This window comes from Papilio machaon, chromosome 22 (genome assembly GCF_912999745.1).
Source record: "Papilio machaon chromosome 22, ilPapMach1.1, whole genome shotgun sequence".
Classification (NCBI taxonomy): domain Eukaryota; kingdom Metazoa; phylum Arthropoda; class Insecta; order Lepidoptera; family Papilionidae; genus Papilio; species Papilio machaon.
Genome location: NC_060007.1, coordinates 52719 through 193529, shown reverse-complemented (window position 1 = coordinate 193529; position 140811 = coordinate 52719). Strand labels below are relative to the sequence as shown.

The 140811-nt window shown below is 39.8% G+C and overlaps 17 protein-coding genes across 23 annotated transcripts in view; 5 read left to right on the top strand and 12 right to left on the bottom strand.

Annotated features, from left to right (window-relative positions):
* Positions 1 to 350, bottom strand: part of LOC106715103 (hemicentin-2-like) — a 9030-nt gene extending 8680 nt beyond the window's left edge. The window contains exon 1 of the mRNA XM_045683493.1: positions 1 to 350. This exon is cut by the window's left edge and continues 28 nt beyond it. Coding sequence (XP_045539449.1) covers positions 1 to 207 — 207 coding nt within the window. The 5' untranslated portion in view covers positions 208 to 350.
* An 11563-nt stretch (positions 351 to 11913) lies between these two features.
* LOC106715104 (neuropeptides capa receptor) lies at positions 11914 to 21715 on the bottom strand. Its single transcript, XM_045683419.1, has 7 exons — positions 21418 to 21715; positions 15252 to 15342; positions 13404 to 13603; positions 12926 to 13085; positions 12696 to 12808; positions 12403 to 12586; positions 11914 to 12175 (listed from the first exon to the last, which is right to left on the bottom strand). Exons 1-7 carry the CDS (start codon positions 21713 to 21715, stop codon positions 11914 to 11916), a joined length of 1308 nt encoding a protein of 435 aa, XP_045539375.1.
* Positions 21716 to 34595: 12880 nt separating this feature from the next.
* LOC106715105 (apoptosis-inducing factor 1, mitochondrial) lies at positions 34596 to 38040 on the bottom strand. The gene is made up of 12 exons (XM_045683418.1): positions 37826 to 38040; positions 37561 to 37595; positions 37212 to 37367; positions 37002 to 37053; positions 36600 to 36894; positions 36335 to 36516; positions 36074 to 36259; positions 35798 to 35929; positions 35477 to 35712; positions 35205 to 35402; positions 34850 to 35122; positions 34596 to 34723 (listed from the first exon to the last, which is right to left on the bottom strand). The coding sequence occupies exons 1-12, from the start codon at positions 37914 to 37916 to the stop codon at positions 34652 to 34654; spliced, it is 1908 nt and encodes a 635-aa protein (XP_045539374.1). The 5' UTR covers positions 37917 to 38040; the 3' UTR covers positions 34596 to 34651.
* A 721-nt stretch (positions 38041 to 38761) lies between these two features.
* Positions 38762 to 43958, top strand: LOC123722246 (hamartin). The gene is made up of 3 exons (XM_045683417.1): positions 38762 to 39002; positions 41178 to 42777; positions 42897 to 43958. The coding sequence occupies exons 2-3, from the start codon at positions 41188 to 41190 to the stop codon at positions 43956 to 43958; spliced, it is 2652 nt and encodes an 883-aa protein (XP_045539373.1). The 5' UTR covers positions 38762 to 39002; positions 41178 to 41187.
* Positions 43959 to 46117: 2159 nt separating this feature from the next.
* On the bottom strand, positions 46118 to 48520 carry LOC106715127 (rho GTPase-activating protein 26-like). Of its 2 annotated transcripts, none has more exons than XM_014508352.2 (5): positions 47906 to 48520; positions 47065 to 47101; positions 46869 to 46971; positions 46449 to 46518; positions 46118 to 46344 (listed from the first exon to the last, which is right to left on the bottom strand). In XM_014508352.2, the coding sequence occupies exons 1-5, from the start codon at positions 47938 to 47940 to the stop codon at positions 46173 to 46175; spliced, it is 417 nt and encodes a 138-aa protein (XP_014363838.2). In that variant the 5' UTR covers positions 47941 to 48520; the 3' UTR covers positions 46118 to 46172. The 2 variants fall into 2 exon arrangements, with proteins under 2 accessions (XP_014363838.2, XP_014363837.2); XM_014508351.2 differs by having other exon boundaries at positions 46437 to 46518; positions 47906 to 48140.
* Positions 48521 to 53315: 4795 nt separating this feature from the next.
* LOC123722245 (rho GTPase-activating protein 10-like) lies at positions 53316 to 54321 on the bottom strand. The gene is made up of 5 exons (XM_045683416.1): positions 54314 to 54321; positions 54069 to 54268; positions 53858 to 53963; positions 53491 to 53784; positions 53316 to 53382 (listed from the first exon to the last, which is right to left on the bottom strand). Exons 1-5 carry the CDS (start codon positions 54319 to 54321, stop codon positions 53316 to 53318), a joined length of 675 nt encoding a protein of 224 aa, XP_045539372.1.
* Positions 54322 to 55055: 734 nt separating this feature from the next.
* Positions 55056 to 70985, bottom strand: LOC106715106 (rho GTPase-activating protein Graf-like; the record flags this gene model as incomplete). Its single annotated transcript, XM_014508325.2, has 9 exons — positions 70600 to 70985; positions 63695 to 63852; positions 57464 to 57535; positions 56583 to 56684; positions 56284 to 56499; positions 55741 to 55815; positions 55588 to 55660; positions 55414 to 55511; positions 55056 to 55223 (listed from the first exon to the last, which is right to left on the bottom strand). Coding segments are annotated over exons 1-9 (1122 nt in total), but the record flags the coding sequence as incomplete, so codon positions are not given.
* A 592-nt stretch (positions 70986 to 71577) lies between these two features.
* On the bottom strand, positions 71578 to 73673 carry LOC106715125 (zinc finger protein 330 homolog). Its single transcript, XM_014508349.2, has 7 exons — positions 73400 to 73673; positions 72857 to 73007; positions 72562 to 72673; positions 72344 to 72463; positions 72061 to 72225; positions 71894 to 71968; positions 71578 to 71771 (listed from the first exon to the last, which is right to left on the bottom strand). Exons 1-7 carry the CDS (start codon positions 73537 to 73539, stop codon positions 71614 to 71616), a joined length of 921 nt encoding a protein of 306 aa, XP_014363835.1. The 5' UTR covers positions 73540 to 73673; the 3' UTR covers positions 71578 to 71613.
* A 265-nt stretch (positions 73674 to 73938) lies between these two features.
* LOC106715107 (lysoplasmalogenase) lies at positions 73939 to 79053 on the top strand. 2 transcript variants are annotated; one of them, XM_014508326.2, is made up of 4 exons: positions 73939 to 74123; positions 77452 to 77624; positions 78077 to 78464; positions 78537 to 79053. In XM_014508326.2, the coding sequence occupies exons 1-4, from the start codon at positions 74103 to 74105 to the stop codon at positions 78624 to 78626; spliced, it is 672 nt and encodes a 223-aa protein (XP_014363812.2). In that variant the 5' UTR covers positions 73939 to 74102; the 3' UTR covers positions 78627 to 79053. The 2 variants fall into 2 exon arrangements, with proteins under 2 accessions (XP_014363812.2, XP_045539506.1); XM_045683550.1 differs by lacking the exon at positions 73939 to 74123 and adding an exon at positions 74303 to 74342.
* A 2281-nt stretch (positions 79054 to 81334) lies between these two features.
* LOC106715132 (charged multivesicular body protein 2a) lies at positions 81335 to 83325 on the bottom strand. 2 transcript variants are annotated; one of them, XM_014508355.2, is made up of 6 exons: positions 83141 to 83325; positions 82538 to 82726; positions 82061 to 82273; positions 81828 to 81925; positions 81645 to 81742; positions 81335 to 81553 (listed from the first exon to the last, which is right to left on the bottom strand). In XM_014508355.2, the coding sequence occupies exons 2-6, from the start codon at positions 82703 to 82705 to the stop codon at positions 81435 to 81437; spliced, it is 696 nt and encodes a 231-aa protein (XP_014363841.2). In that variant the 5' UTR covers positions 82706 to 82726; positions 83141 to 83325; the 3' UTR covers positions 81335 to 81434. The 2 variants fall into 2 exon arrangements, with proteins under 2 accessions (XP_014363841.2, XP_014363843.2); XM_014508357.2 differs by lacking the exon at positions 83141 to 83325 and adding an exon at positions 83049 to 83128 and having other exon boundaries at positions 82538 to 82728.
* Positions 83326 to 83619: 294 nt separating this feature from the next.
* LOC106715119 (replication factor C subunit 2) lies at positions 83620 to 85415 on the top strand. The gene is made up of 4 exons (XM_014508342.2): positions 83620 to 84147; positions 84219 to 84440; positions 84595 to 84831; positions 84930 to 85415. Exons 1-4 carry the CDS (start codon positions 83779 to 83781, stop codon positions 85167 to 85169), a joined length of 1068 nt encoding a protein of 355 aa, XP_014363828.2. The 5' UTR covers positions 83620 to 83778; the 3' UTR covers positions 85170 to 85415.
* A 229-nt stretch (positions 85416 to 85644) lies between these two features.
* Positions 85645 to 89973, bottom strand: LOC106715134 (glucosamine-6-phosphate isomerase). Of its 2 annotated transcripts, XM_014508360.2 has the most exons (7): positions 89774 to 89973; positions 87880 to 88124; positions 87613 to 87795; positions 87325 to 87509; positions 87067 to 87240; positions 86244 to 86364; positions 85645 to 85828 (listed from the first exon to the last, which is right to left on the bottom strand). In XM_014508360.2, exons 2-6 carry the CDS (start codon positions 88103 to 88105, stop codon positions 86296 to 86298), a joined length of 837 nt encoding a protein of 278 aa, XP_014363846.1. In that variant the 5' UTR covers positions 88106 to 88124; positions 89774 to 89973; the 3' UTR covers positions 85645 to 85828; positions 86244 to 86295. The 2 variants fall into 2 exon arrangements, with proteins under 2 accessions (XP_014363846.1, XP_014363847.1); XM_014508361.2 differs by lacking the exon at positions 86244 to 86364.
* Positions 89974 to 91881: 1908 nt separating this feature from the next.
* Positions 91882 to 99264, bottom strand: LOC106715108 (E3 ubiquitin-protein ligase TRIM33). Its single transcript, XM_045683415.1, has 20 exons — positions 98777 to 99264; positions 98215 to 98455; positions 96725 to 96838; positions 96485 to 96614; positions 96238 to 96355; positions 96022 to 96132; positions 95799 to 95947; positions 95559 to 95721; positions 95338 to 95482; positions 95066 to 95253; positions 94863 to 94880; positions 94319 to 94463; positions 94082 to 94222; positions 93731 to 93958; positions 93446 to 93588; positions 93182 to 93362; positions 92594 to 92759; positions 92305 to 92515; positions 92100 to 92231; positions 91882 to 92025 (listed from the first exon to the last, which is right to left on the bottom strand). The coding sequence occupies exons 1-20, from the start codon at positions 98930 to 98932 to the stop codon at positions 91891 to 91893; spliced, it is 3015 nt and encodes a 1004-aa protein (XP_045539371.1). The 5' UTR covers positions 98933 to 99264; the 3' UTR covers positions 91882 to 91890.
* A 286-nt stretch (positions 99265 to 99550) lies between these two features.
* LOC106715133 (ADP-ribosylation factor GTPase-activating protein 3) lies at positions 99551 to 103512 on the top strand. Its single transcript, XM_045683617.1, has 10 exons — positions 99551 to 99681; positions 99757 to 99948; positions 100117 to 100248; positions 101119 to 101244; positions 101834 to 101938; positions 102034 to 102132; positions 102407 to 102675; positions 102766 to 103036; positions 103121 to 103255; positions 103344 to 103512. Exons 1-10 carry the CDS (start codon positions 99607 to 99609, stop codon positions 103443 to 103445), a joined length of 1506 nt encoding a protein of 501 aa, XP_045539573.1. The 5' UTR covers positions 99551 to 99606; the 3' UTR covers positions 103446 to 103512.
* An 849-nt stretch (positions 103513 to 104361) lies between these two features.
* LOC106715109 (tRNA:m(4)X modification enzyme TRM13 homolog) lies at positions 104362 to 106511 on the bottom strand. The gene is made up of 7 exons (XM_045683616.1): positions 106303 to 106511; positions 106052 to 106089; positions 105774 to 105964; positions 105498 to 105692; positions 105178 to 105417; positions 104948 to 105072; positions 104362 to 104839 (listed from the first exon to the last, which is right to left on the bottom strand). The coding sequence occupies exons 1-7, from the start codon at positions 106420 to 106422 to the stop codon at positions 104423 to 104425; spliced, it is 1326 nt and encodes a 441-aa protein (XP_045539572.1). The 5' UTR covers positions 106423 to 106511; the 3' UTR covers positions 104362 to 104422.
* Positions 106512 to 106768: 257 nt separating this feature from the next.
* On the top strand, positions 106769 to 109985 carry LOC106715111 (prolyl 3-hydroxylase sudestada1). The gene is made up of 8 exons (XM_014508329.2): positions 106769 to 107090; positions 107220 to 107389; positions 107626 to 107913; positions 108170 to 108406; positions 108575 to 108829; positions 109000 to 109291; positions 109373 to 109587; positions 109668 to 109985. Exons 1-8 carry the CDS (start codon positions 106856 to 106858, stop codon positions 109944 to 109946), a joined length of 1971 nt encoding a protein of 656 aa, XP_014363815.2. The 5' UTR covers positions 106769 to 106855; the 3' UTR covers positions 109947 to 109985.
* Positions 109986 to 121541: 11556 nt separating this feature from the next.
* LOC106715112 (prothoracicostatic peptides) lies at positions 121542 to 129509 on the bottom strand. Of its 3 annotated transcripts, XM_045683547.1 has the most exons (7): positions 129338 to 129509; positions 125461 to 125823; positions 125371 to 125388; positions 125113 to 125217; positions 124891 to 124999; positions 123754 to 123861; positions 121542 to 122095 (listed from the first exon to the last, which is right to left on the bottom strand). In XM_045683547.1, exons 1-7 carry the CDS (start codon positions 129491 to 129493, stop codon positions 122031 to 122033), a joined length of 924 nt encoding a protein of 307 aa, XP_045539503.1. In that variant the 5' UTR covers positions 129494 to 129509; the 3' UTR covers positions 121542 to 122030. The 3 variants fall into 3 exon arrangements, with proteins under 3 accessions (XP_045539503.1, XP_014363816.2, XP_045539504.1); XM_014508330.2 differs by having other exon boundaries at positions 125371 to 125823; XM_045683548.1 differs by lacking the exon at positions 123754 to 123861 and having other exon boundaries at positions 125371 to 125823.
* Positions 129510 to 140811: the final 11302 nt, after the last annotated feature.

Below are 140811 nucleotides of genomic sequence, written 5' to 3'. Positions count from 1 at the left end.
ATTTTCAATCTGCGACTCTGCGGAATTCCGGACTGTATCAAATATGAGTTTAGTTTTACTTTTGACTTCGGCGATGTCGGTCGCCATGGACAATGTGTCGTCTATAACGAAGGCAAATCTGCTCTTCTGATCCGCTGACTGGCCGCATACAATAACATAATTAACACTAAGTAAAAGCAAAATACTTGAACACGTTCTTAGAAACATGTTTCACGATCGATTCTGCGCGACGTCGACAATACACTGAATTATATTTAAGCTGTATAATTTTATAAAGATTTCTTATCAACAACGTTTGCAAATATTAATAATCTGCTGCGCCGAGTCAAGCGCAGAGAAACACACTTTTCCCGAAGCGTTTCGAAGCACTATTGATACCCTTGTAACTTCCGAAGTAGATTGAAATTTGAAACATACCATAACTCAATGTATAATAACATCATCATCATTATATTATGATCATTATTATTATTAATAGATAAAGGTAAAAATCAAAAATCCAACCTAACCATTTGAACTTGACACCTAGAATCGGCTTTTGATGAAAACACGAGGGACGATAGGGGTCAAACTTAATTGGTTATACAACGAACCGGCAAAGTTATATCTCGCTTTCTCATAATGTAATTATAATGATACTAATAGTTCCTTCTCTTTCATACGAATTTGTATAAAAATACCTGACAAATAATACTTTAAACTTACTTTAATTTATTATTGAGTGTGTATACTCGATCACTAGAGTCAATAATTAGAAGAATATGTTGCTTAGCCAGTCGAAAAGATTCCTGATTATCGCACAAACTAATTTTTATTACATTTGTATAAAAGTAGAGTCGTTTTAGCACAAATTAGAAGTATTATTTACCTGTTATAAATAATAAAATTGGGTAAAACCACAATATCAAATCATCTTAAATATAATATTTTACTTATAGGGTCATCATTCATATTGTTCGGGATACAATGAATAAAGACCCAACAATAATTGTGACTGTAACATGGTAATTATCATTTCAGAATAAATTGGATAAAGTTATTAGTTATTTCCCCAGAATATCATCTTAACGATGTCGTTACTACGCAAGGAAATCCAATTCACAACTGTCCCAGAAACAAAAAACAAACGAATGTATTGGCAACAAAAAACTTAGCCACTTTTGTCATAACGAACTTAAGCTCTTCTAACAAACATGAACTATTGTTACGTTTGCACAAGAGTTACAAATGCACATTACGATTAAGTTAGAGTTATTTTTTAATGTTAATTTGCTTTATTTTAAAATGAGCTTATAGTAATTAACTACCACGTAAATAAAATTCTATACAATTTTAAGACAAAAGAAAACTGTTTAAACTGGATGAAAGTAAAGTGTACAACACACTAAGGTTATAGTCTCCGGACCCAAAACTATAAACTTCAGTGTCTGTTTTAAAATCAAAATTTATACGAAGGTAACATAGGCAGGCACACTAAACCACGCGTCCAATCACTCCCCTTATTTGCATGTCTATTGGAAGCTGAAAACGAGACATTGTAACGTGAATACATAACATAATATGTACATTATGTAACTATCGATCTTACATGATGTAATCATCATATTAACATAACATATGTATGTACTGTATGTATATATTATATATGTATGTATAATGATCATTCACTTAATGGAATATATCCCATCTTTTTCGTAGACAAGGAGTTTGCATTCTGCCAAAGAGGTGGCATACTGACCACTTAGACCTTTGCCTTTTTTAACTATGCTAAAAATTGGAGAAAAATGAGGATTGCGCGGGAAGTTAACAACAAGATGTAGGATTGATTAGAAATAGATGGAATTTTAATGTAAATAGTGTAGTAAATAGTAAGTGATTTTAACAACGAAATAAAAGCATTTTTGCTGTGATGTTTTTAATATATTCATCCGGTATTATTATTACTGGAATTATTTCGACTTGACGCCGATTGCACCTCTCGAGCGGACAGACAACAAACACAATCAAGTATAATTATATCGTTGTTGGTTGATATATTGCATCTTAGTCTTTTGTGAGTCTGAGTGTAAGTCTTCTATTATTATCCCACTTAACACCAACAAACCCCACGATCATGAAAATCTATCTTATTTATTACGCATAGAAACTGCTGAAACAAACAATTGCAACAAATTCACTTCTATGTATCTTGTTTTCGTTGTATTGAGTTCATTATTTGATACAAAATGAGTTAATAAGTAGCATGAGATTTACATTCAATTCAACTCATTTTATTTCTAAAGGGTATCCTTAAGAGCATTAAGTCTAAGAAGAGATTACTTTATAACTATTTGAGCGAGATTGGCGCAATGGCTTCTTAGAAGATTGTATTAAACGAATATTTAATCTCTACAGATATCCGCCATTTTGAAAATATAATCTAAATTCTAAACTAAAGTATCAAAATAAAATTTATAGTCCTAAAGAAGGAGCTGCTGTTGTTTATTTGTTCTTAAAATTTTATCTATACGTAACAAAAAGAATTTTAAAGTGAGAGTATTCACGACAGAATAAGTTTGGTCAGCGCCACTCACGTGACAAAGTATATGCGACGGCTTAAATTTATTACCAGGCTTGTCTTACACCAGCTACTATTTTTAGGTTAGGAAAAGCATCAATATATCTCATACAGTTTAAAAATACATCGTAACTCGATTAAACCTATCGTTTAAATTTAATACTACTATATAAACTAACTATATACGTAACAAGCTTTATTAAGTTGAATGCAGTGATGTGATAGCCTTTAAATAAAGTTATTAAATCTATCTATATATATAAAAGAAAGTCGTGTTAGTTACACTATTTATAACTCAAGAACGGCTTATTCGATTTGACTGAAAATTGGTGGGCAGGTAGCTTAGAACCAGGAAACGGACATAGGATAATTTTTACCCGTTTTCTATTTTTTATTCCGCGCGGACGGAGTCGCGGGTAAAAGCTAGTAAATGATAAAAGAACAAAATTCAAAACAGGAACTTTTTAAAGGTTCAGATTTGTTAACGTTTTTCATAAAATAATCTGACAAATGAATGTCTTTTTTTCAGGTTTGTAAGTACGTCGGCTACTAACTGTATTACTACTTAAACTTTATCTGTGAATAGATAAGAAGTTGATTAAAGTATAAAACTTTAGAAAGGCTTAGTTTAAACGCCTTAAGCTAGATTTTAATCCGTTAAAGTTATATGTAAGTAAGAAGCAATCGCACGTCTACTAAGCTCTTAATATTTATTCATTAATTTGCTATGATTTTTGTTTTTCACAACGCGATACATTAAATTTTTAAATGGTTTTAATGATATCTACGTAGATAATTTTAAATAATACTGTACTTATTTGTATGACCATTCAGATATTATTAATATTTTATATTCTCAGCTCCGATTTCTCCTATTCTAAGTAAACTATTTAATGGTTCTATGCTTTGCCTAACTCAGATAAAATTGACATGACGATAGACTATGTTACTATAAATGACAAAGTTATTTGAGTGCAAGAGGCGGTACTTGCATTATCTTTAGGCAGATTTCCCCTGAGTGCCGTCGCGGGAGGTCGCCAAGGCTGTCCTTACTGTATAAAATGCCAACAGGATGTTCGATACAAATTAAATATAATAATAGATTATAACTATTCAAGTCATAGTTGCGAATTAATACAACATTCATTTTATGGTCATTTAAGATTCATAAAATCTTGCGGTAGACGCTAAAGTCATTCAACAACACATATATATAATTGACAGGCTTAGTTTTTTACATTTTATTGTAATATTTACCCCGGCTGCCCCCCCAGCCAAACACCCCGAGAAGAAAAGAATTTATATAACCATAATAAGAATACAGAAATTCAATAAATGTAATAAAATACATATATCAACTACTTCCAAATACTACGATGCCAACAATCCCTATAGACCGAAGTACATCAGCGTCACCGTAGCCTGGAACGTGTGTACACTGTACACAAGTGCCATTGTACACAACTACAACTGTACATAACTGTCATGGTACAAAGCTGCCAGTAAACTGCACTACACTATTGCCATTTTAAGCTATGTACACACATATTTTACAAGATATACAGCTGGGAAGTAGAATATACATCGTGCACTGTATTCCGCATTTGATGTGTGCACTCATCCTTATAGCATAGAACGTGAATAAAGTGGAATAAAATCTTCCCTTCTTTCTTCCATACTCTTTTCATAATATACAAGTAAAAAACATATTTTCAGATACATTATTTAAAATAAATTAAGTTTTCTTTTAAAAAAAAACAAGTTTTTACTTATAAATGTAAAGTAAAATCGCAATGTAAACCAAAATATATAAATTATGTTGATTTTATATAAAGTCTGTATGAATTAAGTTTGTTTAAGGTTTATTTAAATAAGTTTTGGCGCCACAAAAGAAGTTTCTTGAGGAACTTTCTTAATATCATAAGTAGAGACGACACCGCGCCACTTCTCAAAGTTAACCATTTTATTGACGTTGTTTTGTATACATTTGTATTCTGAACTTAATGAAAACAGAATAAATATACTCTAGATAGAATATCGCATTATTTTTAGATATAAAAACTCAAAATCTACTAGTCTTTTAGTTATTTAAAAAAATAATAAAAAAATGGGGGTCCCATGCAAGCACTACCTTTCGATTTAAATATTTTTTATCAAAATAGGAGTACCAGGAGCGGAGCTTCGCGGTAACACACATAAAAAATACAGTCTAATTGATAACCTCCTTCTTTCTGAAGACGGCTAAAAAAACAAATACCAACAAATTATTTCACTAAATAATGGCATATGTTGCTTACATTTTAACGCAGGATTTATATTTTTTACACTAGAAATAAAACATGATTATGTAGCTTTTGCCCACGTTTTTAACCTTAATCTTTTCGTACAAACATTTTCAGCAGTAACTGTATACCGTGATAATTCCAAATCCCTAGCTGAAACACATTTAGCTAATATGGCCTACATCAGAGTTTGATATTTAGATAGCTTTTGTTAACTGAATAAATGAGTGTACACTGTGTCTCGCATACTTATAAATTCCATTCTAGATAGACGGAATGTTAAAAAATCTTTTTGCAGAATATTCTTCAGTATATGTTCAAGAACGCTTGCAAGTAAAAATTAAAAAACGAAAACGTTTGTAAGAAAAATCTTTTAAATAGATACAGTTCAATGAACTAGAATATATTTCATCAGAAATGCTCACAGGGTCTTAGGAATGTGGCTCACGTGGAATTCCGATACCTCTCTCCGATATAAGTAGATATTTGTTGAAATGTTTTCTAACACAAGTTACTATTAGTAACTGTTCTGATATTTAATTTATAAAATTAATCTTTGTAACGTTTTAATCGACTTCAAAAACGAAGAGTTTCTGTACAAGGTGTTAATTATTTGATTACATTAGTTAATCCAGATTTGTTTTACCCGACTGGTTCAGAACAGTGGTAGAACCCGCAACAACAATATTTCTTGGGTGCACGAATGGGCCTTGACCGGTGAAATACCCCGACCGACCCCCCGAAGACAGGCGTCAAGTGAAAGCAATTCCGCACTCCGTACGATGAGTGTGGTGCTGGTGGCCTAATTATAGTAATTTTTCCCTTCCCACCCTTTGTTAAGAAACTATTTGAAGGGGAAGTGGATTTGGCGGAAGAAGGGACGCATAGGAAGAGGAAATGTCTTCTTTCTGTGCGTCCGTTAATTAATGGTAGGCAACGAATCTGCGTTAGCAACGTAGATTTCTATGGGCAACAGTGGCCTCGCTATTTCGGCGAATTCAGGTGACCGGTTGCTCGTTTGCATGTTATCAAACGTCGGTAGATATATTATAATGACGCATGATGAAAAAGATACAACAGACAATTTTTTTGAGTTTTTAATCAACAATTGCTAGAAATTAGCTCAATGAAATGCTAATTTCGAATTCAAAGGAATAATTGATTTAAAGTTCTTTCTTCTTTTATCTGTGCCCTCTAGTAAAATTTAATTTGATTACAAAGTTATTACTCTACATAAAATTTGACACTAATTTGTTGAAATTGACTACGTTGAGTGAGACGAGAGGCTGTAACAACTTGTATTTGAGATAACAGCGTCTACGACAATTGTACAAGATCGTTGTACACTGCGAGACTCTCTAATTGGACAAATTAATTATATTTTATTAATTTTGATGAAATGTAGATTGTGATTTATTTGACAATTGTCGGGTGCTGCAGGTCATGGGTTCGAATACCGCCGTGTACATAAATTATCCTAAACATGTCATCGGCAATGTTCCAGCGAGTGGCTTCATTACTTCATTCTATTTGGAATTCGAAGGGCGATTTGCTTGTTTTAGGTTCGCAGAAAAATCATTATATCGAAGTTAAATGTTTATAGCTTGCATTATACAAGTATGTTAAATTGCACAGAATTTGTGCTTTCCAAATTTTTACTTTAGGAAAACTCCAACGACAACACTGGATCTTGATTGTTATAGAATAATTCCTTATTAACTGATTAAACTTTTTGGAAAAAGCAAATTATATAAAAAATACTTTATACCTAGTTAAGAAACAATTGCATAAATTGAAAACACCAACACGGCAGCCAAAAATGCTTTTCTTTGTTAAAATACTAATAATAAAACCATAAACATATTTACAATAACGTTTTAATCAAACTCTATTCTCTTTTGCTTTCATCTATATTTCTTATCTCTCTCTCTCTATTCTCTTTTCTCTACTACTTTACTCTACTCTCTTTCTTTCGTCTATATTTTACTTTACAAAAAAGGCAAAGGTATTGATGGTCAATATGCCACTTCTTTGGCAGAATGTTAAATTCTGCACTGAACAACAATTTCATTTTAATTGTAATTAAATTAAATTCAGTAAGAAAACAGAGAAATTAGATAAAAAATATAACGGATTCTTTGATCTTGTTCATCTGCTAACTTATGTCACAAAATTCTATTCTAAATATAAGAATTTATGACATAACTTTTGTATTCACATTTCGAGCGAGCTTTGTTCGTTGGAGATCTTCACATTTTGAAAATCGTTAAACTTAAAGCAACTCATTTTCACTTCCTTTCTATCAGAGATGTATCAAATGTACTAAAACTTTCTTTTTGATAACTTTCATTAACTTAATCTGACTGCCGGGAGGGTAATATGTAAGGGTAATAATGTGTTTCCCGGCTAGATAAGTATGTTTTTATAGTGAGTATGTGTGGACCTTTATGATCACTGTGATTTTGTAAAGTAAAATGTTATTCTTTTGGTCTTTTCAGAGTACCACAGAGGTACAAGTGAAGCATATTTTAAATTAAAAGCCAGCTTACATTCTAAAGTCGTTTGGTATACAATAAAACACACACGTATGTTGTAAATATAGACAGGTACTATAAAGACGCTATTACTTGTTACACAGACTGTTCTATTATCCCGCAGAGTATCACGTGGAACAGTGTACATGCTGTGTACACCTGTAGATGTATAGACTGTCCTGGATACATTGTTATAATATCAGTCAACAGTTACAGAATGTTTCAATGGTACCAATTTCCATGTCATACAAAAGCTAGATATTCGACGTTACTTCGTTGTAAATTGTAACATTTTAGTATACAACTTAAGTTATATAAAACTCTTGTAATAATATTTAAACTAAAATAAAGTACTACAAAATGATTAATGGAATATTCTCTTTAATATAACTTGGCATTTTCTTAAACGATGAAGATGATTTATACACATCTCCAGCAATATTTGCATAGAATAATAAATACACTTACTAAATATTATATACAAGATGTGTAAAAACTTATTTTATGTAAAATAGTTCTTACTTTAATTATCGTTATCATGAGATTATCATCGGTTAAAACAGACTAGAGATTACTTCAGTGTGTTTGCCATTATTATCAGTTGCAATTCTTAGTACAATTTTGCGAAAGAACTTGCTCTTTGACATTACTTATCTCACCCGGTGAGTAAAAATAAAATTATTTTAACCGCTTTATTATGTCTTGTTTTGTATATTATTTAATTTACAAGATTATAGTTACCTGGTGCCTCTACAGCCCAGAAACATGTAATATAAAAATATTAGACAATGTCAAATAATTGCGCACTCTTTGGAAATTTATAAATACATCATTCAGCAGTCCACAAATTTAAATGTAAATAAGTGGATTACAGTTGCTAGTGGAGAAGTTTGTCAAAAACAGTCGTAACCAGTTTAATACGAACATTCCGTACGAAATAAACTGTGCTCAGGGAATTACACGCGCTTATACTATTTTCACACAAGGGCATAACTGTAGTACAGTGCAGTACTTCAGTACTGCGATTATTTGAACGCTAACACCTGACATATCGAGAGTTATTGTCAGTTCCATATATTTTTTGTTTTTCACTAATCATCTAACTTTGTCTAGCAAAAGCTGTAATTTGACAGTAAGTGTGCGTTTAAACGATAGCATTATTGCACAGTCTTTTGTCTACTTCCCTAGTGTGAAACAAAGATAATGTTTGTTGCACAGCGCTTACTTTTTATTTGATTAACGACAAGCTCTGGCTGATAAATAGCAATATTATGATAACGAATTTTCTCCGTTTTTGTCTCGCACCGCGCCTCGCCGCTTGTGTAAACACATCATATGTATAATTTGTAATCTTCTTCATAAACATTTAAACTTGTGTTTTCTTTCAGGAGCTTAGCATTAATTTTAAGATAACACGGGTCAACATGAAATTTGACTTTGATTGCAAAGCATTAAATTTCGGTAGTTTAGGTCGTAATTAGACGGAAAAAAAATATATGGAACGAAAAACTTTGCTTTTGTGCTTAGAAGACTGATTGAACGAAATTTTTAAAAATCTCGGATTTTAATTTTCGATTGAAAATAAAACTATTGAAATAAAAATGTTTATTATTTTTATTAAGTTTTACTATCAAATTAGCTTACAGAAAAGTGGAAAATAACTTAAAAGTGCACACTTTTACTTTTTCTTTTATGTTCATAGCTACTTTCTCTCAATAAACCCCAAATATAGTCGCCCATCATGTTTTCATTGTATTGGCCTTGATAGTGTTGTTCAAAATTCATGATGTCCTGATGGAAACGTTCTCCTTGCTCTACGGAATAGGCTCCCATATTGTTTTTAAATTTATCCAAATGAGCATGCAGCATATGTACTTTTAATGACATCCTGCAGCCCATGGCCTTAAAATTTGTAAGCATATCCTCAAACAACTTTTCGTAGTTTTCAGCTTTATTATTTCCTAAAAATCCAGAAACTACTGCTTTAAAACTGTTCCAACTTGCTTTTTGAGTACGATTCAGCAACGTTGGAAATTTTTCATCAGCGAAAATCTGTCTTATTTGCGGACCAACAAAAACCCCAGCTTTAACCTTTGCTTCCGATAACTTCGGAAAAAATTTATTATAACTATCACAAAAGCAAACTTTATACCGAAAAAAGGTATTTTCTTTTCGTTTTTGTGCATAAATAACTGGAAAATAATAGTATAAACTTTAGGACAAAGAACGAAAATTTTTTTGTAGAGTCGTGTAATCTATGTTCCTTACTTATCCTATTACACCATTATTCAAATAGTTTACCAATGCCCTATTATTTTATTTTAATAAATTAAACTAAGTAAATTAATAAATATTAAAATTAATAAATTAAGTAAATTTTTCTTATTAACTCATCATGACTAATAAGTTTTGGCACGTGTTTATTTTACACATTTTGAATTCTGTCGAATTTTTAAATTACACCTGTCCATATATCATTAGGGCCGCCGCACACGGACAGCTTCAAGCAATCATTTTTAGGATGCACAAAGACTGCTTGAACTTGTTTGCATATTTTCACTCTTATTTTGAGTGTTAATTGAATGTATAAAAATGTTATATACCGGAGTAATTGGCACAAAAATGACAAAGGGTAATTTACGAGGGCTTTATGTGCACTGGTCACCGGAGAGAGGCCATCGACCGCAGGCATCTGTCTCGCTCGCACAATTAATGGATCCTGTGTGAATTACGTTCGTTGCTTGCCAATTTACATGTGACGTATATAATGTATGTATATAATATATACGGTAAATAAGGCACTAGGTCAAAGACAGCGTAATGTCTTCAGACAGTTTACATTTTAGGAACAATACCTTTTACTAAAAGGCCCTTGGGGCATTTGTATACCTCTTCATAAATGGTTCATCATGCTAAACGTTCATCAAAACCTAAACATAAAAAAGTTATCTATTGTAACCGGTAACAATAACAATTTCATGTTTTCCTCAAGAATATTTTTTGTTGAAATTGTTTACAATTCAGTTCATTGTCAAATGCCGTATGTATAGCTTAAAAATATTTCAGCGAATAACCGTCGGCTTCAAAGGTTCCTTGTAATTGTGACTTGGAACTAAATCATAGCAAAGTGTTCAAACTTTTTTTAAATAGTGTCTTTTTTATAATGTTTAATAAAAAAAACACGTAAAGTCATGTCAGCAAAATAATTTGATAAAACTTGTAGAACCTTGACCTTACATGATAATTCCTAATCATAACATCACCATTAATTAAGACACGTATTTCAATACTAAAGATATTAATTATGACAATATAAAATTAATCAAGTCAGATAAACCGCAATTTATTAATAACGACGGGAATTATTTAATCGTACGTACAATATATTAACTGTTGCTTCTGTCACGAAGATGTTAATTACTGCACCGTTGACAAATACGTCACGTCAATAGCATTGACGTGACAAATCGATGACGTGAATGTGACGTGACTGATATGTATTTGAATCCTTAATGTATTACAAAACTAACTGTCGCCCGCGACTCCGTTCACCGATGCCAAATTTCAGCGAGATCTATTGCGCCGTTTTGGAGATACTTTCTAACAAACATGTATCAATCCATACATCCAAACTTTCGAATGAAATTTGTCTTTGATTATTATTTGTTCGTAATAATTAAAATATGGAAATTAGTAATTTATTAATTTAATAAAATGAACATATTAATCGAGTATAAATTACTTTATTACAGTGCACATTATATAATTACATAAGTAATAGAAACGATTTTAAACTTAATTACAATTATTATTTCAAAAAATGAAAAAGTATTTAAAATGAATTTCAATTATTTAACAACTACAATATATATTTACATTTTATAAAAATAAATATCACTTTATTTTCTCAAATAATTTTAAATTGTTAAAAATAATTATCCTTTACTTTTTTTTAACTTTATTAGTATTTATAAATTGTAATTGAAATATATTTAAGAATATTTTAGTATTAAATACAATTTTTAAATTATATTCACTTCTTTTATAAGGTCAAAATGTTGCAAAAATGTACACAATATCAACAAGTTAACATCTACTGATGCAACATAAAACCTTGCTAAGCAGACAACACTAACCATTACTTTAATAAACAGAAGAAGAACCAACTGCATCTGCTCCTGCTGCCCTTTTGCCCTCTTGGCTTATAAAAAAACAGGTAAGTATTTACTAATCATTATATGCAATTTCTATAAAGAGAAATCTATTTGTTATAAAACCGACAAAAGGTTTGTTGTTGTTAATTTAACTTAATAACCATCAATAAGTTTGCGGACAGCACGGTTTGGAGTGAACCGTTCCGTAACATCTAACTGAGAGCACACGAGCATGTCGTAACGTCTATGAAAAACCGAACATTTTTATCACCGCTTAAATTGTTCAAAGTAAATAAAGACGCAGTTAAATTTGCTTTTCAATCGGCTACCAATAAACTGTGAAATCAGTCTTCGAGCTTCTATATTTGTGTGTATGTTTTCATAAACTAAACTGCGTTGTATCTTCTGTTATTTCTTGTTCTGTTCTCGTAGAGGCTGGTCTCCGCGCCGTAGCAGCTGTTGCGTCTCGCGCGGGTCTCGAGCCGGTGCCGGCGCTCATGGCTGTGGGACCGCACGCGCACAAGGTGTCCTCCCTCTGATGTGTGATTGACGGACGTCTCGTAGATGCTGGAGTGATCTCTGCAGTACCTGCTGGTGGACCTCTTCACCTTCTTGCAGCAAAGGGTCTCTCGGAACGCCGCTTTATATCTAGTGTTGAAAAGGTGTACATAATTAGATTTCATACTAAGCAAGCTACGTTCATTAGAAATAACTTCCCGTCTTCTTATAAAATATTTAAAAGAAACTACGCCATAGTTTTATTATTCTGTACAATTTACAAAGTAATGATGCAGTTTGATGATAAGCGTGGAGAGCGTCCTAACCACGATGTTTGAGGGACAAAACGTTTCGGTACATAACTATTGCCGTCTCACCGTCGGCTCATGCTGTTGTATAGTATGGGGTTGACGGTAGCAGAGATGTAGTAGAAAACACCGGCGACGTTGAAGAGGCTCTCGTTGATGGCGTGGTAGTGCTGCGAGCCCGTGCCGTAGATGAAGAACAGTCGTTGGAAATGAAACGGCGCCCAGCACACGTAGAACGCTATCACCACCGCAGCTGTTCAACAAACGTTCAACAATAACATGGATTTCATATTCACAGACCTCAATTCGTTTAGTATGAAACGCAATATTGTGACACACGGGGAACGTTAGTTGGGTAATACCAAGCATCCTGATGATGTTCTTGCGAGACTGCGCCTGGCGCGCCTCGCCGTGCACGCTGCCGTTGACGCCATGCAGCGTGCCCGGGCTGCCCGGCATCGGAGGCTGTGTCGATCTGAACCGATAAGAAACTTCCTTAATTATGCTATCAATTAAAACACGTCAGTGCAATTCGTAAGCTATCTCTTGTTCCCTCTCTTTGCGGCGAGGTTAATGGGACAGCTATACTCACCCCATGACATACCTGATGCGAAGTCCCATGCGGACGTAGAGGCAGAGGATGATGATGCCCGGTAAGATAAAGAAGAACAGGCTGCTCAGCTCGCAGATGTACCACGACGGCAGCTCCAGCATCGCGCAAAAGGCGGACTCCAGCGATGCATTTCCTGAACCTTAGGAACGCGCAAAAACTTTTCACTTTGGAAAATGAACATTACGTAAACTAGTACTGTGATGAGATATAAATTATTTGAATGAACTAAAGTTAAAAATAATATCAGCTGTTAAAAAAACTCGTTTGTAGAAACAATAAAGGATTTTTTTAAAAATACTGATCATTAAATTGGATCATTAATGATGTGAACCCACATACAACACGTGATCACCCTTGAGGTGATGGTGATGGTGCGGCGATAACCCTATACCATCTACATCAAAACAATGAATGTTGGCAGATTGAAGACGAGCAGTGGCAATAGTGAAGAACTCACCGGGGGGATAATGGTGGTAGTTGACGGTGGTGTAGTAGGCGAAGGGTGCGGCGGCAAACAATGAAAGAGCCCACAGCGCGGCCACGATGCGCAGCGCACGGCGTAGCCCCGCCACCGCGTAGATGTGCAGCGGGTGGCATATGGCCAAGTACCGCTCTAAGGTAAAAGCCACGATCGTCAGCACCGACACGTAAGATGCCCTGTTTAGTACAAACAACGAATTCCCACTTAGAATCTAATATCGTACAGCAAGCTGTCACAATAAGAGCTATAATTTAACATGTTTATATGTAGCTATAACAAAATTTCAACCTTATTAATTAAATTTTGAGAATCAGAAATGATCAACTTCGAATATAACAAATTTACATCAGCGTAACATGCTAGTAGTTAGCCCGCTGCTTTTCTGTCATTTATAAATCAAATTTTAAACATTTAAGTATCGATTTCAAAGCATTATATAAGTTCACTCGGCTCTCATAACAGCTGTGCCCCACTGCTGTACTGATGTGAACTAGAATGTTTGGTCTCTTACATACACAACTTTATATGCATAAGTAAAGGTTAAAAAGTCATTTTAAATGAAATGATTAACAGCTTATTAGCAAAAGAAGAGATTATATTTGTTCTGTTTGTATTTTACTGTTAAAGTTATAAAGATGCCGACAATAGCTTATTAAGAAAATAAACATTCGTCGTTCGCTGAAACGGTTTGCTTAGGATCGTATTAAAAGCGCTTTGCTCCATGACATTTAAAAATATTTGATAAAATAAATCTACTTTTAAAAACCACGATCCACGATAGAACGTTGATTATATATAAATCTCTTTATTCAAAGAACTTGAAACGATACGAGAATAGTCAGTAATAAACAAAAGAGCCTAATCTCTATCTACTCTTGTTATATAAAGCTACTCAACTCTTATAATTAAAAAGACACGAAGGCTACGTTTTTTTTTTAATATAGAAAATATCTAGACATGATATATGCAACCTAAATAATAATATCGGGTCCATATATCTATCATTCATGTCCATTTTACCAGCTTCAAACTTTGGTACAAGTACACGAACAGAACGAGCTCAGACGATTTTATATTTTATAACAGTAATTTTGATACATAAATAGTTTTATGTGTAAAATGAATTATAAAAGTTGTACATTAAGATCAAAATTTGTAATGTTCAATGTAATAATTGAACAGTAATTTCAATGTGAATTTTCAAACTTAAATCACAGAAACCAAGTTTAATATTGATTTAAAAAAATAATTAATACCATTGCATAAATTAAAAATTAAGAACAAAATTAGCGACAATCGTCAATAACGTCAGCTGTTCGTATCAACGACCATGACATAAGCAGAAATGTGAATCGTTTAATAACATCAGTGATTTAGTCTACGCTAATCTATGACATGTCTCTTTGTACATTAATTACTTTCGAAAAAGTAAAAGTATACATTTAAAGTATTTTTAAAAATAGTTATAAATTTATGGCTTGAGCTTTGATGACGAGCTATAATGAGACTTTAGAAATATCACTTTACTATGTCGATCCGAGGATGTCTTATTTTAGTAAGTCTAGAAACGAAAGGGTGCCCTTGAGGGTGCTTCGCCCGTTACTCTTGATAAACTGAAACTGTACCACGAACAGTCTCAAGGGTACCGCACGACACATCAATCAGTGCCATATAGACATAGTTAATTTAGTATATAGTAATAGTTAATTTGAAATAATCACCTAATATTTCACAAATTAAGAAATGTTACAAAGCAGTGAAAATGTGTGTGTGTGTGTGCGTGTGTGTGTGTGTGTGTGTGTGCGTGTGTGTGTGGATACTCACGCTTCAGATATGAGCGCGCGGAACTTGCAGAAGACGACGCCGAAGCTGTAGGGGTACTGGTGCCAGTACACCCACAGGTCGTTGGGCAAACCTGCACAATGTACACAGACAACACAATCATATGAACAAAATTCACTGTAATACTGACACAAAATGATATTTTAGCCAAAATGGCTAGACTTATTTGGAAAAGTTAGGTGTCATTTAATATTCATCTAACGGTTTTCTTCTTATTTTATTGCTAATATATTAAATGAAAGAATTTATTTTTGTAACATTTAAATCATTACATTGATTTGTAACGGTTCATCTTATAAAATTAAGAATCAAGCTAAAATTCTCGTATACTACTCGTATAAGAGAAATTTAGCTTGATTTTTTAAAACAAACAAAGTTTAATACAATCTGATTAACTGTAGCTTCATTATAATAGAATATAGAACATAAAATAACACGAGTAGACACATAAAAAGTAATAAGAAAGCGGTTGTAATAAGCAAGCGGCGTACCCAAGTAATAAGTATTAAAATTTTACGACACCAGTAGTCCTCCTTACAGCAATACTCACAAACGACACACCTCCTACCGACTGCAGTTTGCATTTCCACTGCCATAAAAATTTATTAAATAACAAAATAACCAAACTATAAAATAAAATGAACGATTGTCGCCTTGGAGAGCAATTCAATCAACTATCATTTGCAATAAAAACAATTTTATTGCAGAAAAATGAACGAGAGAAAAAATAAACAGTATAATAAAATGACATACTCCACACCTTAGTCAACTTTTTATGTCACAAACACGATAAATGTCAAGACTACAGCCTATAGTAGTACTTTTACGACCCAACCCCTATAATAGATCCTTAATTGAAGATAAAATTCTACGTAAAGTATTATTATTTTGATTACTTTGTGTCGAATTAAGTAGTAAATCGATCACCTTTTAAAGAATAGATAATGTTTTTGATTACTGTTGCTATCCTTATATCGATTATATTTCGAAGTTAATGAAATAAAAATGCTTACTTTGTATGAATTGAAAAAATCTGTACGGCAGCCAAAAATGCGTTTATTACGTTAAAATCGCTTATACTTTTAAATTTATTTGCATTAACATTTCAATCAAACTCTAATATATGTTCAGTGCAGAATTAAACATTCTGCCAAAGAAGTGGTATAGTGGCCAACAAGACCTTTGCCTTTTTTTGTAAAGTAAAAATAAACGAAAGTAGAAAAATAGCGCGCGTGAATTGATAACACAACGACATGGAGTCGAGAAAAAGTTTTATGGAATAGTTAATGTAAGTAAATAGTTTTAGTATAAGTGAGTTTAACAACGAAATATAAGAATTTTTGGCTGCCGTTTTCAATTTATATTAAACTAGCTTTTACCCGCGACTCCGTCCGCGCGGAATAAAAAAAATAAATAGAAAACGGGGTAAAAATTATCCTATGTCCTTTTCCTGGTTCTAAGCTACCTGCCCACTAATTTTCAGTCAAATCGATTCAGCCGTTCTTGAGTTATAAATGGTGTAACTAGCACGACTTTCTTTTATATATATAGACTAGTTTTTACCCGCGACTCCGTCCGCGCGGAATAAAAAAAAAAAAAAAGAAGAAAACGGGGTAAAAATTATCCTATGTCCTATTCCTGGTTCTAAGCTACCTGCTCACCAATTTTCAGTCAAATCGATTCAGCCGTTCTTGAGTTATAAATGGTGTAACTAACACAACTTTCTTTTATATATATAGATATAGATATAAGATTACATTTCGTTGTTGACACTTCCCGCGCGATTCTCTTCTATATTTGTCATCTATCTTTTCTTACACAAAAAGGCAAAGGCATTAGTGGGCATTATGCCACCTCTTTGACAGGACTCAAACTCCTTGTGTGCTAAAGAGGTGGGATACATAATTCTTCACTCAACAAACTTGAATAAGCAAATATATTTCGAGATCGATTATTGGATTTTTCCGTTTCATTCACCCACAATAGATTGTAATTTTATAAACTCTAATCATATTGCTATTTAAATCTACATAAATCATCATAATAAAAGGTAAATGCTCGAATTCGCAGTTTAATATAAATGATCTAATTAATAAGCGTTGATTAATATCACACTACACTATGCGCATAGCGACATATAACATATTAATAGGAATAAATAATGAGAACATTTATATAGTTACAGGCGCAATTTGTGTGTAATGTACGTGAAAAATGTAAAAAGTAAAGTATTATCAAAATAATTTTAACCTGTTCATTTTTGCAAAAAAAGAACAGCTTAAAATTATTATGTTATATCAAAAATGTATATTGAAAATCTTGGTTCGTTTTACCACACTGAAGACTTCCTATAAGATTGCATCCGATCAAGTGTTAGCGGGTTCTAATCCCACTAAATGTCTATTGTCTTGATCCATATCCTAGCACCAACTTACTTCCTTGAAATGGTTACCAGAAATATTAATTAAAATTTAAATAAATATAAATGAGTTAAGTTTAAATAATCCTATTTTTTAAGTGGAAAGTAAAAAAAAATATCTTTCAAATGTTTCATCCCCATCTTAGTCTTTAGATTTCATTTCATTGAAAGGAATACAACCATAAAATTCTAATCTCCTCACGTGCACTCAAACTTACCAACTATATGTATATAGTTATCGGCGATTTCTATCAGACCAATACAATTCCAGTCTAAAAATATCTTAAGTGGCTCTCATAGCTAGCTAGACAATTAGACTTTTATCTAAATAAGATTTGAGTTGCTCCGTGGGAGGAATAAAGAATTATACCTTATGTGGGGGCTTATGTAGTCTTTACTATTGTATAAATTGTACCAATATTTTAAATTAAAAATATGAAAGAAAGAAAGAAAGAAAGTTTATTTATTAACACAAAAAAGATTAAACCAAAAAACAATAACCTTATACTAACATAAAACTACACATAATTAATCTGGATATTAAGTAACCATTTATGGTATTTAGGGTAATCTTGTGATGCACACACTAGGCATAGCCTGTATCGTGGGCACCGATAATTGAATACTCTTTTTAAATATTCCTACAGTATTTTTGTTATTTTCTATAATATCCTTTGTACTAATTGGTTAATTTAAATACAATATTTAATATTATTTACGAAACATTTTGTAATAATTATTGTATTTTCAGAATTATTATTAAATTGAATAACGATTACATAACGTCCAGATAGAAACCAATTTAAGACGGGAACTATTAGGAACAAGACCATCAGCACACGAACGTAACCAAGAGGAGTAGGCAGAGAGCACGGTCCCCCATTTGGCACGATCCTGACACCTCGTCGTGCTCGTCGGTTTCAGGTACTTTCAAAAGTATTTCATCAATTTGGATGGATAAGTTCATTCGGGACGGCCCCGACCAACGTTGTCATTCTATTTCGCGAGATAAACATCCTTTGCTAATCTCTTTTTATGCATCCTTTCAACGTGACCAAACCATGTAAGCATACTTTTTTCAACTCTACTCACAACATCCTCTTTTAAGAAGAGCTTAATAAATAAATAATCCTATCCAAAAACAGTAACAATAGTATACAAATGAAATCAGTTAAGAACCAGGTTGTAATCCTAATGTCCCCGGGGACGGCGCCGGTCTATTTACAATACGAAGTAATTTCGTCCATTGAAAGCTTCCAGTTGCTTTGAAATATCATAACATTTACACAAGTTTTGTTCGAAATTAATAAAGCTCATACCGTGTACAGTCGCGCGTTCACATTCGACGCTTTTGTATACTTTTTTTTGTTGCAAAAGCAATTTTAATTTAACTAGGTTACCGCGCATTGGATTACATTTTTGACACGAGCAAAAAAAATAGTAGAAAAATTTACCCTTCTGTGTTTCTAGAGAGCGAATACAAGATTCAATACGATTGTACTGTTGGTAGAACTATTAAGAGCATTACGCCCCCAAAATGCTCAATAAGAAAGGTTATTATCAGCCGTATTCGCCTCGTTAGAGTCACGTGCTGCTTCCTCAGTTTAATTGCGAAGTACTCCCAGCATTCTCAGACAAAATACAGTTAGCGACAGACAATTAAATACAAAAATCAGCTTATTTTATATCTATCTTATATAAAATCTTTAATGTTAAAACTTTTTTAACAAAAGAATGGTTTAATGTTCATTTCCAAACATAAAACCTCTAAATAGGAAATCTCTGTTCCGATACTAAGTGGCTCCGTTTCATTAATTTAGTAACAAGGTTGGAATTTATTATCCCAGTTCTCAGGCGCGGTATTACATTCCTCCGGCATTCCAGCGCAATCCTCGCACCATTTGTTATTGAAAAAAAAAATCACACAGATCTTCTTTACTTTAAAATATTTAAGTATGTAATAATTATAAAATATGTAGTATTTAAAGTGGAACTAATAAAGATCCGAAATTATTACAGAAATAACCTTAAAACTTCAATAAAGTGTGGAATATATAATTATGTTTTTTATAGTATTATACTATCTGTTGAGAGTAACATCTCACCCTGTCTGTCTGTCTGTGCGTTGCAAAAATTAAGCATTTATTTACTGTACGAAATATTAAACACAGGAGCGACGTTCTGAGCATAAATTAAATTAACTTTAAGGTGCGGCCTCATGATGCTTAATTGAAATTCCAGGTCGTAAAAATGAGCCTCAGTTAATACACACCCCCGCGCTTTATTAACTAACAATAGCCTATACTAAACATTATCAACCCCCTTAAGTTTATAGGAAACTTTAAAAATACCTCTCACGTTTAAATAAAAGTTATAAGAATATTTAAGTATACAAGAGCTTCTTAATCTGACTATAAATTTATCTTGAAATACACAAAGTGCTCTTTTTAAAACTCGCATTTCTTTACGTTTCAAGTTTCTATGTATCTATTTTTTAAATTCAATACTATATGAAAATATATTTTTTTTATAAGAGAAACGTTGCCGGCCTTTGAGATGGTGATACGCTCGCTTCTTGAAGGACCTTAAGTCGTACTGGTTTATTGTAAATTCAATTATTGTAAAGTGTAGCTATCGCATGATAATGTAAGTAAAATTAATTGTTCTTGTGATCATCATCGATGAATAAAAAAATAAAACACAAACAAAATTGTACCTCAAACACTAAAACTAATCATGCTGATCTACCGAGGATAGTGAAACGTCCGCATACATCACACGTTCATTATCTGTGCATTCTATACCACAGCGTGATTTGCACTCCGTTACAACTAATTTGTGGTAAAAACGAGGTTAAATATTAAATGCTACCAACCGATCCTAAACAACCGCAACGCTTGATCAATTATGGATTTAAGTTAAAGCGATTAAAGGTATGGTAAAGTCTAATTTACCAATGCTACTGAGCTACTTTTTACAAACAGATTTTATTTTGTTTTCGGTTAAATATATTTTTAATTTTAAAGTTATAAAAATAGTAACAACCCCAGCTGATGTTTCTATCAACATACTAAGTTAATAGGTTACTTGAGGTAGACTCAACGTAGCTGACGACGACATATTTTACGTCTATTTTTTTAATTCTTTAACAAAACATTGTCTAATTAAATCTGTCATTGTTGCTGCAATGTGGCACAAATCCTCTCAAAATAGGTTCGGCGTTAACATCAAAGTTTTTTATTTGTTTACCGATATTATGTTATAGGATCCTAAAAACGTAGTAAAATCGTTGTTGGTAATGGCCGCATTCTCTATCAGCCGCAAATTTTGTTACTATACAAAGTAAGAAAGACTAAGTTAAAAGTCCAAGTTAAAGATTATTTACAGATGGCGCTTTTTACTCTAGACATAAAAAATGCCGTATTAAATGCGTATTATACAATTAATAAAATTCTGTCTATTAAAAATCGGGAACACATATAATATGTTTGTAACGAAATTTTTTTTCTTATTGAATTCGGGCAACCGCTTGTTGTCAAATAAGTGTCGTCGTAATACTGGCACATATGTAATTTTTTACACAAAATTTTAACGCTAATTTCATATTAAAATCTGTGACACAGCGAACCAAAGAGCACGTTGACCTTTAGTTAAAGTCTCTAATACTTTTCTCGATACCCTTAAATATTTGAGATATTTAATAAAATATCAATTAATGAATAAAATTACCAAATAGCAGTAGAAGCAGATCACTGAGAGCGAGACTGAACAAGTAGTAGTTGGTGTCTGTATGCATGGCGGGATGACGCACGATGACAACACACACGGCCGCATTGCCCACCACGCCGCTCAGGAAGATCAGCAGCAGCACGGCGGAAAGCGGTACGATACGACTAAGCGGCAGCCGCCGGGGACCCATCATGCACCACAGCATCTCCGCCTCCGAGCAGTCAAATATGCTCGCGTTTGTGCACCGCTCATAGAAATGCTCCTCCGTCTCGTTCGGCCGCAAGAAGACTTCAGCCATTTTTGTAGTATATTTAAAAGATTTTCACTAACATTAATACTTTGATAACTAAAGAAATATCAAATTTTAGTTAGCTATTTATACAATAAATTACTTGTATCTTTAGTTTAAGTTACAATCAATAGTAAACAAAAATAAAACACTCATAAACGCGAAGTTAAGTTTTCAAATTATAAATTGTCCAATTTTTATTGGACCAAAATATAATTACTTATCAAATATTAAAAAGAAAATTTGCTAGTTTTGAAACATTTTACAGATACTTTAATAAATTTAGGAGACGATTATTTAAAAGTTAGTAGCGATCACGTAGCGGCGTTGCTACAGCGTAGCGGGTCACGTCTGCCGTGCGCTACAGTCGCTCTGGCACTGCCCGCCTCCTGCACACGCCTACACACTAGCTTTTCTACTTTTGTTATTTTAAAATGTGTTCATTGCGTTGCTAGGATTGTTCCATTCTACTGAAGTTGAAATTTCCTTCGAAGTTTACTAAATAAAACAAGAAAATTATTAAAAAACTTTAAAAAAATTACAGAAATCTTCCCATCCCATCTTTCGCATGTGACAAAATTAAACAGAATTAAAATTACAAATAGTTAGTTTAAATAAGTTTATCGACTACATTTTATTGTTTTGATTTATATAAAGGAAACCGTTGTAAAATAAATAGCTTGGGAGGTTGCATGCAGGTTTGGTGCCGCACGCAACAGGTTGCGCCGCTCTGCTCTGCACTCTCACTAAATCTCTTACAGAACTTGCACATTATCACACAGTGCGTACATTTTAACCCTTTATTCAATAAATTTGAGCTTTCTCCTATTTTGAATTCTACTCACATTCAAAAAATCTTTTACATACATAAAATGGCTTTAGAGAACTAAACATAGAGAATCTGGGTAAACTTCTTTTTATTTATTTTTTTCCTTTTGCAATATGTAACATAACATCAATTTACAAGCGTCAGTGGCTCGCTTTATTGAAATCAACCGTATGTATGTAAGTTCCATAAATAACAAGGAAGTAAAACACAACTAAAAGTTGAACTACGAAGAAGAAAAAAATTACGCGTAATTTAATCAGCAGAACCAATAATCCTATTAAAGTAGGATTTCTCTCCTCCTGCAACTTAATGCCTTGCGAAAAGAAATATAAAGATAGCAAAGTAAGCGCGGCTCCGGCTGCTTAATTAATAAGAAAACTTTGGAATAACGTGACTTATCTTACAGAAATGAAGAAACTAGAATACTATTAATTTCAAATACTCTAGTCGGAAACTGACTAATTGTAAAACATAATTGTTTTTAGAATAGCACACGCAAACCGAATTCATTTTAAATATTGCGGTCCCGCCAAAACTGACAGGTTTAATTTCGAATTCCGTTTGTATCGGAAGCAAGACAAAGATATTAAACAACTTCAGTCAGTCACAGATAAAGTTAGGCCATTACAAAAATTACTTTTGAAAGTAAACCTTCACCCGGTGAAGGTTTACTTGAACGTATAAAATTAAATTCTATGCACTATTAATCTTCTTTTAAACACCTACAAAAATATTAATTTTTTTATTGTAGTGCAACTAAAAAATCTAGAGCTGGATCTGTGAGAGCTAGCAAGCAGCAGAGCACAGGACATTCGGCTTTGGGATTTCTTGTGTCAGACGCCAAGATCCACTTTGTGTAGCTGCGCCAGCGAAGTAACAAAAATAAATTAAACTTAAAATATGTTTATTTTTACTCTTACCATTCCAGAAACTCATAGAATTTAATTTTTTGAATCCCGCCTTAAGTAAAATGAGTATTTAACATTTATTAAAAAAAAATTGTGAAAAAGGCAAGCCTCAATAGACAATTGTGCACACTATTATAAGAAATTTAAAAACTACAAGAGCACTGATCTTCTAGAGTGGCTACCGTCAGTTGGCTTCATTACTCACTTATTGAGAAGAGCCACTCACTGGTGGTACATTAATCAGTCTCCATGTCCTTTCTATCTCAAAGGCAGCAACAAAATACTACGTTCGTCTATCTCTCATGATCAATGACTTACGTTACTGTTTTTTTTTTAAATATAATAGCAGATTTTTTTAACTTACTAATATTACTCGTAACCATTCCATATAAGCTTGAAGCTTGTAATAGGATAAATTTCACGACAATGGTCAATCAGCGGGAATCGATCCCGCGACCGCAAGAACCGAAGACCGTAGACCGTAGACCCTTAACCATTAAGCTATTGTCGCTTCAACGATTTTTAGTTAATTTAATTTAAATATTTAAAACGATTTAAATATAAATATCTCCAAAAAATTTAATTTTCAAAAGAAATCGGCGACAAAAGTTTTCTATAATCGGTTAGCTCATTAAAAAAAAATTGACTTTAAAAATATAAAATAGTATATAGTAAATATAAATAAAAAAAGCTGAGTCGTTCTTTTTATTCGAAAAGATCGGTATCTCTTTGTACAGCATACTGATGTGTCTTCAAAAAGTTGTTTGTTTATAATTAAACGAACTTTTGTACGAAAATAACAGAACGTTGTAATTTGATACGAGTTTATTAAATTATTATACTTATCGACACAGGTGGGCACAGTTAATCGAAAAGTTAACTTCGTTAATCGTTAATTCGTTAATTAAAAAATTAACTTCGTTAATCGTTAAAGCGTTAAATTCTCGAAAATTTAACGCAAGTTAAAGTTAATCGTTAACAGTTAACCATACCAAAATTATACATACTACTTTCACACTTATGTGGCGACACTTGTTTAAAATAGTAATTTGACTATACATTCTATAACAAATTAGTATCGGAGACAAGTATGAATGCATTATAGTATATTTCATTACGAGTGCGGAAAGCCCGTCATTGTAAAGAGTTCCGACAAATGTCTACCCGAGCCGAGGCGCAGCCGAAGGTGAGGGTTGACAGTTGGGACAAGTTGTAATAACAGTTCCGCACGTGTACTAAACAACTATTTTAATACAGTTGCGAAAAAATAAAGCAATTTAATAGAATAATAAAACACAATAAACTCAATTAACTAAAATGTTTGAAAAATGGCACCAAATGTAAAAGAATACAAACAGAGATTTATTTTTTTGTTTTCTTCACCCATTCTGGGTAGGCAAAGGGAACTATGCCCAAACGGCCAAGTCTTCAGTAGATTATTTTTGTTGATATGAAATGAAAATTAAATTTAATGACGTGAAATAAAATGAAACCTAACCTAATCCATTGAAGCAAATCATTAAATCTGATATTGTAACAAATTAGCAGCTTCTTTTTAGAAATATTTGCATGAATCATAAAAACTTCAATGATTTTTTTGTAAAAACTTCGTGGTTGGTTTTTTCTTTTTAATAGACATTATTTTGACAGTTAGGAAAGAGAACGCACGAGTTTGGAAAAGCTAAAGAAAAAGCACGAGTAAAAATTGTTTTAATACAATTGCTCAAAAAGGGATCGGAGGGTATTGCAGGGACGAAGAGCGTTCGGAATGTGGACTATTACATACTCGTGCTTTTATATACTCGTAATGAAATATACTATTTTGAACCTTCTTTTGATTTTGTCCTGTTGGTCATGTCTTCCCCGGACGCTCTGATGCATCACAGTTGCACGCGAACTTCACATATATCAATTATCAACTCGTTCGTTCACCGTTCGAGTTGCCAACAGTCGCCCAACATAGTGGAACTTACAAGCGTGGCGTGGCGCGTAATTTAAACGAAATGACAGCACGTCTCCAAGTTTCTAATTTAACGATTAACGGACTTTTATTAACGGAAGTTAACAAAAACGTTAACACTTTTTGAAGTTAACTTAAAAGTTAATCCGTTAAGCAAAATGTTAACTTCGTTAATTAACGATTAACGGATTAACGAGTTAATGCCCAGCTCTGCTTATCGATATAACGAACTGTTGTTTATTTATAATTCGTACTCCAGTCACTTGAATGTGTTCAAATAAAACTTGGTAATTCTGAAATTTGTTGTCTGTTGATTTTGAAAGATAATGTTAGGGATGATTATATGTATTAATACAAGTGTCAATGCAGTGAAAACCCACTGTAAGATATTATACATACTTCTTTAAACATCATATGGAATTTCTGTGAATTTTGGTTGCACATTTAATAGTCTGAGGTCTCTCCAGCTGTGGACAGAAAAAGGCTGAAGATGATTTTGTTTTAATTGCTTTGTTATTTGCAGGAGCAAAGTGATAGTCGTTTAATCTGTTATTCGTTTTTTTTTTCAACCAAACTCGTGAACTTAACTTTTTTTGGTTATGTTAAAAAAATTTCAATTAATTTGTTTAATATAAATAATGACTATCACTAATACAACAAAGTAAATATTCAAGACAACAAACGTGACAAACTTATGAATTTTCGTCTAAAGCTTCGTTATTATTTTTGTATTATATCGTATCTTTATTATTTTCTAATTTGGAAAAAAATTGTGCCAGACAAACAACCAGATAATGTTTCACTGTTATATAAAAATATTTGAGGGTCAAGGAAAATTCATTTCTGAGAAGGAAAATAAGCTCCCCTTCTCCGGATCGTCCTTCTGTTACGTCATAATCAAATTTACTGTCATTTTTCTACTTGAATAATAAGATTCAATCAAAAAGAGAACCTAAAAGTACATTTTACACTGGAGTGAACTTACAATTTATTGAAGAGTCTGAAAAGAGCCGGTCGAAGGGAACGTTTTGTTGAAAATTTATTGAGATCGAAGTTTCATCACTATGTACCTTCATACCTTAAATTTTCCGTTCCATTCTCTAATATTCTAAAAATCGATTTTTGAAATTACTGAATTTATGTCTTGATGTATTATAATTTTATTAACTATTAAACTTTATTTAACTTAGCAAAACCAATAAAAAATTAAACATTTATGTAAAAGGACAAAAACGATGCCCGGGAGCACTATTTACAAAATGTTAATGTGAAAAATAAAAATTCTGACATTAGTTTGGATCGATTACACAAGGTTACGAAATTTCATCAAAATTATCATTCCAGTTTCGGATATTGAGTATGTACATAGTAGACACATATATAAGACGTAGAGTGGAAATTAAGATGGCTGGATTTTTCTAATGCTCGTAACAAAAAGGCTCAAGACCACACGCGGCAGTAGTACCTCTAACGATGATAATAGTAAAAATAATTTTAATATTTAATTTATATGTATAAATATTAATATGATATGATATCACTTTCGCGGTACCTATCTTTGTACGATGTGTTAATTAAAAGTTGTCGACTTGCTCCGTCATGTTATGTGGCGCTATTGTCCTAATCAGCACCGAGGCCGCGGGACCAACTGACATCACGTTCCAGTTCCCGTAACGAACTTACAACTTGTGTGCTATATAATTCAGTGCTTACAGTTGTCTATTTCAAATAGAGTCTTTTTAAAGATTAATTTAACTTGTAAATCAATATAACGTTACTTATTTGTAACCATATTTTTGAACTATGTATTTTAAAGAATTCTGATAACAATTTAATGTGTCTAATTTTACTATAAGTAATTGTTTTATATAGTTTTAGTGAAACTCTTATTTTTATCTTTCCGATTCTCTTTAAAAAAATAGAAACAACAATATTTTTAACCATAGTCTCAGTGCCGTGGGATTTCACATGAATACTGGGCTTGGTTTTAAGCAATGCAATTAGTAGTTAAATGCTTATTTTAAATAATATAATTATTGGTAGCAAGCTATAGTATTCGTAATTAAAAGCTTTTATTAAAAAAAATGTAGCCTAAGTTACTCAAACATACATCAACTACCTTCGTGGAAAAGACCCTTCAAAATCGATCAGTTCCGGAGATTACGTGGAACAAACTGAATTGTGAACTGGCAGACAAAAAATGTTGATGCAGTAACTACCTGCCGCTGCCTTCGAATACAATGTAAATTAGGTTTGAAATAAATACACCATCTGGTTGTTTTACTGCATTGGATAAAATATAGAAAATAGATTGATGAAAAAGTATTTAATCGAGCTTTGTGCAGAATGCGAGTGCATTCTTTCACTCTATGCACGGCGCGGTGTACGACATAAGCATTTGATATTTTAACGGTTCAGTGGTTTGAAGACGCCTTTACATTATGTGAAAAAGTTTTCAGAAATATTGCATGAAATTAAATGGAAAATGTCGTAAAACGTAATAATTCTTTGCTGATTAAATATAATTTAATTTTCAACATTTTTTATTAACAACAAAGCGCTAGGGTTATATATACATCATATAGGTTAGCAATTCAAAATGCTTATTTCGTAGATCCGAAATTCAACTCACATAGTAAATATACATACGTACTGCTAAAAATCTGTTCCAAGTCACTTACTTTTACTGAAACCATCCAGATATGAAAAGTAAATAACTTATTCATAAGAATCATATAGAAAGGTTTATTCACTACGAATAAATATAACTGTCAGTCTGCGAGAGACGTCTGTCAAATGTTTACCTTTAGTTAAAATTAAATTGAGGCAATTTACTGAATATTCAACAACGTGGAGGGGTTGGTGGGGTTGAAGCGGGGACTGGTTTTGGTAATTTCACAGATTTCACGTAAAAACCCGCGCTGCGTGTTCGCGAAACGTGCGACGTCGTGCGGGGACTCATTTACGTTGATTTCAAGACTCCCTTATGCTTAATGAATGTACAATACATCATACTTTGCCTGCTATTTGATTATTTTGTTCATTTGCCATCATTTCTTCATTAAAATATGAATTTATTACAACAATTTTAACTTGTACTATTTTCAACATGATCAACTTTCGTTTTTTTCTTTTGAACTTCTTAATATTAATAAAATAATATTATCACGATCTTCCTGAACCCTAAACATAGTAAATGATGAGATTTTTTTTTCTGACTACAAATCGTATCAACCAACAGAAGTGTTTAATTTGCCAGCGAAAAAGAGGCGTCCGTAACAATCAATGTATGTCTCTTCATTACGCCTTTGTTTGCTCTACATTGGGAACATCCCCGGCTGCTGGTAATCGAATGAACAATGCATATGATAAAACAAAGTACCTAATCTTACATGATTCGGAGTATTTTATCCCTCTTTTTTCATGCCTCAAGAATTGTTATCCTTCTATCTACGTCTGTCTGAATCAAAAGTCTGTTCAACGCTGTATTGGATCGTTCATGTTTATTATCGATGCATTTGTGTAGCGTCATTCACGTGACCTGTGACTTTTAATACGTTGCCGTTAAGAAATTCCAAGTAATAAAACATTATTACTGTTGTATATATTAAAACCTTTTCAAAGCATTTCATTAAATCCAATAAGCAATACGTTCGATGTTTAGACGTCACAAACATTGAAGGCAATATTGGAATCGCTATACAAACTGAGAAATATTGAAACGAATTCAAAAGATTCTTAGAAATAGGTGAAAAAGAGCTTTATGATTCTATACATATTAATAAAATTGGTATGTCTGTATGTAATATCAAAAATTTATAATTCGTAAAATAATTTTTTTAAATATGTATCTCCCTGTCTATTTGTCTGTCCGCAAGGCCGCATTTGTTCAGGATAATCTCCAGTACGGCTGGACTGATTTTGATGGAACTTGATCAGGTATTTATAGGTTATGAAGTCGCAGACGACCGCTAGTTCCAGGTAAAACAACAATTTGTTCGAGTACATGATGGGCGTCTGGATGTCCATGGGCGTCTGATTAAATAATTTCAGATCCATTTCTCGTTTGCTTCCCTTCTCCTTTAAAAAAAAAAGATGAGGCAAAGGTAAAACATTTATTGTGAAGAATAACTCATTCCAGATGTTGTCGAAATTAGATAAGACTGTTTCTCATAAAGTAAATTATCTTTTTCGCTTTTAGTGACATAACAACGTCTTATCAATTTAATGAACCATCAATTAATATCTGTAGAGATACGAGAATGTAATTTAACGCAGTCAATGCATGTAATTATCAATCAGCGGTCAGAATGCGGCTGTCAACTCTTGCCTTGGTCGTTTCCTATGTCGTGTGTTACCAGGTAACTGAAATATACGCATATTTGAATACTAAATAGGAAGGAAAGAAATACTTTGTACATTTTGATAGTTAAATAATACTGTTTAGTAATCATTTGTAACGTTTTCAGGCTGCAGTAACACTCGGCTGCAAAGCATGGGTCAGTATATAGTCTTTATATCTGTATATAAGAGTACGAAAACAATGTTCTTTATAATATGTTGTATTTAGCAAAATATTAATACAATTGCTTTAGTTAGAGACTATTTTTAACAATCAACTAATTTTGATTCTTTTCAGTGTACCGGCGGCAATTGTACCGCAGGGGTAAGACTGACTGTCATTTTTTACACAATTCAACAAACTGATACTGTATCTTACTTAATATTATAAATGCGAAAACTTAGATAGATAGATGGATGGATGGATGGATGTTTGTTTGAAGGTATCTCCAGAACGACTCAACAATGGACAGCATGTAGAACATAATCTGGAAGAACACATAGGCACTTATTAAGTGTTTTTTTTTAATTCCGCGCGGACGGAGTCACGGTCGACAGCTAGTAATAAAATAAAGTTGAAGAATAACGTGAACAACTCATAATTAATATATGTTTTACAGATATACTTAGATACGAGATGTGAAGCTACGGTAAAGAAAAAAATATTGTTTTATTTGAAAAAATAGTACCAATTTGCATTAGAGCGGGTTGTCGCTTGGTGGAAACGAGTCTTATATTCTATTGTAGAATAATTATTTCATTAATTTATTTATTTCAGTGCACATCGTATGGTTGTACGGCAAAAGTATGTCTTGTTTTTATTTATTGCTTCCAAATTGTTGATGACACGAGTATGAATAGAGAAAAATAATTAATTAATTCTATAGAACTATTGAAAAGTGAGCTCAAATGCGAAGTTGAAGAAATTTAAATTTACCAATAGCAGTTATTTAAAATTATTTAAGTCTTAATTAAAATCTTCTTTCATCGTACAAGTGAAAATGTTTGAAGCAAAATTACTACTTAGGCAAGATCTATACATTTTATATTTAAATTTAAAGAGTAAATATTTTAAATGAGGTATTACTATTATAAAATTTCAGTGTGACGCACCTTCCTGTATAACTATGGTATGCAATTATTTATTATTATTGTCATATCGTATATATATCGGATAAACGAGAGTCATTGTACGGTCCCGGTGTATAAATCAGGAAAATAATGCGGTCCCTTGGACTCTCGCTTATCTAGGTTCGACTGTATATTCAATAACGAGAGATGATGTCTTCGTTTACAGTGTAATGGACCTTCATGTCTATCTCAAGTATGTTATTATTTTATATTATATTTACTTTTATAAAATGAACTGAAATATTTAACACAAGCAAAAAATCTTTTTAAACACTCAAATTAAACTAAGTTCTATTATATTTTTGTCATATATAAAATTTTTTTTAAAAAAATTATAAAAAATTAAACGAAATAGATAATTGTACACTTATGAAAATGTTTTTTTTTTAACCTGGAACCCAGTGCATCGGCAAGCAGTGCGTGGCAACTGTAAGCTTTGTATCTAGCCAACACTTATCTCTTTCAAATTTATTTTCCGCACTTCTCTTTGCTCTGTTTATTTACTATTAAATACCACAATTAAATTAATATTCGGTATAATCCTACTTCCTAAACATTTATAACAAATCTCAATTTTTTTTTATATTAACGATACTTAAATTTTTCTCTTCTTAATTCTTTGCTAAGAAAAGATTAATATTTTTTTTTTAGTGCAGCGGCGTGGGATGTACACCTAAAGTAAGTACAGGGGTTCATAATTACAATGGCAGCTATAAAATGTTGCAAAATTACTTGCTTATTTCAAATATAATATTTAATCAAACTAATATTTCATCACACATCAATGAATATCTGTTTAAACGATGTAGTTTGTTTTATTATCAGCATTAAATCTTTGAAAATAATAAGTACTAAGCTTAGGTACTTCTTTTGTAGTGCGACGGCGAAGACTGCGAGACGAAAGCCATAATCTGATTTTATGCATAAAGTAAACGACGTAACTTTATTTAATTACAATGTAAATTGATATTCTTTCTTTATTTAAATACAATAATAAGAAAATTGTGGTCAGATTTCATTTGAGTTTCTTATTTCTGCTAAATGCACTAAGAGGTTGTAATTAAGTACTTAAAAGTCTAAACTAAAAATAACGGCATCATTAACACTCTAAAGAGGCATTATTACAAACTAAATTGTGCAATATATTTTGCATAAAACAGTCCATTTAATGTTCTTTAACTTGCCATGATAGTAACCGCAGAAGCGCCATTTTAGCTCCCCACAATTGTACGATATGCCTTCATTCAAAGCACTTCTTCTATCAAATAATTTAAACAATAAAAAATGAAATAAATACATATATTTAAAATGTAAGTAAATGTATACCGTTAACATCAGCAAGCTGCAGTCTACATCTCAACAAGGACTAAACTTCTTTGTAGTTGTATAGTTTTGTTGAATGCAGAATTAAAGATTCTACCAAAGAGGTGGCTTACTTACTTAACTGGCCACTAAGACCTTTGCCTTTTTGTAAAGTAAAAATTTAGGCGAAAGAAATGTAGCGCGGAAAGTAACGTTAACAACGAGATGTAGGAATGTGTAAAGTTTGATTGAAATAATTAGTGTAAATACTTATATAGTTTTAAATTTAACAAAGAAATTAAGTATTTTTGGCTGAACAATCTATATTAGTCTTTTGAACTATTCATTTCATTTATTTATTTATTTATTTCGTGTAACATTAGTTCTTTATTTTAGTTAGTCGGATCTATTTATCCATGTAAAACAACAATATTGAGTTAAATTAAACTTTGTCTTTTTCTGTTAATAAGTAAATAATAACGCGGCGCTTCAACGTTGCGTGAGTAAATTCAATTTGTCGCGCCTCTCCAATCAAACTTTGTATTTGTTTGTTTGTTATATACGCAAACACGCGGGATATGCGCGCCGAACCGCCTTCCGATAGGGAAAGTCCTTTCATATACAATTGAGGAAAAATATACGTCACTTGATATAAATATATATTGGGATGAATACAAATATATTTGTCATTAATATTTGATTTGTTATAAAATTGATAAATATTCCAATTTCCAGGAATACTATTGTAATTCGATATTCAAAGAACATTACAAATCTTGAAATGCATTGCCTATTCGTTTTTAACACTCCGCAGAATAATTTTCATCTCGCCTCTATCAACATACAAAGTTAACCTACTACTGAGATCACCTCGCGTCATATTGGACTTAATATTTTCAAACTTATCAATGAAATTCCACAAGTTCCGTCCTCATCTGTTACCCTTTGGTTCATTCCTATATCTTGGATCTTGGCTCTTTTACCTTCCAACAAACTCAAATCGTCTTTATTATTTATTTTGTTACTAAATGTTGCTCGCTAACTGTGGTCACATTACACATTAGGACAACTGTTTAAACGCTCGGTCTTTTTATCCATAAATTTAGTAAAATAGTAATAATTATTACTAAATTTTATTTTACAAAAAAAGCGCGAAAAAGCATGCGCTTCGTTCCGTTTAGTTACTTTAAAAAACTGTAATAGTTTAAAAACAGAAAACGTGAACCAAAAGTAAATTAAATATAAGTAGTGAGTCTGGCAATGAAGTTGTTCACAAACAATCAGCGGCATACGACATACGGCAAGCGGGCGAAGGCGCGGTTAAAACTTTTAATTAAATCACGTCTAATGTAATATCGGCAGTTCGGAAGTCGTTTCTTTGCGTTCCGATTTTACTATATATTGATTGTATTTGTTTTTTTACTGCATTGTACAAGTGAACTATGTTCTTTACAAGAAAGCTAAATCGAAGTAAAAGTGTAGTTACTAACTGTGTTAACAAGCCTTCAGTTATTTAGTACGATGACATTTAATATTCCCGGAAACAGGATAAATCTCACCAACTTACAGCGCAGCGTTCCCTAAATAAAATGGACTAAGCTTTAGGTATTCCATAATAATATGGTCTTTGTAATATAAATAACTTTCGTAATATTCTTGTTTTTAGTTTAAAAAATACGTACTGTATGACAGTCTTAGACAGGATTACAAAGGCGCACGGCACGCGAGGGCTTACGACTTGACACTTTTCCAATAAGACCCTTGTTTTTTACAGTGATATCTCACGACCTGTCTCGTGCCTGCTATTAGTTAGAAAAAATCCTTGCAAAAATCTCCATTCTCAATTGTTTTGTTTTTTTTTTTGCATTTTGTGAATAACGGAATGTTGTGTTGTTTTATTTGAAATTCATGTAAAATAATTATTTGTTAAAAAGCTTATAGTAAATTCCTGAGGCTATTCGAAAACTTTTAGCACTGGCCACAAAATTTGATTTCATTTTGAAAAAATAAAAACTATTTTTTTATCATCTCGCTGACTTTATCTGATTCACGAATGATAGGATCGAAACAATTTGCTAATAAAACACGTGCAACAAAAGGTATCATTAATCTTTAAAGTTTGTCAGATTTAAGTTGACAAAACTTCGAAGTTTAAGTCAATTTATGCTCTCGACGTGCGGAAGCGTCGCGTCGTAACAACTTACCCAATTAATACGATTGTTCATCTTAACTAGCTTTTAGTCGAGTCCCCAATTTAACTTGATCAATTTGTAAAAGTGCTTGAATACGTTGGCCTTATTTTTGTCATGAAACTAACGACTCGTCTACTTTCATTGCAATTAAATGTGTCAAGCCTCGGTTGTTATATAGAACCGCTGCTGTTGTATGAACCGCTGGTTGTGCAAATGAAACAAGTAATGTGCGTCATTTATGTTTATTCAATACTATTTACAAGTTAAGTATAAATGCATCGTTCACTCGGGCTCGTGCAGCGAGAACAGCTTGGCCGCCTCCAGCAGGTCCTCGAAGTGGCCCTGCTTCAGCACCTGCACACAAACACAACCTCTCACTTCACATAAATCTTTTTCAATTTTGTATTTCCGAATCAAACAAGATGCTGTGGAATTACAGCCCCAGCCCCCGCCCCCGCCTCAGCCCCACCCCGCCCTCACCTGTCTGGCGACGTGCATCCTGTTGAACAAGTTCCACAGCAGTACGCCCACGACGCGCTCCTCGCGCATGTAGAACACCACCCCGCGCTCGTAGTGCCGCTCGCCCGCCCCCGCCCCGGCCCCGCCCACCTCATGCTGGACCGCCCCCGCCCCCGCCCCCGCCTCCTCGCTCACTGCCACCGCCTGCTTCTTGTCCTGTGAGACCTCCTCGCTGACCGCGTCCTCACAGAACACGCTCACTGTTGGCAGCCGGGCATCTATAATGCCGATAGCCTAAAACGTAGCACCGACATGTCATATCTCACATATCAAGTAAATATTATGTAATATATGTCGTGTTTGTTGAGATAGAGACCTCGATGCCGATGTCGGGGCCGATGTCGGACCAGAACATGGGCTGGTGCGTGTAGGCGCGCGGGCTGTCGCCGGCCATGTTGGTGCCCGCCAGCCGGCCCGACGCCACCGCGTGGTCGTGCCGCAGCGCCCGCCTCCGCCCCAGCGCCGGCTCGAAGTAGCACGCCACGTCCCCCGCCGCGAACACGTCCGTGCGCGCCTGACACACGACAAACACTGCACTGCGCCTCCGACACAACCACACCGCGCAACCCCACTCTGTCGCTCGCTCACCTGCATCTCCGCGTTCACCACCACACCCCCCAGCTCGGGGTGCACCTCCAGCCCCGCGGCGCGCGCCACCTCCACGTTGGGCTCGCTGCCCACGCACTCCACCACCACCCCCGCCTCCAGCTTGCGCTCCGCCCCTCGTTCCGTGATCAGCTCCTCCCCTTGTCCATCCTCGCCCGCCAGCCGCGCCAGCTGCAGCCGCACGCGGTCCGAGCTCACACTGCTGTCCGTCACCTCCGCTGTGAGAGATGACCTCATTAATCCCACCGCAGACTTTCAAATTCTTCTCGTCCATTAAATAGTTATATGAAACTCGATACTGACTGTGCGGCAACAAACGCACGCCGAGGCGGCGCAGGCGGCGCGCGGCGTCCAGCGCCAGGTGCCGGGGCAGCAGCTGCGCCAGCGGCGCCTCCTCCTTGTACACCATCACCACCGACTTGTCCGTCTCGCGCACTGCACGCGACACATTTTACACCATGAAAAAATATATTCTATTTTACATGCCATTTAAACCTTTGATCAAAATTCGTCGCAGTCGCTGATTCGAATAAGAAGTATAGCGATATACGTAAAGAAGTAAAGTTTAGAGGAGCTTACGCGCATGCGCCAGCCCGGCGGCCAGCTCGCAGGCGTACGCGCCGCCGCCCACCACTGCCACCTCGCCCGCCGGCGCACGCGCCACGCGCTCCGCCAGCCGCGCCGCCTCGCGCGCCGTGCGCACGCCCAGCACCAGCCCCGCCTCGCGCCCACCTCGCAGCGCCGGGCACCGCGCACTGCGCACGCCTGCACACCACATACACACACCATTACACCGTCCAGTCACATTCGCGTCTACGTCCCAGTTGATACAACACGCACCTGTGGCTATGAGGCACTTGCCGTAGGTGAGCGTGGCGGAGTGCCCGGCGGCGGACAGCTGCGCCTCGTGCGCGCCCACGTCCAGCGCGCGCACGCTCCAGCCGCGCGCCACGCCCGCGCCCGCCGCGCCCTCGCGCAGCTTCTCCGTCGGCGTGTAAAATACGCTCGGCTCGTACGCTAACCTGAACACATCCACATATTTTGTTTACAAAACAAGTAGTGTTTTAAACAAAAAACATTCCATTGTTTATTATCTATCGCTGACCTTCTCTTCTTGCCGTTCCACTGTGTGAATATTAAGGTGTCTGGATCTACCGCCTTCTTGGCCAGCTCCGGCTCCCCCCATAGTTCCTTGGTGAGGGGTGGGCGCATGTACGGCAGGGCGAGCTCGTCGCCCACCAGCAGCACGCGGGCGTCGGGACGCAGGCTGCGGATGGCCCGCAACGCCGCGAATGCCGCTGTGCCCGCACCCACCACAAGGTAATCCACATGCTGCGGCAGGCCCTCGGGAGTCGCCGGAATCGGTGGGTCCTCCTTCTCTGTTACTTCCACTATTGTTTCTGTTACACAAATATTACAAATGGGCTTTTAAAATATGGTTGACAAATACAGTAAAATTCACAAATTATTCAAACGTTATGCAATTAATACAAATGAAGACACTCACTTTCAGTCAATGGCTGCTCCTCTGATGTGTTCAGCTTCCGAATGAAATACACCTGCCACAACATATTCACTTATCACTTTTTTATTAAAAATATAAGATGAATTAAAAATACATTTTGAAAATATATAGACCAAAACATGAAACAATATCACTATCTTTATTAATATGTTACACTGCATTAACTTGCATGTGTTAAAAAAATCAACATACTCCTCCAACTGAAGCTGTGAGTGCAAAAGCCGCAGCGGCGACCCATCCTCTGCGAGGTGGATGTGGGGGTGGTGGTGGTGGAGGTGCCGAATGTGCAGGAGAATCCACTGATGATACAGCAGACTTTGTTTGTGGACTCACTTCCGTCAGGACTGTCTAAAAAACACCAATATTTAAAATATTATAAAAATTTAATGTTAGCTGTATATTTTCTAAGCAGAATAATGCAGTTACCGTTTTATATTTCCTTATTTTCCTTGGTTGCTTGCATAGATAATTACACAGGTTAAAAACATTATTGAAAATCAAAAGAAACTATAACCAATATGAATTTGAAAATATTATTTACCTGGTTTGTGGATATACCAGCATAACCTGCAGTGCCTAGAAGATGAAAATTTTACACTTAACATAGTATTGAAAAAAAATATATATTATAGAAACAACGTATTAATACCAGAGTATTTTCTCGTTGGAAACTTAATTTAGAAATCTTACGACAATTTAGTAACAAATCTTGGTTTTTGTCATAATGCTATTATTTTATGCAGAAGTTTAATTGAATTATGACTGCAGTAAGACTTATCATTATTTTAAGATGGGATGAAACTTACGAAATAATTTAAAAACATCACGTCTAGTGGTCGCCAAAGCCTGGCTCTCAATATAAATACTAGAAACAGCTCTTAACATATTTGATATCATATCACTGTAAATAAAAGATAACTACACTTTTCCGCAAATAGTTTAACAATTTATATTTCTTTTCTTACATATCTAGCAAATATATAGCTAAAATTTCATTCATTATAACATTTTAGGTTAGTCTTTGAAGTTTTCGCAAAATTATTGATCAATTCTAGTCTGCAGTTGACAATTGACAAGTGACAGACAATTTTGTTTTGTGTTACCCACATTCGATGATGGAAAAATAACTTTTGATTTATGCGAAAAAAAATTACAAAACAAACAATCTGAAGATTATTTAAAGTGCTTTATCAAAGTAATATAGAAGTAGGAAATTATTAATGCATGATTACTACTACTTTTAAGTATGAACCGTCAAGTACCATCCACACCATCTGGATAGCTGGCATTCCGCAATAGTGCGGTTATCCTGTATCTCTCTGCCACGCACAGCCGTGTTATGGAATGGTCTGTCCTTGGCGATATTACCAAACTTAGGGTCCTTCGAGAAACGAGCTTACCATCACCTTAAACTTACCTCAATGCGTCTGCAGTTCGTCTGATGGTCGTCGTTGGTCGCCTTGGTGTTCGTTTGCCTCCTTACCTTATAAAAAATTACAAAATAATCAAAAACGCATCAAAATCATTTTCAACCGTCTAACAAATTTTATAAAAAAAAATAGAAAGAGCAGGATCCTCGAGATCAATACTTATGAAAGTAACCCTATTGTATCCATAAAGTTTCTTAGCTTAACTGTTCAATGTAAACTTGAATTTTTGAATTTTAATGAATCATTTTTCATTTCTTTTTATTTTCACTTGTAACATTGCATTAAATTGTCAACCGGCTGTCACTGTCGTCATATGTGGATGTCATTGTCATTTGTCTGTGATTATCATTTTAATTTGTCATACTGGAATTGAATGATTATTTTATACAAGAAAGAACAAGAAAAGCTAGCTTGTTCTGCAAAATAACACTTTCTATTAGTTATGATTTAGCTTGTTATTATTAGAATTATCTTTTATAAAGCGAAATAAAGCCTACATCAAAATTCCACCAGCGTCGGTACCGGACGGATCATCTCTCCGAGCTACTAGTTGGTAAGTTTTTATTAGACGAGTCAACGGGCCACGCAGTCTAGTATTACCGTATTTGTATCCACAAATAGTGTCAAACAAAACCCTTAAAAAAGCAAATAACATAAAATATTTAATATGTATTCGCCGAACTGCGCGTCGCTGAGATGCACTTTGCGTTCCGATAAGATCATTGTTATTTTAAGTAAATATTAATGCGTTTCACTAAGAACTTGGTTGAAATGCTTGATAAACTTTCACTGTTAAATTTGTAAGATAGTCCCAAGATACAGTAAAAAACATCCAAATAAACAATACAAATTAATAAAAATCCTTAATATTTGGTATTTGCATCCAACAGCATTCCTATTTGACATTTACTGTTTGTTTTGTTAAGAGAATACTAACTATATTGTTATAAATAAAATGTTATCTTGTTAATTGTGTATAATGGCTCCTATGGACCATTATATTCTAAAACCTAAAAACATGCTATATTGCTGATTGAAAATGATTTATTGTAGGAATCACGCCATTTACATGAATGTTCAACATTGATACAATTTTTCATGCCACCAATTTCACCCCTATTTTTTAACTATCGGCTGCCTACTTCACCTCTGGATAAATATATGAGTAAACCTAATATAGCTTTGTTTATTTACATCTGAACATCAATTGTTAGAAATTGTATTGTAGTTCATATTGAAAATTTAGTTTATATCAGAAAATGTATATAATAATAATATCTAACTTAATCTAGATATTATTATTATATACATTTTCCACTTTACAAAACAACTTGCAGTAAAACCTCCTCTACATGCCTACAGTAGATACTATATCTGTCCACTATGACATTGACAGGCCTTACAAGGTCATCATCATTAGATTACAAACAACATATAATTTATAAAGTTTTATGTAGGTCAATTATGAATGACCAATGAGCGTTGGTGGCTCAGGGGTTAAGCACTTGACTTGCAATCTGCAGGTCCCCTGGGTTCGAATCCTGCCATGTACCAATGTGTTTTTCGATTCTCGAATTACATATGTACATTTGTCCGACATTCTTCAGAAATCAACCGGCACTGGGCCAGCGTGGTTGACTGTGGCCTAGTCACCCCTAACTTAGGGTATGCTCCGAGCCCCTCAGTGGGTACGTATAGTGAGCTGATGATGATGTAGACCAATGAGATGTCATCAACCTAATCTCAGATATTTCTTTTACTGTTTAAAATCATATTCAATGACAAAGTAATTGTAACTAGTATAGTTATGGTCCGGGAGCCAGGTGCATTTTCGGTCAATTATTTCCTCTCGAGCGAAACTTCGTAAAATGCATAAGGGACTTATACTATGAATACTCGCGACCGTCAGTTGCGACTAGGTGGGTGGGGTGGGCAGTGGCAGCCTTCATAGTAGCATATAAACGATCACCAGGTAAATTTTTATTTGAGAGGAAATGACTGAAAAAAATTCTTTTTATTCATGTTTGGGAGGTTGCCACTGCCCACCCCACCCACGGAGTCGCAGCTGACGATCGCGAGTATTCATAGTATAAGTCCTTTATGCATTTTACGAATTTTCGATTGGGAGGGGATTGGTCATGAAAATCTGTCGCTGGCTCCCGGACCATTAGTTTACTAGCAATTGAAACAAAATAATGTGATTACAGCATAATATGGAGCCATTTACAAATGAATGAAACAATGGTTGTCTGTCAATAATCAATAGATGGTAACAGTGGTAGATCCCGCAACAACAATATTTGTTGGGTGCACAAATGGGCCAGGTCAACCAGTGCAATACCACGACCACACAGAAGATAGGCGTCAAGTGGAAGCAATTCCGCGTTTCGTCTGATGAGTGTGGTACCGAAGGCCTAATTTTAGTCCTCTTTGCCTTTCCATCCTGTTAGATAATAATCTATACTTACTCTATGATCAATAATCTAAACGAAACTATCAATTCAATTATCTATGACCTTTGTAAAAGATGGCGAGTCGTTAATAAATTTCGAACAAGTAACAGCATTTTCTTTTCTCAAGATCCGAGATAACCACATCCAACCAACACACCCTTTTCTTATTAGGAAAGGATGGGAAGGGGTATTGAAGAGGGGACACATAGGAAGGGGATATGTGGAAACTTCATTCACTGCTCTTTCTTGCATTTCATATAACTTGTGATGTGCAGGCTGTCGGAGATGCTGGCGGCGTGCGAGGCCGGCGAGGTGTTCGCGCTGCTGGAGTCGCGCGACGCCGCCGACGCCGTGGGCGCGCTGTACGGCGCCGTGCGCGAGCCCTGGCTCACGCGTGCGCTGCTGCTCTACCACTCTCGCACCGGCGCTGCGCGTGCACTCGATCTGCTCGCCCGCGCGCCCGAACCTCACGCGCGCCATCTGCTCGACGCCCTGCTAGAGCAGATGCGCGGCGAGCGCGCCCAGCGACACCACGCCCTCGCCGCGCTCGCCCCGCTCGTCGCACGCCGTCCCGCCTGGCTCCACCGCCTGCCCGCCCACCCGCTCGCGTCTGCGCTACTGCGCGCTGCTCGGCTCGAGCGCGACCCTCTGCCGCTGCTGCACGCGCTGCTCACCCTGGCCGCCCTCCTGCACGCCGCCCCCGCGCTCGCCGCGCCCCACTGGCCCGACCTCGCCGACGCCCTGCTGCGCCCCGCCGCGCTCGACCCTCCGCCCTCGCCCGCCGCTCGCGCGCATCTCCAGCTCGCCCAGCTCGCGCTCTTCCACGCCCTCTACGCCACCCACCCCTGCACGTTGCTGGAGACGCTCCGCGGCGAATGCGCCGGCCCGCCCGCGCGAGACTGGTGGGAGCGCGGCCTGGCGCCGCTGCTGCACTCCGTGCGTCTGCATCCCGCCCTCGTCACCGGCTCGCGGCAGCGCGAGGCCGACACCACGCGCTGGGCCCGCCACGACATCCACGACGTCGTCGCCGAGAGTCGCCGTCTGTCGATACAGCCCCGCGACCGCACCGAGGAGCGCGCCGCCTCCGCCTCCTGCGCGCCCACGCCCGCCCCGCCGCCCGCCTCCCCACTGCCCGGCTCGGTGGCGCACGCGGCGCGCTCCGCCTCCTCCCTGCGTCCCGGCACCGAGCCCTGGTTCGCGCTGGCCGACCGCTGCGGCGCCGACTCCGCCCCGCACACGCCGCTCCCCGCAGAGCCGGAGGCGGTCGAGCCGCCGGAGGCCGCCGTCGAGGCTACGCCGGAGAACACGCCCGCGAAGGAAACTCGCGCACAGTTCCGCTTTCCGACCGAGTCTGCGGCGGTGCGCGCCATCGGCCGCCGCTCCCAGCCGCCCTCGCCGATGCGCAAGGAGACCTCCCCGCCCGGCGACGCGTTCGCCAGTCGCCTCAGCCGAGTGGCGCTCGAACGGAGGGCCGTGGAGTCGCCGGTCCCGTTCGGCGGGGCTCCGCCCCCGGCGGTGGCGCGCCCCGAGCCCAGCCGCGCCGCGCCCGCGCTCGACGGCGAACCGCTCAACGTGGAGGACCGCGAGGTGCTGGAGCTGACGGCCCGCGCCCGCGCCGAGGACGCGTGGCCCGACGCCGAGGCCGCGGAGCCGCGGACGCGAGACCCGCGCCGCTTGGCCGCGCCGCTCGCCGCGCTGCGGGCCCCGCGCCGCCGCGCCGCTCCCCCGCCCCGCCGCGCCGCCTCCTGCACCCCGCGCATCCCCGCCGCCCGCACCGCCGCCGTCGCCGTGCAGACTGTAGACACCTGGCCAGCACCATACGAGTTCCTCATAGGAGACTTTTATCGTAACCTGACAGGCGATGGCAGGAAACAGGTTATTATATAAGTTAAAATATAGTAAAAATTAAAAGCGGATAGACCTAACACTAGGAATGATTTAAAGGTCAGACGCGAGAGTACTCATTTATAAATTTGATATTTTAGGAAGCGGAGACCGCACCGGAGACGGTGTCGCCGTGCGAGCGGCTGGACAAGTACCTCGCGGATCTGTACGCGGGCCGGCCGCCGCGCGCCGACAGCGAGCTGGCCGAACAGCTGGCCCTCGCGCACGCCCAGCTCCTGCACGAGCGCTGGCGGCGCGAGGCCCACGCCGAGCGCAACCGCCGCCTGCTCGGCCGCTGTCGCCAGGCGCGCGCGCTCGAGCTGCAGAACGCCGCGTTGCGCGACCAGCTGCGCGCCGCACACCTCGAGCGCGACGAGCTGCGCGCGCGTCTGCGCGACACGCCCGCGCTCTCCGCGCACGCCGCCGCAGCCGCCGCCGCCGGCGAGCGCGAGGCCCAGCTGCAGGCCGCGCTCGCCGACCAGACCGCCGCCAGACTGCGCGCCGAGGCCGCGCTGCACGAGGCGGAGGAGCGCCGCGCCCTCGACGTCGCCGAGCTCCAGCGCACCCGGGGCGAGTCCTTCGAGGCGGCGCGACACGTCGAGATGCTCGCGCGCACCGCGCTGGCCGCCGAGCGCCGCGCTGAGCATGTACGTCGTCTGCGTCGCGAGCTGCTCGTGCTCGCCGAGCGCGAGGCGCGGCTGAGCGAGGCGGCGCGCGCGGCCATCGGCGCCACGGGCGGGGCGGTCGCCGAGCGCAACGCCAGCGAGGAGCGAGCACTGCGCGCCGCACTCGCCCGCGCCGAGGCCGAGGCGGACACGAACGCGGCGCGCGCGGAGGCGGCGATCGCGCGCGCCCACGAGCTGGAGACGACGCTGAGCGCGCGGGACGCCGCACTGGCCGAGCTGCGCCGCGCGCTGAGACACGCGGGAGAGGAGCACGCGGCCCGCCAGTGCGCGCTGCAGGACAAGTACGCGGCGCTGCTGTGCATCGTGCGCACGGCGGAGTCGCGCAAGCTGGAGCTGCTGGCGGGCGAGCCGGGCGGCGCGGCGCGGGGCGGGCCGCAGGCGGGCGGTGCGGGAGGCCCGCTGGCCGCGCGGCCCGCACTCGCGGACTGCAACCGCGTGCGCCGGCTACTGTGCGAGGAGGAGGAGGCGAGTCTGGAGCGCAGCTAATACCCCCCGGCCCCTGACGCGGCTGTGGCGAGTCTCCACTGGAGGAATGCGATCCTCCGCCGGACGCGCGTGTAGGCGGCGCCTCTGGGGCGGGGCCGCGCCGGACCGCGCGCTCCGGACCGAGGAAGCGGGTCGAGGCCGCGACGTGCAGAGATAATGTTGTAAACTGGATCGAAACGGACGTGTAAATGTGCTTACGTTATTTGGGTGCAGATAAATATTCGTAATTAAAGTGGCTTATGATGTTATTTGCGTATTAAATGTTTAATGTTTACAAAGTAGTCGTCGCGCCGAGGAGCGGGGGAGCGCCGCCGCCGCCGCCCCTCGGCCGTAGTTCCTTCGCGCTTATTGTATCGGATTGGTATTGAATTAAAAATAAAAAATCAAATGCTTTTTTTCATTTATATTTAAATCACCAAAAATCAATATTAACAAGAGGAAAATAAAAAAGTATACTTGCATACATTACATTTATTTCATCCCATATGTAGTATAATTAGCAATTTAATTTTTTTCTTCAAGTTACGTAGGTTTACGGACCTGCGTAGTCAGTAGTAGGACAGTCCCAGCAGATAGACAACAACAACAATACTAACAGTAGTATCGGATTGAACGCGCCAACAGTCAGCCGATGCAATAGAGGTAGTTTTAGATCATCAACTCTCAAACAACTCACTGACACATCACCAGTACAGTCGAAATGATGTCATCTTCATTTATTTGTTTACTTGCGACTATTGACTTACCTTTCCACTGTACTTAGAAGAAATGTATTATATATTAAAAAAAAAATTAAGGTGAATTTCTTGTAGACCATTTTTATCAGCAATAATTTACTCTTCCCTAAATTCTCGTCTTTTAGGAAACTAAAATTGATTTTTCGTTTGTGCGTAATTGTTTTTAACATTTATGTGTATACTAGCTGTGCCCGCGACTTCGTCCGCTTGAAATACTATCTTCGGGTAGCATTTTTAATGATTTGGACTAATTGATTTAAATTATAAAAATTTATATCGAAACAAAATAAATTTACAAAACATTCTGATAAATCTTACATATTTCCAAACAAACTTTCATCCCCATACAATATTGTGATTTTGCAATTTTGTGGATAAAACTTTTACAAAAATTGAATGTCGTATTTATTTATATCAAATTAACAGCCTTAAAATAGGTAAGTTTAAAGTTTCTAACTGTAATAATGACGATACTTCTCTCAGATTCTACGTTATCTGTGTACCTAATTTCATTTAAATCGGTTTGAATGAAAACCGATTTGGTTCAGTAGTTTAGGCGTGAAAGCGAGACAGACAGACAGAGTTACTTTCACATTTATAATATTAGTAAGAATTACGTGATGTTGATACATATTTAAATCAGTTTCGATAACTAAAGTAAAGGAAAAGGTTTATTGAAGGGAATCGGATAAAGGACAAATGCTAAAAAAAACTATATTTTAGTAATAGTTACCTTAAAATGTATTTAATATATTATAATATGATACAAAATGTGTCGTACAATCTAATATTATATTTGGTAGAAAATTCACAACATACGTATAGGTAATATATAAATAGTTAAAATATCAACAAATCTTATATACAATGTACAAAATATACAAATACGTAAAAAAAGTTAACAATTCACCGCTAAAGATATGTAGCGCTGCATCTCCACTTCATCTCATCTCAGCGGCAGCGCAGCATCACTCTCACTCTATCAGAGACTACAAGTTCATTTCACTTAAACTACAATGACTTAAGAATGTATCCATTCCAAGTCGACGATATGCTTAGTAGTAACTTAGTTGAATACTTTGCAGTGTCGTATATTTATAAAGTCCATGTCTAATATGGCAACTGGGGCTCAGGAATGTTCATAATACTGCATCTTACTGCCACGTGTGACGTCACACATCTGTGCTCGAGGTTACAGCTTCAATCCACCACTATTGCGGCGTCAGTGGGTCAGTTTCCTTGGGCAGGGGGCGTGTTGCTGACCGAGGGCGGGGGGCGTGTCGCCGGGTGTGGGCGAGGGGCGTGTTGCTGACCGAGGGCGGGGGGCGTGTCGCCGGGTGTGGGCGAGGGGCGTGTTGCTGACCGAGGGCGGGGGGCGTGTCGCCGGGTGTGGGCGAGGGGCGTGTCGCCGGGTGTGGGCGGGGGGCGTGTCGCCTGGTGTGGGCGGGGGGCGTGTCGCCGGGTGTGTGGGGCGGGGCTACGGCAGCGGCTCGACGTAGTTCTCCGGCACGAGTCCGCTGCGGCCGTCGAGGGTGCCGCGCAGCCAGCCGGGCTCTCCGGAGGGCGTCACGTGAGTGATGATCTGGTTGGGCTCGAAGGAGAGCTCGCCCTCGCTCTCGCCCAGACATGCGTACAGTGTGCGCACTCGCCTGCAACACACGAGACACACAGACGGTCACTTTACTTGTATACCTCACGATGTTATCAAACATATTAGTGACAATAAAGAATGTATACTAACGTGTATGTGTACCTGGACGGTGGTGGAGAGGCGCTGTGACTGGACACGGACTCTGAGCTGCTGCTGCAGCGCGCACCTCCACCTGAAACATATATATATATAGTAAACATCAAATGTATCTAATTAACGTGACGTAACAACAAAGTTAAGAGCGTCGGTGGCTGAGAGGTTAAGCACTTGACTTGAAATTTGCAGGTCCTGGGTTCGAATCCCGCCATGTACCAATGTGTTTTTCTATTTACATATGTACATTTATCAGACATTATTTAACCTGCACATATCTAAGAAGAAATTCAATGATATGTGTGAAATCAGCCCGCAATGGGTCAGCGTGGTTGACTATGGGCTAGTTCACCCCTAACTAAGGGTAGACTCCTGGTGGGCTGATGGTGATGATGAACAACAAAGTGTATGGTGTGTGTGTGTGTGTACCTCTGTGCGCGAGATGAGCTGGCTGCGGCGCGTGCGGAGGCTGCAGATGCGCGAGATGCTGCAGCAGCGTCTGTTGGTGCGCCGCGTACGTCGCGCTCGACATCTGATACACAAACACACAAAACTATTAATACATCAATTTATATTACAAGTTTTTATTATTTTTTTTATTTATAAAAGTATATAATATACTTACAACATCATTACGCGACGATAACGAAGTGGGAGAGGTTCTGAAATGATAAAAAAAAAACATTTTTTATAAATTTCATAATGTAACCTATTTTTGATATAAACTTTATTTATGTATAGATTAATATAAAATCTTGTTGTTTCATCATAATTGAATATAATTTTCAACGGTGATGAAGAAACAATATTATCGAAACATTTTATAATCAATATGCAGTTTGTTAGAAACTAATCTTGCACAATTAATTAACAAACGTTGCGCAGTAATCTATACTAATATTATAAAGAGGAAAGATTTGATTGTTTGTTTGAATTGAATAGGCTCCGATAATATTAAACCGATTTGATAAATTCTTCCACTTTAATGTAAAATTAAAAAAATATGTAAATTATTGCAATGCAGTCGCATGCAGTCGATATTTGATAATAGTCAGCGATATAAAGAAATATAGTTAATAATCCCGTTAAATTCAACTCAGCTGATGATCAACAAACTCTTTAAGAAGTCTTACCGTTGTTTTCCGAGACCAAAATGTCTGTATAAAACATATCGTCATCCCTGACATTGTCTTAGAGGAAAAAAGTTTTAAAAGGAGATTTTGGTTTCAAAAACCCACAGTTATTGATTTTGTTTAAGATCTCAAGATAATTTCTTTTGTAACTTCCAATGAAATGTAACAAACTACTTAAAAAAAATAAGATCAACAATTATTTACAATTATTAGAATATAAAACCTTAAAACTTTAATACGAATATATATTATATATTATAAAATTAAAAGCAAATTAGAAATTTTTGCAAATTTCAAAAACTTAAGTGATAACGGCACTGTTTGACTACTAACCCGGCAATAACGAACCCGGACAGACAGATGATCATGTTGCAAATCTCCAGCACTGACACAGACACAGACTGACACGACACAACTCGGAACTGAACGCAGGACCGACACTGAGCGAGGTAGGACACAGACTGGCGCGGAGGAGACCGCGCGCGATATTTATGTGAGCCCGCACGCGACTGCACCGCACACCTGCCCACTGCACGACACGACACGACACGACACTGCCCAGGTAAACGGACTGACCGGAAAAAAAATACTATGTTGCTGTTATAACTTTTTTTCAAAATTCCAATTTAACCGTAATATTACAAGACGAGCTTAAAAACTGACATCTTGTGTGTATTATTGATTTGAATTAAAAACAAATTGTATTGACATTATAAGGGCTGCGGCCTTGTAGTGGTGTAAGGTCATTTCCCGAGTGACCCAGTTAGCGCCGGAAGTGGGACGTAACACCGCGGGATGGGTCGTGCGAGGCGACCTCTTGCCCACTACGACTCCGTAGTCAAGGACAATAGGCGATTGTAGCCTTTCACCTCGATACAGACGAATTGAGGATTACTAAATGTTCCAATATAATACTGCTGCTCATCTTTAACCGTTTTTATTTATCCAAATGTTTTACTATTCGAAATTAAATATAAAATAATCATGGTTTATTATCTAGTTACTCGGAGGGGCTTCAAGTCGTGTGAGATGTTGCTGGGTGCGGGCGGGGTGCGGGCGGACAGAGGTGCGGAGACAGGTCGAGATGCGGCGGAGGCAGGTGCGCATTCCGCCGGCGCAGCTGCCGCGGACCTGCGCCCGCCCCGCACACGCAAAGAATTACATAAACCAAACATATCGATATGTTTGTTGTAGTATAAATATATATAAACCCAAGCTTTTTTGAAATCGATAGACGTTCGAGGACAAATTCTGTAATTCATATCGGTATCGGAAAATGCGCAACCTCGAATCTTATGCAAATAGTTATTGATTAATAACTTGAGTAATAATATTGATAATATTGCATCAGTTCAAACATCGTTATTCTGATAGTACACTATATTTGTTCATGGAACTTATACAACGTTCATAAACTTCAACAAACAAATTTGCATCTACTTTTTCTTCAAAGTGTGTTTGTGATTGAGTCCGTTCACCTTTCATAAATTTGGTGATCCATTACAAGTTCCATTGCCTTTATATTTTGCAACAATGTAAGAACTATTATAATAAATATTTTAATTGCAGTAAATAACTACATAATGTGTATGTACGGGCGACATGTGGCGGGCGTGTAGTGGTACAATGCGGGGCGCGGGAGGGAGGGGGAGATCCGCAAATCGGCGACAGCTAATTAATGGGAAGAAAGGAGCGGTACCTGAGCGAGATGTTGCCGGACTCGCAACTTGTACGGTGACCATACATTACACATGTTGAGGAAATTATGTTCGTAATAAATAGACAAAACTCTAAAGAACACATACTAAGTATATTGCTTGAGTAAATATTTTGCCAATGTCAATATCAACCATTTTTAGTGGTAATACCTTTGAAATAGCTATCGCAATCCATATTTAGCATTCCAAAGAAACGTGAATTAACTTTCAGCTTATTTGCGCCGGTTTTTCGATTTCTATAGTGTTCCTCTTTTTAAATATCCAATCGTTATATTCATAATATTATTTTACATTACAAACCACATCGATAGTAATATCCGCAATGTTATTATAGAGTTGGTGAACGTACAACGAAGCCCCGCTGGCGTCGCATTGTGCGGGTGGCTATCGCAAGGCTACGCTGCCCAGCTGTCTGTGTCTACACAACAAAAAATCTTTTGACGTCTTAAAGAGGATATCTGCCGCACTTTGACTGAACTAACTTAATTGTCTTTTACTAATAAAGCCAAGGCATATCCCTTTCCTGTTCCTGCTCTTTCCTTTTCCTTGTTAACACAAGGTTAGCAAGTTATTCTTTCTATTTCTTATTCCTAATTGCTCTGAATATTGATGTGTATCAATCTATATTCAAGTATACACTAAGTTTTTTGTCTAGATAAAAAGTTTCCCTAGTAAGACATCGACTAAAAATACTGTTCTAAGATCTAATAAAAACCAGTCGATTTTCCATTAAACTAGATAGTTATAAACTACAACAAAGAATCAAAGACAGGCCTGACGGAGCAGCTGTACGCATTGCGCTTGCGCACAAAAAGCGACCGAGTTCTTAAAAGGAATCCCTACAGTGACGGAACGCACAAAAACTAGCAGCTGTTTGGTGCAAACCTGCCAACATCTCAGTCCAGCAAGACACGTATTGTACATCCTCACTCATTGTAACACATCCAAATTATGTACCAAATAACATTGTGAAAAACAAACGATATCAATCTTAAAGTAAACTACTTCGCATTAAACTTTAACTAAACTAATAAAACATTTTAGAACAAAAGATCTGGAAGGTTGCGTGTTAAAATGCGTCTTTACAATGGCAAAAATATATTAGATACAGTTTAAATAATTTCTGCTTTTAAACCTTAAAAACTTGCTGTAACTGCAAACAAAACGTTTTGTAATTTGCATTGAAAATTACAATACTCTTGTAACAACAGAACCTTCTGCAAATATTTACCTAACTTTACAATACCCTTGCAAAAACTGGGTCGTCTTTAATTTTCAGTTACGGTATATTAAAAAGATTCAATTATAAGTTATGATGAGACTTTTGAACGTGTTATAGTCATGTCGTGTACTTTGTGATTGAAGCAATTCATAAATTTTTGTTAACACGTATAATTATTGTATCAATTTATTTAGAATCAAAGGTAGATTTTAAGGTTTTCTGGCATACACGATATAAATACTAATCTATATCTATATATATAAAAGAAAGTCGTGTTAGTTACACTATTTATAACTCAAGAACGGCTGAATCGATTTAACTGAAAATTGGTGGGCAGGTAGCTTAGAACCAGGAAACGGACATAGGATAATTCTTACCCCGTTTTCTATTTTTATTCCGCGCGGACGGAGTCGCGGGTAAAAGCTAGTCTTAAATAATTATGAAACGAGGCTTGCACAATTATAATAGAATCCCCACAAGTTCATCGCACATCTTGCAAACAGAATGAATAAAGCAAAAGGATAAAAAGCCTTCGCACCTGGCGGCACGAGGAGCGCACGCGGCGGCTAAAGGCGCAAGGGATGGGCGCGCCGGGGGAGGGGACCGGGGGCAGGGGGAGGGGACGCGCCAGGTGTTTCCCCGACGCTTATCTCAGAACTAAATTATCATAATAAGTGCTGGCGTCTTGTGTATGTATGCGTTTTTAATAAGAAGGACGTGCGACACAAATAGTAATGGTCCCAATAATTTCTTGCACCCTGTAGCTGGTGTTTACTGCTGAGTTGATATTACATGGTGCTTCGTTTTGATTAGAGCATTTGGTACATAGAGTTGGTAAACGAGATTGTGATTGTGCATCCAATGGTTGCAACGAAATAGTTCTAAAGGCATTCAGAAAACAAGCATTTTGATTTGCCTTCACAAAGTGCAAGATAAAATTTTTACTGGTAAAAATGACTAATACCCATAAGATTGCAGTTTAGTTTATTTTTTATATTATAAGACTATCATCGAAGCTCAGGGCTATAAAATAAGGTGGACAGTAACGGAAGGAGAAGGGATGGGGGCAGGGAGAGACTGTCCCGGACCCGGAAGACGCGACCCCGCGGCGCGGCGGCACACGTGCGCACACGTTTTTACTTTTTGCTCGCCACCTCACCGCCCGATACCATCTCAGATGTTCCAATTGTATTATTAATAAAGGTACCTTTTGATCAACAAAAAATAATTCAGATGTGTAGCGGCAATAGGGTAGAAGAATCGAGAGCGAATAAAAAAAAACTTTAGGACGTTACAAACATAATGTATGACATAAAAGTGAATAGTAGTTTTATTAGGGGCAATTTTAAAGAACCAAATACTTGACCAGATATCGACCGTTATCCTCAGCCGTAACTGAGGCCGTAATCAAGAAAGTAAGAAAGATAGCGAAAACTGGAAATCCATGATTAACGAGGTAAACAGAGAGAGAAAAATACAGTTGACTTATGTACGAGGCTTATCTTAATATTAAACTATATTATTATAGTGTGTTTCATTGTTTTAAACGAGATGTTAACACATTGCATGCCACCTGCATGCATTACTCATACATAAACTGCATTATCTCCCCCCCCCCCGGGCTGGAGAACACAACAGTGGCTGTACTATAAGCCTGCTCTGCTCCGTGTACGTTATCACTAAAATTGTAGGTGAGAACAGCACGGTGAGTCAGGTTGGTCAGCGAGTACTTTCTGTGACCTACATTTTAAATGTTTATATATTACGTATAGTGGGAAATTCACCTTTAAGGAAGGCTTAGTAATAATACGCGATGCGTTATAAATGACAAACTAAGACTTTACATTATTTAGTAAAAATACCTGAATACATGTGACAACACGCAATAACATGATTGCTCTCAGTGTATTACGTAATCAAGTACAGGTAAAAATATGGGCACATGATATAAATGTAAAGGAGTCGTCAGCCGGTTGTCTATTTTCCGGGATACGCTAGGAATGTGACAGCTGTTCTCCCGGAGGCGTGGGGAGTGGGGCGTGGGGGCAATCACGTGTGCCCACTTTTCGATACAAACCTCGGTATGAACAGATGCTCACGATATGTTCTAATTATTTATTTATTGAGTGTGTACATTTAATGAATAAACATAAGTAAATAAATATATTATTGTTCCCCCGACATATTTAACTGACATCACACTAATAGCAACTTGGGAAAAATATTGATCGACAAGATGCGATCAGTTTTAATAAATATTTGAGTATGGTCGCAAGATGCATCTGTTAGCGTCTCACTTATATAGTAAACTAGCTATTGCCTGCGACTAAGTCCGCGATCAATTTAAAAAAACTTAACTAATTATCTTATGTGTTTTTTAAACTATTTTCTACATTCATGACAACGTTCAGCAGGATATACCTTCTGACAAACATTCGCATTTATAATATTAGTAAGATAGTTTTTGACCCCGACTTCATCCGTGAGGATTAAAAAAAATACAGATAGCCTATGTTGATAATAATTTTTTGAAATCGGTCCAGTACATATATAAAAAAACGTTCCTCTTTATAATATTAGTATAGAAGATCAATTTAAATATATAAAGGAAGTTTTTAATGGAGGAGAAACTTTTTGTAAAAGAAAAAAACTATTTATGAAACAAATGTAAAATGTGCAAACAAACAAAAACATATCAAGGAGGAAAATTGATGATTTTACTTTATTATGTTAAAAGCTACCTCTTAGTATAGCTAACAAAATGCATTGAACACAAATACACATCTACAGGTTTAAACGTGTTTTATGCTAAAGTAAAAGTGCCTATGCCTATATCTTTTCCTATATAGTTGAAACTTTGGGAGTCTCTCCTGAAAAGATGTCAATTTGCACATTGGCATTTATTTGTAGGAGATATCGATATAATGGACTGGAATCTGATCCCATTTCTATATATTTGGTTATTGAGCAATACTCACCTGAGTAGTCCGTTGTGCGTCCTGTGTGTGGGGGCGGGTGCGGGGGCGGGGGTAGTGGGCGGGGCCGGGGCCGGGGCCGGGGCGGGGGCTGGGACGATGATGGGTGCGACGGGGGGCGGAGCGGGGTCGAAGACGGCGTCGTAGTGATCGAGCAGCGTCTCCACGAGGACGTTGCAGAACTTGAGCTCGAGGATAGACGCGACGGTCTCTCGCTCGGGTCGCAGCAACGTCGGTCCGAAGCACACCGCCAAGTTCGACACCGTCATCAGGTTCTTGTCGCTCTTCGCCGCCACGCTGTCATCCCACAATGTACGTTTATCACAATCTCTCACACATTAATGTGTAATGTGTAACGTATTATACATACTTGCGCAGATGTCGCAGCACGAGGCGCAGCATGCGGCGGTTGTCTGCGGGCAATGCCAGCAGCAGCGAGTGCAGCGCCGCCACGCGCTCCTCGCGCCGCTCTCGCTCTGCGTTCACATACGACACAGTTACACAAGGCATATGTTTTAATTGGGGTAACTTCGAGACCGAAAATCAAAAGAGGTCAAGTGGTAAGAAAGTGCAGCACTGACTGGCGGCGGCGAGGAACTGGTCGTGCAGCCGGCGCGTGAGCAGCGGCTCCGGCAGCGCGCGCAGGAAGCTCTTCAGCGCGGAGGTGAGGGTCTTGCTCTCGCAGTCGGCGGGCTCGGCCAGCTCGCCCCCCGCACCGCACGCCACGCCCCCCGCAGCACCGCCCACCAGCCGCGCCACCTTCGATGCCACGCCCGCCACCCTACGTAACAAATTAGTTAGAGTTCGACTATCTTTACATTGCTACTTTATCATGGTAATTCTGTATACAAAACATATAAACCATGCAGTTACCTGTATAGGCCCTGCTCCTCGAGGCCGCGCGATTCCAGGATGGCAATGATGCGGCGCACGAACGCGAAGCCCGCCTCGTTCAGCTCGCACCCCGACACACCCTCGCCGTCACCCTCCCCCTGTCACCACAACATAACACACGGACAATCGTAACACAACCATATGGTAGCTTTTGATACATTAGTCTTCGAGTCAAACGTTTTTATTAATATAACGGTTTTATAACTCCCATTTGGAAGGACTTAGATTTCGAGTCATTTTAGAATTGTACAGATGGGGGTAGCGTTAGCGTCGCCAAGCGACCGGATAAAGCGAGACATAGGTAGGCTTTATGATTATATGTCCGGTCAAAATAAACGGCGTCCGGGTTATCCGGTTTTTATTAGGCTTTTTACATTTCGCAAACGAGAGTGGCCGAGCGCCGGCGACGAGAGTCGACTGACGGTCGTGTCCGGCCTTTCTACCCAAATGTCCGGCCAAATTGGCTAATCTGTCCGGTTAGTAGGTTTGGCAACCTGGCAACCCTAGATGGGCGGTGATGTGGGCGGTGATGTAGGCGGTACCTTGGCGGCGTGCGGGCGGTGGGGGCGGTGCAGGTGTGTGGGCGGTGTTGTGGGCGGTGTTGTGGGCGGTGATGTAGGCGGTACCTTGGCGGCGTGCGGGCGGTGGGGGCGGTGCAGGTGTGTGGGGGGAGGCGCGGCGTCGAGCGCACGCAGCCAGGCGGCGCGGTCCCGCTCGCCGAGGGCCTGCAGTGTGAGCGGGGCGCGCTCGCGCTCTCCGGGCACAGCCTCCCAGCAGAAGCGGCGCTCCGCCTCGCTGGCTGCGCGCGCGCCGCACACGCACACGCTCTCCACGGGCCCGCTCTGCAACAAACATACTCTACATTTCACATCGGAGTCTCTCCATTACTTTTACATACTGCCTGCCGTCAAATTCTTGTTTGTCTTTTAATTTAATTACTTAAGATTTATTTTTAAAAATGCCAAATTGATATGGAATCAATAACATATATGTAGTTTGTTTCAAAAGAAATATATAACGCTTACATCTCACCGTTTTGACGTTGATCTGGTTGTAGGGCATGAGAGAGAGCAGCCGCGAGCTCTTCTCGTATGTGCAGTACTGCTTGCTCCACGTCGTACCGAACGCCTCTGAACATACAACAACATACATAAATTTGTAGGAACATCTTCAACTCCGATTAGTTGTATGTAAGTATAAACTCACTCTTCTCCATTAGGAAGAGGTATCCGGCGCGCGAGACGCCGCCCTGCTCCTCCGATATTCCCTCTTCTTTGTTCTGTAACAAGTCACATCACATACATATGTCATTAGATGAAAATTAATTTATGATCAGTTTTCATTGAGACTACAACTCACCATCTGTCGCACCTCCATCATCTTCTTCATGAGCGACTCTGTCTGCTTGCTGGTCTCCTCGAAGTTGCTGCGAGTCTGTAAGCAGGGCACAAGTCACGACACGTCACATTACGTCACACACGCAGCATGCGACACGCGCATATCACATGTTATTTCGTCACTCTTGCTTGCAGGATTAACAAGATTTGTGTTAGAACGTTTTTAATTCTTAGTAAAAATTGCAGTCAAACTTTATAGTAATTAGTTATCAAACAGAAAACCAAACACACAGACACACACACACACACACACGCTCAACCTACGGTCCGCAGTGTGCGCCGAGCGGGGGCACGAGCTCGACCTGCGATCATATGCTGCGTCAACAACTAATTCCAGATATTCTCCTATCACAACACCTGCACAGCTCGGCTGAAAGAGTATATCTAATGTAACTATAATGGAAAACACAACTGGGACACGAGTGCGATGACGCAATCAAAAGCATGCCCCAAAGGTTTAACGGTTCCATTTTTTCCCCCTACATAAAGATTATCGTTATGGTACCCGCTGTATCCTGAGCTGCAGGTCGCGCACGAGGGGCTCCGCGTCGGCGTGCACGTCGTGCGCTGTGTGATGGAAGGTCCACCAGCCGAACACGAAGCCCAGCAGCGTCTCCACCAGCTCGAACTTCTTGCGCTCCTGCACCGCTTGCAGCTGGAACACGTACTCCAGCGACGCCTGGCAGAAGTCGCGCTCCGCCATATCCATCGCCGCGTCCGCCTGCAACACGACACAACCTTATGCAATGAAACATTCACAAATCACAAACGAATTCAAGTAATCAATCAAAGAACGACACCCACCTCCTGGAAAACGGCTTCAGGCTTCTTGGTGGAGAGCGACAACGTGCGCTCCTGGCTTTGGCAGAACTTGGCAGTCTTCTTGTCGAATTTCTTCTTACCCTCCTACAATGTATCATCGTAAACTGTTACTCATATTTCCTTAATCCTAATCACAGTCACATTAGAAAATACAAAAATCGATAGTATTTTTCGTTGATTTTAAAAATTTATATTACCTCTTTTCTCAAATGTAACAAAGAATTACCTTTCTTTTGTCATACAAAGTTTAAAAATACAATTACAAAATGTTTTTACGCAAGAATCCTACAATGGAATGTCATAAATGAAAACTGGCTCAATGAAGGGCATTTATTGACTCTACTAATGTGTAATCTGGCTGCAATCAATCTGCGTTAACTGAACCGATTGCAACGCGACGGGACAGATGCCGCGTGCAGCTCGCTGCGTGCAGCTCGCTGCGTGACATCAATTTAAAACAATCAAGACAATTCCAGCTGATGAAACGTCTGTCACACTTGCATATCCTAAACATAATGAATGTATCCGACTGTTAGATATGTTTACTTGTGTTATGTACATGTATGTATGTATGATATGTTTACTTGTGTTATGTACATGTATGTATGTATGTATGATATGTTTACTTGTGTTATGTACATGTATGTATGTATGATATGTTTACTTGTGTTATGTACATGTATGTATGTATGATATGTTTACTTGTGTTATGTACATGTATGTATGTATGATATGTTTACTTGTGTTATGTACATGTATGTATGTATGATATGTTTACTTGTGTTATGTACATGTATGTATGTATGATATGTTTACTTGTGTTATGTACATGGCAATTATGTAAATGTGTTTGTTAAATTAACCTTGACGGCTCCGATGTGGTCCTTACGAAAGCGCTCGAGCGGCTGGATGATCTGCTCGTGCGCACGTCCCAGCTGCAACGTACATATTTAAATTAAATAAAAGTATAAACAATCTATTTTCTTTTACATTATTTTTATAATTAAATGTCTATTCCATTGGCTTTCAGTGCTGCTCATACGTGTTTTGAATCAAAAATATATCACATAAAAAGTAGTTACATATTACTTAATATTTATGATTTGTTAATAACAATATATTAAAACTTGACACAATTTTAAAATCTCACATTTGAGAATTAAGAACAAAGACAATAAAGCAATGACATCAATATAAAGTGTTTGACATTTCCATAACGATGTAGTACAAAAGTAAACAAGTCGTAAAATCTATTCATATTTGTAATGGACGATAATTTGCATATAATATGACAATGGTGAGGAACATAGACATAGGACAGGGGCGACGAAAGTAAAAGTTCGTACGGTGTAGACCGGCCGGTACATTGCGGCACACAACGCCTAGCTAATGCCGACACGTCGCGCACGTAATCTTACACAAACAAATACTTAAGTACACAATGTGCATGATAAGTACAAAAAGCAATGGGACCACGTACGTAGTTGTCAAACGAAACTCACTGCTAACTCCACAGCAAACGGCTCAATTTAACATTGACACAGCAATGGCAACGGCAGCTGATAGTATTTGAAAACATCGCACTATGAATATTCATGCGTCCATACATATTAAGCACAATCCGTACATAGAGGTGCGGTATGTACCAGCTACTGCCCCCTCCCCTTGCCCCTTTACCCCCCTCGTCTAGTCGAGTCGTCTCAAGTGGTCCGGGAGTCATTAATGCAACGGCACAGCCTCCCCGATACGGGATCACTGATGAGCAATGTTATTAACGACGTACACGCCTGTATGGTCCTTCGAGCAGGATGTTAATACAATCTACTGCCGTATAATAATATTTACAGTATTATAAAGATAATATTTATATTCTTTTGAAACGAATACTGTGAAAGCTACTTGCGTACGATTTTCAATTCGACTGTTTTTTTATTTTTTATAATGTAACATTGATAATTTTAGTTGATAAAATAATTAACCAAAAAAAAAGAGAATTGAAACAGAGGAGCAGAAGGTTAGCGTGGTTTGGACATGTTATGCGGAGGGGAGACGAACACATAAATAAAAAAGTAATGAGATTGTTACTAAATGCGGATGGCTACAAAGGTAGAGGAAGACTAAAGAAAGTATGGATGGATTGTGTGAGAGAGGATATGCGTAAGAAGGCGGTTAATTCAAATATGACGGTTGATAGAGATGTATGGAGGAGTAGTACATACTGTGTCGACCCTCCATAGGGATAAGGAGAGCTTGATGATGAAGGTAATTAACTAAAAGTAAAGTTGATGTTTTGGTTTCACGAGCGTTCATTTGATATCACCTAGAGTCTATTGTTTGTGCAATCTTTTTGTTAAATACTACGAGTGCCTTTAAGAAATGCTTTTTTTTTTTTTGCTAGATATTAAGATTTTCAAACCAATCATAGCAATGGACATAACAAAAACGTACATAATTGGTAATGAATGACGTCATCTTCATTCAAACACGCTCGCCGGTATAACATGAAATTAGAAGCGCCGCTCTTCACTCGTTCAACTTATTGTCAATTCGTTGCGCGCCTTTTTCATTGTTTATTCGTGTAATGATCGCGTGCAAATCGAATCAAGGTTTGCTTTACTCAAATAAATGTAAAGCGCAATTTTCATTGTTATCGACATTATCAACACGCGATTACTTATTTAACATTACTGAAAGGATTATGATAAGACATATAATATTAACTAGCTGAGAGCGTCGGTGGCTCAGGGGTTAAGCTCTTGACTTGCAATCTGCAAGTCCTGGTTTCGAATCCCGCCATTTACCAATGTGATTTTCGATTTACATATGTACATTTATCCGACGTTCTTCCGATGAAGGAAAACATCGTGATGTAACCTGCACATATCTGAGAAGAAATTCAATAATATGTGTGAAGTCAATCAACTCGCACTTAACAAGCATGGTTGACTATGGCCTAGTCACCCCTAATTTGGGGTAGCCTCCGAGCCCCTCAGTGGGGACGACGTCTAAACTTTCGCATTTGTAATATTAGTATGAAGTATGATGTAGTTAATTAAAATAATTATCTTCTTGATGTCTTTTGTTTTTTAGGATTTAGGACAGTTGATCCTCTGCCGTTGGTCAAACACAATTTTTTTACGGGCGTAGCGTAGTCAGTTTACAATATTTCGGATTTCACAATCCAAGAACCCACAGAGAAAATTTTTAAAGCATTGTTATCCATTTAAATGAAATTATTTAGCACTTTTTTATTGTCTCGCTTTGGTAGCAGTTCTTAACTTTGCAATGTAACTACCGAGATTAATTACCATGTTGTTTAGATAAATATTTGTTAATTCCTATTTCCTGGGCTTAAAACGAGTCAGTGTGAGATATAATATGTGTTTGCAGAGGGATGGGCATTTGGCACATGTAAAGACAATACATCATTATCATTAATCATTAGCGTTATCTCTGCGATAAATGCGACAAGGTTGCAACTAGAGACACCGCTCGCTTCATTCTACGCGATATCACGTGATTGGCGCCCTTGTGACAAGTACTTTAATGTACTACATTACTACATATGTACATAACAGATATATGTCGATTAACAGTAATAATACATTGCTCTAACAATATCAGACAAATCGCAAAACGTTTACTATGTTTACGAACGAAAGGTTAATAAAAAAAAATGCTATCTCTGACACACTGTTTGTGTTAATACATGAAATGTTTATATTTACAAATAGGCAAGGATGTGCGGCGACTGCGTCCGCGTGCAATCGATACCGTGAGGGAGGGCGTTGACCCCGGCTTGCGGCTGTCTCAGCTGAGACGAGCGGCTTGCAACTCGCGTCTTGGGGTTGCAATCCGCGGCAAAGAAATTTGCATACAGTTTCGTATATGTATCTACGTCAAATGAACTACTGGTACATGTAATTTTAGTCAGAGATAAACGTTATAGACATACAAATAATTTTCGAATATTTTTACGCAACTCTTACAATATGCAAATTAAAACAAGTTCTTATTGATAAATAAATTGATCAATGGTGGGACAGGTGTGTGAGCAATTGGCAGTAGCCAGTGGGCAGCGGGCACGTGCCCCAGTCGAAGTTTTTCCTCACTTTCTATGAACCGGTCGCATCAGAGACCAGACAACTTTCCTCGCATTAAATATTATTCTGACGCCAGCAGGTGCATTAGCAGCTGACAACGGTTTTCTCTATCTATTGGAGAAATCATATGTTTAAAATGTACAGTGAAAACAAAGTTAGTTTTCAATATAAACAACATTTCACATCACATACAAAATTTTTAGTGCCAAATGCACCCAATCTTACTAATATTATAAATGCAAATGTTTAGGATGGATGTTTGAAGGTATTTCTGTAACAGCTCAACGGATCTTAATGAAATTTGGCACAGATATAGAACATAGTCTGGAAGAACAGATAGGCTACTTTTTATGTTCTTTTTAAATCCCACGCGGACAGAGTCGCGAGCGACAGCTAGTTGTTACATAAAAATGCAGTAGTTATTTTAAGTTTTACGCTCACACTGAAATTAACAGATACTACTTTAACATATGAACATTGAAAGTGCATTAAGTGAACGATTTGTATAATATTTGTCCTTTCAATTTGTGTGCGCGGAGGTGAACCGGTCCACTGGTGTCCGTGCTGTCCGGTGCGGCGCGCGACCTGTCCGGCGCTACCAAGGTCGGGCCGGAAGTCCGCCTTCACCACTCTTGCTTTTATTGACCTACACGTACTAAATTATATTGCTGATTTTCGACAATGCTTAGCAAAACGTTTTAATATTTTTTAATATCCACATTTACACTCTTTATTACCTCCTGTGAGATTTAAAGACGTTACAAAGAAATCTAAATTCCTTTTCGTTTAATAGGTATATTAATCGTTTTTTGGATACAAATTTTAAACTGGAAAATGCGAAAGAGATAAGAGCATCTCACTCTCTAACTTTAAAACATGAAATGATTCTTTCTATAGGTACCTGGGGCCTAGCATGGACGCCATCGTATCGTCATCGTACCATTAAGTCAAAAGTAGTATGAGATTTTTGTTGTAGGTACTTTACGTCTGTTACTCGCTACACAAATTTTGTCGATGACAATACTATCGCGATTATCACAAATATTCGTGCTAGTCCAGCTGTTAGCTACAGACGTGATAGTAACAGTTTCATTGTGCAATACAATAGCAATGTGTACGCGGCGCCGTATCACATACACTATGAACTTATCTCCTCGGTACAGGTAAGTAGTTGACCCACATTCCGGAGACGATAAGACTCTAGTAGCGCTGTACGCCTCGCACTAGATAACACTCTGCTAATTAGATAATATCATAAGCATAGTAACGAGCCGAGCCTCCTGAGGGAGCTAGCGACATAAGTTCCTCTTCACTAATTAGGCTAACCGCACTCTACACTCTGACTTTAAGACCCCGTTCGAAGGTAAATGCTTCTTTTATAAAAACTGGCTACGAGCCAACTATAATTAAGGTTTCGTGCTAATCTGTTCGTAAAACTCGCTTGTTAAACTTGTGGGAAAAATATTTTTTATGATCAAATCTTAAAAGTAAGTTTATCGTGTGTACGATATCAAAAATAAAAAACTCGACAAACATTATGTTACCAGCATACTGGCATTTCACCAATTGCAACGACTCGACGGACAGACTCACATGAGCCTCACGCTTGGTATTTGCTACAAACAGCCACAATTACCAAACATCGATCATAAATACCGAACACAAACTGAAATCTCCACGCTTGGAGAACTTGCTAGTTTATTCCGGATTGGCATTATCAATATTCAACATACTTTAAATTGTGTAGAAAAACCCACACCGACGCCGATCACTTGGACAAACAGCGAACACCAAACAAAGACAGGCAAACACCTATTCACAAATTCATGTTCGTTATTTGGTATTCGCTGTTCGCCGTTATTTGCCAAGGGTGAGCAGCCGGCTTTAAATTTTGTTGTCATCGTGTCACTGTTACTTTCAAGTCATTCGATTCGAGCTCGTGTCATACGTCCAAGTCCGCTCCCACGCTCGACAACACGACACATGGCAATCATCACTTGCATTATTTATACAATCAACTTTCGCTTTTACATTTTAATATTGTAAAAATTTAAATTTTAAATTTGTAAACCATGCATCTAAGGCACGATTCGTCGCAAATACACTTAGTTCATGATATATCACAAATATTATGATTTATTTTGACACATCTAAATATAACATCTATATATATAAAAGAAAGTCGTGTTAGTTACACTATTTATAACTCAAGAACGGCTGAATCGATTTGACTGAAAATTGGTGGGCAGGTAGCTTAGAACCAGGAAACGGACATAGGATAATTTTTACCCCGTTTTCTATTTTTTTATTCCGCGCGGACGGAGTCGCGGGTAAAAGCTAGTAACATATAATTCAACTATGGCAATACTTTGTATCATTAAAGTAATCAAACTACATTTTGCATTACTAATACAATTAACAATACAATTGGTACTCGGAAAAACAAATCCTTCCTTCCTGTTTAATTAAGTGTTGCGATTAACAATTCCTACGAATCAAATTGTCCAAATAAATTTTACGAAGTGCATACTGCATAAACCTATCTAACATTCCTTTCAACTTATTTTTGAACAATTATCTTGGTCTTGGTTCGTTATTAAATGAGGTAGCTAGTGCCTACTCTACGTAAAAAAAAACCAGATAAAATTGTATATGTACATATAAAAATAGCATAATTATGAATGCTGGTGGTCGCGGGCGACTTTCTCGTCGACATTAACATAATGCGCATTGACTTGATACGCAAATGGATTCAAATTAATTACATGATTTCTAATACTCTTTAGAATCGCTGTTTAGTATCAAAAAGTCATTGAATTTATAAAAACATAATTAATTAGGTAAATCTAAAAGTTTCTAAAGATATTATTTTGGAAAACTAAGCTACTCTTATTCTTAACGTTTATTGGCGGCTAGGATAACTTAACATTAGACAACCTACTGAGTCTGCTGCTTGCTGACTCCATAAAAATTTTGATCCGTTGTACTCACCATGCGCTCTCGCTCATCCTCGACGGTGCGTATAAGGTGTGCGAAATGCTGCAACGAATGGCCGATGGCGCGCTCGTCCTCCGTCATGGATGCGCCGATGCACGCGAACTCGAATTGCTCCATGCTGCCCGCCAGCGCCAGTTGGGCAGCGCCCAGACCTGCGCACACCAATACAACACACGTTACATAGAGCCTGCAGTAGCAGCTTGTGTAACAAATATGCAATACATCGCATAGTTTAAAACATTTGTTGTATAATTTTGTAACAATACATGTCGCAGTGGGGTGGGGGGGAAGTCTGATCAACAAACATGTGCGTCAGAATAGGGAAATGAGTCCACCACTCTAGCATGTATAATTACAACTCACTATCGCATAACATATTGTTATTTTGTTTTGGAGTCTCAGTTAAATAAGATTGCAAACCAAAATTAACAATAAGGATAACTATGTAAATGAACATGACGCATGCAATTATCACTAAACAAGTGGAGTCACACGACGTAACATAATTACCACTCATCTAGGGCCTAGCTAACTTGTGAGCAAAGCAATGGGCTATAAAATCAAGCTGTAGTAGAAACGTGGGGACATATACGACTCTCCATAGAGATTCATGTGAGCGTGGCAATGTGGCGACTAAAAATAAAGTACAGTGTCACAGGGAAGGGGCACCGCCGCGTGACGTATCAATCGCCCAAAAGATTAGCAGCGTATGAAGCCAGAGATCACTGCAGTTACGCGATGGAACCATTACTTCTTAGTGCAAGTGCTTGTGTGAGTTATTTGCTTTTGTCAAATAAGAATTAGGAATAAAGCAATAAAACATGAAATTAAGAGACCTACCCTAAAGTCAACTGATAACCAACTGAAACCAAATAATTAAAAACTTAAAAAAACAAAAGGGGTGCAGAATAAATAATGCCTTGACAAGAAATATGGGCAAATTTCATCTGAAAGACTTATGTACTTACGAGATGTTAAATTACCAAATGTTTAATACTAATAGGATTAAGTAATAGGGGTGTCTTAATTAAGTGAATACAACCGGAGGTCACGCCCCCTACTGCACATGTCCACAAATGTACTAATTAAACAACGTCGGTCTGCTGAGTCACAGTGCAGGCCGTCAGCAGACACGGTCTGTTGGTGGGTGTCGGAAGGATTTATTTATTTATTTATTAGGATGTGATATGCTGTGTTCTAACATTTTAAAATATAACTGTATTGAATACTGACTTATTTCATATATAAAGGAATAACATCGCCATGTTTATTTATGCCGCTCGTTTGCCTCCTTCTCTTATAAAAAAAATGACGGTAACAGACGAAGGTACAGTGGGACCATAGGTGGGCACAGTTAATCAAAAAGTTAACTTCGTTAATCGTTAATTCGTTAAATAAAAATTTAACTTCGTTAATCGTTAAAGCGTTTAATTTACGAAAATTTAACGCAAGTTAAAGTTAACAGTTAAAGTTAATTTACGAGTATAAGGCCCAAGTGGGAAATGGTCATATGAATAATCTCCGAATCATATGGACCGATTTTGTCGAGACTTTCAATAGTTTAGTTATATAATATACTAAAATATAATTTAGACAATAGGAGCGATGTACTAATGCCTGTACCATAATAATGACATAGCATGCACTAGTTACACACACTTATATACTACACTGACAATGATGGACAATTGACTTTTTCAGTCAATTTTTTTATCGACAATCCGAGGTCACGGAATTAGATAGCTAACTAAATTTAGACAACACAAATTTTCTATTAAACAGTTAAGACATGTGATAATATTAAAAAAAAAACAATCAAAACTTTTGTGCAGTATTTACATTTATCTGTTACTATTTGCTCCCGGATATTCATTTGCTCATACTCCAACAACTGAACATTTAATTTTATGTATAATTTGGTAATATTTTTTTTTTATTTTAGCTAAGGACCCACGAACAGACTTATAATTTTTTACGTACTTTTTATTTATTAATATAGATTTATTAATATAGATTTATTAATATAGATTTATTAATAAAACTTCTAACATCAGTAAATCAAGTTAAATTACTCTCAGTGTATTGAGCTTAAGTTACACGACATAACGAAAACAACCGATCGCGGGTGATGTCTTCTCTCTTTCTTATCACCTATAAAATCGTTATAGTTAATTAGTAAGAATATGTTTTGAATTATTTTCAACGACATTGGATTAATTTTAAAATAAACTTTCGATATACGTAAATAATCGATGTCTTTTTGTAAAGGTCACTTGTGGCGAAATTTCATATATTAAATTTAGTATAACAGTTTAACATTATTTCACTAACATAATTATTTTATCTTTTTCCTCATTCTTTCTCGTTTTGTCGTATACTTTTTTTGTAAACAAACAAATTATCTTCGCTATTGTCTTTGCGCAGCGCACGTGCATCCCCGACAATTAGAAGGGTTGGGGCCATAAATCCATCGTGTTCGTTATCGTATTCTCTGTGCGGCTGTCCATTTGATCCTTTGTTCATATTTTTAAAATGTAAAATTATTTTTCGTTGACTATGAAGAAGCCCCAAAAAAACAAACGACGGTAATAAACACCTAAATCCCTTTTGTTTTTGAGGAACGTTTATTGCGTGCACATTTCGTCTTTCGAATTTTTAATTTTTTTTTTCATTGTTTGTTTGTTATCTACGCAATGACAAAAAAAATCCTATTTGTACGCTTTTTCAAATGAACCATAAACTATTTATTTTAATATTTTTTGTTGTCTTTAAACTCCAAAATTAAAATAAACATTTTGTCTGCAACAAAGTTTAGTTGTATTTTAGGTACGACGTTGTAGAGTAATGCACTCTCGATTATTTTGATTGCAATTCAGTTTATCTTTTTGATAGATTTTGCGTTTCACGTATAATAATTATTGTATTAAGAGTAAAGTGATTTCGAACCTTATGTTGATTTTATAACAAAGTCTTCTTCTAAAAAAAGTGATGTTAAATAAATGAAAACCAGTTTTAATGTGAATAAAATGTAACAAAAACTTTTCGAGACATTTGTGTAAATATGAAATAATTAATAAACTTTGAAGGTGTCTAGCGCCTAAACTTCGCAATATTAAATAGAGGTAAGTTTGTTTAAATCGTCACTATTTTCTAACAAGGATTCTGTGGTACTCTTTTGATCACGTCTATCCCGGCCGCTCGGTGTATTGTATTTGTATAACATGCATCACACTCGCTCGTTCTCGTTCTCTCTCGTTCTTGTTCACCATTCGACTCGCCGACGGTTGCCGAACATAGCCGAACTTACGAATGTAGCCTGATGCATAATTTAAATAAAATGACAACACGTCAATAAGTGTCTATTGTAACAATTAACGGACTAAATTAACGGAAGTAGAATTTAACGGAAGTTAACAAGAGCGTTAACACTTTTTGAATTTAACTTAAAAGTTAATCCGTTAAGGAAAATGTTAACTTCGTTAATTAACGATTAACGGATTAACGAGTTAATGCCCACCTTTGAGTGGGACTATAGGCTGGTGTCTGTCACTGTAGTCATAACGCGGCTCGGCAGGAGCTCAAGGTGAGCGCGGCGCCGCTCGCTTGCACTTTAGGTACATTGCGCAAAGTGTTGTTTACCATGGTGCATTACCACTTGTTACATTGATAATTTTATCTGCACTAAGTGGTCATTTCCACATGTTAAAAACATTGCAGGTACATTGCCGTATTATAAGACAATGAAAACTAATCATAAAAGATTTTTCTGACTTGCTTGATTACGATCCAATCTGTTCAAGACAATCTGTACCTTATACAAAGGTGATGTTGCCTTAATTTAACATAATATCTGCTTATGTCATCTATGACACCCACACATTATAGATATTTATTAACTGATATTATTTATTGTAGTTTTCATGTTTGACAAAACTTACATCAATCTGAAGGACTAGAATACTTTTTTGTATTATAAAAAAATATATAATATTTAGATATTTTATTTTTATTTATAACAATTTTGTGCTTGTAAAAATAATAAATCCTAGCATTAAAAAACATTTAATCCATTCTAGAGTTATTTTATAAAAAAATACTCTTAACTTCACACAATAAGCACTGTTAAATAACATCGCAGAACATAGAGAACATACTAGTAGGTGCGCTATGGTAGATAAGCGAGCGTGTGACGCGGGGCCCAGCAGGCAATAACTGTAAAGGCAGTTGCCGATCACCGTTTGATGCTTGTATGGTAATCAAATAGCTTTCATGACGTCACTACACTACGATTACGGTCTCATAGTTGGCAATACAAAGCAACGGGAGTCGCGAGAGTGAAGGTAATAAGTTACCGACGGTGACAGTGAAGGTGAAGGTCAACAACTCCTCATCCGCCAGCCACTCTCATAACATTACCGCAATGTCACTAATGTAACTCGCTCATTTGTAACATAATAACTTATAATTCCTATTTAAACATTTCCGATATCATTGTCATCTGTAGAGAAGTGCAGCCTCGCCCCTCTCCCGTGCGAACTGCGCTCACAATGCATCACGTAACGGATTACGTCCCAAGTTCGATCCCACGCTACGTAAACGCGCTTTGTTGAGCTTTGTGGCACTGACACCGTCGTTGAATGTCAATACGAATTAATACAAGAAATGAGTCACAATCTAATTTAAGTTTAACATATGAGCAAGCCTACCTTCAACAACAACAAAGGTTACACTATTGCCATGAACATTACTTACTGTGAGGAGAAGAGGAGGAGACTAAACAAGGAAAGCAAAGGTTTTTTTTCCTATACGACATTACATCAAACAGTAGTAGTATACAACTCGCCACTCATTGGTCTAGCCATCTTGCGACAAATTGACGATGAATGCGTTGAATTCTGAGACGCCGCAATCGGCGCAAGGCGGCGACTATAATAATGAAACACTTCCGTCGATAGCAGCCCTCGCCTACATTCTCTAATGCCCAATTTGTGTCTAGTATTGAATGATTTCAGACAACTAAGTGACAAACCAGAACCAACACACAAAGATTCACTGTGTACTTGTTTATTATTTTTTAAAAACAGTTTACTATAATAATTATATTTTGTTAGGGTTTAGTTAAATAAAAGGACACTTAAACTACTACCTTTGCCCACTTTTTCATGATAAATAAAATAGATTGTATTCACACATTTTCAAAATTATTCATAGTTAGCAGTCTAATAACTATAATATGCCTGCATATATTAGTTAACTTCCTGTCAAAGTCAAAATCGACCCAGCCATATCGGAGATTACCCGGAAAACCCGGAAATGTGGCCTTGCATGTGTCCACAGACAAAAAAATTTACTAATATACTAAGACTAAGTACATAACATAGTAAAGATTAAAAAATAGCTTTTTCAGAACATCAAAATTAAGATTAATGTTTATTAGAATAGAAGATAAATAAACAAACAAAATATGTTCAAAGACAATTAGTGTGTTACAAAATACACTCCATGTATAATTTGATCAACACTGCACCAAAGTGTAACTCAGAGATCCAGTATTGTTTGTTGTTGATGTCTCATTGCACTTATCTTACTAATAATATAAATGCAAATGTTTAGATGGATGTATGTTTGTTTGAAGGTATCTCCGAAACGGCTAAATGGATCTTGATGAAATTAGGCACAGTGTAGAACATAATCTGGAAGAACACAGGCTACTTGTTATTTTTTTAATTCCATGCGGACGGAGGATTTTTTTCTACAATTTATTTAATTATCAAACTAGTAAATGGGTTCTGGTTAAAGGCAGAAATATTCAATTCCTGGAATAGCTCATTAGACAAAATATTATTTAATTATACATAATTAGTATAAACTGTATAATAAAAGTAAGTATTTGAACATAGAGCACAATAGACATACAAAAGTTTATCTGTGTAGTTAAGTCATCAACAATTTATATATACATTCAGACTTTGACTGTGCTACACAAGATGGTATTTGTTTACACTGGATTTACAAATTTCGGAATTTAATTTTTTTTTATATCAAAAATGGTCACAACAACATAACTTGACCAACATAGAAAATATACCCAAAACCTTATTGTATATTAGTACAAAACAGGATTGACAAGTAAACAAATGAAGTACTAAAAATGTAAACAATTTTTACAAAGAAATCAAGAATAACAAAGAGTCAAGGAACAAGTAGACTATCTATTTTTCAGCTTGCAGCAGTAAGTCAAGGGTAGGCAGTGATAAACTGTACTAACATGGTGCGCCATTACTTTTATTAGCTAGATTTCAGCTGAGTGGGTGTTCGTTATGGACTCTGATGAACTAAGCATGACTCACCTGCCTCAGATAACATTAATAAATTGACACATACATGCTACAGACTATATGTATCTCTTTGTTAAATGGATGTGTTTGATTTGGCAGAATTACTTAGAAAATTGTTTAAAATGGAAATGGGAATATTTCTAGATGTTTTTTAACAAATTAAATATATGTAAACTTTGAAGCTACATGCATAACAAAAGGAAATATATTGATGGACATTGTCAATATATGCTATAGGCATTACAAGGTTACATAACAAGAGAACCACAAGGCCACATAAATTTACACCTCCATTCTGTCCCACTTGCATTGTTATCACCTCTACAAGTGGTATATAGAACTGCCATACTTACTATAAATTATATGAGATAAGTCTACTGATTCATGTCATAGCTCAAATAATATTCAAAATTAAATTGCCTTCAACCATTGCCACAACAGTGAAAAAACTATGTGCTGACTCAAAATTGCATGGAAACTTTTTGTATAGACTAGGAAAAATACAGGAAAGTATTGGTGATATCAAGCCTTTTAGATGTTAGTTAAGGACGTATGACTTACGTTTAGCGGCCTGCACGACATCCTTGACTTCTTTTATGAGGCGTTTGATCTGCTGGCTGGTGCGCTCGAGCTCCTTCTCGTGGCGCTGCAGGTTCTCGCGGAAGTGCGGGCTATCCGCCAGGCACTCCGTGAACTCCAGCGGCTGGAGCCCCACGCCCATCCTCACTCACTTGCACTTACTACGACACGATCAAAAATCACAAACCACTTTCACCGACCGCTGCGCGACGGTCTCATCTCCATGCACTTGTCGGCGAACACGGACGGATTTTTTTTGAACAGGACGTAATCGGCGCTTATCACTACGCGATTTGTAAACGGATAAAAAAATTAACACTAATATTTTCGTTTCAGAGCATAATTGGCAGTAGTTGTCGTTGCGCTGTCACGAAGTCACGAATGCGATAGTCGAATCAATGTTACCAGATATAATAATTGTTTCGCTGTGTTAACTGGCAAATGATGCAAAACTATTATTTAACCTCACCTCTCACACCAAAATATATTAATATATAACCAAATGTGAATAAATATTCCATATGAAAGTTTAAAATTTTAAATTCTTATCTACGCCGTTTATACTTTAGTTCAAATTTTTTAGAAAAATTAAGAAATATTTAATTGTTACTGACAACACTTTAACGTCGAAGCGGGAAAAGTACTTTTTGAAAAGTATTTTCTGTACTCTCTGTACTCTCTTTGGAATGTACTCAAAGGTACTTCCTAATATATACTTTTAGTACTTTATTTATTAATTTTAAATCATACTTCTACTTATTTTAAATTACTATTTGTAAATAGTAATTTTAAAAAACAAATTCATTATAATGAACTCATGTACAATATGACTATAATTACTTAGTTAAAAGTAAATTAAAAATATGAATGTCGTCGTTTTTTTCCAAACAACCTGTTTATAAACTAAAATGAGAAAACACCAAGAATACAGTAAGTATAATGTTTTACTATATGTTAAATAATTTTGAATACAATGCTATGGAAGGTATATTGAGGCTATTGTGCATTGTTGCCAGACGCAGTGGCAGCAGTGTCGGTCTGCTCGCTGTCGTCGGACTCCTGCTCCTCTGAGTCGTCCTCCTCATCGTCATCGTCGTCATCCGACTCGGAGCAGGAGTAAGAGTAGTCACCTCCCTCAGCGGTTGCCTCATAACCTGCAAAACATAGTTTTTTTTGTAGAATTGACAAAGTAGTGACAATCAGTAACAGTCTACACTACATCTCACGGAGGTACACAATAAAGATGTATTTGACCTTTTAAAATATTGTGACTCACCAGTATATCCACCAGCTCCATAGTCGTCATCATCCGCCGGCTGAGCACCTTGTCGTCCGTAACGGTGCGAGCGTGCTGAAAAAATTAACAATGTCATTATATTGTCAGGGGTATGGAAAAATAAAAATTTCTTATCCAAAAGGAATGGATTTGATGTGAATACTGACTGGACATGCTGAGTTCGCCAGTGACCAGCAGCGCAAAGCCACACTTTGGGCAGGGCGGTGCTGCGCGGCGGTCGGGCCGGGTGCCGCGCCGGCGCACGTGCTCGTCGCAGAAGCACGTTTTACAGCGCAGGCACGAGTACTGACCCAAGCGATTGCACGATTGACCTGTCACAACATACATCACTCATTAATCAAATACCTATAATTATATTGTCTTATTTCGAAAAAATTTGAAGGATCAATCAAGAAATAAAATTCTTCCTTCTTATTACATGCAACTTACACTTATATGTCTCCGACTCCAGCACTTGACAGGAGGCTTGGTGCTCAAACTGATCATCCTCGCAGAGGAATCCCTGGCAGAAGCAGCAACGGAACACGCGCCCACCATGCTCCCACACACCTATGGGTAATGGATTCAAAATACATAGTTATGCTTTCACAAATTACTTATATTGAAAAGGTGTTTATTAAATTGTACAAGCAGAAAAGGCCTCTTACCTCTTTCACATTCAAGACACACAGCATCAGTAAGTGGGCAGGTGCAGGCATGTGCCTGTAGACACTTTCTCCCATGGCACACCCATGCCTCACAGAAGTCACAGATTGCACCCTGTAAAAATAATGTGTATTTGTTTAGGTAAAGTTTTGGTGATGAAACTAATTAGGGCAATCTTAGAAGTGTTCCATACAAAATGATAAACAAAAGTTGACTTCTACAATAAAAAGATAATTTAATACTTCGTAAAACTTGTATGGTCTCAAGAGCAGAGGTAAAGTAAAAGTTGATACATACCACCATACCCATTCCAGTGGTGAACACCCCAGGATGTCGCACCACGCAGTCCCCGGACTTGAGCATGCACTTCACCTTGCCACAGTGCGCGCACGCCGGCAGGCGCTGCAGCGCCTGGCAGAAGTAACAGAAGGCGCGGCTCTTTTGCTTCCTGCAATTTTATATTAATACTAGCTGTCGCCCACGACTCCGTCCGCGCGCAGTTAAAAAAACTTAATAAGGATATGAAAAATAGATATTAAGCTGATTCTCAGATCTACTGAATATGAATATAAAATTTCATAACAATCGGTCAAGCCGTTTCGGAGGAATACGGTAACTAATATTGTGACATGGAAATTTTATATATTAGATATACATCACTTTAGATCATATTAAATTTTTTCTTGTTTTATTATATCATTTTTTTAAAGAACCGACATTTTCTAACCTAGTCTGCTCAAACTTACGACACTGACTTGTGATTCGATGGATTTCCTCAGTTTTATAACTAACTAGTACTAAACTTATACAAAGAACAAAAACATGTTACTATGAAATTACTTCTGGCATTTATCACATTCCATAGGCATATTACAAGGGTGCTGGGCTATGTCTACGTGTTCCCTGGCATTCCTAATTTCTTTTTGTCTCTGCTTCTGCTTTTCAGCTTTTTTTCTTTGACCAGTCTTTTTCTTAGGCATTATAGCTTGTAAAATGTAAACAACTTATAAAACAAAGTTACAAATCACAATGCTTTTGGATTTCCTATAATTTGACACTTTTTGCTTTTTCAGCTAACGTTTCAAAAGCCGTATGTCAAATGTCATGTCGATTGTCAAAATGACGCCCACAACAAAGTGACTTTCGATATTAGAGTATTGCCAGTTGCAGACCACATATGTCAGCATTTAAAGTAGTTCAACAAATTAATCCGTTTGTGTGAAGAGTTAAGCACTCTTTTAAGAGCGATTGATGGTTTACAATTAATTCATACATTTTATGTGCAACAAAAAATCATGATTAATCTTAAAAAATAAAAGTGGGCAAAAACTGTATTATTTCACTGGCAGCACGTTGCCTTGTTGTCATTGGACTTTCGCATCAAAATAAATATTTGTTTGCTTTGCATATTCCTTTCGAAAGTACTGTGCTATTGTCGTTGCCGATCGCTGTAACTATTTACAATTTATTTAACATTTGCGTGTTATCTTAATATTGGTGCGAACGTGAATATTACAAGAAAATAAGTTCTTATACCTGAATCATGTTGGTAATTAGAGATCTGGTGAGTTTGTAATCTAATTTATTAAAATTATGTTTTTTTTTAACAATATTACTAGTGATTATAACATTTTAGATGCATTAAATCGCTACTTACTGTCTTGTAAAGAGATCAGATTTTATATTCGATTTGCAATAATAATATTGAAATCGCCACGAATACGAAATATGATTTGCAATGGTGGCCAGTGTCGCAAACATTTCTAATAGGATTTAAATGAAGGTATGAAAATCATAAAAAATATGTGTTTCAGTTTATTATTTACACTATGCAATTACAATTTTATATAAAATATAAAACAAGTAGAATATTTTGCAATTTTACACAATTTCACCTATTGTATTTCTATTTACTGTCACTAATGGTAAGTACTACCAGAACTTCGCAAAATTCAAAGGCATCCTCATCTGTAGATATAAGGTTCCATTGTTCCGTAACGTTTAACTGTTCGGATATTTTTATTTTTACAACTTTGGTCTGAATATCACATTGCATTGTTTTTGAAAACAACAGAGGAATATTCATTGAAAGGTGACACGACGTAATCGTGTGCCAAGCATCAATGTAAAACTAAAATATCTTTTTTTAACTTTACAACATCGAGTTGAAAGGATCTCCCTTAAAGAAATTTTACGTTATTTGTACGAGTGACGTCTATACAAAAAAAGGACTACAAAATAAACAATATACATTAAAAATGGTCATACTACGTCCGCTGGGGGAACTTCGATCGTAAAATATTTATTCTTTCGATGGAAAATTCCTGCCATCTGTGTTCGTTTCTATCTACCTAATAAATGGCATTTTAATACGCAACCTAATTCTCTAAATATTTAACGATCTCGTTTCATTTGGATCAAAGCGACTACGTATTTTTTATTGCCTATCAATATGCTGCTTATAAAAGATACTGGGGATGTAGAGGAGGATGGGGTGCTCAATTTACGACACCACATCCCTGATCCTGTCGCTCACTACGGGATTGGAGTTGTGCCCTCCTGTTAGTATGCTAAGCGTCTATAATTTTGTTTTGTCGGACCTTGTTGAATGTGGAATAGCAATGCAGATAATTAAAGTATGATAACTGGACGGTTTACATGACCAAATATGTTCGTCGGTGATCTGAGTATCGATTTAGTGTGGTGCTACATACTCGTACATCTACCTATATTTAGTGCTACATAAAAAATGACTTTCATTGTCATGGTAGAAGCAATAAGATCGACGACATACCGTGAAATCCCACTGTCGAAGCATTTCAATTAAAACATATTTTTGTCTTTGTTTTTTCGTATTTCGAGTGTGGACTCGACAGCCACAGATATATAAAACATTAACCATCCAAGTTTAGGCACGGCACAAGTTTAGGTTTCATGTAGTGTAGACTATCTTCTTTTGTTATCAATGGTATTGGTAACCTCCTGTCCGTTTAAAATTAGTGCTACGTGTGATTATTTTTCATTATTAGCTGATTATAATTAAATAGGTCTTTTTTACATATCATTATTATTATTTATCTAAGTCTTAAGGGCGTAGTATAATTATTCTTTAGGGCCCCCATGCGTCTGTGATAGTCCTTACTTTTCCTTACCACGATCTATACTTGTCAACTGAGTCCCCGTACGATACATTTTTTACATCGACTGATAATTTAAATAAGTAGATAGACCGTAGACGGGTCTCTCCGCATTCTGTATAACGACTGAGATATCGACTAATGAAACTGCGCCCTAACATTAACTATACGAGTACTTTACACATGTACTTTATAGATACGATTATTTCGATAGGCGATCGAGGAAAAAAAAATGGAACGACCGATCGACGACAATATAAACAATTGATACGCATATAAAATTCTAACAATATGGTTAATAAAAAAATCCGGTTATTTTTATATTTAAGAAGAGTTAATTTCAATATTCAATAGATTTAATTTTTATTCAACGCAATGAATTTACATATTATCGCATATAAGGAAAATACTTATTCTTGTTGGAGTTCTGTGAACAATGACCTCAATTATTGCCTTATTTCAACGTGTCTACGTTATATTTATGAATAACAATAGATATTTATGTACAAGGGAAATGTGAATTCTTTATCAGCACCATTTAGTTAAGGTCATCGGAAGGTGCCTTTTGGTGGCGACTCTAATGTCTGCGAGATAGTTTGCATAGATAACACCACTTTATTGCATTTTCATTTTACGGAAGTGTAAACAAAGAAACGGTTTAACGTTTTATCGCAAGTTCATTTGCATTTTATACCAAAATATGAATGTTACTACACAAAGGTCGTTATAAACTTGTTAAAACATATTAAGAAATTCCATATGTCGCAACTTTTTTTAAATATCTATGTACCTGAACAAGACTGTAGATAGTCTGTTTATATAGGTTGTTAGTAGAGAGGTACAAAGAGTAGATTGTGTATGTATGAGTACGTCCCCCGCGGAGCAGTAATTGCATTGATCGCATTGATTGGGGAGCAGCATGGGCGGCGGCGGCGGCGGTGGGGCGGGGGCTTGGTATTTATAGCGCGCCCGTCCACAGCGGAGCCCCGGCGGCCCGGCCCGTCTGTGCTCTAATCAAATGCACCATGCATGGCGATCGCCCAGGGCGCTGCACAGCTAGGGGCGCCACAGGTCGGTGAACGACACAGTTTCACCCAAGCCTGTTAACCCCCTCCCCCAAAGGCATAGTTAAAAAAAAACCGGCCAAGTGCAAGTCGGATTCGTGCATCTAGTGTTCCGTACAAACCTGTAGGTATATATAAGTAAAATTTTCAGTTTTCGCAACTTTTCTGTTGCCCCTCTTAAGAATATTAACCACTAGCTTTGACTAGCCTCGAATAACCAGCAGCGTTTTAATTCCGACTGTGAAAATAAAGTGTAAACATTTTAGCTGCCCGGTTCGATGTACCTACTCGTAATGCAATAGTTGTGTATGGCTGCACTGCAAGCCGGAGAGACCCGGCGTCCCGCAGTGCGCACGCCCGTCACCTGCTCCCGCCACCGCTCGCTACCCCCTCGTTGCCACCATGTCTTCAGCCTTAAATCATGTGCACGTCCCATGTAAACTATGTATCGTTATTGAATTATTGAATCGTCTAGTAGTAGTATAGTGTTGAATTTGAAGGAAGTATCGCTTAAATAAAATTTACGACTCAGAATTTTTGTTCTCGTAGGTCGGTTTTGATCGACCTGGTATTAAAGAGAGGCCGGTTCTCGGCTCAGTAGGGTTCCGAGGCCGTCGATAGCTCCAACCGGGAGATGTTCGGCGGCATGATGATGACAAAGAATGTAACATCTGATGGTGGCGGTGCGCAGATGAAGCGCGCTGGCGTGAGCGGGCAGCTGGTGCCGTTCTTCAAGGCGGTGTGCGTGTACTTCGTGCTGGGTGCCGGCGCGCCTTCAGCTGCCACCGCCGCGCTTAAGTGCGCGCCCATCATCTGCCTCTTCGGCTGCGTGCTCTACAAGGCCGCCTACTCTGCGGGGGAACGGTGAGTCCTCAGCATCTCGCTCGCTCGCGATACGTAAACATAAAAAATAACAGATTCACTGTTAACATTTATGTGATCTGTTTCATCACATTTCCGACATTTAACATTTTTATTGCCAAGGGTTTCGAGACGAATATTTAATATTACAAAGACACAAAGCATTAATAAATAGTTCTTGCGATTGTTATCTAAGAATGCAGTGCACCGCTCGGCGACTGTATTATCAGTTAGCATCGTCTGTTCATGCTGTCCTTTAAGTACCGGAAACCTAGTATGCCGATATATGTGCTATGTTCATTGAACCTTCATACAGGGACACCGGTAGACAACACACTAATCGATAGATAAGTGGAATAATTCATTTTCATATTCCGTATTGCTGCAAGCGAGTACAGCGTTAGTAACTTCGCTGTATATTGTAATGTGTCGTCGGCTATATGGTGTTGCGATAGGGGTCGGTACGCGCGCTTCGTGTGTCTGGGACTGGCACTGTCGGCGCTGGGGGACGCGGCGCTGGTGTGGCCGCGCCTGCTGGCGGCCGGCATCGTCATGTTCGGCGCGGCCCACGTCGCCTACATCGCGGCGTTCGGATTGCGACCTCGGCGCGCCGGACTGGGCGCGCTAGCCGCGTTGGCCGCCGCGCTGTACGTGCGCACGCTGCGTCCCGCCGCGCTGGCGCCCTTCGCCATGCTCGTGCACGTGTATGCGGCTCTGCTGGCGGCGATGGCGTGGCGCGGCGCCGCGCGGCCCGGCCCGCAGCGAGCCGGCGCCCTGCTCTTCGCCATCTCCGACGCCCTGCTCGGCTACAGTCTCTTCGGTGGATCCCTGCCCTACAAGAATGTGAGCGACGATTGACATTTTTATTACACTCACAGTCCCGTAGTATTTGAGTAACATGATGGTGGTCGGCAGGTGCTGGTGATGTCCACCTACTACCTGGGGCAGCTGCTGATCGCCCTCAGCGCGCTGAAGCCGACGGAGGCGCAGCGGCACGAGCACTGAATCCACTCCTCGCATGTGATCCGCGCGGGAACATGAAGCGCGGCGACAATGGTGGTGGCGGGAAATTGTTTAAATTTCATATTGTATTTTCTCGCCGCGAATACTTTACGGGAGAAAATATTAATTAATATGTAACTTAGTTTGGTGATACTGTGAATCGGAATAGCAGTGTAAAACAAAATGCTATTCTTAATGTTACTAGTGCGTTCAGACCGTCTCATTTCTTTTGTATAGTCTAGGCAAAGCTTTTAGAACAATGTGCCAAAATGGCTGAAACCGTGTCCGCGCTCTACAGCTCGGACAAGGCGAGTGCGTTCTTACTGCGTTTAGAAATTGTCAAATGAGTAGTTTACTTGATAGAAAATATTAATCTCTCATAAAGTAACAGTTTAATATTGAGATTAACTCCGCAGTCGAAGTTAAACGGAGTAGATTTACTGTGTGAATTCTACATTAATCGAGTGTTTAAGTAATCATCAAAGACTACTCAACAAAGTAGGGCTGTAAGTGACGATTAAAAAGTACCAAAATTTTAGAATCCTTTTTACAATCAACTCAGCTAGAGCTGCAAATTAGACATTTAAAAATATAATTTTCGATTTTTAACTTGGTATATAAATTTAATAGAAATTAAAAAAAAAAGTTTAATAAAACTTTGTGCAATTGTTAGGATTATCTACACAGTAATACAAATATCTTTGGAAATGCATTTTTATACGATTATTAAATTGGTAAAGTCGAGAGCATTATGTAGAAGACACGCAACGGCTTCCATATGAGATACGAGCGTCTTATGTAAACAGTATTGACAACACAAACACATTGAGTTAACCTTGTTTAGACTTAAACTTAGTTATGTGAATTTATTGATTAAACAAAAAAAACAATCTAGAGAAATTCAACAATAATTTGCCTTTAGAAATCAATTGAATTAGTTAAAATTGACACAAAAGTATTGTCCACAAGAAACGTGAAAATATAAATAAAAATGGACGCAAATGATACAAAGTCCAAAACGACAACATAATTATTAATATTGAAGTATTTAGCGATGCGATAGTTATTGATGAACGATATCGTGGTTTTTGTAGATATGTTATATAAAGTAAACAAGTAATAGTGCGGGCACTAATGTTGTATATTATTGTTTTGTTACATTAAGATTTACCTAATTTTACATAATTTTTGCCACAAAATTAAAAAAAAACATCTATTTATTTACATTTCAAATGTTTACATTTTATTATAATACTAAAATTGTATTTTTATCAGTGATCTGAAATATCTCAATGTTAGTGTATATTTCTTTATATAATAGAGTTAATTACATAAGTATAGAATTAGTTGAGTAGAAAGTTGTCTGCGCGCTCACTGCAAACAGACAGACAGACATATCGCGACAATTATGTAGTCAAACAACTTTAGTATTGCACTACATAAATATCTTCCAATATATATTTTTTATCATAAGATAGCAAACCAGCAAGTGGCCATCTGAAGTCGCAGAAATAGTGTAGACATGCACAAAGATATTGGCAATTGTAGATACATTGCCTGCATTTAATAAACGGAGGAGGGGACCCACTGAAAGAGGATGTTTCCGCTTCCTCCTCTAAATCCACTTCCTCTTCCCATCATTTTTTTATAAGAAAAGGATGGGAAGGGAACGTGGACTTAAAATTATGCTCCAGTACCACATTCATCAGACGAAACATTGAATTGCTTCCATTAACACGCCTGTCTTCTTTGTGAATAGGTATTATTTGTGACATAGACATCACAAATTTCTATAAAGTTTAAATATTTATAAATATTTTACATACTCCTAGTACATTTATATGTTTATATACTTTGTAATTCTCAGTTACATAATATTAAAATGTTTTTTGAGTAATCATTATAGTTGGTGTTGTTTATCAGGCGAGTAGTTGCTGTCTGTGTCACTAACCGTTGCTTTCTGAGACTAAAATCTATGTATGAAACATATCGTCTTCCTTGTCATTATCATTGACAAAACAGAGATAACCATATGTTTGTAAACTGGGATTTATGTTTCAGAAATCCACGATAACTGTCTTTAGATCGTGTATTAAATGTACGTACATGTTATTTTATATAACTTTTGTATATGCCTCAGTAAATGGCCCGAATATTTTTCCTAATAAATATGTGTACACTTGATATTTGTTTCATTTCATATATTTATTATTATTGGGTAGTTTTTAAAGTAAATAAAACACAATAAGTAAATTTTCATATAAATATAATTTTATTATTTACAAACATATCGCAGACAATACAGCCACGTTACAACAATGTGTACACGACACGACACGACACGACACGACACGACACAAGACGCGATACGACACGACACAACTGTCCGCAGTTGTACTTTGTTGTGGAACTAACATTCTTATTTATATTGAAATACCTTAATTTTGAAACATTTCACAATTACCTTATTTGATTTACACAAAATATTGTTTTACTGCATCGTGACATTTGAAGCATATTAAATGTTATATATTTTTTAAATAAAAGACAAAATTATTGTTATCTTAAAATATATAAATTAAACTCTTGAAATTAAAATATTAAAATTTATCAGATTCGCGTTAATTCTTTCGAGTGGAATCAGACTCGAAGGACCAACATTATTTTTTTACACAATAGAAGAAAGAATCTTCGTACACTGAAATCTCTTCATTTATTATAATTTTCAGTATTAGAAAGTTTCTGTTTAAATGATATATATTACTAGAATAGTATTAACTCGTACATATTGCTATAGTTACAGACACAGGGTTACTCTCGGCGCAGGTTGTCGAGGCGCGCCTGCAGCTCCGCGTCCGCGTCCGACATTGGCGCACCCCCCGCGCCCCCAGCACCCCCCGCGCCCGCCGCCACCGCCGACGGCTGCTTGCCTGCAACACACAAACCACATGCTGTAATCTTCTCAAACAATACAACCTCAATGTTCGTATACAGATAGTGTGTGGAGCGTGCGCGACTCACTGGCGACGGAGAGCGAGCCTGTGGCCTGCGGCAAGCCGGAGAGCTGGTCGTTGACCTGCAGCCCCAGCTCGTCCATGATCTGCGCCACCACCGCGTCGCTGCAACACAACACAACATCGCATTCAGTTATCATATGTAATCACCGGTACAGATATTCATCAACAGAGTATACCGGGCGCTCACCTCTCGTCCTCGTCGTCGTCGGCCTCCATGGCGTCGTCGATGGAGTCGTTCATCATCTCCTCTTTCATGTCCATGATTTCCGACTGCTTCTCAAACTCCTGCAATACACACAAATACATATCTTGTTAACATTTTGACATGTGAAGTACAAATCTCGACATGAACAAAATGCCACCACTATTTTTTTCATTAATCAGATTACATAATAGAGTTCTGAAAGGCGTAGTATTGACCTGCAATATCCTCTGTATCTGTGGCATGTTGAGCTGGCGGTTCATGGTGGCCATGGCGCGAGTCACGCCGCGCATGGCCTGCGCCATCGTGCTCTGCGACTTGAGGGTCTGGATCTTAAGAGCCACCGCCTGGATGTTTGCCTTCATCAGCATGAATTTGCGCACGTAACGCCGCGTACGCACCAGGTCTTTCGCCATTATTTTCACTGCATCCTACAACAGTATATATATAATTAATTTTTCGTTTTAATATAAAAACCAATGACTATTTGTGCTAAGTGCCTATAGTCTTGCGAAGTTTGAATCTTTTAAATTGACTATTTATGGACCATATCCTAGCATAAGCATGGAGCTTAGTTGGACAAAAAAAAATATATTAGTAAATCTAAAATTTGAATGACATCCTACAAACTTAAAATTAAAATCAGAATTAAACAATCTTTCTAAAAAAATATTTAATAATTCTTGAAGAGTTACCATTTGTCCATCTTTGGCCAACTTCTTGATATCAGCGATGACTTTCTTCTCCTGCTGCTCCATCTTAAGGCGCTCCCGGTCAAGGTCACGCATGGCCTTGTTGAGTGCACGCTGGTTCTTACGAAGCATCTCCTCAGGAGTCAGGCGGTGACCAAATAACCACTCCATTTTGACAAAAACTCAACACACCTGCAACATTTTATTGATCCTTCCTTCAAATATGCCACTTCAGGTTTTTAGATTAATGCTAATCTATTAATGACATACAAATATTAATCACCCTTTTTAGAAACAAACCACAAATATAAGGCTGCCTTCCCATCTGAGTTTGTTTGAAATCATGTACTTATAAAGTGAAACCAACCAGATGAGAACTATATTGTCAATATAATATAACGTCTATGAGACTATTTCATTGTCAATGTGAAGGCAACCTAATGTATAAAACTTTTACAGTACATATACAAACATACAATACAATACACAATTGCAAACATGTAAACAATACCTTTTTTTTAATAGTGTACTAACAATATACCAAATTTTGTGGCACGCAAATAAAAAAGCTAAAGCACTAAATTATATTTTGTTTTGATAATTCACCTTTACGTAAACTGTATTAAAGCTTGATGTTAAGAATATTTGTAAATGATGATTCACCAATTCCTACAATAATTTAGTTCAATGTCTAATTCTACTTCTGACTTATTTTACAACACTACAGTTGACTAATCTTTTGTTAAGAATTGTACACTAAATAAAGTACTGTAATAAAGTTATTAACCACATCACTATTTAAGTTTTATCAAATTGTTTAACAACTTATACAAAATAATGTCGTCACCATTAACAAAATTAGGCAACTGACATATGACATAAGAAACTTCATTTGTGACATTGATAATTTGTTGACAGTGACATTGTAATTTAAAAAATTGTTAAATCTATAGTTTAGAATAGTTGGAGCCCAAAAATTATATAATTTTATTACTATCGCATGGTTTACATTAAACTTGCCACCACAACAACATTTTTAAAGAGGTTTTCAAAACACATAGATACACAGTACTCGCGTACTCTTTGTAATTTGTAACCAGCTGTCGGCTGTCGAATCCAACGTCAAATTAGCTGTCATCAATCCTCAATTTCCAAACTTCAATTGAAATCCAAACATTTAATTTGTTTGCGCGCGAATTTTACAGTTATAAAATCCTTGAAATCTTGAATTACCTTAATTTGAAATGAGTGACGACGATGTGATTGTTATGGAGGTAGACGAAGCAGAACCTAAAGTCGAAAAACCGATAGCGGGGCCGAGTAAACCACTTGGATTGCTACCATGGATAGAAAAGTATAGGCCGCAAACTTTTGAAGACATCGTGGGCAACGAGGACACAGTATCGCGACTGGCGGTGTTTGCGCGCACAGGCAATGCCCCCAACATCATCATCGCGGGTCCCCCGGGCGTCGGCAAGACTACAACAATCTTGTGCCTGGCTCGCGCTCTGCTCGGTGCAGCTTTCCGCGATGCCGTGCTAGAACTGAATGCGTCTAATGACCGCGGTATAGACGTCGTGCGCAATAAAATCAAAATGTTCGCCCAACAAAAGGTACATGCCAGTTTTAAATTGAAGTATAATTTGTCGTAGACTATTCTTGTTACAAGGTTTGGTTGGAACAGGTGACGCTGCCGCCGGGTCGGCATAAGATAGTCATACTGGACGAGGCAGACAGCATGACCGAGGGGGCGCAGCAGGCGCTGCGGCGCACCATGGAGCTGTACGCCAATACCACCCGGTTCGCGCTCGCCGCCAACAACAGCGAGCGCATCATAGAACCCATACAGTCGCGTTGCGCTGTGCTGCGCTACTCGCGACTCACTGACGCCCAGATACTCGCCAAGGTAGCGTGTTACAGATGCAACAACCGTAACATGATTTCTTTGTGTATTTGATGATATAGTATTTAAATACAGACTGTTTGACACCCCTAAATCTACACTGCAGATAGAATTACTGGGAACTGTGAAACGTAAAAAGTTACATTTTTAATTGCAGGTAATAGAAGTGTGCAGGAAGGAAGATTTGTCATACACGGAGGAGGGTGTGAATGCTGTGGTATTCACAGCACAAGGTGACCTGCGTGCGGCACTCAACAACCTGCAGGCGACGGCTCAGTCTGGCCGCCATATCAGCCCCGACAACGTGTACCGTGTGTGCGATGAGCCACACCCCATGCTCGTGCGCACCATGCTGGAGGCCTGCACACGCCAGGACATACACCAAGCTTACAAGGTACTATATCTGCACTATTATCTTAATAGCCATGGTTCATAAACTCCTAAAGGTTCATCATCCTTTACTTGTAACTAACAATATTTTGTTAATTGCAGGTGATAGCAAAGCTCATTAAGCAGGGTTATGCGGCGGAGGACATAGTGAGTAACATGTTCCGCGTTTGCAAGACTCTGGCAGTAGGGGAGGAGCTGCGGCTGGGGCTGGTGCGCGAGGTGGGCTTGACGCACATGCGCGTCGCGGACGGGCTCGGCTCGTCGCTGCAGCTGGCCGCGCTACTCGCGCGCATGTGCCGTGTCTCCGCCGCCACACCACCAGCCCCCACCTCCGTCTCCTAGTAATGGAACAATGATGATACTAATAGTGAAGTAGTGTTGTTATAGAAATCAGACAAGTCTTTGATGTGGGTTAAGGCAGTTAAAGATAAAATTGAATGAGTTGCACAAAGAATACTTTTTTTTTTTTCTTATGGTGGTATTTATGCTAAGGATATAGTTGGTGGTATTTTATAACATGAAATGTAAAAGATTGTTGAATGTTGAACAGAGATGAAAAAGTCAGTTGCCATTGTATATAATAATCATATTAGACCTTGTAAAAATATATTTCATTAAAAATATCATTATATACACATATCATTTTGAAAATATAAATTGTTTTTAAAATTAACTACCATTCAGGTGTTTTATAATCTTTGTAAATGTGAAAATGTGATGTGATGATCGCTCCGTTCTGTATCTTGCTCAGCTGGACTGTATGTGAGGTGTTTTATCAAATAAATGCCACATTTTAAATATTAGATATTTGTTTTTATTACATAAAAATAATTGGACCATTAAAATTATGCTTAAATCTAACACATTGATAAAAATTACATATTTAAAAATAATATTGTGAAAAGCAAGTTGTATGCTGTAGATGTGGCGAAACATGTTGTCAATGTGATCACAGACCGGCCTCACCGACCAATCAGCTTGTTGTGCTCCGACATGAGGCTCTGCAACAAAAGTTCACATCTAAGCACAAGGATGTCAATTTGCAAATTAAATTAACTTGTAAATTGTTTATCTACAAGACACTAATTTTATTGTTTCAAGTTGTCTTTTTAAATTGTTTCATACACAGCAGTATCACACACACACACACATACATGCTCATACACATTTATTTCTTGATATAGGATTTTTTTATATTAAGCGCGTACGTACGTACGCTGTACGTTAACTCGGACAAGATGTAACAGTGAATAGAACTATCTCACTATTATGTTAGAAATGTTTTTGTTACTTGGCATTAATTAGATGCAGATACAGCGCGGCATTTCCTTAAGGCCTGCCGGTACTTTGTTGGCAGTCAGTTGAGCGTATTTAGATGTTTTTACGTGACCTAGAGGTAAAGAAATGTCATGATACCGTGCGGGGAGTGCGCCGGTGGGCGGGCGCTAGCGGGGCATGGGGCGGAGCATCAGTGTAGCAGCGCCTGTTGAGGCACGGGCAGGTCCGCGATCATCCGCTGGTGCTCCTCGCTCAGCGCCTGCCACACGCACACCGCACACGTCACACCACGTCGCGAGCACACGCAACTCACATCCCTCCACCCCATACTTCATTCCACACCTAGCTCCACAACTAGTTCACTGAATAAAGCTAAGCTTGAGTGTAGCTCATGCGCCGCACCAGCGTGCCCCGCTCCCCGCACTACCGCCGCCAGTCCCCGCCCGGCACGGTCATCGTTCATTTTGTTATAAGAAATGTGTGTCAATATCATGTTTGTCATGATACGTGTATGTTAAATAGAAGCCGTAAATGGATTAAGAGTTGTATTTTAGTTATTATATAATTTTGCATAGTTATTATATTTACATTGTTAATTTGTCAACACATGCACACTTGAACACTCAACTACAATACATTGAGGAAGCAGTTAGGTGAGGAAACAATATCAATGGCACATGCATTTGTGTTGCTCTCGTGTATACAAACATGCAATGCATCTCAATTACTGTGACACTGACTGTAAGAGGAAATGTCATTTCTTTGTAACTCACGTTTACAATAAGAGACTTCAATATTCGAGGCACTTTATGTATCAGATATTTTTTATCTCCCTTTTTATCACTATTTTTCTACAACATATCAATCCTCAGTGAGGTTATGGCTCTTCACTCCTCGAACTATAATCCAATGTGATTTCTGCATTTCTTCTGAGCGTGCTGCTGTACAAGCCGGCACTCACCTTGAAGTACTTGACGGTCTTGACGCGCAGCTCGAGCGTGGCGGCCTCGTCGCACACGAACAGCGTCTGCGCGTGTTGTTGGAATGCCGACACCGTCCACATGTGGTTCACGCCCTCTTCCACCGCCTTCGCCAGCGCCAGCGCCTTGTGCCCGCCCGTTATCAAGATCATCACCTGAAAACGAACGTGATAAGACAATGAAATATAGAGACAATTGTGTAGGCGAGAGGCGGGCGGTGGTCGATGGGCGGTGCGTACCTCCTTGGCGTCGAGCACGGTGCCGACGCCGACGGTGAGCGCCTGACGCGGCACCTTGTCGATGTCGTTGCCGAAGAAGCGCTTGTTGGCCTCCAGCGTGTCGTAGGCGAGCGTCTTGACGCGCGTGCGCGACACCAGCGAGGAGCCCGGCTCGTTGAACGCGATGTGTCCGTCCGGACCGATGCCTGCCGATTATGTTACCATTTTATATATCGCTTTGCCTGAAGATTTAAATTACGTTCACAATATATCGGTGATGTAGTGGTAGCGATAGAGAAGCAGACAGACCGCCGATGAAGAGATGCACGCCGCCGGCCTCCCGGATGAGGTCCTCGAAGCGCTGGCACTCGGCGGGCAGGTCGGGCGCGTTCCCGTCCAGCACGTGCGCGTTCTCCGGCTGGATGTCTACGTGCCGGAAGAACTCGTTCCACATGTAGTAGTGGTACGACTCGGGGTGGTCACGCGGAAGACCTGCACAAATGTCAGTGACATTTTCTGACGTATGAGCGATTACTTATTTATGAGAGAGATGCAAGTAATCGGGCGGCGTCTCACCGACATACTCGTCCATGTTGAAGGTGGTCACGTATTTGAAGGAGATGAGGCCCTGCTTGTGGAAGTCGATGAGGCGGCGGTACATGCCGAGCGGCGTACCGCCCGTGGGTAGACCCAGCACGAAGTGTCTGTCCGGCCCCGGCTTGAACTGCGTCACGCGCTGCACCACGAAGCGTGCCGCCCACTCCGCCACCACATCGGCGTCCTCCAGGATTATCAGCCTCATCGTGCCACCACTCGCTCTCCTGAGAAGAGCAACACCACTACATTGCATTACTTTCGAAAAAGCATACATGGATGAAAAAGAGTAAGCTATTGGAAAATGCAGTCATCGCTTTGTAGCGCACTGTTGCAAACATGCTAAAAAATTGTCATTTAAGTAGTTAAGATAAGACGCAGAGAAGTGATCATTAATTGCATAATTGGTAGTGGAAGCTGTCTCATTATCACGGGGTGTTTCTGTGATAGCAATAAAAAACGGGTAACATTTTCTCTAAAAATAAATTGCTTTTACATTTTACAATCCAGATCGATATCGTTGCATATTTTAAAGATACGTTCGAAATAAAAGTAGAATTCCGTTATCTTAAACAAGAATGACGGACCATGTATTGTATCATGCCTGCGACGTCTACTTTTATAATTGACTAGCCCGCGATTCTGTCCGCGCGAAATTAAAAAAAATTAATAAGTAGCCTATGTGTCTTCTAGACTATGTTCCATATCTGTATTATCAAGATCCGTTTAGCCGTTCCAGAGATACCTTCAAACAAACATCTATCCATCTATCCATCCATCTAAATTTAAACATTCACATTTATAATATTAGTAAGATTAATTTGATTCAATCTCATAAATAAAAAGTGTATACAAATAATTTATAATTCGACTAATATTTTACATATTTATTAACAAATATAACTTAATTATGGTAATCGTACAGATTGTATTGAATTAATTCAGGCATGACCGCGCTTTACCGTGGTCTCGTCTTAGTGGACGGTGTATGGAAGAACATTGCGGTGAATTGTGACGTCAACATCAGCGACAGACCGACGACCTCCAACGACTAACGCTGCGTTACGACAGGACGAAAGGGCACAAGGTTGTCGCGGTGCCTGCCGTCTCTACACTCTCTATGTGACTCTTGCAGTGGAAACGTTTTTTCACCATACAATTAATTTTCAGTTAAAATATTTTTTGTATATGTTTCATCATTAATGTAAAGATCTATGAATTCGCATGTGATTTCATTGTTGACATTTTGAGGCACTCAAGAGGTCCTCTACATCTCGGCGATAGGCGGCGCGGGGCCGAGGCTCTTGATAACAAGTCGTTGCCCTACACACTATAATACATACTATCAAGTATCAATAACATGAGGTCGATCGCCACTTGATATGGTTATTCCTTTTAATAAATCTATTCTAAGCCAATTATTTCATATTATTTATCAAGAAACTTTAATTTACTTAAATGTACCAACTCTTTAACACTTTAAGATACTAAAATATCGGAACATTAGCTAAGCAAAATAACAAAGTCGAGGTAAAAACATATGGAAATCCCTCCTTTTCCTCAAAAAGTTAAGTTTTTTTGCCTTGGACTACAAGCTCTACTTTCACTCGTGCAAATCCAGAAAATAGATATTTGCGCGTCGAATAAAATAAATAACAAAAATATTTAAACTATTTATGATCTTCAAAAAAAGTAGAAAACATTAAAAACATGTTGTATTCTTAATTAATTAGTTTTTTTTTAATATAATTTTATTTATTACCGCATTTATTTCCTTTCGGTATGTCAGTAAATTACACCAGTTTACTTTTATTGAATAAAATATCTAAGTAATAAATATTTTGCAAGTCAATAACCTCTTTTGGAGGTCACTCACCCTGTTTATTGAGTTAAGAACTATGAAATGTTTGTTGTTTTGTAGAGTTAGCTCGTAGTCGCCACTGCACAGCAAAGGGTTGATGCGCCCGATCTTTCTAGTGACTCAAATGTTTGTGATAATAACAACAGTGCAAATGATAACAGCTCTACACTTGCTGAATCTATTCTTCTCTACCACGCAAGTAGAAATGTTACAGTCAGGTCAGCCGACAGCCAATCCACCACCGCATAAATAAATTTCCTCAACGCTGATTGGTCGTACAATGCGAAATGACAAATGTCACACAGTTTGCAAATTTTAAATCAATGTGACATATCATGAATTTGGTATTGCTATAAAATGGATTCTTAAGAGAAAACCTATTCCTTGAATTCATGTATTTTGTACTATCTATATATATAAAAGAAAGTCGTGTTAGTTACACTATTTATAACTCAAAACGGCTGAATCGATTTAACTGAAAATTGGTGGGCAGGTAGCTTAGAACCAGGAAACGGACATAGGATAATTTTTACCCCGTTTTCTATTTTTTTATTCCGTGCGGACAGAGTCGCGGGTAAAAGCTAGTAATATTATAAAAATCTAACTACGAACTCGTATTGTTGTGACGAAAGAACAACAATATTTATTCGCCGCCATTAAACCTCGCATTCTTTAGGAAAAACGGCTTGAAGAAAATTTTTGATGGTTAGCGTAGAAATTATCAAATCAGGGAGATTAAATTAAACAACAGTGTCGAATAAGTGATATTTATTTTTATTACAGTATAGTAATACTAGCTAGGAGAGTAAAGAGTGGCAAAGTGGCGCCACTGTGTTATCTGACCACATAACACATTCACTGCGCAGGTCAACATAACAACAAATTCGATATGTACAAAGATATTGGCCACGTTTAGTCAACTGAAACAAAACCTCATTCTTTTATGGAAAATATTATAAAAAAAATCCTTGCATAAAAAAAGGAATTGTAAACCATTTCTTGTTATATTCACATATTTCTAAATTTAATAATAAAATAATGTTATGCCTTATTTAAACGATAACAACCTTTTAAGGTGGCGATTGTCACAGATGTAAGCCGCAGTTCAGTTGACCAGAGACAGATTCATTTCAAAAAGTCATTTATTTTTTCTTGCATCAAACAAACAGTCAGTTCGGATGCTTCTTGTGATGGACTCAAGTAAAATTACTTTGCGTTTTAATGACTGCTGAGAGATCATTTGGCAAAATCCATTCTATTCATTACTTATGCAATTTCATATATATTCTTTATATAAACATAAAATTACAATAAATTAGTACATAAAATATGTTGACAGTTTAACAAATGTACTGTCAACCTGTGACACGTATCTCGGCACTTTATAAAAATATATGTCAGGATCTACATTTTACTTTTGTGCTTTTTTTTATAAACTCTTAAAAATATACATTAAAATCCAACAAATATTTTAAACAATGGTTTAAACGGTTTTTGCCAACCAAAACTATTTCAACAAGGTTCTTCATATTTCTCTAAATGGAAAGAATTTTGTTCAACTACAATAAATTTGATGTGATTTATTTAAATGTTGATTCACATTAAATAGCAACATGTACATGTCTAACATTAACCTATGTGATGCAAACATTCTCCGAGGACCAGCGGGGCAACATTACTCAATCTATACATATACATATATATTAAATGAGATGTTATTTCTGTGAATATAATTAACTTGTGATTTATTCAACAAATAGTACTTTAACTTACGGTTAATTGTCGCGTCTGATAAGCACGAGTCATGATATGATATGAATATAATCAATGAATAATTTATACTATGTACACCTCGTACAAACAGAAAGGAACTTTTTCACATTATATACGAAGAATCACAACTATACACTAATATTAAAACAAAACGTTACAAATGTATGACGCACATGAGTAGAGTACAGTAGTACAGCACAGGCGTTACAATGTGTACTTCCTGCACTATATACTGAGAGATCTGTCAGCCACGCCTCGTGCCCTCTTTAGTGAGGCAGATAGAGTGCGGGGGCGGGTGCGGGGCCGGGGCCTGGGGGCGGGGGCATGTGGGGCAGAAGGGCGGGGCCGGGGGCGTGGTGTCAGTCGAGGCGGGGGCGCTTGGCGGGCGGCTCGCCCTCGCCGCTCCAGTACGCGTATTCCGGCAGCCACTTCAACAGCTGCGCGTCGAAGAACTCCTCCAGCCTCTTTGCGTCCTTGTACATCTGCGAGTCCGGCTGCAGATAATTGGTAAACGTTAACAAAGTGTTTTATGATCATTTATCTGTATCCTTGGAGTGGTGATAGCTACCGTGTAGTAGTGGTACGCATTGCGGAAGAGCAGCCGGCAGTCGGCGACGAACTGTGCCGTGTGCGTGTAGCGCGCCTCACTGCGCGGCTGCAGCTTCATGCGGATCATGTCGAGACACATCGGCCGCGCCACCTGCAACACGAGCACGCATCATTGTCTGGTCGGTGAGGGGCGGGGGCGGGGGCGGGGGCGTGGTGGGGCGCACCTTGCTGTGGTAGTGCAGATTGTGGGCGGGCACGGGCTCGCGGAAGGGCAGACTGAGCTCGTACTGGCAGTAGAGCTCGAGCGTGAGGCGCTCGACGAGCTGGCGCTGGCGGCCGCTCAGCTCGCCCGCGCTCGCCGCCACCTCCGCCTCGCTCTCCGGCGGCAGCTCCGCGAAGTTCACACACAGCAGGCACTGCCACGTCTCCGACTCACTGCAAAAGTAATGTCAATTAAAAAAATGCTACATGCTGTCACCGTTCTGATGCGTGTGCACTACTGCAGCAACTCACTCGGGCAACTTCTCGATGGTGGGTATGTGGCAGTACTGGTGAAAGACCTTGGGGCACTTGTCGCAGCACATCAGCTCGCCGCCGTCCATGCACACGGCGCACCAATCCTCGTTGGGGTCGCCGCCGCCCGCCGCGCCTCCGGCTGCGCTCGCGCATGTCGCCTTACCTAACATCGACGATAATTAATTAAAAAACACAACTAACTATCGTCCAACAGTTCATGAATAGTATAATTCGTTAGAGCGTCGGTGGCTCAGGGGTTAAGCACTTGACTTGCAATCTGCAGGTCCTGGGTTCGAATCCCGCCATGTACCAATGTGTTTTTCGATTTTCGATTTACATATGTACATTTATCCGACGTTCTTACGATGAAGGAAAACATCGTGATGCAACCTGCACATACCTATCTGAGAAGAAATTCAATAATATGTGTGAAGTCAATCAACCCGCACTTGGCAAGCGTGGTTGACTATGGCCTAGTCACCCCTAAATTGGGGTAGGCTCCGAGCCCTTCGGTGGGGAAGTATAGTGAGCTGATGATGATGATGATGATGAATGATAATTCGTTAGGGAGGCGAGATGCGGTACCTTGCGGAGCGTGATGCAGCTCGCCGTCGGTGGAGGAGTGCACGTGCTGTGCGGGCGAGGGCGACGGCGACGCACCCTCCGCCACAACCTGCACGCCATTGGAGTCCAGCTTGGCTATGGTGGCCATCAGGTCCTGCACCGACTCCGCGCAGACCTTGTCCAGCTCCGAGGAGACGCCGCCCTGCAGGACACAGATTGCGCGGTGAGGTGAGAGGTGAGGTGTGTGTAGCGGGTAGCGGGTAGCGGCTAGCGGCGGATGCTCACGTTGAGGCTGGGGCTGGGCGTCTTGGGGTTGGTGGAGGTGACGACGGGCGCGCGGGGCGGCTGCCGGCTCAGCGTGATCTTGTACTCGGCGCCGCCCCCGCCGCCTGCGCTCGCAGCCGAGGACGGCCCGCCTTCGAACCCACCTGTCACTCCATTCAAATAATATAAAATCAATAGCACATTACTACATCTTTGTATACTTTTACAAAATAATTTATAGATCAGTTCTCGAAGTCGGTGGATTATATACAATTGCAATACATATGAAGTAGGAGCGCGGCGTACCGTTGGCCAGCTGGTGTTGTGGGATGTGCCACTTGGCGAGCATGGGCGTGTGCTGCGGCGCGTGGTGCGGCGTGTAGTGGGGCGCGGGGGAGGGCGTGCGCGGCCCCCCGCTGCGTCGCCCGCTGCCGCCCCCGCTCCCCGGCCCCGCCCCGCCCACGCTCGCAACCGTCCCGCCTCCGCTCCCGCCCCCGCCCCCGCCCCCGGCGCCATACCCGTACGCGCCCATCACTGGAACAGTACACTGTTAATATCGATGAAATCCATATCATTAGTGTGCGTGTGTGTGTGTGTGTGTGTGAAGTGGGGGGTGGGTGTGTGTATGTGTGTCGGGCACAGACCGTGCGCACTCACTGTGCTGGTAGGCGTGTAGGGCGTGCGCCTGCGCCTGCGCGGCTTGCGCCTGTGCCTGCGCCGCCTGCGCCGCCGGCAGCGCCAGGGCGCGCCGCTGCCCGCCAGAGTTGAGCAGACCGCGCAGGTTCATTTCATTCATACCTACACACAAAGGCAAAGAGCACGAGTAAATACCGCGAGGTACACAGAGGTAGGTAGTGGTGTAGGTAGGGGGGAGGGGGGAGGAACGAGTGTTACCATGCAGGTGGTGCGGGTGCGTGGTGGAGGTGACGTGCGGATGGCGCAGCGGCGTGTGGGCGCGCGCTCTGCCCAGCGGCGGCAGCGCGTTGCCCACGCCCACGTTCACGCCTACGCCCACGCCGCCCGCCGCCTGCACGTACGACTGGATCGAATTCATGTAAAGTGGATACGTTTACTTCAATATTGAAAAATATTAACCAGATAAAAATATGCTGAAACTAATTTAACATAAAACTATCAGCATGACACTAAAATTATGTCTAAACAAACGTTATACAAACATACATACAGTTGTACAATTTTAAACATAATATTACTAAGTCTAATAACAATCAAATTTACAAATTACCGCAGAAGTTTATATTCGTTAAATCTTCTCTAGTGCTCTAAGTAATAACGAATTCAATTTTAACATTACGAAAGCTGTAAATAACCAAACTGAATAGTATAAAATGTGAATAAAGACTGTATACAGCGAGGACATGTCACATACAACAGATAGAAACAGAAAGTACAATGTGCAGATATAAAGTAATGGTACCTGATAGCGCGCCAACGTCTAGACATGGAACGTCAAACATCTTTATATACAAGTACAAGACATCCTACACAATACAACATGTTTGCAGTTTGATATGGGATATTTTTGATTTATGAATCGAGCGAGGAGCGAGTCCTCCAATGTTACATGATCTGATGGTACCACAATATATTGTATTGGTGACATAGGAAGTGTAGATGTACCTGGTGCATGGCGACCTGCTGCAGCGCGACGACGGCCGACTGCTGCTGCTGCAGCTGGGCGTGCTGCGGGTGGGCGACATGCGGCGGGTGCTGGGCGGCGGGCGGCGTGGCGGCCGGCGGGTGGTAGGGGCCCTGCGCGCCGCCGTCCACCTTGCCGTCCACCACGATGGCGCCGATAGTCGACAGCACTGGAAGCATGGCTCCACTGTTAGTATGACTGTGGGAGGGCAGCGTGTGGGACAGCAGGGGACGGGATGGGGGCGGGTACTGACCGCGCACGAGGTCGGGCAGCTTGTCGAGCGCGAGGCTGATGCGCACGGGGATCTCGGGGTTGGGTATGTCGGCGCGGCGCGACTTGATGCGCTGCAGATGTGCGCACACGGCGCGCTTGCTGTACAGCACGGCCGTGTCGCTGCCCTGCACATACACACACGACACGTGGCTGTAGTGTCAGACAGCTCGCCGCACATACACACACTGGGCCGGCAGCTACCTGCTGCAGCGCGACGTTCACGAAGTCGACGCAGTGGTCGGTGATGGCGGCGAGCTGCTCGAGCGCGTCCTTCTTCTCGGAGAGAGTGCGCTGCTTGGCGTCGCACACCTCGTTCAGCCGCAGCACCAGCTGCTTGCCGCGCGTGTTGATCGCGTTCGTCAGCCTGCCGACACACAACACGACGCCGCTCTAAACACTGTACGGGGGTATGCAGAGTTAGTGGTGATGTGCGACACGTACTTGACGACGGTCTGCGTGATCTCGTGCACGAGCGCCTTCTTCTTGTCGGCGATGAGATGCTGCCGGTCGCGGATCACCTTCATGGCGGAGCCGAGCAGCACGCGCTTGTAGCTCACCTCCGACAGCAGCGCCGCGATGCCCGCGCGCGCCTTCACACATACACACATGTTAAATGTGGCTCGGGGAGAGGGGCTCAATGTTGCGGGACACGCGCTCAGTGTACCTGCGCCGCCATCTCCGTGCTGAACTGGTACTTGTGGTCGCGGTGATGCTGCAGCTGGCAGTCGCGACACGTCAGCCGGTCGCACGTCTCGCAGAACAAGCTCAGCCGCTCCTGTCACGGCACAAACCGCCCTCTCGTATCAACACCACATTCCACCTCTACCTCTTTAACCTCGATCACAGCAAACGACCGTCACGTTGTGAGACAGTGAGATACCTGCGGATGGTCTCGGCAGAACATGTCCTGTGCGGAGCGCGCGCTGGCCTGCGCCGCCTGCAGCTCCGCCACCGCCTCCTCCTTCGACTTGATCGTGTGGTCCTTGGTGATCTTCAGCCTGCACACATCGCACCACAAACATTCAGCGTCAGCCAGACAGGAAGTAATATTAGCGTTGGAAATTATTTTTTACAGGAACATAACTATTTTGGTAATTGAATGAATGTCACCATAGGGTGTTTGGTACCTCTGGTGTGCGCTGACGCAGCTGTCACAGATGAACTCTGCGCAGTCGACGCAGTAGCTGGTGGCGGGCTCCGGGTCCTCGCAGCTGTTGCATTGCTGCTCGCCCGCGCCGCCGCCCGCGCCCCCCGCACCTTATACAACATATTTAAACCAAAATTATTGTTATTTTCTATATGAGACTTTGTATTCAATATTTTTAAATCTAATTTGTGTGTGGTGCGTGGGGAGGAAGGACGCTAACCTGCGCCGGCCTGCTCGAGCGCCATCTTCTCGAGGACGAAGCGCTGGTCGATCATGTTGGCAGGCTGACACTGCAGCCGGCACGCGGGGCATGTTATCGTCACCCGCGACGCTCCTACAACAACACAACGTAACCAGTTCTCTTTTTACATTACTCTCTTAGGCAAAGTATTAAATCAATCTACGCATTGATCTCAAAGTTCGATTATTATTAAATTATTCAAACTTGCGTGAGACATTATCATTAACTTATATAGGAATGGCTAAAACACTCACGTATATGTATCCAGTGTCGGCACCGACTAGTTTCGATCCCATCGGGGGCCCTTCATCAGGGTGAGTGGGGCTGGTATTATTTCGCAGCCCGTCGCTCACAAACTCACAACTCGTGTCCGCGAAATAATACCAGTGCCACTTACCCTGACGAAGGGCCCCCGATGGGCTCGAAACTAGTCGGTGATGAAACCTGAAATATATACGTTCGATTATTATGTGCAGTTGTTATATTTATTTGTTTATATATTTTAAAATAATCTTATACATGCAATATGAATAAGTAAAATAATAAAAATACAGAAAAATAATTCCTTTAATTGCAAAGTCGTAAAATGTTCACTGGACCCCTATTTTGACTTAAGATCAACAAACTGTATACAAGATACACCTTAGTTGAATCTGGTTTAACTACAAATGTATAAAGGGCGAATTACGTTTTAGTGAGTGTAACGGTAGTAGACATGTTTTCATTCATCCCTTATGACCCTTGACCTTCATCAAATAAAGAACAACAACGAAGGTATCTGTCTGCACAGACAAAATAAGAGCGATAAAGTTATTATGTTGCTGTCCCTGAGGACCCCAGCCATAGCCAATTTTGCCCAATTTTGATAAAAAAATATTATAAACTTTACCTTTTAGAACTGCAGTTAATTTAGAAAGTACTCTTTTGTGATACTATAACATTAATCAGTGCAAATTAATATAAAATCTTGTGTGATTCCAAAAAAAATCTGAAGGGATTTTTTTTCTGAACACATTACCTTTTTCCCCCTATACTGGTTTTGCAACTAAAGGTCTTGTTGCAGAGCAAACAATAAACTCAAGGAAACCTCATAAAAAGTGCATTGAACTAAATTTAGGTATGCATCATTGTCATTAGAAGTTGACATCAATGTTTTTGATTATAAAGAGCATTTTATTTGTAAAGACATTTGTATATAAATAAAGCTTTTGAAATACATATTTTCCTTATTAAAATGATCTCTAAATATTTTTTTAGAACTAGAATATTCTCTATTTGTTTTTTTTTATTAAATTATTGTCGAACTGAATGGCTGAATCCTTGTTTTATATAGAATTTAAGATAAGTGAAGTTTTTTAGTTGAGTATTTAACAATTAAATTAAACTTTCTGTAAAACATACAACAAAGGGTAACATGCTATTGTGACTAACTTCAAGTACAGATAGATCTTTGTAAATAGGTTATTTACCTAAGAAGTCACGATTGGTAGAGAGCTTCTCATCAAGCTTGGCCTTGATACAGGGCTCACAGGCAGAGTGCAGACACTCCATGAGCTTGGGGGTGCCATCAGCGTGCGCCAGCGGTGTGTGGCACAGTATACAGCGCGCCACACCACCTGCACGCGGCGACGCCAGCGAGTCCGCGCCTTCGCCCTCTGGCTTGCCATCACCCTCAGCCTCGCCACCCTCTCCTGCACTACCACTGCCCACCTTAACCACAAACATAGCATTGTAATGTTTTCGAGCAATGTCTGACCAATATTTGTAATTGTTGTCTCAATAATATTTACATGTAGGTAATGTGAAAAGTATAGAAATAGTCATATATGATAGTAATTTTACTTAATTAATGGTATGACAGTTCAGTGTTTAATGATTTAAACAATTATCATAACTTGATACTGTGCAGCTGTGCAACAAAAACAAATGATATATATTATAAATAGTTACAACTCAAAAACAAAAAACAAAAGAAGAAAATAATTTGAGCAAATGATTGTTTGATAGTAAAAACTTTAATAAGTAACATACATTGAGATTAGGTGCGAGTGCAGGCGCGGGCCCGGCGATAGCTTCCGGTAGCTCCTCGGACGCTTCCTCCTTGATGGTGACTCCGAGCAGGGGCCCTAGATCCATCAGCGCTCGCTCAATCTCCTCCCCGCTCGGTTGGAAGCCAACGTTTTCCATTTAGGATGTTATAAACCACTACTTTATCCGTCTCACTTCACACATATTTTCTCTACACCCGAAGCAAAAGTTTCATCAAGAACTTTCACTCCACAGCCTCAATCGGGCACGTCAACATAATTGAGCACTTAATGTGAGATGAGGCCACTTGAAAGCGTCTTTTGGAAAGCAACTACTCGAATAATTTAGTCTTAACATTAACATAAAACATTTGCTTTTATTAGAATACAGCGTAAGTAACAAAACTGTTTCAAAGTTACATTCGATACAATTATAGTTTTTACTAAAACAAAATAATAACGTGCGTCCTTCTGTACGACATCGACACCATAAACGCGACATAGACAATAGAGAAGGGCAAGGGAGAAGAAAAAGACGTACATAACTTTTAGTAGATCTGCGACACACTGTACCAGAACCTTAAATTAAGGATATTTTTTTGAATCTCGTATAAATCCGTTATCTTCGCTTACCCCTCCAGGTCACCCGAGTTACGTCGCTGATCACGTTACGCCATACATAAAAATGAAAATTAAAATATAAAAACAGTCTCATTTTGAATTTCAATCTTAAAACAACAGCAACACCGATTTGACATTTAAGTGACAACGTCGAATGTATGACACGATCCTGACACATTGAAATCAAATCAAATTCAAAGCAAAGTCTCGAAAATGGCTGACTCGGGGCCTAGTAAAAGTGATATCGAAGCAGTGTTTCAAAGGCTACGAGCGATTCCTTCCAACAAAGTGTGTATTTATAGTAGTGTAGATAGGTGTATGTCGGTTTACAATTCAGATATTTAATGTCTAGTTTTTACTTAGGTATGTTTCGACTGCAACGCCAAAAATCCTACGTGGTCGTCGGTGACGTTTGGCGTCTTCATCTGTCTGGACTGTTCAGCGGTGCACCGTAGCCTGGGCGTGCACATCACTTTCGTGCGCTCCACGCAGCTCGACACCAACTGGACATGGAAGCAGCTCAGGAATATGCAGCTCGGCGGCAATGTAAACGCAGTACGTTCTCATTTCAAGTTGACGTTCTATACTTCCAGGGCGATTGTGCAAGTGCATACGCTCCACCTAAAAGGCAGACGCATCTGCACTTTTACTGGTGTTGTGGACTTTCATGGGCATAGTTTTATTTATAATTGTCAAATATTATTGAATACATCTGATTTTCAGACACAATACTTTCGCACGCACGGCTTGTCAACCGATGATGCTCGCCAAAAGTACAGCTCACGGGTTGCACAGATGTACAGAGACAAGTTGAACGCTTTGTCTGAACAAGCAATGAAAATACATGGTACAAAGGTAAAATTACAAAACAGTATATCAGATATATTTTTTAAGAAAGATAAATTAAACACAAACAGTGTTACATTCTAAGTTTCTGTATACTTCAACCAATATAAATGGGTCAAGTTTATCTCCACATTACGTTGTGGAGTTTAGATATGTGTACAGCAGTTGATTATATGTCAAAACTAAATGTTGCCAGTGTCTCCATCTGCTCATAATTAAAAAAAAAACTTAATTAGTAGCCTAAGCGTTCTTCCTGACTATATCGATTGAGACATACTCCATCCATATAACTAAACTTTCCAATTTTTAATATAAGTTTGAAATGTTTCATGCATTGAGTTGTACTTTTGTTTGTCATTCCTTGTTGTAGAGGTTGTACTTTCATATCTCAAACTATACTTTGATGTAACAATTACCACATTAGTATAAAGTTATGTAATATTTTTACTAGTCTATTAAAATATGACATTAATATTGTTATATTGATTTCACTTACAACAGTAGATGTGATAATGACAGTTGCTACATCTGCTGCTAGTGTTACATAAACTTTTTTTTTTTTTTTGATGTCAATATATTTTTTGTTATCTGTCTGACCTTTATATTTCAAAATTATTTCAAGTTGGCTTGTTTCTGAAATGATCAGAATTAAGATTTAATTTTCTATATATCTTAATAGGCAGCCTATTATGTGTTAGGGCTGCAGTCACTACTATTCTAGTTATCTGGTGACTGCCTGTTTATTTGTCACCTTGTATTGAAAAAAATCATTGTAGATTAGCTCTACAAAAAAGTTTACAAAATAACATTTGAAATAGAGGCAGTTTATACTAACTTTATTTTGTTGAATTATAATGCAATGTGTATATAACTTGTCAGCTTCATCTGGAGCCGTCTGCGCCAGAGACGAAAGAAAAGGAGAAGTCGGAGCAGGAGGTAGACTGGTTTGCGCAGCACGCAGACAACCTTGCCACTAATACTAACCAGCTAAGCCTTGATGCACAGGTACCCACGCTCACTGCTCACTACCACCACACACCGTGGCACACATCCCATGAAGCATACCAAATGTTGTCATTACATTCATTTTTATAATTGTCTAATATTAAATAGAGTGAATTCAATTTTTTACTAAGATTTGTTTTAAAATGTAATGTCTTGTGATTTTATAATTTTTTTTTTGCATATATTTCAATGTAATCTGACAGAAGTGTGTAATGTAACATATCAAATCATATTAAATTTTTTCATATAGATGTGTGCTATTTGGTTGTTGTGAATTTGAGGTTTTGTTGTTTTTAACTTGTTTATTTACAGTAATTTAATATTACTTTTAGTTTTTCATAAAAGTTGTGTTCACAGTTTGTTTTTATTTGCATCACTTAACTATAATAATCACTAGTTAAAACCAGTTATATAAAAAGAAAACAAAGCATTTATATATAATATTTGTGTAAAAAAAAGTTGTTAGTTATATATGTTTTTATTATTTTGCCCACAATACAGAATCATGTTTGCTAGAAAAGGTCACACAATATAAGAATTTATGCATTTTATTTTGTATCAAATAGTAAAACTTGTCTGTGTTGGACAGAAGTCGGCGGACAGCCTGAGTTCGGAGGCGCGGTTGTGGGGCGCAGGGGCGGGGTCTGAAGCCCCGCCCGCCAGGAGCGGCAAGCCCGCGCCACGCCGCACAGGGGTTAGTACTCGTATCGACAAATACTATTACTATTTTATTAAATTAATTAATTTTCGACATTGTTAAGTACAAAAATTCAACTATATTGTTTTTAGATGGGCGCGCGGAAAGGCGGCCTGGGCGCTACTAAAGTGGCAGCTAATTTTGAAGATATTGAACGGGAGGCCATCATGGCGGAGAAACTAAAAATGGAGGTTTGTTTAACACTGAAAATTATTTTAAAGAGTATATTTTCACTTAAACTTCTCAAATTTATATTAGCAAGGAAGTTCTTATTTGACTTATTGACTCACTCTTTTACATTAAAAGCAGTGGCCGAACTCAAGGATTAAGGAAAGAAGTTTTTTTTCATCTGTTGTGCAGTTGTCTACCTTTTTCACAGACACTAAAATTGATTATACTCTCATCGACGTGATGAACCTTACTGTATGTTATATATTTGTATACAATTTGATAAATGTATGTTAGGCGGCGGAGGGGTCGCGTGCGGCGACGCTGGAGTGCGTGTCTCGGGAGGCGGCGCGCCTGCAGGTGGGGGGCGGGGCCAGTGGGGGCGGGGGCGGGGCGCGCGCCGGCTCAGACAGGCTGGGCATGGCGGCCGTGCGAGCCCCCGCCCACCACGGCGTCTCGCACTCCGCCCTCGCCGACATGACCGTCATCGAGCAGGAGGACGCGCCCGCGCCGCGCTCGCATCTCGACGATATGGACGACTTTAACTCCGTATTCACGATGATCAGGTCGGCACCACGCGCCACACAATGCAGTACTACAACATTGTGTCGCCATGGAGATGTACGTTAATGAGGGTGTTGTTCTCTCATGGGCAGGAACGAGCCGTACAGCATGAGCCGCGGGATGGACGGCGAGCGCGAGTCGCGCATGGACTCGGGCTGGGAGCGCATAGAGCCGGAGCCGGCGCGCGCGGTGCGCACAATGTTCGACAACCCCAAGCCCGCGCCGGCCGCCGCCCCTTCATTCGCTAACAGTACGGGCGTCGGCCGCGCGCGCAGCGCCAAGCCCGAACCCGAGGACGACTCCGCCGTCAAGAAGTTCGGATCCGCCAAGTCCATCAGCTCCGCGCAGTTCTTCGGTGACCAGGTGACATACCCCTCTCCCTGTTTTAAAATGTAATTTAATAATTTTTATTTGTAGTAGCTATAATTATCTAAAACGTTTGTGCAGGAGTCGCGGTGGGAGCGGGACTCGAACCTGTCGCGTTTCCAGGGCAGCTCGAGCATCTCGTCCGCCGAGTACTTCGGGGAGACGCGAGCGCCGCGCCCGCAGGGCTTCGCCGTTTCCGCCCCGGACCTCGACGAGGTCGGTCGCTCTCTACATATACAAACACATCGCTATCCGTTTTCTATATGTGTATAGTTGAGTTGAGGTGACTGGTGTGTGTGTGCAGGTGCGGGAGTCTGTACGCGCGGGTGTGACGCGGGTGGCGGGCCGGCTGAGCTCGCTGGCCAACGGCGTCGTCTCCTCCATACAGGAGCACTACGGCTACTGACACGGACCCCACACCGCCCCCACCCCCACCCCCACACCCACACTACCACCCTACACACATTAATATCACGGAGCTACAAATATTTTTAAGTATTACTAAGTTGTAATTTGTAAAGATGGAGCGAGTACTGTTATCGCCTTCCAGTATAGTACACCGATAATTGTTAAACGTTTACTTGACTAAAAAATACCAATTTAATAAAATCTTATAGTGCAATAACATCTCCTCTGTCATTATCATAAATGTAAAATGACCTTCGAGAAAATTCATAAATATTGCTATGTAGTGTTGATTATTTGCGGAATCGTTATATTATGTACATATAGATGTAACAGCAGCGGGGCGGGGGCGGGGGCGGGGGCTGGAGCAGCTGCAGAAGGTAGAAGTTGGCGTAGACTTAAGCATTTAAAATTGCGTGTAGGATGTCGTCATATTTGTAATTAGGTTCTCTACTTATATGTACGTCATTTGTTGACGCACTCCACCTATATCATTATGACAATATTTTTAGTTAATCAAACATTATCTAATTTTTATTTATGCAATGAATATTCATCTCGCGATGCTCATTACGAGGTAGACAGGCCTCGGTGCAACACAACTGCTTCATCGGAGGACGGCTGCAATTCAAATTTCCCCACATTCATATTTACCATCTTTCCAATTTTTATATATTATGTAATTGTATAATGTTTAAATGTGTCTGCATATTGAATGTATGTTGTCTCATTCCAGCTATACATTGACATCTTTTATGTATATAAGTATTTCCTATGTGAACAAGTGCTAACAACTTCCCATTGAATATTGTGTCGTGTCGTTTGTAACCTCGGCCGAGGTCACAGAAAGGGAATAGTAAAAACAGTTGGCATTTTGTTAAACTTTTACTTTAACATTTGTATAGAGAATATAGAATTTTGTTTTAGTTTCTAATATTGATATAAATATACAAATATATTTGCAAGACAGTATTTTATTTAGTCCCCACTATTTGAGTGGATTGCGGTGGCCACAATACACACATTCTCGAGGGAGACGTGGCTCGGCACGAAGTGGCACAGCCGCGCCCGCCAGCCGCGCCTTCGTAGGAACAGCACACGGCCCCAGTCCACCAGCGCCTTCGCGCGCCTCCCCACCTCCGCCCTGTCCTGCACCTCCAGCCCCGCGCTCGGCTTCACACACTTTGCTTTGTTTGAATCTTGCTCCAATGTAGGTTGTTTATGGTCCATGTCATCTGCTTCGTCATTCTCTTCACTTTCAGACACATTGAGATCATTACAATTGTCAGTAATATCTGCCTCGGCACGGTACTGCCGGCTGCGGCCGTGCCCGCACGTCGCCCACGACACCAGCCCCAACATTATGTTGAACTCTTCATCGCTGATCCCCAACTCCTGAAAACGGTTAATTTATTAAGATAATAGAAATGTTTTCCGCCTATAAAAATCAAATCCGACAAAATAACTTCAAAAAATGCTGTATATCGCCTACGTGGTTCATACCTGCAGCTCGCCGACGTATGCGGACAGCTCGCAGCGGTGGTGGCAACAGGTGGCCATCACTAGGCCCGCCGCCCTCGCCTCGCCCGTCTCACCCCCCGCGCCCACCACACACCGCAGGGCATAATCTAAAGTCATTTTATTAAGCTAAATGACTCGCAACTCGCAAATTGTTGCTTATATAAAAAATAAAACATAGCTGTGTATTTTCCAAAGTGTGCACCAGTACAGACCAGTGGCGACGCCGCACAGATGCTTGGCGAGTGCGACGACGAAGCGAGCGCCGCGCACGGCGGGCGCGCGGCCCAGCACGAGGTGCGCGAGATCGGCGCGCAGGCGGTGCGCGGTGCCCGCGCGCAGCCGGTTGTCGCGCTTATGGCGCAGCGCCGCGCGTTCCACCAGCACCACGCTGCTGTCGCCGCTCTCGCCACCCTCACCGCACCACGCCCGCGCCGCAAACACAGACAGCTGACCTGTGTTGAAAACACTATGTTTTAAAAAAAGCTATTAATTTACAATGTAGCTTAGCTAACATGTTAACTGCACATCTTGCCTTTCCCGGCTCCCAGCTCCACATAGCAAGTGCCCTCTTGCACTAAACCCTCCGCCTCCACCAGGTGCAGGATGCTGGAGGCCTGCCGCAAGTGGCGCAGGGAGCTCTCTGTGCGTCCAGCTGTCGTGAACTCTTCCAGCACAGCACTATGTATTGCCATATCTGGTGCACTGTCAATATTGCCCTCTACATTCTCTGAAAAGATTTTTTTATATAATAAGACTATAAAATCTGAGAAATCTCTGACAACAGAAACTGATTAAGAAAAGTTTTAACCTTTGTATAAAGAGTTGATTTTGTCAATGACATGTTGTATTTGGCATGTTGTGTATTGAGTGAGAGGTCGCCTGGGGCAGGCTCCACTGTCAGGCGGGCAGTTTACATTTCTAACAATGTAGTCTGGATCATCCTGAGGTCGTGCATTGCATATTGATAGATGTTTCTCCAGTCGCCTCACATAGCAAGTGCTAAAAGATATAAGTCTTGTTAGGTAAACTTTTGTATATATTAAGAGTTTAGATCTTACAAATATATTTTAATTGAGTTAAACTCACTGCTTTGGATCATTTGGGCAAGGGATGCGACTGTCATCCTGCAATAAAGTTTTTAAGTGAGAATTAATAAAATGGGAGCCAACAACAGGTGCTATTCAGGTCTATTATCACATAACTAATTAAAATTAATTGCTTAGAACGAACATGGTTCTTTTTCTTCAACCTATTGTCGTCCACAGCTGAACCAAGGGCTCGTCGATTTACAATATTATTTAACGTCTGAACATAAGGTAGTGCTGCATTTTTCGTACTTGACAAAGATCATCTTTGGGCAATGGGTTATGTTCACCGCAATATTGATTTCCGGGTCGCACTGTCATTCTGCAAAGACGCTTTTTTCTTACTACATAAAATTGACACTGAGGCTCCATAGTTTTTTTTATTTGCAATTTACATGCAATTTATCATCCAACTTTAAAGTAAATTGTAAACAATTGACAACTCTAAAATAATTTTACATGTTGTCATAAAACTGTCACTTTTTTATGTTCTGGTGACGTGACCTTTAAGCCCCTATGACGCTCTGTTTTCCAAATTTTACTTTCTTATTTCTATTCTATTCCTTCAAAGCAGAGTACGAGGCATTAATTTACCTCATAAAACTTTGGTTGATGACTTAAAAAGAACTTCTGCTGAAAATTAATAAGCGGCTATAAGCTATACCCAGAGAATACTTACTCTACCAAGTAACAACTGGCAATCCCAAAAATTCAACGTCAACGTCAACAAAATTTAAGGTTAGGCGTCGCATCATTTTGTTTCGCATTGTTTTTGTTACATATTATGTAGTATTTAGAAGTAACAATGCACTCGCCGAGTAAAGATAGTGAAGAACCAACATCCTCAAGTCTGCCTGAGACGCAAGATGCCGGTAGCAGCAGCAGCTCATCGACGGCGGCGTCGCAAACGCGACCGCCCGCCAAGCGCCCGTTTACAAGCACTGTTATAGAAATTTCGGATACTGAAAGTGACGATTCAGATGTATGTGCTGTTAACTCATATCAGGCATCAGCCGATGAGGTGAAAAGAATACGTGGAAGTAAGTTGTGTACTCGCTTTCATATCAATACAATTTGTGAACGACCTACAAATTGCAGTACGCGCGGGAATTTTGAAAAGTCACAGAAAAGAGACTACGGAGCTTTTCCATATTCTTTTGTGTTTTCAGCTGAATACTCATCGTCATCATCGTCATCAGACTACAGCTCCGACTCTGAGGAGTCACTGGAGGATGACTCCATACTGATAGAAGACAAAGTGCAGATCAAAGTAGTCAAGAAGCAACTCAACCCACGAGCACACAGAATGGATGACCCAAAATTGAATCCATCATTAAAGGTTCTTTAATATTTGTCTAGCTAATTATTTAATTTAATAATAGTCATTTATAGATTAAATGAAATGAATGCAATTATCAAAACAATAGATTTAATGAAAATTATCGTCAAGGATTTGGTTTAAGTTCTTTCAGATGAAGACATGTAAATCCTAATTAAATGTATTTATCTATTTTAAAATATGATAAGTAAATAGAAAGTAAAGTTTAATTTATGAGATGACCTTAACACTTGCAGAGTGAAGAACTAAAGACTAAATTAAAGAATCACTGGGTGGAAAAGAAAGACTATTCCTGTGAAGATGTGACATTGACATGTGACCCGTTCCGCCTGTGCCTGCTGCACGAGCTGCTGGCCAACAAGGAGATCATCAACAACATTGTGGACGACATGAACACTATGGACTGGTCACGCAAGAAAATGGATCTCTATGAATTCCATCAAACTACTGACCTCTCCAACTTGACTTGGCAGAGAAGTATTCGGGGAATTTATGAACTACTCAAGACAGAAGTTATGAGCTGGGTAAGACGGTTTAAAATAGCAGCGTTGAAATAGAATTAATGTACTAACTGTTAGTAAGAAACTGAAATCTTACTACAATTAGGTTGTTTGAGCTCCCGATATTTCGGCACAGTCGCATGCGCAATTACCACAGGTTGATAAAACAGCCTTATCGTGGTAAGAATCCCGTTTCTTACAAACAGTATATTAGTAAAAACCACGAAAGATTGAAGGTTATGTGTATGGTTGTAATGATTAAATTTTGTGTGTCTGTGAGGTGTCGGAGGTGACGGGGTTGCAGCTGGAGTCAGTGTCGGCCTCATGCTCACTGTATGGGCCGGGTGACCATCTTCTGGTGCACGACGACCTGCTGGCCGACCGCCGCGTCGCTTTCATCCTCTACCTGGCGCCGCACGAACCCCCCGCACCGCCCCCCGCGCCGCCTCCCGCCTCGCCCCCCGCCTCGCCCCCTGCGCTCTGCGACGTCACCGAGCTCACCAATGGTGACAAACAGGTATTGAAACATTTTCTTTGTAACACAAGACATGCAAAGCTAATTTGTATGTCTTTCGACCATAGTTTTACTTTTTGATAAAGAAAAATATTATGCCCAGTGTATACATAGCAGCTACATCATGAGATGTGTCTAATCTCGGCGGTAATTCGAGGGTGTCGTGTGTAGACGGCGCGGGAGGTGACGCGGGAGGTGACGCGGGAGGTGACGCGGGAGGTGACGCGGGAGGTGACGCGGGAGGTGACGCGGGAGGCGGTGCAGGAGGCGGGGCTGCGCATGCGCGGGTGGGCGGAGCACATGGGCGGGGCGCTGGAGCTGCTGTCGCAGGACGCGGAGGGCCGCGCGGGCCGCGTCGTGCGCCGCGTCTTCCCGCGCAACAACATGCTCGCCTTCTTCAAGGTCGGACACGACTCCTTCCACCAGGTTAGTGCACCTTCATACCTTACTGTGACCTTACAATAATTCCTTCACAAACATTTAAGATCGAAACTACGTCTCAAATTTTGGGCGGAGCTTTTCTCTACAGTTTTCCCGTAGCCGAAGGAGATTTTTGTTCTGTGAGCGTGGGGAGATGTGTATTCGTGCGGTCGCAGGTGGCGGAGGTGCTGTCGCTGGAGCTGCCGCGGCTGTCCATCAACGGCTGGTTCCATGGCCCCGCGACCTCGCCCGCGCGCGCCTCCCCGCCCGCAGGCCTCGCCCCGGCGGCTCCGGTGCCGCCGCACTCGGAGCCGCCGCCGCTGAGCGAGTGGGTGCAGCCGGCGTACCTGAAGCCGCGGGTGCGCGCGGAGGTGCAGGCGCAGATGGAGCGCGCCAGCGAGGTCAGCCTGCACGGCCTGCTGCCGCCGGACAAGTACCGCGACCTGCTCGACGCGCTCGACCGCCCCGGTGCGTCTCCATATTGCGTCTGTTACCTCGTGTAGAGATACGGATGAGGGCGGGCCGTGTGACGTGTGCTTGTGTGTACAGAGGTGCAGTGGGAGGAGGCGGGGCCGGCGGAGCGGCGGCGCTACCGGCGGGTGTCGGCGAGCTGGGCGGCGGCCGAGGGCGGGGGCGCGGTGCGGGACCTGCTGCGGCTGGCGGGCAGCGCGCCCTTCGTGCGGCTGCTGGCGGACTGCACCGACCTGCAGCTCACCGGCTACACGCGCCTCGAGCTGCAGCAGTGGCGTCCCGGGGACTTCACAGTGAGTACAGCACCGCAGTGGGGGCGGGGCCGCAGTGGGGCCGTGCCGGGGGCGAGTACTGACCGGGTGCGTGTCGGCAGCTGCTGCCGGGGCGGGCGGAGTACGGGCGGGCGCGGCTGGAGGCGCTGCTGTACTGCGGCGTGGCGCGGCGCGTGTGCGGCGGCGGCACCACCTACGTGAGCGTGGAGGAGGAGGGCGGGGGCGAGGGCGGGGCGCTGCTGACGGTGCCGCCGCACAGCAACGCGCTCAGCCTGGTGTACTGCGACGCGGGCGCCGCCGGCTTCACCAAGTACTACGGCAAGCTGCCCGCGCGCCCCGGAGACCGCTTCTACCTGCTCTCCTGCACCTACGTCGAGTGACGCCGCGCCCTCACCACACCCCCACCACACCCCCACCACACACCCACCACACACCCCCCACAAGACCCCCTTCACAACACACATTATATTACTTTTATTAGCACTGATTTTCAATTTTCAATGGTATCTAGATGGCGCCTTGTTACAATACATACAAAGAAAGTATAGAAACAGCGCCATCTTCCCTCTACCAAGTTGTAGTGGCTAAAGTAGTCGTTTCGTATTTTTTTCTTGTTCAGTCGTGCTTGTTGTTTTTTTTTATTATATATAAAAGTTAGCACACGAGAGAAGCACATTAAATATCCAGTTTGTGAAGTGGACCAATGATATATGACATTATATAAATGTGCAGGAGATGCAGCGACATCTATACATAGACAGGTTTCATTAATAAAAGCTCCGTAATTATATTTGTACAATGAATGTATTTATTAGATGAATTACATATATTTTATATGTTAATGCGTGAGGTTGAGAAGATAAAAATACAAAGAATAAGAAATGTAAAGTGGAAGAGGAGTGAAGTTGACACAATGTACTGCTTACAAAATTATATATTTTGTACCAAAAAAGGTATTATTTACATAGATACGAATATGTTATCGTAAAAAAGACTCGCTCCACCGACAGTTCTCAATATATTGCTGACTGTACATATCTGTCACACCAGAGTGTGCCAGTTGTCATGTCACAGAGAACGATACTATTGTATCGTTTTGACAATTCATTCATTAATTTATACATATTTTAAGTGTATAATAGCTTATTTGTAAGATATAAGAAGTAGCAGTGAAGGAAACATTTCTTCAGCGGAAGTTCTGGAGCAGATTGATGTATTTTTGTACAGTAGTGAGGTAAGAACGAGCTTTCAGTGAACTCTGTTGGTGTCGACCAGTTCGTATGAGTGCGGGGTTGCCACATTGATGCTACAAAACTACCAATTATTCATTTGCTTCGTCTACTGTTTTAAATGAATACAATATGTATCTTTTATTTTCAAAAGATGTAATATATTGTTATGTTAATATGAACTGAAAATATGATTTGTGTTTTCTTTTTCATTAATCATTAACAGTTATTAATGCATTAATACATTATTCGTTGTAAATAGTAACAAAGAAGAAATAAATATTACTTGAAATTGAACACAAAACAAACATCAGTCAATAAGTTGGTCAATTAATAAATTTTATTGATTTTTATACAATTTACTGTTGTTTTGTTTCCACATTTCACAAGTTGTTGTAAATCTATAATTGTAACACAATTTTAATCTATTTTTTGGCTGTTTTACAAAAATGTGTGCGAATCTGAAAAAAGACTACCTGATTGAAAACATATATAGATTATCTATTTATGATGCTATACGTAATTTGAAATTAATATAAACTTTATAAAAATGCCAGTGGTAAATTTTGACGAAAGTTTAATATTTTATTTTAAAACAAAATACAACATGAACTGACGGCAATTGGCCACATCTGGCAACCCCACGCACTTGTCCCGAAGGCGGCGGCGGCGGCGGCGGCGGCAGCGGCGGCGGCGGCGGCGGCGGCGGCGGCGGCGGCAGCGGCGGCGGGCGCAGCTCTACATTCACACCAACCTTTTGTTTCATTTTATTGTGTAAATATTGTTCATTGATTAAATACCAATTGAATTAGTTCTGTTGTTTCATTCTCTGCGATTCACACGTCTTGATACTGTCAAATGTGATATAAGTAATCAAACCAAAACTATAAAGACATTCTGATCTAATTTATGCAACATCTATCACCGCTCAATCTCCTTCGAGCCACCCTCTTCAACACGACACTGGCTAAACAATCTGTGCCCAATTGGCATCTAAAAGCCACTGCTTGGAAATTTCCAAGCAGTGGCTTTCAGGAATTGAATTGAATAAAGATATTTCTTAATCTTTAATTAGATAGTTTGGATGTCACAAAAATAGATTCTATTTTCTGAGGAAGACAGCTGGCGGGCGATAACGCAGATGTAGTGGGTCTAGCACGAGTATTTGTGAAAATCGCCATCGTAGTATTATATATATATATGCAATTATATATATATATATATAACTCACATACGTATAACATAAAAAATTATACAAAATAAGACATAAATCATTTCACGTTACAATTTCTTGTATACATTATGAAAATGAGATTTACATATGCAAGAGTTGCAAGAACAAAGGGGCGTGTGGCTGCACTCACACTTCATATTAAATACTCATTCAAGAAATTGCGCTCAAGCAGTTGTGGCTTAAGACATGTTTATGTTCGCTACTTCACTGCTGCGCTGCGCGAGGGCGGACTTGAAGTACTTACGACGGCTTCTAAGAGGCAACAGGACCTCCTGCGTCGCTGTCAGTGTACTTTACCATTATATATTAAAATATGTTACTCACCAGTATTAAAAATAAAAGAGAATTTGTTTTGTTAAAAATAGAATATCGAAGTCTTAAGGTTAAAAGACTCAATCAGTCGGAACACTTAAGAATGCAATAAATAATTCATAATATATAGTGAGTAATAATATTCGTAGTGAAATGGAAAAGAAATTTGAAAATGAAAGAGATTTTTATATCTTTAGTGTGATTCAATAAGCGATGAGATCAAATGGAAATGGTTTGAAACACTTTTGTTGGATGCGTAAAAGTTAGTCGAATATAAGTGACATTAAACGATTCGAGCAGCGAACGAGTGTTGGATCATGTCGGGCGGCGGGCAGGTGGCGGCAGGAGACGTCAGGTGCGGCAGGACGTAGCAGGAGCGGGCGGCAGCGAGTGGCAGGAGAGGGCAGGAGCAGGCGAGCGCGCGGCGTATGCTAATATTTTTATGATATTAACTCCGAACTCATCCGCTGTTAAACTTTTATTAGCTTTAAATATGTTTATTAAATTGACAAAATGGTACCTTCACAAATTTAACAGATGTTGGCTTTGCGATTGGCCATTGCTTGTGCACTTTATCGTTAAACCGGGCTGTTCAGCTTCATTTCATGCACGGCGGTGATTTTACTAAGGTTACCTACACTCGTATGTTCTAGGCGGAAGGTTTGAATGCTGAGATATTTTTTGTACTAAAGGTTTGTGGCGGGAAGGAGTATGAAATGTGGATCCAAAAATATTTTGCCTAGTTAGCAGAAGAAATGGTCTACAGGTACTTAACTTAAAATTTCCATATGATGGTATACATACTTGACCAATGGAATGTCTGTGCTAAAGTCATTATACTTTTTTTTGTATATGTTCGTGGAAATTAGAAACTCCAGGCAGTTACATAGATAAGGCATGTTCAGAGGGGATAAAATGTGTCAGTCAACGAGTGTGATCATATTTTTTTAAATTTCAAAGATTCTTATTTTGAATAATATATGTAATTGTGAAACAAGGCAGTTAAAAAAAACTCGGGCTTGTGAAAACCGCGGAGCAAATTACGAACAGTGAAGTATTCCCTAAACACATGGGGCATTGTTCAGCCTCCGCACCCCGTACTCCTCCGCCTCCGCCTCCGACTCGAGCGTGCCATTATGTACTCGTGCGCTCTTTGTGCCGTGTCCGCTTTCGAGTGGAGACATATTGTGCTACGACAAAATACTTTAAGATAAATGTTATTATTAGGTTTTTTTTTTAACTAAAACGTAGTTATTGTTAACAGAAGTCTTAGTACTCGTGACTATGTTTCAAGGAGGAGTAAATAAGGAGGAGGCTAAGATGGAAAAGAAACCCTGCGGCACCTCACTCGCGGAAATTATTTTTATATGATTAGATGACTAACTCCAGGTTTCTGAATCCTCGTTTACAACATATTGTTATCCCTGTTTTATCAAAGTTATGACAGGGATAACGATAGGTATGATTTATACAGAGATTCTGATCTCGGATAGCAACGGTAAATAATAAAAAATATTTACTGTAAATCTAAAAGATTTTTAGCATTGTAATAAAAATACCCTTGCGTAAGTTGATGAAGAGAAACCGGCCAAAGTTGCAAGTTGTTTTAATGAAGGTGTCTTCGCCAACCGCTCGTGGCGCTGCCGCCGCCACCACCGTTTTCAAGATCGCAGCTAATGAAGCGGGACTGTACGCTGTGTGGGCCGCACACCGCCGCACCCCGCGGCCCCCCGCACGCGGAAAACTTTTACCAAAATCTCCTTAGCGCAGCCGCATACCATTAAGGTGGACGTTAATAGCAAAGACCTTTTTTAAGCGCATTTCAAAACATTTTGTCAAATGCTGTCAGAAACTTTTTAACGAGAAGTATAAAAATCAGAATCTAGCATTTATTATTATAAATTTTTGAGAAGTTAGGTTTCGGGAGGTTAGGTAGGAGAAGGAAAACTGATCGTCCAGCGCCGACTGAACCGACTGCTTGAGCAGTGACCGGAGACCCTATTTTGAATATTGTCTAGATTGGTTTTAAAGTAGAAGATTTGTTTCATTAGCATGTACATATAGATATGTATTATTTTTATGTTCATTAAACAGTCTGTATTGAGTTCATACATATGTAGCTTATAGTTATGAGAGTGAATTACTGAAACTTGCTAATGTTATCGAATGGCGATGGCGATGGCGATGGCGATGGCGCTGCCGAGTGCAGCCTCACGCCGCGCTCACTCAACTTAACGTCCACTTGAGTGGCTCACATCGAATAATATCAAATATGTTTACTTTCCTAAGTGAACTTGAAACACCGCAAAGCCCTCAGTTATATTCATTATGGAGTCATTATCGTATTGTATTTGTTTGCAGACAATTATTCACATTTCTTATAAATTAAACATTTGGAGAATAAATCGTCGTGAAATATTATTTAATACTGTGATTTGTAAATCAGTCACGGCTGCGAGCGAACTGCGACTCTATTCAGCAAGTGTTACGAGGCAAAGTTGTTTGCGAGGCAGATATTCAAATCAAAGGTTCACCGACAATTATTTAGATGAATTCATTTAGGGAAAGGTAAAGGCTTAGCGTCCGGACGCCCCCGCCCCCCCACGCGCCCGCACGCTCCCCGCCAGGCATTCGATATACAACAGCAACAAATGATGTTAAGTACTTCCTCTTATACACCTTGTACAGGAGTAGGCACCCAGCAGTGAACCACTCGTTAACCAAATCTGTTTCTATAAGTTTTGCAACAAAAAGAAAAGTAGGAGTTCTTTTGTCAAATGGCTACACGACAGATGCCCTAACACACCATCTGCTCGTTCATTATGACAAAGCCCGCAAAATTAATACAAAACCAGCAATCATTCAGTTTCGACTGATTAAAAAGTAACACAAAAATATAATTGTCCTCATGTAAGAGGTGCGGGGAGGCGCGACCGAATGTAATTGTATTTCGTTTAGGGTATTTGTAATTTTGTTTTAAACAATATTTTTTCAGGGCGAAGCAAATTTAATCCAATATTGTAATTCGTTAAAATAATCTACACTTTTTTTTTTGTTATTTAAATCGGCCGAGCTTTTAGGCGATGGGTCGAAGCGAGCTTTTAAAATGAATGGAAAAACAACGAGTGCTTTGTGGAGTTTTTATAATTAACGAATGATGGAATCGTTGAATGTAAAATTTTACCTTTATGTATGTACTCGTAATATTAATATTTTAGTTTACTTTAAGGAAAAAATTTTAATAGTTCGTTTACTGGAACAAACTGACGGCTCAGAAGAACAGGCGACGCGGAGCGAGGGGCGTGGGCATGTATTGTTACGTTGCAATTACCTTTAAGGTACGACGAGACCACTTCGTTTTCTTTGCACTGAATATGCACAAGTTTGCCATATATTATTAAATCGCAATAAAATTTTTGTACCATAGAGAGGGGCATGAGTGCGGCGAGTAGGTGAGGCGTGGGTCGGAAGTGGGAGCGGGACGGCGCCACACGCCCCGGGCGAGGCAGATCTGAGCTGAGCGCGTAGCAATATCGCCTCCGCAACCTCCGCTCCGCTGCCGCTGCCGCGCGACCAGTCTCCGATATTAACTTATAAAACCCTCTCCGCCGCTCGCAGATATGAAAGATGAAATTTATCTTCTATGTCATTTAATCTGTCCGTTATGACACGGGAACTATTGCTATTTGCAAGGCGTGCGGGGAGTGAGGGGTCGGCGGGGATTCGCTTAGTACTCCTCCTATTGTGTTTGCGAGAGACCTAGGTCTCACTAAATTGCCCTCTTGAATTAAAATGTTCAACCTAAATAATCAAAATACGTCAACAGCACTGATCAGTCACCTTTTAGAAAATAAAAAACGGAATACTTTCAATACTTTTTTGTCCTTTTTATTTCAGACGAGCCATAGTAATGCAATAACAGTGTTTAGTTTGGAACGAAGGTCTCCAAGCTCCAAGTCTATTGGTTAAATTATCAATTTGTTCCGTAATGTTAGAACTATTTCATTTACTGAAAGTATATTATTAATATTCGTCGCAGGTGCGGGAACATGTACGAGGCAACTTTAGTATTCTTATATAGATGTCAATGAATACTATTTTAAAGTAAATCCAACAAATTAATTAAACCTTTTTTTGTAAACATATTTTACAATGTTAGTGTCCACTGTGACTGCAGAATGCTAAACTGAAGCGCCTGTTACCTTTATTACAGTGGTCAATAAAGTCTGTAATACCTCGTGAAAAATGGCAATCGCCTCGTGTAGGCTCACGTCTATTTTATTTTATCGTATTGTGACTGTGAACCTTTTTTTGTTTCTAAACACAATTTGTCGTATTGCCGTTTATCGAGACGTTTAGCTTGATCAATATATATCTGTTTGTACTATTTTTGTTCAATTGCAATTGAAATTGCTTATTTTAATGGAAGTTATGTTAAATTATTATTCTAATGTTGCTAACCTTGACGAAATTAACTAAATTTACAAATAATTAGACAACGATGAATTCTTAATTAAAATAAATCTCGTATTAATTTGTAACAGTAATATTATTAATAATTTTGACGTTACATTTAAAAGTTGATATAAATATTACATCTTACTAATATAATAAATACGAATGTGTTTATGAATGGATGGATATTTGTTAGAAGGTATTTCCAGAACGGCTGCATAGATGTCGCTGAAATTTGACATAAATGTAGGTCATAGTCTGGAACAACACATAGGCTACTAATTAAGATTTTTTTAATCGCGCGGACGTAATAGCGGGCAACAGTTAATTTCACATAATTTTGTCTAAGAGATGGCAAACAATAACTAATAAAGTAATGACTTTTATAAAATATACACGCACGTGTGAGGCTTTCGACGTAAAGTCGTTATTATGTTCTGTGAAGAGTGGCGTCTTGAGAAAGGCGCTCCAAATTGATTGAGCGACACGCGTCGCATACAGAGCGTGTTCGCAACGCCCTCGCGCCCGCACCGAGTCCGTAACGCGCTCGCACCGCGCGATACACGCAAACACTAATATATTTTTGCTAAACCTACTCAGCGAATAGAGGACGAGATAATCCCCCGGTTAGTGACACACACGACACGCGTCGACTGCTAATGCATCCGTAATCATATATACTAATCAATTTGTGATTTATTTACCAAGTATTTTGCTACGCCTGTGGCTACAGCTACGACTACGGTTACAGCTACGACTGCGGCTACAGCTACGACTGCGGCTACAGCTACGGGAACAGAAATCCCATTTCGGTAGAATTTCAACTTTTTATTTTCTCACATCAGAATTATTCTAAAGTTAAAATAGAAAAATAGCAACGCGATATACAAAGTGAAGTGTTGTTAATTGCTTTGCACTTTCCGTACGGAGTGGTTTCTAGTTCGTAACAACGGAAGGAGTAAGTGATGACGACTAATAGATTCTTGAAACGCTTTTTCAAAAGGCTCCTGCAGCTGCAAATAGAAAGCTTTCGATCGTATTGAAACAAAAAATGTTTATACAAATTCTCTTTGAGAAATCTTTAACTTGAACGTAAATCATTGACCTGTGTGCGATTTTTACCTCTGTTGCTTTGTAATCATATTGGTAAGAAAATGCATCATAAAGTTATTTTTAGAAATTTAATACTGAAACTAGAGAAAACAATCATTGTGATATTTTTTTTTCCGTCTGCTAGAAGGTAAGTAGCTCAACAAAATCTGCACCTTCCTCTCACAAACTCACCTTTCAGTGCACATACAATGCCATTGTTGAGCACCAGCGCTGCATTGTGCAGGCTGCCTCGCTTTACTGCGGCCCATTGCTCCACTCATTGATATGCCGGCGGGGGGCACGCAGGGGCTGGCGGGGGGCGCGCTCCATTACGCCGGACTGTGAGCCGAGTAGCTTTACAAAGGCGGCGCGAGACAAAAAGATTCGGAGTCTTAATGACGCGCTATCCGACGCCGACACTCCGCGCGTGAGACCAGCTCTACCAACTGAATGATGGGGTCTTCGGTTGATGGAGCTGGTTCGCTTTCCGTCACACTACACTCCTTATTATACATATCTCTATTTTACGAATAGTTTTTGTGTTACCTTTGTGTCAGCATTAAATTATTCACGTTTTGTTACCGACATTGCAGCTGTCTGCTGCAAAGGGCGACGTCCAGACGGCCACCAGCCACATACAACACTCCCTCAGGGTGATGTCAACGTCAGAGGCGAGGCGAGGGAACATTTCGTGTTCATAGTAAAGAGAGACATCAATTTATGGCTGCTCTCTCCTCCGTTCAATCGATCACACAAGCAATCCATTTAAGTTTAAAATATCCATTCGTCTCGTAAACGTGCAGTGACCAAGAGCGGACGCGTGGCCGCGGACAGTTAAACTCGCATCTCGTAATGCGGTGCACGAACAGTAAACCCAGTGCGCCACTAAACTCGCTAAACGATAGCACGACGCTCGTAAAAGACGTCGTAAAGCTAACGCTGGAGCCGCCGGCGGCGAGCTGTGGCCCGCCCCGGCGGCTCTACACACAGCCCGCACACGGCCCGCATCGCTCTCGCAACGCGCGATATGACACATCAAACGCGTTACAAGCCTATCTAGAAGCTCATGATTATTTAATCACTGGTATAAGTTTAATAATGTAATTAATGGACTGTAAAAGTTACAGAAGATATAAGAGGAAAGACAAAAGGTGCGGAAAGTGATGTCGCTGCTCACATCGCATCTGTCATCGTCTCGTACTCAATCGTTATATATTATATAACAATATATCGTTTATATATTATCTCAATTATACCATTAAAATAACTCTATTTCTGTAGATAAAATGATATTTGCTTATCTATCAATTTCAAATAAACATATTTTTTTATTTGTCAAATTGCTGATTTTTGTTTTAACATTTTATCTTTGTGTAATTTTACTATTGAATGAGGAATAGAAACAGTTTTATTTGTATCATTCAAACAGAATAATCGTGAAGCTTTCTATGAGAATAATAAGTAAGAGAATGAGCGGGAACAATAAATACTCACTTTCATAAGAAATCGAAAAACAAAACTTTACAAGTTTTTGTTTGAAGTATAAATTCTTAAACTCGGAGTATCATTAATCACTAACGCGTATAATTTAAAAATGACTGAAAGAGTTATCCAATTTGAGCAAAACGTTAAAAGTTTCGCCGCGCAGCGAGCTCGCTATTCAAGTGTTAAATACAACGCCGCCGACCCACCACCCCATCACCCCCGCGCATTCGCGACACCTCCGCGTCTTCGCAGCTAGAGGTTTTTGCAAAAGTCGTAGCTTTGGGAAGTTATAAGTTTTCTATACATGTCGCAGGTCCGGTGACACAACTATAAAGTCGGCACAATCAGAGCTGCGAGCGGCCATTATTGGCCAAGAGTTGACACGTGCAAATTTAACAACCTTTTTTTTTGCTAAGGTTCTTCGTACACAAGGCGACATAAATCTTTGAAATCGGATCACATTAGTCGTTAAACGACTTACGCAATACGATTTTATAGAGGTTCGTACTCAGCGAGCGTCGCCGACATTCCCATCTGTCATCACCAAAGATAGTCACTCGCAACCAGCTTGTTAAGATCGTCGTGAGAAAAGTCGCTGCAGTTTCTAAGATGACGGATCAAATCTATACAACCGAATAGACGACTTGCATCGACGATTCAACGTTATGTGTACGTATAGCTCGTACGATGAGCAACGCGATGTACTCGTATGTTGCCTTGTGTACGAAGGGACTTACTACTCTTTCCTTGTTCAATAACTTTGTCCTTAAGCAATAGTTTCTTTATCGTTTAAAATCATTGGAAGTTTTAAGTTAAGGTTTTATTTCCAAGTTTTCCAAATCAAATCTTGGTGAATAAGACTTGTTGTTAAAGGCAACATTAGGGATTTTGTATTTTAGAAAAATCTTTTGTTTGAAGTAACATAATAAATAAGATTGTGACCAGGCATCTGCACACCAAGCGGTGATTGTGAGCGGGTCATCGAGATGGGAAGGTATATGTTTATGTGGTTATAATATTATTTGTCCTGACATTCTTGTAATACATAGTAGGGTTTATTTAGGTACATAATATAACATTCCCTGTGTTGTGTTGAAGCTGACCATGGTAGGCATTGATGGAATGATACTGATTCCTTGTGCAAATGACACGACCGACATCGTGGGCGGCACACCGCGCCCCTCTCTCCACACCGTGTAGGCGAGCTATTTTTTAAATTAAGCAAATATTTATATAGTAAGTCTGTGCGCAAACAGCGCTCGCGGACTCTGTCTACTATAGTGGGGGTTTACTGTAGCGTGGCAGTCAAACATAAGTTTCCTCACCTTGTACCCAACCTGGCAATAAACGCTCCGTGAAGAGCCGCGCTTTTAGGATAGCCGGTCAAAATACTAAATTAAAAAATCTGTTGTTATAAATACAGAAGCGCGTCAGATTTGAACCAGAAAACTGTACATTTAAAATTTTAGTGCATTCGACAAAGTCAAGGTGGCGTTTTTATCCTTGCAACTTTGACTCTGCTATTTCTTTATGCATCGCGCAAATTGACAGATAAAATATGAAATTTAGACTTTCCTTCATGTAATTCATGGGGGTGGCTGAAAACCAGCTCGACACTATATCCTGACCGGTGTTGGCGAAGCTGAGCCATCCCCTTTTGCCATTATTGAATACTATTGTGTTTTAAAATTTTGTTAATTTCTATAGCAATAAAAAGTTTATTATTATTATTATTAATTATTTCACCCTATATCTAACTGACACGCAAGCCACGCCATTTATAACAATAGATTTTTTCATTTCACGTGACGTTTCACCGCACGTATTTTACTTAGTCAGTGAACTCTACTCACTGAACTTCCACCTTTAATATAATGAAATATTGTCAGCGCTGCTGCTGAAGGTCAGCGCTCTGAGCGAAGTCGAGCGGCTAAGGACTCTGGCACTCTCTTTACTCAATCTCTAACCATTATTTTTCAAATCTGTGAAGTCTGAAGAATTATATTCAAATCCACTGGCCATGAGACTTATATCTCTACTTATACTCTACTTATTTATTGTCAAAATGTAGAAACAGAAGCGATCTACTTTGAGTTATAGAAAGCGAACAGTGTTATGTTACGTACTTAATGATATAGTTAAACGAAAAATTAAACAAATTATGGCTTCGAATAATCTTTTATTAGAGTAAATTAAACATCTTAGGAAGCCGTTCAATGTACATCAACTCCACTAATTAAATACAATTACTTAATAACACTAAGAATTAGTTGCACTAACTATGATTTTATGACACATACAAGTAGGTACAGGAGAGAGATACACTCGCCCTGCGGTTGCGCCTGCGCCCCGGCGTGGCACCGCGCGCGCAACTATACGGGCGAACCACTTAACACTAATTATAATTTAACCCTAGAAGGTGACAGGAGCTACATTTGTACGTAATTTTGAGTAACAAACTAATTGATAAGGATTAATAGACAAGGAACAGGAGAGAAACTTAAATAGGAACTTGTGCCGCCATTCCTATCCGCCACACAGCGTTACACTTTCACACTAGATTATAAACTGTAGATACAGAGACGGACAAACAGCAGCAGCGGTATGTTCAGTTGTTCAGCTGACGGTCGACGTGGGCTGGATCGCGTGGGGATTGCCTAGGCCGCCTCGCCCTGCCCTCCCCGGCCAGCCTGCCCGCGCGCAACACCTCGCCCATTACTTTCTGTTAAAAATAGCACATCATTAGGTCTGAAGTACAATTAAGTAAATAAATTTTTATATATCTATTGGGAGTATGAAAAATAATGGCTCAGAGCAATTTCGAGGTCTTCCGTGTTTACTTCTTCACACAATATGCATTTTTAATCTGAATGCATAATTTATTTGAAAGACATGAGATTCTGTAAAAAATCTAATGAAAAATAAGAACAACACAATGTCGTTACAATAAAATGTATAGGTGCTTTGTAACTTGCGTCATAAATGTACATATTTATTTGACTCATTTTGTCGCCACGACCGAAGTTTTTCTCTTGTGCTTTACGTATTTCTTAAATTCAACAAGGTATTGTATAATATTAAATCAATGTTGGGTAAACTAAAGGCGCCACCTTGTTATTGAATGCTAAAAGTTAATTTACACATATTTTGACAGCTCCGATGTTGAGCTTGTTGAGAATGACATGTTATTTGTTATTACTTTGCTCCCCTTGTCCCCCCTACCCCGAAACCAAAGCTTTCGACACTCAACAAACGCGTCACGTCACGTCACGCGCCCAATCTGCCACATCTCGCAGAGAATTGACACATTTTATCGGTTATTTGCGAGCTGCGAGCGCCACATGCGATATAATCACGTCATGTTTATGTACGCGATTAGAATGCGGTGTCGGCGGAGGGCGAGGGGCGCGGGCGAGGGGTGCGGGCGGTGGGACATTTCCCGCGCTTTCCCTCTCGGTGGTGGCGACTGCCTTCACAACTTGCGCGTTTCGGTTACTGAATGGAAACTTGAAATTATTTGATCTAAAATTTGGGAGATAAAAATAATGATCATTAATTTAAAATCAAAATGTATCTTTCTCTAGACCTTTCTCGCGAACTAACATAGTATAACTTAACAATAAATAAAATACTGAATGTATATTAAAAAAGTTAAAATTAAAAGTTGAACGTACGATTTTTTAGATTTCTTTGTTAAATCAAAGATACATGTAGAATACATGTAAAATGTATTTATTTAATTGTGTTTACCTTGGTGCGCGACCTTTCATTACAATACAATGGGGACTGGGGAGTCTTTGCCTAACAGCGTGTACTCAGACCTCTAAGCTCCAAGCACACCGGTTTCAATAGGCTCGCTCCCTGCCTCATTTCCGTGTGGTGTTTTTAACATAACTGTTTAACATATTATTTTCATAACAACTATTTTGAATGTGGAATGCAAACGGCAATGATAGAAAGCACTAACATTAACAAAATATATACAAATACTATTTACTAACATTGAAACATAACATCACAGCGAAAGAGAAGAGCTACGTAATACACACTTACACATATGAGTGTTATTTACTACACATTTTCTCCACAATTACTATATTTAATTATTGATCACTACAAAGAATGTCTTTAATTACAAAACACAAATCCTATTGCTAACTCAACAGCAAGGGAGTTCTACGCTACGCTACACCGTGACTCCTTGTCTGTTGTACGACTAACAATCAGCGTGACTTGGCCAAGTGGAGAGTGAAGGGAACATCTAGACAGACAGAGATAGAGGATAGAACGAGAGGCGAGTGCGACAGGTGGCGCTACTGTGCATTGTTTAGTATAGAGATGTGGTGCGCGTGCAAGCGGCAGCGCGCCACGGCGTGTTACCGTGCTCGTCCATACTGAGGACGTGTATGTCGGGGAGCCACTGCGCGCGCTTGCCCCACATGCCGCGCAAGTTCGTCCAGCCGGGCTCCCGCTTCCAATAATACGATCCTGTTGGTTTATTTTGCCTCTTCGTTAATTTTCACATTCGACGTATACAGATTACAACTTACCATGATTCAGTGTTTACCTATAAGTGCATAATCAACTTTAACAACATTGAAATTTGGCTTCAAATTTACTAATCGAAATTGAATTTCGCTAATTGTCCTGAAGAGAAATATTCAGAGCCAGCTCATTGAAATTAAGATCGCTCGTTGAGGTCACTGAAAGTGAACACGGACCTCGAGAAAAATATTCCTGTACTTGCTGCGTAACTGTAAGGAGGTTCCAGTAATGTTGCAGTATTATTATGACACAACATCGTTTCACCGTCACATTATCATATATCTTATCATCAGCTGTGATGGCTGTACATTCAGTGATCTGTCTGACAATGACATAGATCAAACATTTTCAGTACCTAGACAAGTATTCAAATATAAAAAGATTTTCGCTACATTTAGGTCTAATAAATTGTAAGTAAAATTGTACTACGGCTTCAAATTTAAGTTAATTGAAAGAAATAAATTGTTTAATGGCCGGCCCGTTTCTGTCCAATTGGTTTCTAAGTTTTGGAATTGCCAAACGTCGCGTTGTGTCGGTTACCTTACGCCGTATTAATTGAGTGAGCAATTTCGGCGGTGGCGACCGATGTAGGTTGCCGATCAATTGAAATAACGTGGGCTTAGGAGCCGCATCAATCAGTGCACGGAGGGCGAGTATTGCCTCCCCCCACTTCGTCTTTTGCCCTCTGCTCATGCATCGGGTCATTTGTTTCCAACGATTCAATTTAAAAAGCCAATTTGTTATGAATCGTTTACGAACGATCCGTAAATTTTGTAATACTGTTTCTTTTTGTCATTCTACGTTCGATCTTTTGAATTCCTGGAGCCGCTTCTATTTTCTCCCTATACGTGCAAATTTTGTTTTTATTTTTCTCTCAATGAAATAATGTAAATGAGCGCATTTAGACTTAGTATAAAATACATTAGCATCCAAATTAATTTACACAAAATTTTAAAATATAGGAGAGCGTACCGCTAGCGTAGGGCTGCTTGGCGGGCCGCTTGCCCCAGGCGCCGTGCAGAGCGGACCACGCCTTCTTCTCGGGATGCTCCATGGCGTCCTTGTCAGCCGCCTCCTCCACCTACGTCCAACGAACACTTGTCACACAAATAATTGCCGGCTCAACAAGTTATCTTACAATGTGGCTACTACTAAGCGGCGGTGAGGCGTGCAACACAAAGATGTTTAGCTTACTTGTCGGATGGGAACTACTGATTCCACTGCCATTTCATAATCTTCGATTTCGGGTTCCGTCATAGCCCTCTTGCCCCACGAGCCGTGGAAGTTTGCCCATTTCGACTGATCAACAAAAATGTATGTAAGGTTACATTAGACTTATTGTACGAAAACATATACTGATTAGCAACGGATTGCTAGCATGGCTAAGTTGAATATAAATTATTATTAAAAAAAATCTATGTATAATATACAATAGCTTATACTCGTACTTACAGTTGGCGATCTTTTGCCCCACGCCGAGCTCATGTCGTGCCAACCGCGCTTGCCCCATGCCGAGCTCATGTCTTGCCAACTACGCTTGCCCCAGGCAGAACTCATGTCTTGCCATCCCCTCTTTTCCCAGGGAGCCTGGTTCACATCGTTCGACGCGCGTTTGCCCCACGCCGAGTTAAGATCCTGCCATCCCCGCTTGCCCCAGGCCGAGTTTAGATCCTGCCAGCCCCTCTTTCCCCAGGCCGAGTTCAAGTCCTGCCATCCCCGTTTGCCCCATGCCGAGTTGAGATCTTGCCAGCCGCGCTTGCCCCAAGCGGGGTTGAGGTCCTGCCACGCCCGCTTGCCCCACACGGAGCTCATGTCCTGCCAGCCTCTCTTTCCCCACCCGCCACCACCGTGTAAGCTAGACCATGCTCGTTTTTCTTCGTCCGTTAATTCCAAATCAGCATCCATCTGCAAAAAAAATCTTTTTTACAAATTATGCTTTTTGTGGTTTCTAAATAATGAACATTAACAGATTGTAACGTATTTGTAACTACGATTTTATTTATTCTCTCAACTCAACATTCCAGTTGCCTATGAACAAAATAAGTAATAATAAATATCAACAACAAAAGGCGCGGGCGGCCAACCCTCGGCGTCCATGTTTCAGCTTAGCAAAGGAGAAAAATGAAGAAAACGAAGTTTGCTTAATTATTAAAAAGTAAGTAAAACTGCGTTACATTGCATTCAATGGCTCTTTCGGCTTTTCATTTATTAATGTTTCTGTTTGTTGAGAGTGCCAGCTCTGAGCCTTTGTGTCGGTGGTTGCCGCGGCTGGCGGAGGTTGGCGGGGAATGGCGGGGGCTCGCCGCCAATTACTGCCGCGCCACTTGACGCGAGAAGTTGTTTTGTTCAATTAAAACAATCCGATAGAGAATGTTAATTGCGTGTCTGGGTGCGTACGTATTGCGCGCGGTCTTACCCCACATGTGCCATATTATATCTACGAGCGTTGTGGTCATCGTTGCAATAGCCTATAAATAATTCATCGTAAAATTAGCTACGGAATTTTTAATCACAAAAAGTTTTGATATGAAAATGTAATGTGAACAATGTGATGTACTCCGCTCTAAGTAATTTAATTTGTACCTCGTCTTGTTAACTTTCATGTAAGAAATCCTTATCAAATGTGTTTTACACTACGAGCTAATCGATATGAACATAATTTAGTATTTCAATTTGCAAAAACCTTGGTTCGGTAGCTCCTCGCTCTGTTTTAATTATAAGGAACACAAATTATAATGTGGCTAATATGTTTGTAATGAAAGCTTCCCTTGCGCGAGACCAATTCGTGTGTTCCGCGGCGTTGGTAAACCGCTGTCAGTCGCGCTGCACATTGACCGCGCACCCGCTGTAGGCCGCGCCGCCCTCGCCGCCGCCGTTACTTGAGCAGCCGAAGTGTTTAAGTGATCGACTCCCCCCCCCTTCCCCCCGCGCCCCTTGCGGTATGCGAACAATACGTTTGTAAAATGTGAAATGGAGCGAACAATGAAACAGACATTCTTGCGACCTATTTACTGAAAAACAAAATGGGTTTTGGACAACTTGAATAAAGCTATTGCGTGTTATTGATATAGCTGATGATATATAACGTTCTAACTGTATTTCTATGTACTTTTACTCATACTTAGGCAGGTAAATGTACTTCTCGCATAAATTGAAGATCCATGATAAAGTTATTTGTATATTTACTTAATGCAATTTTATTTAAATCTGTTGTTTAGTATACCTATAGTACTCACACTTGATACAATAAAACGACAGTTTCAACGGGTCCAGTTATAATTCACTATTAACCCTTTACAAATTATGTCGTCGCCAAAAGTAATAATTTCACTTTGGGTCGTCGTAAAAATAAGTAGGCTGAAGGGAGAAGTGCGCGGGCGGGGGAGCTGGGGGCGCGGGGGTGCCGCCGTCGACTCGGCCGCTCCCAGAAGCGAAAATTAAATATTAACTTAATTTTAAAACGCCATTTCGTTTATCCACTTGACATTAAGTACAGTCTTTTCAGGAGTAGATTGGCTGATTGCAAATTATTGCTATTTTATAGACGAGTTCATCTGTCACAAATCACAATCGGAGAAAAGCTGCAGCAAGCGGTTCTTCATCTCGCACGTGGTTTCTCCTGATGCTGCTTCATAACATGCTAATTAATCTGAAAATCAACCTATTACATTCAATCGGGATTCGAAACCCGATCCTCGAATCACTAACCGTGCGCATTATAACTATACAGAATCCTAATAAAGACGTCGGAGTTCAATAACGTCTCATATAAGAAAATAGTATCACAAGAAAAGCTTTTATCTCTAAACTGCTGATACGGGCGAATAATCCAAAGATTTCTTAAAGGAGAAATCAAAGAGTAAAGTTTCGTCGACCCGAGGATGTGAGGGCACATTGATTGCACCGGCTACAGCGCGGCAACGACGCGGCGGCGCGGCGGGCCGTGCAGCTGACCGCCCCGGTCACAGCGGCCCTCCATGCGGTCTCGATATTGCGTCTCGAGCTTAAGGCATTCAGACGAGCTCTTAAATCCTTGCAAATGCATTGATACGGTTATTGATTTCACTGATTTGTTTTTATAACGTTGAACTTTCAATAACTTGACAATTTGTAGATTCTTGAACGCTATTTCAACGATACAGTAAGCTTTCTTTCAAAATTGTTGAGTTAAAAATCACTCCAGTCTAAGTGTATGAAGGCATATGACTTGCGTACAGTTTGCCTACATAAAGAGATTGTAGGACTAACTATGCATTCTAGATATCTTTTAATTTATTTTTATTTGGTTCAGTTTCACAGATTTTTTTTATAGTTAATTTCATTTTCCTTTGTTGTGTAAAACATTACATAAGTTAACAGTCGTAGGGACGTAGCCGCTATGTGGAAAATCACAAGAAAAAAAGAGGCGTGCATTACTGTGGCGAGAGTGTTGATAAGGCAAATTGAAATATAGAAGCGCGTGTTGTGACGCCCGCGCGTCCCCCGCGTCCCCCGCGTCCCCCGCGTCCTCCGCTCTCGGTAATCAGGTGAGGATAATAATACCACCCGCTATTCTATAAGTTTTACTTTTAAATCAAATGTACAAAATGTATTAGGTTTTATAGCTTCGAAGAACATTTATCAAAATCTACGACGCCGATGTCTAGACCGTTTTGTTTATGTTCCCAGGCAATAAGTTTGATGTGAGTCGTAATGCGTGCCTGCCACACTATCAGAGCACTTGGCGGGAAGGCGGCCGTGTGGCGCGCCCTTATCTCCGCGCCGCAACCCTTGCCCTCGGCCCTCGGCCGGGTTTGCATGTTAGTCTGTTTGCCGAGGGACACGCGCTCCCTCCCCCGCCCCCGCCCCGTCTTGTGATACTCTCAGATATTACACGGTCGGGTTTGCATTGAACATTTAATCTTCGGAGTTGTTTGTACGTCGTCGTCTACACAACGTTTTTGATGAAACGCTTTGTTTGCTTTGGTAAATTTGACATGAAAGGACGTAGTTTTTTTGGGCCTATGTATAGTATGGAGCCGTAAAATAATAAAATAAAAATGTAATATCATTGATAAAATATCCATTTTGTAAAGTCTAAATGTAATAATGAGATTATTTTTTTTTACATTGCGGTACTAAGATACATATGTCTGATGACCTCAAAATTAATGGTAATTTTGCCCAATTCTGAGTATATTTCTCGTAAAAACCTTAAATTATAAATATTGTTAGTGTAATCTAGAGATTATAAGGAACACGTTGATCTATATTTGTTTCTTTTACTGTACATCACTGTTCACTGGGCCTAAGTCCCCTGTAAAAAAGGTTCTTTACGTTCGTATTCTATTGTCACTTGTAACCGCGGTTTTCAATGTGTATGTATGACAACGGTGGAGGAAGGTGATATGTTTGGTTGTGCAGTGTGGTGATGACTTGCCTGTGCGAGAGCCGCCTCGTCCTTGCGGTCCAGTTCGGCGTCCAACGCAGCGTCCATAGCAGCGTCTTGCGCGACGTCCAGCGCGGTATCCTGCGCGGCGTTCAACGCGGCGGCCGGCGACGCCAGCAAGGCCAGCAGCACCGCGGCCGCGCTCATCGCGACCACACACAAGCGCATCTGCAACAATACAACACATTATTTTACTACGTGCGCACTTGTTTTCATTTTATTAGTTAAAGACAGATGAACCTAAAGGACGATAAAGTTGTGACCTCTGACGTCTTTGCCATAGTGCTTGGTTGGAAGGTTGAATCCACGCAAACATTGCCGCTACGATTTAGCCATTTGTTCTTCTTTGTGCGTGTTCGTGTTATTTAGTTAGGACCTGTGTTGTGGTTCCATTACACGGCTCCGTCGAGATCGACCTCTCGAAGCATTCCATTTCACGTTTGCTGTTTGTCCACGTGAATACCGACTGCCTCTGTGCATGCTTGACCCAAGGTCCTAAGGTAAGTAGGGTTGATAGGATCATGGTAGCGTGATTTTTTTTTTGGTTGAGTTTATCGTGTCCGCTGGATCAATCATCAATAAGATTTTTGTTTAATATTTGGTTAACAAACGATATTTTTTTAGGTTGAAGTGCTAAATTCAAACTCAAACTTTTGGTCATTAAAGCGTGAGTACGCTGCCCAAGCACGCCGCTGCCGTTGCTTTTTAATTTGTTTGTTAAAATAGCAATTGTCTGCGAACAATGAATAGCTGCGCTCTGCTCTTTCTTTCTTTAAAATTGAAAACGTACAAGAGCATCGTGTCGCGTCGAGTCGCGCTCGCGGATGCAACGCTCTGCAGCGGGCATAATGCTCAAATGATGCCGACCTCTCTACGGGACTTTAACATTTATTATTTTCCTCGATAAAGGAAGAGTTATGTCTGCCAAAGTTATACAAAATTATAGCTGACTTATTAAACAAAACATTCCTCAATCCTAATACTACATTCTACAACAAATATCATTTTTATATTGGTCTAGTCATAGTAAGCTTTTAAATAAACCTTTAAAAATGCCTCCAACATGTGTGCACATCCTTGTCGTGTTATCATGTCCGGACACCGAACACCGGACTCTACGCAAACTACTTCTACAACTAACTTAATTAATTAAACGCGAAGCAAACAGCCCCCGCCACCGCTCGCCGGCAAACTGTTTACTTTGGTATTTAATCTGTAATTCGCTACACTTATTATTTACATCGAATGGTTGATGAAATGTTTGCACCGAACATGTTATTACTAGCAATTATATGTAATGTTGATGTATATTATATTTATAATTTATGAGGCTACATATAACTAGATGTATATTGCGGCGGTGTCAAGCCGGGTGATGGATATGAGTGTTGTTTGCCCTGGCCCTAGTGCCTGGGCCGGATCACTTAAGAATGTTTAGCTATAAGCAGATTATCGTATTAGTCCCTCCCCCACTCGCACCCCGTCTGCCTTTTATTGTGTTGGGGGGAGGAGGGGAAGGTGGATGCAGGAAAGGCACAAATATAACAAGTTCTCTTGTAAGTTTTCCTTCAAAGTCGATAAGATGCTCCGAATTTAAATGTACCTGAACCAATAATCCCTTTTTCATTGCTTCAAATTTATTACGGTTATACTTGTGTAGATATCATAGAAAATTATTACAACTACATATTATGTTTATGTTTAAAAACATATGTATAATAACATAGTAGATATAGGTATACGTGGGACACTCAGAAAGTTTTGAGACACTAAAAAAAAAATTCTATAGTCTCTAGTAACTCGTCTATTGTCTTGGATCAAATTTTTCACTGCTAGCACGTTTTCTTTCGTAACAGCCTTCAAAGGGCCACCACTTATTTCTTCATCCCCCAAAGATAGTCGACCGCGCTTAAATTCATTATACCAACGATACACTGTTGCCTTAGAAGCACCTTCATCCATGAATGCCATTTGAAGTCTATCGTACGATTCGTCCGATTACAGATGACACTTAAAATCGTAAAAAATCATAGCGCGAAAATGTTCTCGACGCAAATCCATTTTTCGGTAGACTATTTTTAGACACGGTAATTTTAATTAGCTCGCAAAAAATGTGGAGGGAAGTTTTGAATTTAGAACGTACCTATTTTTACTTATAAGTTATCTTATTTTTAAATGAATTATAACTGGCCAGTCTCACATACATTAAAACTTTTTCTTGCAATACTTTCTGAGTGACCTGGAATGTTTAAGTTCTCATTAGTCATCTCACTACATTTAGATTAATTTATGTAATTCTAACGAAGGAACATAAGTACAAGTCACGCTTCGGATAACAGTGTAAGTATCAAGTTAGTACTTGTTGAGCTGTAAGTTAAAGCAGATAAGTATCCTTTTGTGGAACAATGCAAGCTTTATTCACATACATGTTGGAGAGTGGTCGAGTGCCGGCGTGCTTTCCACTCTACACATAGTTTGCGACACTTTACCCAATGCCTTGTTGCCTCTACTGGCTTGCAAATTAGTTCATTTTTGTTACATTAATTATGTACAAGTGAAATGTCTTATTAATACACTCGTAATTTGCCTGTGCTGGCGCGTGAATGTTTGTGCTCATTTTATATTTCTCTTTCCTATTTGCAATTGTTTTCTTTTACAACACGATTTACTACAATACACAGGAAATCAACATTTCTAAACAAAGGCATATTTGAAAAGTAGGAAATAACAGTAATACGTCAAATACAACAATATGCATTATTTTAAATAACGATAATACTCGTAATATGCTGTATTGTTGTCAAATGTGTAATAATTTCCTGTGGGTTATTTGAGCTCATACTCGTAGCAAGTTGACCTCAACAAAGCAGTCCCTGGAATAAAGATTATATTTTATTTTCAACTATCCTTGCTCAAGTAAACATTCAAAAGTACTCCTTGATGTCAATTACCTTTGATAATGTTACTAACTTTAAATCATTATGAATATCCTAAAAAGCCTTTTGACTTGAGTATATTTTCTTGATCATAAAGTAGATAACATAATCAGGGCTTAAAAGTGCCCGCCGTTGGGCGCAAAGTGCCATTTGAGACCCGGTAACGTAACATGTTAGCGTGACGTGACGTGTCGTGCCATGTCACGCGACGTGACTTGGGACATGGATCTGCGAGATCCGCGTGCGGGACGTTGGTGTGACAACGAAGAGCCGGTAATTACACGGCGATGGATCGTGACAAGCTTCTATTACACGACATTTTGTTGACAGTGACAGGAGAGGGCTCCAGGGCAGTGCACGTGGACAGCTGCACGCCAGCACACCACTGCACTAGCCACGGCCATTTATAAATGTAATAACATACTTTGTGCATAGCATATTTTGTACATTTTGCAACAATACTTTTGATTTCTTGCAATTTCAAAATCAATTTACACATTAAAACGACCTCCGTGTCGTATCGTGTATTACATAGTCTGGCAGGACGTCGGCGTTGATTTATGGCGCCTATGTGAGCATGGAGCGGAGCCCGCGTCTCTACACGATTATTTTTTGTTTACGTTTTATATGTTTTACTTGTTTACGCTAACGCAAATTATGCAAATTTGTGTGCGCGGTCAGCCCGTGTGCTGCGACAACATGCCTGTCTGTTACCCTCACCGTTCACTGAGCCCTCTCCCCATCACCCCGGCACTCGTCAGCGCAACAGGAATAGCGACCATTTATTAAAATACATTCAAAAATATTTTAAACGTAATACAAGTGAAAAGGCCTTATATAACAACTTGAATTCAAAGCTTGTGATGCGTTAATGTAAAAAGTCTCGTGATTACAACAATTGTAAATGTTTGTTGATTTGTTGTGATGCAACTGTTATAAAACTTTTGATCTCTATCAGCGGTACTTTTTTACACAATGTCATTGTTTGCGATGCACAAATTTAAATCGACTGCTCTTCTATCAATTACATTGGAAGTTACACATAGTAGCACTAGTGACGTGTCTGGAATTGTTTCGCAGACAAATTAATTCCAGGTCGGCAACAGCTTCCGCGGGAACTAGTTGCGAAGTTGCTGCGCCAGATGGAGCGAGGTGGTACCACAGTACCGGGTGCTGCGTGCGACCGCACCACACGAGACGAGTCGCATACGTCGCGCAACTATAGCGCACGTCGCTGTACTTACAAACTTGCGGTATAAGTATTTTTGTCTAATTCCATTTCCACTTTACAACCGGTTAAAAAAGAATTCCTCGTAGACTACTCGGTGGATCACTTACATATTACGTATGTAATTATTTAGTAGTTGAGTAGACAGATAAAATTAATCTAAATGTTAATTTATAGATTCTCAGTAGTTCCCACATAAAGTGTGAGCAGCCGCAGTGAGGCGTAAATAAATATAAGCGCGACTGGAACAGGATGAGATGAGTTACCGACCCTGATGAGTTTAAACAGCGTAACGTCGTAAGGTAAATTGATTCGCACCGCCGCCGGCACCGCGCGACCTCTGCCTGCCGCCTGCCAACTACCTTCCGGACACTCTTCTATGTAAAACGACAATGTTTATTCCCGACATATTGTCTATGCGGTTTATATTACTTGCGCTATTAAGTATATTATTTAATTAAAATAATTTCTCTGTATCGACTCTGTCTTGTCGCTTGAAGAAAACAAGTTTGTCAAGACATATATAAGTACACAAGTTCAATTCTGAGATTTTTATGATACAAACCGTTTAGATGCGTCCGCTCGCAGACCTATTGATTGCAATGAAAATTGTGTTTTCCACATCATCTCGTGTAGAAGGTGGATCGCGCTCTTAAACCAACAGTACTGTACTCGTTTTAGAAACAACATAACGTTGTGTTTCTAAAAATTAACGTTTTATTTAAATTTTAACATTAAACTAACATCATCTGTGGCATTGTTAAAATAAACTATCTTGCAACTAGTTTAAATGTTGAATGTCGGCGGCATTTAATTGAACCCTGCTTCGATCCGATAGGAAAAAATAAAATACAACCTCCGCCCCGCGCCCCGCGCCCCGGCCGTGTGACCACTTAGCTGTGACATAGCATCCGAGATGGGTCGATAGTGCAGCAAAAATAGCACGCGAGGCGACCACCTGCGAGAATTCCGACTTAGTTACCTTGAGCCCCCCAACGCCCGTCTACATTAAAACATTGTAAGCATCATGAGGAAATTCATTGATGAGCCGGGGTTCAGGGCGGCTGGTCGCGTCGGACGGCGGGTGGCGGGCGGCGGGCGGCGGGTAAGATTATCCCGCTGATTGTGCTTGCGTCATGTCGTGTGGTATTTGTGGCCGCCGAGCACGTCGTGCAGCGCTGCTATAAATAATGCCTTGCTATTCTGTGCGTCGTACTCCGATCTCCCGGCCCCGAGCGACGGATGAGAGACAGGTGCTTTGGAGGGCGAGCGGCACGGGGGAAGGGAAAGGCAGCGGTTTATTTAAATTTTCAGAAAGTATTCTCGTGTGAAATATTTGGTTTAATTAAGCTACTTGGGTTAAGGAAGACGACCGGTCGTTTATTTTTCGATAGTAAAGAACACATGTTGTGTGAGACAATAAACAATACGAAGGTAGTTTTACGGGCGATTCTACGCGAGGACTGTTACGTGCGAACGTACGCACGGACCAAATTAATTTGTTAGAGCGCGCTAGTACCGCTAGTTACAGCGGTTACGACTGCCTACAGTCGACGTCCTACGATGATGTCTGATGTCTGCTCGTGTAGAACAAATGACGGGCTCGAGACATTACCTAATCACCGTGAAATTCCACAGCCATTAAGCTTATATTACAACATATTGTTGCCTTTGTTTGTTGCAAGCTGTATAAGAGAGATGACATATATTTATACAATGAAATGGACAGCGGAGGAAACCAAGTCACAGTGTACGTGTTGTTGCAGTGCACATACACACACACACACACATTTGTAACAGTAATCGTGGAGTAAAGTTTGATCAGATAAATGAAGTTCAGTTTATAAGGGACGGTGTAGTCTATATTTTGAACTGGTAGATTTCTTATTGAAATCGAAACATTTAAGATAAGGCATTGAGATAAAGCGTACTACTATTCTTTATAGCTCGGCCTATCGCCTATCGACAGTCGATAGGAGGAGGTGGATCTCGTAATGAGCGTCTCAAACAAAACTTATTCCAGAGAAAGGATTAAATTTTATCTCTACGACTCTAGCTCCCGTAGATTTCTAATCTGGTTAAGTTTTGTAACTACTATTAGTTAGGACAAATTGATTTTTGAAAAAACTTAAGTTATCCGCTCTTTTTAAATATGTATAATTAATAATTTGTCGTTAATGTTATTTGAGCCGTAATTATAATAATATAGTTAATTTCTATAAATTATCTCATTGACCTCAGTACAAGTTGTGATTATCAATTGAAGGATTGTAAATAAATAGCAGCGGCCGAACTAAAAAAGTCTCAAACACAAGCTTTTACTTTTGTTTGTCTAAATGTTATCCTCGGAGTGCAATTCGCAACACAAATCGAATGCAAGGCTTTATTTATGAAAGTGTGTGCGCAGAGCGGCAGCGGCCGGCACTCGCGTTATTTAGCAAACAGCAGGCGCTTGTTTGTGAAGGCCGCGCGGTGCGGACTGGCCACGCGCGTGCCCGCTGCCCCGATATCGGACACGCACTCTAATTTTATTTTGAAATAAAACCTAACAAGAGAATTAAACATACATAAAAAAATTTCAAGATTTATGTCCTAGCGCGCGACGCATCATGTGTTGCAGAGACCGAGGCGAGGGCCCACACGTGGCCGGGATTGCATCCCGTATGTTATGAATCTAAATGCTTCAAGTTTTGTATCGAAATAAGTTACTTACGATTGTAGTAATTTTTAGTAGGTATAAAGTTATGTTTCTTATAAATTATTTTATTGAATTACATCGATTTTTACAAAATATAAAATTAAAAGCGCCCTCGCTCCAGATCGCGATGTCACACGAGAGCGGAGGACTCGCAACACAAACATCGATGTGTAATCGGCGTGCTGTTTGTCTGGTAATCCCACGCGAGTGCTCCCCCCCCCCCCCCCGCAGTCCCCGCACGATCCATTCGCTCCTCGCCCCCGTCCCGCCAGCTAATGGCATGTTAATGGAAATAATCGTATAAATACTCGATTATTGCGAGCTCAAAGCGATTAGTGATCGATCATCAAAGGAATCGAACAAACAAAATTAATTAAAGCGGCCCGTCGTCGCCCGAACCGTTTCCAAATCTCTTAACGCGGATCTAAAAGTTACGAGGAACAGAGTCGGCGGAGTCGACGCTCAGACGGAAATATTCAATTTGCTACCTGCCGCTGCCGCCGCCGCCGCCGCCACCGCCGCCACCGCCGCCGCCGCCGCCGCCGCCGCCGCCGCCACAGCGCCCGCCGTGGATTATTACATTTGCAATTTTGATGAGATTTGATGTTAATACTATTTGCTGGAGTCAATAAACAAATGTGGCATTTCTAAATCCAAGTAAACGTCTATACAATATTGAGTCGAATTATCGGCGTAAGTGAGCTCAAAGCAATGGAGTCGCGACTGTTTTCACATAAAAAAAATTATGATGTTTTATTTGAATTTGTATAGGTTAACAATACCTTTGCATGGTCCTGCGCAACAGCGAAAATCGACTTAGTGATTTTTATATTTAGTAATCGACAAGCTATGCCCCTAGTGTACGAGTGCCTAATACCAATCAATAGGAAAACAGACGCGAGCTCACTTCATTATTGATAGTACTCGGAATCGACTCCATTTGCGCAGTTTAATGGGATTAGGCTCACAGCTTAGCCGGGACCGATTGCCTTCTACTATAGCAAGGTAGACTACTCAGACTCGTAGGTTCGTAGCCTCTTAGCGCCGTAGCGTAGTATTACGACTCGTAGTGAAAGCTAAGCCTAGTTCTACGAAGAAAAATATAATTAACAATTAAAATACTGTGTCTAAATTTCAATTTAATGTATTTGCAACAAAAAATAGAATTATTTTTTTCAAAGCAGTTTATTAATAGTGTAGCGTTCGGAAGGGAGGGGAGGCGCGGCGGGCGTGTGGCGGGCGCGTCGCTACAACTTGCTAGGTGTTCCGACTTGCTTAGACACTTTGCTTGCGTGTTGCTGTCGCGGAACTTGCTCATTGATTACAAACGATCAACACTCAACAAGATTTATTTATGGTTTATTACGTAAACGGAAAATTGCTTTTTGCTGATTATTTTTAGCTACTTACTATGAGTTAGTTTTGAAGAGTTGTAGAGTTGCAAAAATATTGCAACTCTACCAATTTTTTCATCTCAGAATTGGCATAATAAAACGAAAACAGTCAATGTCAATATTAATAATGAACAAGTTCATTATAACTGAACTGTTTTTGTAATGAAATAATTAGAATTCAAGGGTTCTTAAATAAATTAACTTCAATATTCTCTTGTTTAATATGTATACCAAGGAGCACAGAGGCACACAAGTGGCAAGAATTTGGAAAGTTGATGACTTATGCCAATATCTAGGACCAGAGCGGAGACTTTGTTCCCAATTTCACAATGAAGACCCGCAATTAAATTGTTATCAAAATGTTTGTAATTTTTAATTAAAATTAAAATTTCTTTTCTTTATAGATTATCGGCTCGAAGATAATTTACAAAAGTTTTTAAGGTCACGTAAACTTTTCGATCGATGCCTAAATTTATATTTTCCTCTGCGAATGAGCAGTTAGTAATTAAAGTAAGTTGTGAGCCGAGCGGAGAGTCCGCTCCTTATCGCGGCCGCATCTCTGAAACGCGCGCCACCGCTGCGCCCCAAACCCATTCCAGGAGAATACTTAACAAAATATTCACCTCATTAGACTGGATAGAGTGGAACGCAATGTAACATACACTATTTTTGTACCAATACATTCTAACTCGCTACAACTCTACTATCAATCTGGTAACGACAGCAGCGACCGGCTGCTTTAACTTTGTCCATATTCTATTTTTTTTGGTTCCCTCATGAAAAAAAGGCTTTTATCATTAAAACTACGTTCGCACGTTCTAGCCCCGGCTCGCCTCATGACGGGACACGTAGCCCCTGCCGCTTTATGACTCCTATCTGCGAATTTTATTTACAACGTATGTATGTACATGTACATAGAAAAAACTTATCTATCTCAATGATCTGTATATTACCTGCGGGATATTCTCTATATAAAATTGGATAATTCCTTGAAGATCTCCTTTCTTTAGTAAGAATGTTTAAGGACATTTTTTGAAATCAATACAAAATTGAACAAAGCCGAATTTTCAAATGCACCTCGCACTGCCCCCCTCTCCCGCCCCTCTCCGGCAACAATATATTAAAATAAATGAGGCTTAGGATGACAAAAGAGTTATTTATTAGTCTCGCGGGCGTGATGTGTTTTGAGGATCTTGGGCGAGACGCAATCACACGTGTGCGCGACTGTACGCGGCCCGTATCAAGTTCGTTTTAAAATGTAATAAGGCCGAAGATTCAAAGGCACTCCGTCCCTCATGGTCCCCGCTCATTTGGCTTGGTATTTCACTGATAGGCTATTTTCGAACGCATTGATTGCAGGGCGTTATACAGCTTGGGCTGGGCTCTGGCGGTGTCACAACTTGCAGGCGACTATGGGACAAAACTTGGCTGATTTAATTGGTACGATTTAACTTAAGTTGTTAATGATGCTAACTACTAAATATAAACACGACCGATTTATTTAACATTTTCGAACGTTTATTTCGAGTGCAATTACTGGTAGCGAGCTACGAGCACGTGCTACGAGTGCGGTCTACGAGCTACGGCTGGCAATCATTGTGCGTCGCAGTCGCGGGTAATTGTGTCACGTATGTTTTAAATCACACAAGTTTTTTTTTAATTGTACAAGTTATGGTTTTGATAGAACCGCCGCAGCCATTACGTATGCAGGAAGCGTGCACGGTTACACAAAATATATATATGATCGGAGGATGCCTACGTCGGTAACGATATTATACCAACTTAACTGAAAGATATCATCGTCTGAGTATGACAGGACATTAATGTAGTCGCAGCTAGTAATCGCGTCGTGTCCGCTTGACGACGCGTAATAGCATTTTAAATGTTACATTTAATTTGAGACATCAATCATTATTTGAGACATTTCTCTGCGTTCAAAGATGAAAAGTTTCTGAAAGGACCGACGCGGTGCGGGGGGCGCGGTGCGGGGGGCGCGGCACGTCTCATCGCGTCGTGTCACGTGGCCGGCGACAGTTCAATCAAGCCGCTGACGGCGGTCCCTGTGAACTCGCTTCATTAACTGTAATCTAGTGACGTCACCGCCCTTGCCGACTTTCCGACATATCCCGCGACATGTTAATGTCGTGAGCAAGTGAGCCTGCCGCCCAACCCCGGCCACTAATACAACTTTAACAAACTCTCTCTAGACGATCACCAAAACTATCACTGACTATATTTACCTTCAGAAAAGGAACCATCATTTATATTTTTGCGTAACAAACATTTTAGAAACTGTAGGCAGCAGTTACTTACCTGCAAAGCTACTCGCGGAAAAATTCAATGAAAACGTTTGTGAAATTATTCTGTACCTTCATCGTGAATTATCCGGAGGGATTTAAAAACGTTGAAATAAACAGGATTCCGTTTCAGATTTGTCCGAGCGCCTGACCACACGGACACCCGCTGACAAAGGTAAATTGGTTAGATTACAGAAAACGAGCGAAGCAGAAGGGTTGCACAGAGACGCTAACGGGCGCTCAGTGGCGCTCAGCGATGCGGCAAGCGGCGGGAAGTCCCGCGTACTCGCTCCCGACTCCGCTGGGGACATAATCTCAGCTTTACGCAGCTCGGGCTTCATTTAATGTTCGTTTTGCGGTAAATCCAAACGGTAAAACGTCGAACAAACATCACTTGTAAATCCTTTAAAAAAGACAAAATCACATGCTCGTGTTCAAATAAAGATATTCAAATGGCTTCGTAAAACGCAGATTCTTCTATTTTGACAAATATATTGTTGCGTAAGTCTCTATTATTGTTATACTTTCATGTTTAAGATTACCATACATTTAATGATCAATTTCGTAAGAAGAAATCTGGTATAAGGAGCGGGGATAGCGTCCAGCAGCTCGGCTGCAATTGAGGCGAGGGCTACAAGCGGGTGTCGTATGTAAATCAGCATTTTAATTTGTTGCTTTGATTATTATTTGAAATCTGCAGACAGAAGTAAAAAAAGTGCTCGGTGCCGAGAGTTCGAACACAAATTGATAACACTTTCATTTGTAAGTCAGTAAACGGGATGCGGGCGAGGGGCGACCAGCTGTGACCAAGTACAATGCTCTCATTAGTTTGTTGTATCCGCTCAGGAATCAAAGTTTTGTCTGAGTGCAGCGGCGGCAGCGGCACGTCTCTTATAACTCTATTTCAAACTT

Coding starts and splice junctions, on each gene's coding strand:
- LOC123722246 (XM_045683417.1), top strand. CDS start 41,188: ATGCTGGCGGCGTGCGAGGCCGGCGAGGTGTTCGCGCTGCTGGAGTCG. Junction 42,778..42,896: donor CAGGCGATGGCAGGAAACAG/GTTATTATATAA, acceptor TAGGAAGCGGAG/ACCGCACCGGAGACGGTGTC.
- LOC106715111 (XM_014508329.2), top strand. CDS start 106,856: ATGCACTCGCCGAGTAAAGATAGTGAAGAACCAACATCCTCAAGTCTG. Junction 107,091..107,219: donor GGTGAAAAGAATACGTGGAA/GTAAGTTGTGTA, acceptor TTGTGTTTTCAG/CTGAATACTCATCGTCATCA. Junction 108,830..108,999: donor GACACGACTCCTTCCACCAG/GTTAGTGCACCT, acceptor GTGCGGTCGCAG/GTGGCGGAGGTGCTGTCGCT.
- LOC106715133 (XM_045683617.1), top strand. CDS start 99,607: ATGGCTGACTCGGGGCCTAGTAAAAGTGATATCGAAGCAGTGTTTCAA. Junction 100,249..101,118: donor TGAAAATACATGGTACAAAG/GTAAAATTACAA, acceptor ATAACTTGTCAG/CTTCATCTGGAGCCGTCTGC. Junction 102,676..102,765: donor TCCGTATTCACGATGATCAG/GTCGGCACCACG, acceptor TCTCATGGGCAG/GAACGAGCCGTACAGCATGA.
- LOC106715108 (XM_045683415.1), bottom strand. CDS start 98,932: ATGGAAAACGTTGGCTTCCAACCGAGCGGGGAGGAGATTGAGCGAGCG. Junction 98,456..98,776: donor CACTCGCACCTAATCTCAAT/GTATGTTACTTA, acceptor TTTGTGGTTAAG/GTGGGCAGTGGTAGTGCAGG. Junction 96,356..96,484: donor TGCGTCAGCGCACACCAGAG/GTACCAAACACC, acceptor CGATGTGTGCAG/GCTGAAGATCACCAAGGACC.
- LOC106715134 (XM_014508360.2), bottom strand. CDS start 88,105: ATGAGGCTGATAATCCTGGAGGACGCCGATGTGGTGGCGGAGTGGGCG. Junction 87,796..87,879: donor CAACATGGACGAGTATGTCG/GTGAGACGCCGC, acceptor ACATTTGTGCAG/GTCTTCCGCGTGACCACCCC. Junction 87,241..87,324: donor CCGTGCTCGACGCCAAGGAG/GTACGCACCGCC, acceptor GTTCGTTTTCAG/GTGATGATCTTGATAACGGG.
- LOC106715109 (XM_045683616.1), bottom strand. CDS start 106,422: ATGGAGCCTCAGTGTCAATTTTATGTAGTAAGAAAAAAGCGTCTTTGC. Junction 105,965..106,051: donor TGCCCAAATGATCCAAAGCA/GTGAGTTTAACT, acceptor TATATCTTTTAG/CACTTGCTATGTGAGGCGAC. Junction 104,840..104,947: donor CATACGTCGGCGAGCTGCAG/GTATGAACCACG, acceptor AACCGTTTTCAG/GAGTTGGGGATCAGCGATGA.
- LOC106715127 (XM_014508351.2), bottom strand. CDS start 47,940: ATGATCATCTGTCTGTCCGGGTTCGTTATTGCCGG. Junction 46,972..47,064: donor TATCGTCGCGTAATGATGTT/GTAAGTATATTA, acceptor TTTGTGTATCAG/ATGTCGAGCGCGACGTACGC. Junction 46,519..46,868: donor AGCTCATCTCGCGCACAGAG/GTACACACACAC, acceptor TATATGTTTCAG/GTGGAGGTGCGCGCTGCAGC.
- LOC106715119 (XM_014508342.2), top strand. CDS start 83,779: ATGAGTGACGACGATGTGATTGTTATGGAGGTAGACGAAGCAGAACCT. Junction 84,441..84,594: donor ACGCCCAGATACTCGCCAAG/GTAGCGTGTTAC, acceptor TTTTAATTGCAG/GTAATAGAAGTGTGCAGGAA. Junction 84,832..84,929: donor ACATACACCAAGCTTACAAG/GTACTATATCTG, acceptor TGTTAATTGCAG/GTGATAGCAAAGCTCATTAA.
- LOC106715105 (XM_045683418.1), bottom strand. CDS start 37,916: ATGATATCAAATATGTTAAGAGCTGTTTCTAGTATTTATATTGAGAGC. Junction 35,930..36,073: donor CGCCGGGCTGGCGCATGCGC/GTAAGCTCCTCT, acceptor TGTCGCGTGCAG/TGCGCGAGACGGACAAGTCG. Junction 35,403..35,476: donor TGGTGAACGCGGAGATGCAG/GTGAGCGAGCGA, acceptor GTCGTGTGTCAG/GCGCGCACGGACGTGTTCGC.
- LOC106715104 (XM_045683419.1), bottom strand. CDS start 21,715: ATGGCTGAAGTCTTCTTGCGGCCGAACGAGACGGAGGAGCATTTCTAT. Junction 15,343..21,417: donor TCTGCTTCTACTGCTATTTG/GTAATTTTATTC, acceptor TACATTGTGCAG/GTTTGCCCAACGACCTGTGG. Junction 12,587..12,695: donor GAACATCATCAGGATGCTTG/GTATTACCCAAC, acceptor TTTGTTGAACAG/CTGCGGTGGTGATAGCGTTC.
- LOC123722245 (XM_045683416.1), bottom strand. Junction 53,964..54,068: donor CCAGTTCCTCGCCGCCGCCA/GTCAGTGCTGCA, acceptor ATGTGAACGCAG/AGCGAGAGCGGCGCGAGGAG. Junction 53,785..53,857: donor GTGCTGCGACATCTGCGCAA/GTATGTATAATA, acceptor GTGGGATGACAG/CGTGGCGGCGAAGAGCGACA.
- LOC106715132 (XM_014508355.2), bottom strand. CDS start 82,705: ATGGAGTGGTTATTTGGTCACCGCCTGACTCCTGAGGAGATGCTTCGT. Junction 82,274..82,537: donor TGGCCAAAGATGGACAAATG/GTAACTCTTCAA, acceptor ATACTGTTGTAG/GATGCAGTGAAAATAATGGC. Junction 81,743..81,827: donor GACGACGACGAGGACGAGAG/GTGAGCGCCCGG, acceptor GTTGTGTTGCAG/CGACGCGGTGGTGGCGCAGA.
- LOC106715107 (XM_014508326.2), top strand. CDS start 74,103: ATGTTGGTAATTAGAGATCTG. Junction 74,124..77,451: donor TGTTGGTAATTAGAGATCTG/GTGAGTTTGTAA, acceptor GGCGGTGCGCAG/ATGAAGCGCGCTGGCGTGAG. Junction 77,625..78,076: donor GCCTACTCTGCGGGGGAACG/GTGAGTCCTCAG, acceptor GTGTTGCGATAG/GGGTCGGTACGCGCGCTTCG.
- LOC106715125 (XM_014508349.2), bottom strand. CDS start 73,539: ATGCCTAAGAAAAAGACTGGTCAAAGAAAAAAAGCTGAAAAGCAGAAG. Junction 72,226..72,343: donor GGAGTCGGAGACATATAAGT/GTAAGTTGCATG, acceptor ATGTTGTGACAG/GTCAATCGTGCAATCGCTTG. Junction 71,772..71,893: donor TGGAGCTGGTGGATATACTG/GTGAGTCACAAT, acceptor TATGTTTTGCAG/GTTATGAGGCAACCGCTGAG.
- LOC106715112 (XM_014508330.2), bottom strand. CDS start 129,493: ATGAGCGCGGCCGCGGTGCTGCTGGCCTTGCTGGCGTCGCCGGCCGCC. Junction 125,824..129,337: donor ACGAGGCGGCTCTCGCACAG/GCAAGTCATCAC, acceptor TTTTTTTTGCAG/ATGGATGCTGATTTGGAATT. Junction 123,862..124,890: donor CAAGCAGCCCTACGCTAGCG/GTACGCTCTCCT, acceptor ATAAACCAACAG/GATCGTATTATTGGAAGCGG.